At 35.5% G+C, this 144,179-nt stretch overlaps 5 protein-coding genes and 2 long non-coding RNA genes across 8 annotated transcripts; 2 read left to right on the top strand and 5 right to left on the bottom strand.

The window, feature by feature from the left end:
• Positions 1 to 64,879: 64,879 nt before the first annotated feature.
• LOC145005351 (ATG8-interacting protein 2-like) lies at positions 64,880 to 67,803 on the bottom strand. Its single transcript, XM_078964429.1, has 3 exons — positions 67,672 to 67,803; positions 66,008 to 66,763; positions 64,880 to 65,316 (listed from the first exon to the last, which is right to left on the bottom strand). The coding sequence occupies exons 2-3, from the start codon at positions 66,761 to 66,763 to the stop codon at positions 65,224 to 65,226; spliced, it is 849 nt and encodes a 282-aa protein (XP_078820555.1). The 5' UTR covers positions 67,672 to 67,803; the 3' UTR covers positions 64,880 to 65,223.
• Positions 67,804 to 70,789: 2,986 nt separating this feature from the next.
• LOC145005828 (uncharacterized) lies at positions 70,790 to 72,221 on the top strand. The gene is made up of 3 exons (XR_013662690.1): positions 70,790 to 71,129; positions 71,571 to 71,639; positions 71,757 to 72,221. It is a non-coding gene; the product is annotated as an uncharacterized LOC145005828 (long non-coding RNA).
• A 283-nt stretch (positions 72,222 to 72,504) lies between these two features.
• LOC145006170 (26S proteasome non-ATPase regulatory subunit 4 homolog) lies at positions 72,505 to 74,960 on the bottom strand. Of its 2 annotated transcripts, XM_078965270.1 has the most exons (10): positions 74,834 to 74,960; positions 74,648 to 74,761; positions 74,313 to 74,418; positions 74,107 to 74,221; positions 73,820 to 74,029; positions 73,438 to 73,735; positions 73,221 to 73,347; positions 72,986 to 73,095; positions 72,809 to 72,877; positions 72,505 to 72,743 (listed from the first exon to the last, which is right to left on the bottom strand). In XM_078965270.1, exons 1-10 carry the CDS (start codon positions 74,843 to 74,845, stop codon positions 72,693 to 72,695), a joined length of 1,212 nt encoding a protein of 403 aa, XP_078821396.1. In that variant the 5' UTR covers positions 74,846 to 74,960; the 3' UTR covers positions 72,505 to 72,692. The 2 variants fall into 2 exon arrangements, with proteins under 2 accessions (XP_078821396.1, XP_078821397.1); XM_078965271.1 differs by lacking the exon at positions 74,834 to 74,960 and having other exon boundaries at positions 74,313 to 74,399.
• Positions 74,961 to 77,851: 2,891 nt separating this feature from the next.
• Positions 77,852 to 79,565, bottom strand: LOC145006278 (uncharacterized). Its single transcript, XR_013662853.1, has 3 exons — positions 79,388 to 79,565; positions 78,469 to 79,295; positions 77,852 to 78,054 (listed from the first exon to the last, which is right to left on the bottom strand). It is a non-coding gene; the product is annotated as an uncharacterized LOC145006278 (long non-coding RNA).
• Positions 79,566 to 86,655: 7,090 nt separating this feature from the next.
• LOC145005841 (ribosomal RNA small subunit methyltransferase G) lies at positions 86,656 to 89,354 on the top strand. Its single transcript, XM_078964958.1, has 9 exons — positions 86,656 to 86,847; positions 86,961 to 87,041; positions 87,536 to 87,625; positions 87,721 to 87,887; positions 87,995 to 88,064; positions 88,152 to 88,231; positions 88,335 to 88,397; positions 88,697 to 88,773; positions 89,104 to 89,354. The coding sequence occupies exons 1-9, from the start codon at positions 86,770 to 86,772 to the stop codon at positions 89,202 to 89,204; spliced, it is 807 nt and encodes a 268-aa protein (XP_078821084.1). The 5' UTR covers positions 86,656 to 86,769; the 3' UTR covers positions 89,205 to 89,354.
• Positions 89,355 to 95,193: 5,839 nt separating this feature from the next.
• Positions 95,194 to 97,722, bottom strand: LOC145005398 (F-box protein CPR1-like). Its single transcript, XM_078964477.1, has 2 exons — positions 97,566 to 97,722; positions 95,194 to 96,352 (listed from the first exon to the last, which is right to left on the bottom strand). Exon 2 carries the CDS (start codon positions 96,319 to 96,321, stop codon positions 95,212 to 95,214), a length of 1,110 nt encoding a protein of 369 aa, XP_078820603.1. The 5' UTR covers positions 96,322 to 96,352; positions 97,566 to 97,722; the 3' UTR covers positions 95,194 to 95,211.
• A 5,175-nt stretch (positions 97,723 to 102,897) lies between these two features.
• LOC145003977 (LDL receptor wingless signaling/trafficking chaperone) lies at positions 102,898 to 104,359 on the bottom strand. Its single transcript, XM_078962883.1, has 3 exons — positions 104,022 to 104,359; positions 103,338 to 103,466; positions 102,898 to 103,158 (listed from the first exon to the last, which is right to left on the bottom strand). Exons 1-3 carry the CDS (start codon positions 104,253 to 104,255, stop codon positions 102,985 to 102,987), a joined length of 537 nt encoding a protein of 178 aa, XP_078819009.1. The 5' UTR covers positions 104,256 to 104,359; the 3' UTR covers positions 102,898 to 102,984.
• Between the last annotated feature and the right edge of the window lie 39,820 nt (positions 104,360 to 144,179).

Genomic DNA, 144,179 nt, shown 5'->3' with positions numbered 1-144,179 from the left:
AGAGAGAGAGAGAGCGAGAGAGAGAGAGAGAGAGAGAGAGAGGCAGTAGAAAGTGAAGAAGGAGTTTCAAGATTCTAAACAACTACTTCCATATATAGACGGGACTTCACTAGTCACGCACTTCGGCAGTTGTGACGTTTGTTGGCAATGGCATGCTCCTTTTTACATTTGATATTATTTTTTATTTTTTTATTTATCTACATAAAAATGTGTTACTACGTACTTAATTAGTCACATTTTGATTTGATTTATAACTTAAACTAATGTTTTGGTATATTATTAATTAAATAAGTGAAATACTTTAACAGATAGAACAAATAAGATCTATCGATCAAAATAAGTACCAAATACAAAGCAATATGAATATCTAATCTTTAAAAGGGACATATGTATGGGATATATGGTCAAGTTGATAAATATGCGTGGGCATTATCAATTTACCACTCACTGTGAGAACTAAGAACCCTAAATCATACCATCACAATTACGAACCCGATCATTAGTAAAAAAAAAAAAGGAGTGAGTAACAAATAATTATAACAATACACGTGATAATCAAAATTTTATCAAAATTCAAAATTTGACTTTTGTAAAGTAAAACTTGTTTACATTAAAGCGATTATATTTCTTTGTATCAAATCCTACAACTAATCAACCCTATATTCATCATGACTAATCCATTAACGAAGTTTCGAAAAGCCGAAGACTCAACCTGGTCATCAACGGATTCTTTTGTGGAATCTTTAGTTATCACTGACTGTTCTTTCGGATGAATCTTGAGTATCATCTTTTTTCCCCCAAATCCTGTAAGATAATCGATAGATTTTGACATCGGTGTGATCCATCCAATCTTCTATATCGTCACCAGACAATGTCTTCTGCAAGTTCATCAAGAACCTTTCATGCAGCTCAACCATTTTGTTACTCATTACATCTTCCTCTGCGTAAACTGCACGCCGCTTGATCCACTGCTTATAGAACATTTTCATGTCGTTGGAGTCATCAAATGGATACGTCCTATTTTTGTTGTAAAACTCGATAATGTCCATCAAAAGATTAATCTCTTGTTTCTTCGCTGGAGTGGGGGTTCTGGTGGCAGCAATGCCATCGTCAACTTTTTCTTTGCCCATTGATAATCCGGTTCGACGGCGTTTGGTTGCCGTGGAATGACTGGTGACATTCTTTTCTTTTTTTGGTTCACCGCCAGCACCAGTGGTGGTTGTCTCTCTCTCGCTATTTGAACCACCAACACTTTGTGGTTGAAGTGCTGACGGCAATGGGTTGACTTCGACGGAAGGAGTGGATTCTCTGGTAGAGCCACCAGACGAAGGAATAGAACGATACCCAGAACCAAAACCAGGGGGAGATCCCTCGTCGGAACCAGGGGGAGAGTGTCGTGGATTTGAAGAATCATCCATGGCGGAATTTTGATGGGATTCTTTTTGTCAAGATCTTCTCAAGAAAATGTCGAGAGACTTGGTGTTTCTGTGGGATGAAAAAGAAAATGATATGGAATTTCAAGGTTTGATAGTATTTGTAGTTTTGTAATCAATTTGTTCCGTTAATAGTTGGATAAGTTAAGCAAATTTTAACAGAAGAAAACTAGAACTGTTAATTATTTTAGAGAAAGTGCAACAATGGTCCCTTGTGTTTGATTTTATTGGGTTTGGGTATAAAATAGAAGGAAATCATGTAAATTGTAAAGTCTCTATATTTTGAATTTATATTCAAGTAAGTTTCTATATCTTTTTCTGATTAAGTCACCAATACAGGTTAAATTATTCAATTTTGATGTTTTTTTTTCCAGATTAGCCGGTTAATATAAAAAATTGTCTAAAATTAAATAATTTAATCGGTATTGAGACTTAATCAGAAAAAATATTAAAAATACAAAAACTTAATTAAATATAAGATCAAAATGTAGAGACTTTATAAAAGATTTTCTTTAAGATTTGAGACTATAGGTTTGGAGTTCTTTAAAATAAAACAATATAAGCTTCTATTCGGATGAACTCTCAAAAAAATTACTTGGACAATATTATGTATCAGATATTTATTTTGATAATCGATCCGATCAACATCTTCATTGATTTATGTTATTGTTCACATTGTGTTATGTGTATCCTAGTAGATAGTTTAGGCCTCTAGGGTATGCAAAAATGAGATTATATTCAGAAAGGTAACTAATAACAAATATTACTCATATATAGGTAATACTACAATATTAATCATATTTTAAAAGTTTTGGTATGATGTTGTAAATAAAAAGAGACAACAACAAATCAAGTTTTGTAAATGTATATAAAACAAGAGTAGTTTAAGGTGTACTCACGAGTCCTTACTTTAAAATGAGTCATCATCCGATCCTGTTTATATATATATATATATATATATATATATATATATATACACACACACACACACACACACGGATTAAGTCCTGAATACCGGTTAAATTATTCAATTTTGGATAATTTTTCAGATTCACCAGCCAATCTGAAAAATTGTCCAAATTTGATTTATTTAACCAATATTCGGGACTGAATCAGAAATATATATATATATATATATATATATATATATATATATATATATATATGCACCTAACTGAATATGAGGTCAAAATGTAGGGACTTTATAGGAGATTTCACAATAGAATATGTTTCTATTGATACCCTCATGGGTGTTACTACCTCAAATCAACATTGGATGAATAAGAATTATTAAAGCAAATTCTAACAAAATAATATTATAATTTATTTTTATTATTGATCTTTATTAACAAAAAATAAGGGGTTACTAATGTATAGTACTTTTATCAAGGTATTGTTTAAGAGACTAAGAATATTTTGTGAAATAGTGTGTTCATTTCATAAACTAAGACTGTTTTATCACTTGTATTATGCATAATATATATAAGATATCTGAAGAAGGTTTGATTTGGAAAAGGGCTATTTATTCATGGTACACATGGTGTCACTAGGTTGGTCAAATATGCTATTAAGCATTTAGGGTTTGTGGTACTATCAATCACTTATATATGTTTATTGGAAATTACAACATCGTTCACAATACATTTTCACTACTAAAAACAATCAATAGTCTTGGATTGGAGAGGTTTATAGATGATAAATTGTTAGGTCTCTAAGGAGGATTATCGATATCTCATTCTTAGACTAGTTTCTTGTCGAGACCATCTGGAGTTGCCTTGTCCTAAGAAAATCCAATATTCTTGCATGGAGAACAACCCTCGATAGACTTTCCACATGTATCGACTTAGAAAGAAACAATGTTACTAATGGTACCCGCCTCAAATCATAACAGCCAAGAAAAAAGAGCTACTTCTTCATTCATTGATTAACATACAAAGAGTTGACATCAATCCTTAATATTTAGTAGAAAAACATGGATACTACAGTAACTCTCCATGGTGTGTGTTGATTTAGGGTATGTCAACAAGGTTCAATAGGCAATCATGTTGGTTCTAATTACACTTGTATGTGCTTAATGGAACCATTATAGTGATTACTTCTTTAATAGGAAAAATGTGACGTTTAACTAGATGAAGATTAGAGCTAGGAGAGGTTCTAATATAAATTCGTTGAAGTAGTCTAATAACCTGAAAACTAAGTGTTTAAGTGTATTGCAACGTCAAGCTCCTTACTAGATTCAATAAATTTGTTGTAAAAAAAATACATAACATGTTTTGCAATTATAGTAGTTCACCTACATATCTACACCGTTAGTTTACTTTCATTTATGTCGATACTGTTTCATTAAGTAAGACAATTTCTTCGAGTTCTAAACTAATTTTCTAGAAATGTTATTTTTTCATATAGTTGATGTTGTGTATATAATTCAACATATGTTAGATCATTGTGATAGTATCTACTTATCCGAGATGCAAGCTTACTCCTTATTGGCTGTAACATCTAGATTTCCAATTAATTACACTTTTGACCCTTATTATGAGATTTGTTTGCAAAAAGGGTCCCATGTGACTTTATCATAAAATCATGTGGGTTGATGGCGTATGCTGGGCGAATGTGGGTAAAGGTCAAACCCAATTTTTAGGGTTTTGGACCCTTTTTAAACATCCCTAACTCATTGATACCCCTTCATTCTTCACCCCCCACCTCCATATTCGACCCTGAATAACCCTAATCCATTTTTGAGCATCCTTGAGCCATTAGTGTGTGTTTTGGTGTTCTTAGAGGAAGGAGGGGGAAAGGAGAACATATTGGAAGCTTGGAGCAACCTTGGACCTAGAAGTTTTGCACCCCCTCCATCTCTAAAAGGTATAAAGTTTATACATTAATGCTTATTTGGTTAGATCTAGCTTCGATGATGTTATTATGTGCTTTTGTCCCCAAACAATGATGTTCTTGAGTATGGTATACTCTAGACCAAATGGATTATCTTTTCAGATGTTTTAGAGTGTCTAAGGTCATAAAAATGCAATTTTGGTCATTATTTTCCTTCCATGCATGGGTTATTATGTCTTAATGAGTTGAGAAGTTAGGGTTTCTAGTACTGGGCACTTTTATAGCCATGCAAAGTCATAAAGTTTGAAACTTTATGACTTAAGATGTTATTTTGGGACTACATCTGCTTTTGGACGAAAGGAATTAATTGAATAAGCCCTTAAACGGAAGAATGCATTCAGCCAACATATGTTGGGCGTACATTGGTGTATGCCGCATGTATGCGATCAAATCCATGATCTTGGATCTTGAGTACGCTAAGCGTACAAGATAAATTTGATGGGCGTACTCAACTGAGTCAACTCGACTAACTTTTTGATTTTTTACCTTGACCAGACTTTGAAAAATTTGACCCAGGGGTATTTTGGGTATTTTGAATTTTAGTTGAGTCTAGTCATTTTTTGTGACATCCCCAATTTCTTGGCCAGAATAGACCGATTTATTTATGCTTTGTTTTTAAAATCAGAGTAATCTTTTAAAGAAAACAGTTGCGGAATTTGTTCCCAAAACAAAATATGATAAAAATTATCAAAGCATTTCTTTAAAGAAATGTATTTTTATTATATAACAAAATCTTGGGATGTCATGTTCCGATACAGACACATAAGCATAAACAGAACTTACATTATTTACACTAAAGATTTTACATCTCCTTTAATCTCTCCGTGAAATATATCTTCGTGTCGATACCTGTGATACAAAGAAAATTGAGTGGGTCAGGTTTGGGAGCCTGGTGAACATATAAGGTTTTCAACCCAAAATAATATAATTATTATATTCAACCATCAAACAATCAACCCGATTACCCATCCCCATTATCTTCTTTATTTCTTAGGATTTTACCCTAAGAATTCAACTACCCGTCATTCATTCGTTCCTAAGGATCGACCTAAGGAATTAGCACAAAATCTATTGCTACATAAGGCGCATCTACCAACATCATCCTTTAAGCGCCTCTGTTAGGATTACGTCATACACTATGAGGTGTGACTGTCAGGTTTATGACATTCTCTTTTAGGCACATCTGCCGACATTATCATATAAGCGCATCTGCCAGGATTATCCTATAAGCGCATCTGCTAGTATTATGACATTCTCTACTTGGCGTATTTGCCGACATTTTCCTATAAGCGCATCTTTCAGGATTATGACATTCACTACTTGGTGCATCTACCGATATTATTCTTAAGCGCATCTTTCATACCTCATCATTTTATCACATACCAACTATCTCATCTACCCATGTTCTACCCAACATATTTGTAGATATAAAATACATATACAGTTTAACTCATTTAAAAAAAACTATATAAAACATCCATTCCACACTCATCTCAAATAAACAACAATATATAAACACATAGCACATATTTTATAACAAATATTTCATATTTAGGTGTTTGAAGAAAGTAACCACACGTTCACCCAAATATATACTTAATACATTCAAACAATACTTGTATTATACCCATGTTTATGAAAGGGACTATACACCCACACATATAAACAACTTTATATTATGCATATAGCACGTATTTCATAGCAAATACTTAGTATTTATGCGTTAGAAGAAAGTAACCACACACTCACTTGATCAGAAGATGATCGAGCAGCACTATGACTTGTAGAAGTAGTATTCTTCGGTAGATATGGAAGATTTTCACAAAAATCGGACTCCTCGCGGGATGAGCTTTGGCTCAGGAATTGCACTTCTCGAGATCCTCGGGGCCTCAGGAATGATACCGGGGCTTCGGGATAATTCTTGCACGAAAAACGATGCAAAAATGCGAGAGAAAGGGAAGAAATGAGCAAAAGAATTGGCTGCCCTCGACATCCTTTTATAGGGGGCTGGAACTTCGATTTACGCTGGGCGTAAATTGAAATTACACTGGGCGTAATGAGAATAGGGTCGCTGACTCCCCCCCCCCTCCCCTTGGATAATATCGGATAATATTTATTTAAATTAAATACCGACAATATTTAATAAACTTCAAAAATTCATATCTTTCTCATACGAACTTCGTTTTCGACGCTCTTTATATCCCCGCGTAGGTGAGACTACGATCTACAACTTTCGTTTAGACTCCATCGGCTAATTTTGATTTTATTTTTATTATTTATTTTTAGTAGGCCGGGACAGGAAAACTCCGTTATAAATTCATAACTTCTTCATCCGATGTCCGTTTTCGCCTATCTTTTTATCGTTTCACTACTATTAACGAGATCTTCGATTCTTGTTTAGATTGTTTTGGCTAAAAACTGCTCGATCTCAAATCGAGTATTCGGGTTGCATACCGCTAAATCGAAACTTAGAAAAATTATAACTTCCTCATAAGAAGTCAGATTTGAACGTTATTTTTATGCACGCTCATGGTTTAAATAACTCTACGACTTTCGTTTAGATTGCTAAGGCTAAATATCACTCTAACATAAATTCACTTTTTACGTCATTCAGCGTCGTGCTGATTTTGTCGCGAAACTTCAACAGGTCATAACTTCTTCGTTATAACTTGGATTTCGGCGTTCTTTATATGCACGGAAACCTTGTGACATATACTACAACTTTGTTAAGATTAATCCTTCTAAATAATCTTCCATCAAAAAGTCATTTTTGATGCTTATCGTCTCTAAATTGACTAGCCCGGATCTACGGGCGTTACATTTTTCGATGTATATGTGACCAATAGAGCTTATATTCAGAGCAGTGTCATGTTCAACTATATTTTTAGACTGAAAGGTGAGTTTTCCTCACAGTATTTGTGGGTCGAATGCACCAATGTCGGGCCATTGGATTAGATATCTTGTTTTGATGTGTGATGTTATGTTGAGAATATGTGTTTACTGATTATATGATTAGACTGTAGACCTGTATGATTACATGTATTGTTGGATATGTGTTAGACTGGTAGACTTGTAGGACTACCTGTGTTTGCTGATTATTGATTGTTATTGTATATGTCGACATCTTATGGTTGTTGGGTTGATGCGAAAATCTTGTGTTGAAGGCCAAGATATACAGGGCAATCCAGATAGACTGAAGGCATGTGAGGCGGTCCAGTCAGGACGAAGGCCTGGAGAGTGATCCAAATAGTCTGAAGGCCCGGTGTGACGATCCAGTCATGTTGAAGGCTCTGAGAGCAGTCCAGATAGTCTATAGGTCTATGAGGCAATCCAGTCACACTGAAGAATCATGTATACATAATGTTGTCTTTATGGTTATATGTGGGGTACTTTCGAGGAACTCACTAAGCTTTTGCTTACAGTTTCAGTTATTGTTTCAGGTACTTCAGATGATCGTGGGGAAGCAAAGGTATGATCATGCACATCCTCTTAGTTTTATGATTTTGGATTTTGAGATACTCTAATTTGATTATTACTCTTGGAATTAATTTTTTTGTAAACAATTATGGTCTTTGGATTGGTTTAAAAAATGAATTTTTCACTCTGGTTTGTGGGATGTTACAAGTTGATATCAGAGCCTTGGTTTGAGAGAATTGGATGAACATTCATGTGAATTCAAACTCAAACTAAGGATCTATAAGAGTTTTCAAAGTTTTCAATTTTTTTTCAAATGTAATGAAGGAAGGATGAAATGTGTACGATCAGCCAGAGCACGAAAGTATCCCCTAAGATACTGTAACGCCCTGATTCTCAGGTATTAATTAAATAAAAGGTTCTTTGGTTTTAAGTCCTACTCGACGAGTTGGTTGCCCTACTCATCGAGTAGTAGCTGGGTGGGATCGCATGTTTAGTGACCTACTCGCCGAGTCAATGAAGGGACTCGACGAGTAGGCGTTGGCAGATGAAGCCCTAAATCCTGGGGTTTTGCACCCTATTTAAAGGAGTCTCGGCCTCCTTTGGCCTCTTTACAGTCTTTGAGAAGCTCAGTGAAACCCTAATTCATGTGGTACTCTTCTTGGTGTGATTTAAGGCTTGGAAAGAAGGTTGTCTAGGAGGGAAAAGCTTGAAGAGCAAAGAAGTTGAAGCAAGGAAGGTGTGGGAAGCAGAACTTACCTCAGCTAGCATCTTCTGGAGGTATCAAGTTGCAATATTTACTTCCATTTCCTTCTATATCTCTTTTCTTTTGGTTGAGTTTTAGGGTTTTATGGATTTTGAGTTGATATGGGGAGCTATGGGCTAGATCTGAAGTTATAACTTCAGATCTGGACCCTTCCTAAGTCCTAGAGTCATAAAGTTGCGGGTGTGGGGGTGATTGAAACCCTCCTTGTGCATGAAACCCCATTAAGAGCTTAGAATTGCCATTAAGAGCCTTTTTAGCCATGCATACATGTAAAGTTTGCAAATTTATATGAAAAGCATGCTCTAGAATCTTGGATCTGTAATTTAGAGTCATCGCATGGCTTAAATGAGTCTATATGGCTTAAGGGCTAAAGGAACTCGGCGAGTTGCAAGGTTGACTCGGTGAGTCGTATGAAGATGGCCTTGAACTCGACAAGTTGGATGAGCAACTCGGCGAGTCCGATGAAGATTGTCATAGACTCGACGAGTTATGTGAACAAATCAGCGAGTCGGATGAGTTTTATCTAGAATATGTATGTGTGTGTATCCGTCGAGTTGCAAGAAGGAAACTCGATGGGTGGCTTAGAAGTGTGATCAAGAATCTGAGGAACTCGATGAGTCACCTCGATGACTCGGTGAGTTGGATAGTGCTTCATGGAACTCGGCGAGTAGCCGAGGGTGCTCGACGAGTTAAGGTCAACATGGACTGTTGACCTTGACTGAGGACTTTGACCTTGGCCAGGGGTTTACTAGTGGGTTATGGAGTACCTTATAAGGTTAAGGACTTAAAAGTATATTGTACTATGGTAATAGGTGGTGGAGCCTGTGTCAAGTGACCCAAGAGTTGGAGTTTATCTTCCGAGTCGACATCTACGAGGTGAGTTATCCTCACTATATCAAAAGGGTCTAAGGCACCAATGCTGACCCTTTAGTTGTTATCATTATGATATGTATATATGGTTTTGATCTGATAGATTGGAATCAGGATAGACAGTATGTTATGCTTCTATGATCCTTAGGGATCGGGATGTTAGTGGCCTGCTAGGTCTGTATTCTAGTCATGAGAGATTGCTAGGATTGTTGGTCGGTGAGTTAGCTATGTTTGATGCTTATATATGCTAGTTTTGCGCACATGGTTATTTGCTTGTTGCATGGGTTGAGGCGGTCCTGCTTTGTGCTGAAGGCCAACACACCCTAGGAGCAGTCCGGGAAGACTGTAGGCCCACGTGGCGGTCCAGTTATGCCGAAGGCTCGATGTAGATCCAGTTGGAATGTAGGCCTTGTAGGGCGGTCCAGTTAGGCTGATGGCCCATTATGCATGTTGATTAATTGGTGATTACAGATATGGTATTATCAGTGTGGTATTGGTATTTTGGGGGTAGCTCACTAAGCCCTCGGGCTTACAGTTTTTAGTTTATTATTTCAGGTACCTTAGGAGTTCATGGCAAGGAGAAGGTGTGACCGTAACGCTCCTCATCCTTATGATCTGGCTTTTGGGACACTCTGATTGAATAATGAATTGAAAACACTTTTGTAAACAATTACTATTTGGTTTTATGTATGCTTGAAAAGTTTAAATTTGGCATAAATTTTTTGGGTGTTACAGATACCCACAATGTTAATTACTTATGATAGAACTGCATGCTAGTTGTAGGGTAGGGATCTTCAAGAATTGGATGAGTTATGATGTCTTATTCATATAGAGTTATTTTGCTTGAATGTTGCTTGCCTGTTGCTTATAGGACTCTTACGGGGGTGAATTAACTACTAATTGAATATGTTAAGTCACATGTTGCATGGGTTAAATAGTCTTAGAGTGAAGGATTTGGTCATATTGTGCAACTCTTTTCCGAGTCCAACCGTTATAGGTTTGAATCTTTTAATTTAAGATTATTTAAGTTATGTTGCATGTGACTATATTCATGAAGTAGTTAATTGGAACCAATGGGGATCTTTCGGCAACTGATAACAGGGTGATGTGAGGATCCTAGGATAGCATAGGGAGTGTTTAGTGCTCATGTTGTGCTATTTACCGAGCATTGGGAGTATCATTATGGGTGAGCGTGTGTAGCAGGCTAACAAAAGAATGTTTAGCCACTCTCGAGAAAATGAGGGTATGATGTATGCATATCCTAGTTGTTGGGATTGTTTTCCGATAGTTTGTGATGATTGATTGAGACAAATACAGGTAGGTATGGAAGGTAGTATCGACTCATACTACTGAAAGAATAGTACCTGCACATGTAGCAACAAAGTCACAAACCATGAGGGCTTAGTCTCTCGATAATGGTTGAAATGGTATGAATTGTGGCCTTTTTGACATATTTTAATTCATTTTCAGTATTGTGTTCGCGAGAGGATCTAGAGCTGGTGGTCAGGATAGGGCAAGGTTGACTGATGATCAAATACGGAAGATAATATGTTCTGAGGTTTCATAGATATTGCAGGAAGATTTACCTGGCATTATGGGCTGGATCACTGGTAGGCTAATTGCCAAGTTCGAGAAGTGAATTGTAGCCTTGCACACTGTGAGAGGGACTGTTGAGGTGTCTATTGGGGGAAATCTTGATGTGGGCATGCGACTCGGAAGGAGAAATAAGGACCATTTAGGAATGGACAAAGAGTTCGAGGCTACTAACTTGGGAGCTAGAAGTCAAGGGGGATTTGATATTTGCGAGAAGAGTGGTGGGACCCATGGGTTTTCTTGTCACAAGTTCAAATGCTACAAATGTGGAGAGAAAGATCATGTCGTTCACGAATGCAAGAAGGATCAGATGTGTTTCCATTGTGACCAACCGGGTCATCTCAAACCCGAATTTCCTGCATGGGTTGTGGAGGGGGTGCAATCCCAAATACCCATCATCCTACAGGACGTCAAGGTTGAATTGCAAGAAATCACAGATATGAGTTTTGACCCTCAGTTTTATCTTGAATAGATGTAGCTGCTTAGTGTAAAGCCAATTAGATAACCATTTGTATACTTAGCATACTAGGGTTGTTATGTTAGCATTGGTGATTTTTAAAGGATCATGGATGCGGCTTTTGGGGTGCTCCGTATATCTTAAAGTAAGAGGTTCGTTTGAGAAGGGTTCGAAGTTGTATTGTTTGGAAAGCTTCTAGCGTCCCCCATCTAAGGTGCATGATTTCTTAGTGATTGCTAATTATTATTCAAAAATTGTCATATGCCATTTTGCATACCGAGAGCTGTGTTTAGAGAGTATTTGGATGAACTGGTTTTAGGCTTCGACGTGGAAGACAACAGCTAGTGAGGGAGCAATCCCTGAGCGGGGGAGGATTGAGCCTTCTACTTGAAGGATCAACAACCATATTGAATTTTATGATTTCCTTAAGATGGGCTAAAGGAAGTTGCAATGTAAGTTCATTGGATTCCTAGTACCCGAGACTGTTGAGATCTTTTATGTTGTAAAGGACTAAGATTTTGATACAAAGTGGGTGCAGGGTAAGTTGTTGTTAGTTTTCTTCTCGGGTTATACATGTAGCCCTTGCGTCAGAAGCTTCTAAACAAGATCTTGTTGTATCCGACTACTCCTTATAGGACAACGAAATATGGTTAAGAGGAGTGTGTATTGCTCAGGTTGAATAACAATTGAAAGTGGGGTGACCCATCAAATCGATCGCTAAGTAGGGGGTAGAGCTATTGCTGAGTTAGGAATCTACTTTAGGGTGTAATGGATGCACTTTTGCACGGGTGTAGGTACAATGGATGAGATTGTTTGAGAAATTATAAAGTAATATCAGTTGATGGTGCTATGTATAGATCAATCCTTCTTCAATTGTAGAGCAATAGACATTCTTGAAACCACAAATAAGGTGTCAGAGTAACATTGATTAGTTTCCTAGAAGGACTTTGGATCTGCATGGAATCCCATTTCAATAGGTTCGTGTTGGTAGGGTTGGAAAGGAGTCAGTTTTAACTCGGTTTTGATGGTATTCAAAAGTTTGATTCAGATACTTGGAGCAAATTGTAGGATCGGTTCGATTAGTTTATTTGGAAAATTTCCTTTAGAAGGTTTTATGGTTGAGATGTTTATTGATATGGATAATGATGAAGCTGGAAAGCATAGGGTTTGGAAGCTATGGATTGTGAATGTATAATAAACGTTTTGAAGTCGTTAAGGAGTGTCTGATTCCAAGTGGGGGAGAACCACTTGGAATTCATATATGAGGAAGAGAGAATTTTTGATTTTTGATCATAAGTAGGGAATCAAAGATTAAGGAATTGGGTTATCTGGGTTAGTGACTCGACTCATATTAATATTCGATTAGGTATTATAGTGGATGGTTGGCAAAACCATGGGCGAGGAGCCTATGGCAGTTGTGGAAATGCGGTCAGGAACTATGAGCTTCTCATCTCGATGGTTGGACAGTGTCACAATGCATCGTGAACTAGTGACAAAATGATTGATATGAGAGAGACTCAGTAGTCAATTGTTTGAGGCACTTAGGTCTTGGATTGTTGATTTTCTTGGCATGTTTGGGTGTTAGTGCATAGTGGGAGTTAGGAGACTCAGTGACTAGCTGGTTTGGAACATGTTGACAATTAAGGGTTGTTAGGAGTAATAGTTGTGCATCAGAAGTCTCTTGTGGAGTTTTTGCATTATAAATCCCATTTGTTTGTGAGTTGTTATTAGGATTTTGGTTAGAAATGATGGGTATCCTTTATTGAACCTTAAGTCATGAATTTCATTGTGAATGTCTCGAATGATTTGTTAGGTGGAGGTACACCTGAGATGATAAGAGATTTAGATACAACATGAGAATTCTTGTATTGACCATCTTTGCTCGAAAGAGCATGTTGGATTAGTTATCTAAGCTCATAACTATAACTGGTATGTACTTGATTTGATAGTAGCATAGTCCTTTAGGGTTGCCTTCGCCATAGCAACTTGACAGGATGGCTTTTGGAGAAAGAGGTTAATTAATGATTTATTAATATATTATAAGAATAATATATTATTGGAAATCATATTATTTAATTAGTACTTAATCAGAAATTAATTTGATATTAATTTTAGGATTAAGGGAACTAATTAAAAGAACGGGGACTGGTTATGCAAATCAATGATAGTTGCAAAGTTGGGCTGATGGACTCCTTTAGAAGGGAGTGGAAGAAATCTATAGGAATCCCTATAGAATTTCGTCCAAGGCTTCTAATGTAGAGGCCATTGACTGCTTAAGGCCTAAGCAAGGAAATTAGGGTTTCCACCTAAAAACCCTAGCAGCCTCAACTATTTAAAGAACCCCCTGGCATATGATTTTCGGCCCTAAGCTTTCAAAAGAAACCTTGGCCGATTTTCATAGTGCTTCATCACCTCTCTCATCTCATCCTTTTCTATCGGTGCTTGTGACTCCATTAGAGGTGCAACACTTGAGGCACTAAAGCTTTGAAGAGTCAAGATCATCCAAGGAATTCTTGTTATTACTAGATAGCAAGCAAGGTAATATTCTAACCCTAGTTTTCATATAGATTTCGAATTGTATGATAGTATTAGGGTTGTTGGTTTGGAATTTCTATTTGCATGTATAACTAGAGAAAAACTTAGATCCAAAGCAATTAGGGTTGCATGATCACATAGGAAAGTAGTTATGCTCAAAACCCATCAGAGCAGTGGGTTAGTAATGATGTGTCATGGAGCTAAGGGTGTATTTAAGCTTTTTGGCACAACTTCTAGATTTGGGATTGGTTGAAATTCGCGATCGGTGTGTTTTGAGTATTCTTTCCGCATGTGCTGGTTGTGTTCTTAGTCAAAGACAATGGGTAAGTCTAGTGAATGGATGAATATCAGTCCCATAGTATGGTTTTTGAAGTTTAGAACTGATGGGTTCTCGTTACCGAGGAGCATATGAAGGGAGTTGTTTCGGTGGTTGTAGTTTTGAGAGTCCCCAGCTGTGTGGTTCTCACTAGAAGTTTGGTCTTATCGTTAGGGAGTTTTGGAATATGTTGGTGTTGAATGTGTTTCTCTATAGCGGTTATTTAGCTGAGACTCATGTTTGGAGTCGCCTTGTTTTTGAATGGAGGGTTAAACAGTAATGAATAGTCATGGGTTCTATTTCCTAGTGGTATCAACAATGTAATTCGAGGTCGGAAGGGTTCCATATGGTTCGGATTGTAAAGTAAAGTCGTGTTGACTGTGTTCTGGGATAGTTCTGCCTGCTTGAGAGCTAGTCAAGGTATTGGATTCCTAGATTTTGGGTAGAATTGTGATGTTTTTCTTCAGTGGTAAACGTTAGTGGGTCAAGGATTAATTATTGGTCGTGGTACGTTATTCTCGCTAAGATTGGGTTGAATATAGTATTGGAAGGCAGTCGCCTGTATGATCTGACTTTTTATTTCAAATCAGGTTTCGGGGAGGATTGTCTAAATGGCCCGAGGCGGACATGCAAGAACACTACCCTGAGTTATTTTCCATAGCGGACTTCAATGACGAATTCTGATTTAATTAGGGAGAATTGTTAAATCTCCATTTCCAGGTAATTACACTTTTGACCCTTATTATGAGATTTGTTAGCAAAAAGGGTCCCATATGACTTTAGCATACAATCGTGTGGGCTGAGGATGTATGTGGGTGAAGGGCAAGCCATAACTTTTATGGTTTGGACCCTATTTAAACATCCTTAACTCATTGATACCTCTTCATTCTTCAGCCTCCACCTCCATATTCGACCCTAGCTAACCCTATTCCATTTTTGAGCATCCTTGACCCATTAGTGTGTGTTTTGGTGTTCTTAAAGGATGGAGAATGAAATAAGAACATCTTGGAAGCTTGTAGTAACCTTGGATCTAGAAGCTTTTCACCTTTATCCATCTCCAGAAGGTATAAAGTTTATACATTGAAGCTTATTTGGTTAGATCTATCTTGTATGATGTTATCATGTGATTTTATCCCCAAACAATGATGTTCTTAATTATGGCATGCTCTAGACCAAATGGATTGTCTTTTTAGATGTTTTGGAGTGTATAAGGTCATAAAAATGCAATATTGGTCATTAGTTTCCTTCCATGCATGGGTCATAATGTCTTAATGAGTTGAAAAGTTAGGGTTTCTAGTATTGGGCACTACCTAGCCATGAAAAGTCATAAAGTTTGAAACTTATTAACTTAAGATGCTAGTTTGGGATTAGATTTGCTTTTGGATGAAGCGACTTAATGGAATAAGTTTTTAAACAGAAGAATGCATTCAGCCAACGTACATTGGGTGTACATTGGTGTACGTCGCACGTACGCGATGAAAACCCCGATCTTGGATCCTGAATATGCTAAGCATACAAGTTGAGTACATTGGGTGTACTCAACTGAGTCAAATATACTCAATTTTTGACTTTTGATCTTGACCAGACTTTGACTAGGTTTAACCCAAGGGTATAATGGGTATCTTGAATTTTAGTTGAGTCTGGTCATTTCCGATATATAGGTGACTAATAGAGCTGATATTTGGAGCATTTTCCTATTCAACTTTCTTTTCAGACTGAGAGTTGAGTTTTCCTCACTGTACTTGTAGACATCAATGTTGGATTAGTGTCTAAGTCCATAACTATTTTGGTATGTACTTGACCCGATGGTGCATGGTCCTTTTGGGTTGCCTTCACCAAAGCAACTTGATAGGATGAATTATGGAGAGTAAGGATTAAATATGATTTATTAATATATTATGGGAATAATATATTAAAGGAGAAATCATATTGTTTAATTAATATTAGTCAATAATTAATTGGTAATTAGTTTTGTGACTAAAAGAGATTAATTAAACTTAAGGGACTGGAATTGTAATTATAGGATAATTGCAATTTGGGCCATGGATTGCCTTGTATTAAGGGATGGACGAATTCTAATGGGAAACCCATACGGAAATCGTCCATGGGCTTAATAAAAGGAGTCTATGGGTTGCTTAGGGCTTAAGCATCCAAATTAGGGTTTCCTTGTTAGATAACCCTAATAGCCCAACTATATAAAGACCCCTTAAGGCTCAAAAACGTGGCTAAGCTTCTTGTAAGGGTTTACACACGTTTTGGCAGCCTCCATCCTCTCTCCTCTTCATCCTCTTGCTTATGGTGTTTGTGAGCCATTAGAGGAGTGACACTTGTGACTCTAAGCCTTCCAAAGTCAATACAAGGAGATTTGGGATTGTTATTGCTACATAACAATCAAGGTAACACTATAAACTTATTCTCATGTTAATATGATTATATGTATGCTAGAATTAGAGTTTATAGTCTTGGATTCAAAGCATGTACAATAGAGAAACCTAGATCCTAGCATTAGGGTTTGTATGAGCACATAGGATGTCTTATGACCAAAACCCATCAGTGGTATCAGAGCCTAGATTGGTTTCTATTGTATTGATGCTTGATATAACTAAAAAATTCGATTTTTTGGATTGTGGAGGCTGGACTCGTCGAGTCCATGGCTGAACTCGCCGAGTCCATGCCTGACTCGACGAGTCAACTCGTCAGACAGGCGGATTTTCGGGATTTTTACCTATTATGACTTAGGATAATTACCATAATTGTTTAAACTTAATAAAATTCGAATTTTATTAATCCCTTATGATTATCCTTGTCAAAATAAAAGATTTTGGTCATCTAATTAGATAATTGTTACCTTATTTGATATATGTGAAGTTATGGAAATTATTTGATCATTATCTTGCAAGAATTTGAACTAGATCTAATTAGATAACCACCAATTATAGTTAATTGCCTTATTTGAATTATGTGATCTAGAATATTCTTGACAAAGTTTGGAATAGTTTCAAATTTATCTCTTTAGGTTTTATAGTTTAAATTTGAACCCCAAAAGTTTTGTTGTTTTGAAATTTAAATAGTTAAAACCCTAATGTTTTGAAAAAGGTTTCAAAACTTGCCCTCAAGTTTTGAATTTAAATTTTGATTGAATAGTTTAATTTTGATGCATATTTAAATTCTAAACCCTTATGGTTTGAAAGGTTTCAAAACTTGCCCTCAAGTTTTGGAATTTAAAAGTTGATTAAAAGTTTAATTAGAAATGTTAAATTCTAAAACTCTTGTATCGTGTTGAAAAAGTTCAAATCACACCCTTATGGTTTTATTAATTAATTAAGGTGTATAATTAAAAGAGATTTAATAAATCCATAAAAGTTTAGGTTAACCTTTTAATTGAATTAAAAGTGTAATTGTTAAAGTTAACCATATAGTATTTTAAAAGTATAAAATACACCCTATACTATATATAACATTAAAAGTCTAACATTATATATATGTATGCGTAAAAGTCAGTCTTACCGTTAGTAGGCCTCATTCACGAAGCTGGTCTACGAGGGGTGTTTAAGGAAATTGCCTATAAAATGGCGATTGAATGGGTATCCACTCTTACCCACCGCACTCTTGACTATTGGAGGGCCGTTAGCCGAACGGGTAGGATAGGACAAAACCTTCCATTATAAGTATAATGAAATACCAAGTAACTAAATTTAAAAAAAATAATAATAAAAAAAATAAAAATAAAAATAAAAATAAAAATAAAAATTCCCAATCTTAGTTACTTAGGCAAAGTGAATTGATGCAATTCCATGAAATTACACTTTGTGCCCTTGCGAAGACGTTAGTGGAGCGTGTGTGGTTTACCGGCACACTAAATGGTTCCAAGCAAAGGTAGCAAAGGGTGACTCAATGTTTGTCATAGTTCGGTGAAGCGTGTGTGGTTTACCGGCACATCGAATAGGTGATTGTAACATGTGAGAGCACCATGTAGTTTGCATGGTTATTCACACCCGCTTTGTGATCCTCGGCATCCCAGTCACAAACAAGAGGGGCATATCGAGATTTAAACATGCCATTGAAATGTTCAATGAATCTCAAAGGATCTAAGAGTTTTCATAGATTTAAAACTTAAGTTTCTTTTTCGTTTTTCATGGTGGAAACTAGTGAATCGTCATTCACTTACCTTCAAATGTTATGCAATTTGGGTTACGGCATCCCTCTCCCGAGTTGCAGGATATTGTGTTGGATCCTAGCCTTGGAATTTCATTTGGGTGATTTACCAAGGACTCAATCAATCAACTAACTTGAATTCGTTTTTCTCCCGATGTCAAAGTTCGACAACTATGGTCTTCTCAAATCCCGTGGAACAAGCATTCCACATGAAGATGATATTCCACGATTCGATCGAGGAACAAGAAATCATGCTTCACTTCCTCCTCCTCCTCCAATTATTCTCCCTAACCCACAAGTTCAAAGGCTTGAAAAGTTCAAGATCACTCAAGCCCTTTTGGCAAGTGAACATAAAGAAGGAAAGTCGGTGTGTGCACACGTCCTAGGGATGAAGTCACACTGTTGGGATCCGTTGTCTGTGAGGAAATGGCTGTTGATTGGGTTCTTCAGTCACTTCCTAACTCATGTGGTGAGTTCGCAAGAGAGTACTATATGATAGACCACGACGTGACCCTTATAAATCTCACCTACATGCTTATTGCTGCTGAACCAACAATGGTTTGGCGCAATAGAAAAGCAAAGTTGATTGGTGAATCTGCCTTCAAGACCTCTATGGATATAGACAATGGCAATGAAAGACATGCAATGATCGAAAAGTTTGATCATAAGAGAAAGGCGATGTCTGAAGTAGTTCCATGTGTTGTTCCAAAAGAGTCAATTTGCTTTTATTGCCAAGAGAAGGGGCATTGGAGATGAAGTTGCCCTATTTACCTAAGAGATCTAAGAGATGGGAGAGTCAAAAGTATGACTACGCTTTAGGTAAGAATCCACTATCTGACTCCATTAAGTTCCTATTCATTGATTCTTATAACATGATGTGATAAGATTGCATTTGAATGTTTTGAAGGATCGGTGAAAAGAAAGGAAGCTTGATAAGAGAGCAAGATGAATCTAATCACAAGAGATGGATCTTGATCGCATGGACTTGAAGATTGGATTTTGAGCTTAGATAGTTATGATAGAGTTGTTAAAAATTTTCTTTTTACATAGTTTTCAATAGATTTTGCATTGTAAGGACAAATGTTTTTCCGCTGCTTTTATAAATAAAATAAATTTTGTTTGACTTATTTATTTATTTGTTTACTTCCTTGCAATGAAATCGTTATGTGAAAATTGATGTTTGCATATTTCTACAACGAATGGATATGATTCTTAGTTATGTTATTTATGGAAATGTTGAGAATTTACCAAATAGGGAGAGTTTCTCATCGCCCAAGTTTCAATTGGACAGAAACTTGGAATCATGCAACGTGGATGCACGATGAATGAGAAATTGCGTATTTGGAAATTAGACTAACTCATTGACAAAGTGTCAAGTGAAGGACTAGGAGATCGAGTACACAAAGTTGCATGTTGATCAAGTTCACCATAAGAGTAACAAAGATATTCGTCATGATTTACTAAAGGCTTAGTAAATATGATTACACTTACAAGATTAAGTGTAATTTTGAATTGATTAAAGGGTTTAGATCAATAGCAAAACGAATAAGAAGAATCAAGTAGGCATAAAGATAAGAGTTTCTTCATTCTAAGAAGAAGGGAGAGTAGCTTTTATGCTTTATGATAGGTCTTAATGATTAAGAACCATATCTCAATTGATCCTCTAAGTAAGTCTTGGTACAATTGTATGTCCGAGAAGAGGAATCAAAGATTGAAGAAATGGTCAAATCAAGAAGTCAATCATACTTCGTTCCAAAACAAGTCTTAAAGTCAAGATTGTGACATTGAGTGAATAGTATTAAGAAGGTTTATAACATTCATCAATTGTGGAAAGTTGTGATGTCGTGGATAAGACAGAGACCAACTAAGACCAATTTATGAAGTGTTTTGATAAAAGCTACACTAACTCTTGAATATTTGGTTGTCAACAAATGTTTATTGACAAGAGAATCTTATATGTCAAGGAGTCAGTGGGGGTCTTAATGGTCTTGAGAGGTTTCAAGAACAAATCAAATAAACCTTATTGATCATCACTAGCACACGTGTTGAGGTTTACAACCTATCGTGAAGACATTATTTTGTTTCTGTGCCAATCCAATCGAGTTAATTATGCATGTGAGTCCTATGAGTTCTCATTTGAATGCATAAAAGGCAAGGACCTTGATCAATGGAAAGTACATTGATAGGAAAAGGTGAGCTGCTTAACTACTTGGAAGATGTGGTGGGCAGCTGTGCTACCATAAGGCAAGAAATCAAGATTAAGGAAGTTCGATCCATATGAGTTTGAATTTGTTGTAAACTTTAGTTTTAACAAATTCACATGGATAGGAACACATACACCGTTTAAATCTAAGTGTCATAAGATTTCCTCCTTCATGAAAATGATTGTGAGGAAATGCTTTCACTAAGAAAGATTTTAAAAGATAGTGATTGTAAAGTTGCATTCTCGAATTCGATCATGGTTACGGCATCCCTTTCCATAATTTGAATTGTGAGGTTTGGCAATTAGTCTTAATTGTTAAGACACACATATGAACTATCGAAGGCAAAAGTGTATAAGTTCAAGAAGTCTTGATAAAAGATTATCAAAGCACTAAGTATTAGAAACATGAACTTAAGAAATTCAATAAGTATTGTTTTTCTGAAAGTTAAGATGTTTATAAATACATGTCGAAGCTAGTGGGAGCATAAGTGTTATGTTTTATAATAATCATCATGATAGTGGGAGCATAAATGTTATGATTGTATGATTATTAAGGCACGTATTGCATAGTTGGCAATATTAATTATAGAAAACAAGAGTCATACTTTGCAAAGTTGTAAGAGTTGAAAGGTTGTTTTGCTATAATTAAGGGAGAGAATATTATGCTTCATTTCAAATCTAAAGGATTAGGTTGTGGAATGTTAATAAATTTAGTCAAGGGTACATAGTGTGTTGTTAAAGTTTCGATTATGATTACGACGTTCCTCTTCACAATTCGAATTTTGAGAACATAGCAAATAAAACATTTTGCGTCGTGTCCCATACGCTTCGAGTATAGGATCGATTGCAAATGATTTAATGTTTGACCATTCTAAAATTTTCCAAATGTCTAGTGCATTTAGAGGGAAAAGGGACTAGAATTGGTTTTGACTAAAATAATTAAACAACTATCAAAGGACAATCCAAAGTTCGACGAGGATTGGTCGCTTGTGAAGTAGTTGGAAGTATAGTATTGGAAATTATGGAAATGTTTCCATATTGGATGGACAATATCGACATAATTACGAATAGATAAGATTCTATTAAGAATGAGTTGTCATATGGAAAATATGGAAGCGTGTCCATATTGGGAAGCAAATATTGAAAATCTATGTCTAGATTAGAAACCTTTATGCAAAAGGATGTTCAAAGGAATGTACTTTGAGAGAGAGACATCATATCTAAGGAATTGTCTTGTAACAATCTCCGATAGAGGACTTTGTAATATCATTGGCAATAGTCTTTGTGACTTTGGTGCAGTGACATTACAAAAGGATCGTTGCATAAAGTGTTAGAATCTAGTATATTCTATAAGTAATAAGAATTTGATATTCTTACCCTTAAGAAAATGGATTTGGAGTTGTAAAATGAGAATGATTGGAAATGTGTTCAATTTGTCTATTTCACAAAAGTAAGAACCATAGGTAAACATTGTGTGCATGCTAGGAGCATGGGACAAGTGTTGCAATTCAAATAAGAAGTTGATTACCCGAAACGACAAATAATGAGTAATCGATATGGTGATAAATAAAACGTGTTTTGTTTATACTCAAAGGTTTGAGGCCATATGGGATTAGTATTATTCTTGTGTTTCACCTTGCATGTTTTGACTTCCAGAATAATTGAGTTTATTAAGAATAATCGAATTATTCAAACGGGCCACAGTCGTTCATATGTTGGAAGTAGATATGAATGAAGACTGTCGTGAATTGGTGTGTGGATTGTCTAGAAGAGTATTAGACATAAGCAAATGTTTGCTGCAACGTTCATGAGTGCTTATGAATATGATTTGAGCATTGGATTAAACCCACGCTCACTTGGATCACTCCATGAATTGTATTACGAGTGATTAGTGAGACGATAACATCTTATATTCTTGAAACCGAGATGTGTGAGTTGTATCTTGCGAATCGGTTGCACATTGATAATATGTAAACGCACCAGTAACTTGGTGTTATAAAACATATTGTTGTGTGTAATTCGGTGAGTGAGTGCAAGCGAGCATTGTATCAAAGTTTATCCGTTCCTTTTATCCAAAGTAGGATAAAAGCGATATCTTTGGGCCCCTCGATGGTTTAGTGATGACATACGTAAATGCTCGGCCGGGCTAGGGCTAATTTGATTTGTTCAATTAGTCTGTCGTCATAAATCAGAAATCGAGAAGTAGTACAAAGAGAATGATTAGAAATCATATCTCAGACGATATCAAGAATGGAGGAATATATGATCCCTTATCTAAGGACACGCGTATCTGATATGATCAGAGTTGACAGCGGCTTTAGAAAGCTACGATTGCAGATCGGGATCTGAAGTCATACGCAGAATAGTTGTTAGACTTATCCAAGTGGGAGACTGTTGGATTAGTGTCTAAGTCCATAACTATTTTGGTATGTACTTGACCCGATGGTGCATGGTCCTTTTGGGTTGCCTTCACCAAAGCAACTTGATAGGATGAATTATGGAGAGTAAGGATTAAATATAATTTATTAATATATTATGGGAATAATATATTAAAGGAGAAATCATATTGTTTAATTAATATTAGTCAATAATTAATTGGTAATTAGTTTTGTGACTAAAAGAGATTAATTAAACTTAAGGGACTGGAATTGTAATTATAGGATAATTGCAATTTGGGCCATGGATTGCCTTGTATTAAGGGATGGACGAATTCTAATGGGAAACCCATAAGGAAATCGTCCATGGGCTTAATAAAAGGAGTATATGGGTTGCTTAGGGCTTAAGCATCCAAATTAGGGTTTCCTTGTTAGATAACCCTAATAGCCCAACTATATAAAGACCCCTTAAGGCTCAAAAACGTGGCTAAGCTTCTTGTAAGGGTTTACACACGTTTTGGCAGCCTCCATCCTCTCTCCTCTTCATCCTCTTGCTTATGGTGTTTGTGAGCCATTAGAGGAGTGACACTTGTGACTCTAAGCCTTCCAAAGTCAATACAAGGAGATTTGGGATTGTTATTGCTACATAACAATCAAGGTAACACTATAAACTTATTCTCATGTTAATATGATTATATGTATGCTAGAATTAGAGTTTATAGTTTTGGATTCAAAGCATGTACAATAGAGAAACCTAGATCCTAGCATTAGGGTTTGTATGAGCACATAGGATGTCTTATGACCAAAACCCATCAATCAATACTGACCCATTATATTAGATATTCTGTTTTGTTGTGTGATGTTATGCTGAGAATATGTGTTTACAGGTTATGTGGTTAGACTGGTAGATCTGTATGATTACCTGTATTGTTAGATAGATGTTACACTGGTAGACTTGTAGGACTACATGTGTTTACTGATTATTTATTTTAATTGTATATGTCAACGTGTTATGGTCGTTGGGTTGAAGTGAACCAGCTCGTGTTGAAGGCCAAGATACCCTGGGTGGTTTGGATAGACTGAAGGCCTACGAGGTGGTCCAGTAAAGCCGAAGGCCCAGAAAGCAATCCAGATAAGCTGAAGGCCCGGTGCGGTGGTCCATTCATGTTGAAGGTTCTGAGAGAGGTCCAGATAGTCTGTAGGCATGTGAGGCGGTCTAGTCATGTTGAAGACTCATGTATGCATGTATGTTGTCTATATGGTTGTGTGTATGGTACTTTGGGGAACTCACTAAGCTTTGGCTTACAGTTTCAGTTTATTATTTCATACACTTCAGACAATCGTGGGAAAGTAAAGGTGTGATCATGCACATTCTCTCAGTTTTATGATTTTGGAATTCTGGGATACTCTAATTTGATTATTAATCTTGGAACCAATGTTTTGTAAGCAATTATGGTATTTGGATTGGTTTTGATAAATTGAAATTTTCACTCTGATTTTTGGGATGTTACATTGGCTATTTTTTTCTTGAAGATTGATTGTGTTAGGATTTTAAAGATGTCACAATATCACATTTACACAATCCCAACTTTTAACGTCCCCACTTCCAGAATAAAATTTTATTTTTTAAAATAGAATAAACACCTATTTTCAATAAAGTTACATTTAGGTCAAACCACTTGTTCAAAAACCATTATTCAGAAATCAGAGTTATTAAGAAGACAATGTGAAATCTCGAATCATAAAACTGTTGATGTGTGTGTACAGTCCCACATTCGCTATCCAGTAAGTACCTGAAAAATACTTAATCCAAAATTGTAAGCACAAAGCTTAGTGAGTTCCCGAAAATATCAAATACAACATAACATAAATAAACATGTATGGGTTATTAGCAACTTTGGCAACTATTTGCAGTCCCAGTGGGATAACAGCACGCCCTGTGGGTTATCAACAACCCTGGAGACTATCATATTTCCCAATGGGCTAACAACACGCCCTATGGGTTATCAATAACCATGGGGACTATCAGTAATCCTAATAGAATAATAAAACGCCTTGGAGCTATCAGCATCTCAATATCACATAACAACAATTAGCAAATAAGACCCGACTGGTCAGCATGCACACACTATGGCATAAGTAATATAGTAAGAAGTCTTACCTAACTGAAGAGTTCAAATCCTCTACTTAAAGTCCCATAGAATCAGCTACAATAATCTCCTAAACCAAACAAAAACTAAACCTCAGACTAAAGCTTAACACCCCTCAAACTTGCACCAAAATCCTCTACATCGTGACCACCCATTGGTCACATTGTGGCAGCTTCTCGACAAAATAGCTGGGCAACCACCAATTGCCACATCGTGGCGAGCAGATCACCACGTGGTGGAAACTGGGATTTCACATTCTAATAGATTAAGCTCTCAATCCATTAATCCACTCATTCATACTTTCTAGAAGTCTTTCTTACTTCTATCCACACATAAAAATCATAGCTTTACAGACATGCAAGTCAAATGCATGTCTAAAACTCAAACTAGGTCAAAATGGTGAAATGAGACCAAAATCTCATGCATGGAACTCAAAACACAATAAAACTTTCGATCCAAAAGATATAGAGACCAAGGGACGAAGGAGAACTATAAATTTGCAAACTTTATCTCATCTAACCAAACCAAACTCGAAGATGAGCCAAGAAATGCAATAAATCCTTGATCTATGAATAGAGTGCAACACCTATTTTCCAGGATGGATTGATTTAGGGTTTCAGGGAGTCAAAAGATTAATTTTTGAGGAAATCAAGTATCACAACGTGGTCATTGAGTGGTCACGACATGACAAGCAAAATATGAGAAATGCATCTGAAACTATTATAACTACATGAGACATAAGGGCTCACGACGTACGAACTACTGCAACCCAAGCCCGTGATCTTTTAGGGTTTCCTTCGTGTTTAAGCCCCTCTAAGTCATTTTTAGGGTTTATTACCAGTTTCCAACCCCCTTTTAACTCATAAAAACCCTAGCCCTAATTCCCTTTGGTGATTCTTACCATTTTGGAGCATTTTTCGGCTTGAAGAAAAAGAGAAGAAAGAGAAGAAGGTTCTGTATTGGTGGAACTTGCAAGGGTTCATCCTCTCTCCATCAACTTCCAAGCCTCCCTAGAGGACTCAAAATATTTCAAAGGTTGTTACTACTTCTTCCTTCTATGGTTGTGCGTTAAATCTTTCTACTACTAGCAAGATTATCCTTGGTGGGTGATAAAATGTTTAGTTTATTTATAAAACTCAAGTCTTCCGTTTGACATCATTTGTAGTTTTGAATCATAACCCAACAATTGGTATCAGAGAACCACCTTGCAAGTTTGGTTAGATTTTATGATTTACGGAAATATAAGTTTTTGGAGAATATGGATAACTTGGTTTTGTATAAAAACAAGTTCATACATATTTTCTTTGACAACTTTATAATAATTATTTTTTTGTGACAAAAACTTACATGCATTTTTTTGTCACCTAAAGTTGTTTTAGAAAAACAATGGTTGTTTTATGTGTATGTTAAATTGTATGATGTACATAAGCTAGCCAATGACCTTGGTGTTGTTGTGTTTGTTGTTATAAAAATGGTTGTAATAATTTATCTATTCATACGATATGTAATAATTAAATAGATTGGTTTTCATGTTTATTTTTGTAAAGTAATAGATTCGTTTTTAGAAATAATTTATTTGTACAAAGATGTAACAAGAAATGAAGTTGGAGCCATTTTCTGAAGACAAAAGGGAAGATTTCGAGTTCAACATGTGTCGGGCAGAACATGACACTTTCTGAAAAGTGTCATGACACATGTGTTGAACATGTGCTGAACAGAAAGATGACACTTACTAAAAAGCGTCATGAAAGTTGAAATTTTTTCTATAAAGAAGCCTTTCAAATCTTTTGTAAGCAATGAGTGTTTACTCAAGTGGGAGCTTATACAACAACATTATAAGAAGTATTTTGATCCCTTTAAATGTCCCTTTAGAAATGGACTTGGCATCTTTTGTGTTGGCTCACAAAAATATAATAGTTGGTTATGTTTATGCACATATCTTTTATGCATGTTTGTGTTGTTTATTTTATGCATCATTTTATGTAGTTTATAAAATTAGTTTTTCAGATGCTAAAATAATTTTGAACAAAATAAACATCACATAGAGTTTAAAATATTAACAAAATAAAAAACGGTTTTATAAAATTGCTAATTACCGCAACTTTTAAAATATTGAATTATAAGTGTAAAAATCATGTTTTTTTTTATAACTTATTCAAACTCAGAAGTATAATTTAATGAAATGAAGTTTTATGAAACAATATTAAAAGGTTCTACATGGTTCAAACTCAAACTTAATACTAGGTATTAATTTTAAAACTGAACCAAATCGAAATATAAAAACCGGGCTTTTATAAAGAACCTTAAAAGTGATTTTTTAGAAAAAATTGATACCATGACATATTGGATGCATGAAGTTGTCATGATATCACATGTATTAAATAGAATTCTAAAACATACAAATACCTTTTATAAATTCAAGTCTATCCCATCCAAGTTTAGAAACATTTGCACATCATTTGTATAATACTAGTGGGATAAAGGATACTTAACCATTAGTATCATCTTTTGATGGCAAAAGTATTTTTGCGATTTCTATAACCAAGTTATAGGCCAATTATACATGTTTCTCTAATTAGATGACTTGATTGGAAACCGCTTGTGATAAACGTCACCTAAGCAAGAGTGTTCCAATACATAGATGAGACCAGAAATGTCAAATTAACAAAAGGATTGTTAAGAGTCTCATACATATAGGAATTAAAGTTATTTACCTTGTTAAAAATGAGTGAATGGGATAAATGATACCTAACCGTTTATTTGATTTATAACTTGGATCCTAGACTTTAAATAAATAATGTTTTTGGAAACAAAAGGGTATTATTTTTAAAGAATTAAATATTAAATGAAAACTTTGTTTAACTTTTGTAGATGGCTCCACCAACTACTGTAACACACCACCACCCAACAAACATTCAATAATTTTTCAACAAAGAAAAACTGAACCACTCCAACCTTTTGGGTTGGCACAAAAATTTAAGAATCGTTTTGAAAAAAAGAAAAGAAATACTATATCCTTGAAAATCAAACCCCTAATGAACCACCCTTTGTTCCAAAGGTTGCACATGATGCATGGGTTAAGCATGTGGATGATTCACTTGATGTTTCATGCCACATGCTTGCCACTATGGTTCCCGATCTTTAGCTGGATCTAGAACTCTTTACTGGCTTTTCCATGATTGTACATCTCAAGCAGATGTTTGGTCAACAAGATAGAACCGAAAGGTTCGAAACTGTGAGAGGCCTCCATGGCATGAAAATGGAAGAGAGTGGAAATGTAAGCACACATGTTTTCAAGATGAAAAGCTATATGGATCAACAGGAGAGATTGGGCTCTCCATATCCACAAGACTTGGCCACAGACTTAATTCTGAACTCATTCCCACGGTCTTATGATACCTTCATCATGAACTAAAACATGAATATATGGGAGAAATCTATCTCTAAGTTGCACGGGATGCTAAAAACTACATAGAAGAATATCCCAAGGAAAACTCCCCAAGTGCTCATGATTAGGGAATGAAAGTCAAGAAGAACAAAGGAAATAACTTCAAAGAAAAGCCACAAGTTGGCAAGGGCAAAGGGAAGAAAGCTCCCCAAAAACCATCAACAAAGAAGAAGGAATAGGTTACCAAAGATGACACATGCTTTGAGTGTGGTTTTGTGGGGCATTGGAAAAGGAATTGTCTTAAGTGCCTTGTTGAGTTAAAGAACAAGAAGGCTGGGGAAGGCCCTTCATGTATACCCATTTTCATGATTGAAATGGGACTATTTACTTTTTCATCTAACATTTGGGTATTTGATACTAGTTATGGAACTCATATTTGAAATTTGTCGCAGGGGTTCAAAAAGAGCAGGGAACTGAAGACAGATGAGATGGTACTGCATGTGGGAAATGGAGCATGGGATGTTGTCACACCCCAAAACCGAAAACGGCGGAAACGTTCTGGGGCGGAGGACGTCATGTAAAGTATCACAACACAGTAATAGTAAACAAGCAAACAACATCATTCATTGCATTAAATATATAATTTTAATACAAGTGTATTCTGTACAGTTATAGACACCAAAAATAATGTAAATCAAAATAAAGAGATGAGTCCTGAATGCGCTCCATCTTCTCAAAAGCTGGTCTCGATACCTGTCTACTGATGACCTGAGAATACAAGTTATTTTGAAAGAGTTTATCAGCATTTAAGCTGGTGAGTTCATAAGTATTTTAGTGTCGGTGTTTTTTATTAAAATGTTTGAACATGTCTCAAGTGTAAGTTTGTAAAATGTATATAGATGTTTGTAAAAGTATGAATCTCTCAGAAAAATCTATATTTTCTATTAAAAGTAGCCTTCTACCAAGGCATAACTGTTTTGTATGTTTGTTTATCGTAAGAGTGTGTAATTTTCCAAGTGTAACTATCATTATCAAAATATCGTTTATACATTATTGTTTAAGTGAAATAGTCACTAAATGTATATGAAGGATAAATTACTGTAGTACTGTAGTATTGTATTATAAGAACTACTGTTGTACTAACTACCATAATCCGAATTTATATTAAGGTATCATGAGATTAATTGTAGCATACTATCGACTGAGTAACAACGACAAATGTAGGTCGTAAAAATGTATGACGTTTGGCACCCACAGACCTGCAGGTCCGCCTGTAGCTAGCAGCAAGGTGTAGGATAGTCAATCCAGTATAGATCTATACGCAAACTCACGCTCTCCCTCCAAGAGACTCTGGTTACAAGTCGGGCCATGACATTTCAGGCATGCTCCGATACACTGGATCACATTTATGTAAGTGTATGTATGTATATGTAATGTATTGTTCCTGTTCTAGTATCGTTGTATATGTTCTCTTCCTAGTATAGTTGTATATGTTCTCTTTCTAGTATAGTCGTATATGTTCCCTTTCTAGTATAGTTGTATATGTTTTCTTTCTAGTATAGTTATATATTTACTCATAGTAATGTAATGTATATGTTCTCATAGTGATAAGTATTGACTCATGAATGAACTAACTCATTGATCTAGCAATAGTATAAGTGTAATACTGTGTTACCCCGATGGTAACTTACTAATGATGTAACATATAAGCATGAATATGGAAGTACTTTTATGTCTATATATGCACCTATGATATATAATTAATATTGAAACGACCCTCGGATGGCTACCCGACATCCCACCAGACCACATCCAAATTGAGGAAAAGGAAATAGGGCGGATGGCCTTCTTAAGCCTTTTAAACATTTCTTATATATCTATGCATATATGGACATGCAATTTATAAGAAGTATAATAAAGTTTAAATAAAAGTATTTGATAAGTAAAAGAGTTTGTAAAACATTTTGAAGTAAAACAGTTTGATAAACATTTTGAAACAGTGATGAAATCATTGGTTTTGTAGTTATTAATCACATGTGATTGATATAATAACTATAAGTATTCAACTTGTATTCCCCCCCCCCCCCATAAAAGTATTTAAAACATTTAAAAGTATTTCAAAGGTTAATTAAATGGGTATAAACTCACCTGTAGTGAGTGGTTCTTATGACAAAGGTGGATTTGATGCTAGGTGTCAAGTGGTGACTTGAGTACACACGCAAAGCCTATTTAGCATATATTGGCACATGTATGGATATAATTAGTGTTATGAACAACTAAATGATCATTTTGGGACCATCATCGTGACTAGTAAACACTTATAATGAATTGTTATAATCATATATGATTGTATGAGGGTTTATAAGGCTATACAAGAGGGTGTATGGCCAAAATACACATTATATGTGTGTGTGCGGCCAGGTGTGCGGCCTAGTGTACTGCCAGCACTTGTGTGCGGCCATGTGTGCTGCCAGATGGTGTGTGCGGCCATGTGTGCTGCCAGATGGTGTGTGTTGCCATGTGTGCGGCCAGATGGTGTTCTTGGTACCTTTTTATGAAGATCTTCAAGGAGAATGGATGATACTTGAGAAGATTTTGTGTTCTATGCTTGAACAAATGAAGGAAGTGTTCAAAAATGATTCAAGTGTGGTATATATATATGGAGTGTGCAGTTGGGAAGGGTGTGAGGCCACAAACAAGAGTGTGTGGCCGCACACTCAAGTGTGTAGCCGCACACTCCTTGTGTTGGAGTGTTTGGCCCGGTTTTGATTCCTACACTTCGAGTTAACCCTTTTTAACACTCCTACCTTGATTATATCACATTTATAACACTTCATTAGACTCTAAAGGGTACTACTATATAGTAAAATAAGTCTAATATTGGAAAGAATTGAAGAGTGCATGCGAGAAGTTTTTCGGGTTGCCACATCATCCCCCTGTTAAGGGAATTTCTGTTGGGTTTTGAGCAATCTAACACTTCCTAAGTGTGCATGCAACCCTAATAAACCTTGGATCTATGTTTGTCTAAATACATGCAAAATAATAATTTTCCAAGGTTTATAACCTATCTAACATGGCATGGGGAACATTTCAACATAAAAGAGTTAGAAGAGATTACATACCTTTTGATGAGTTTGGTTCTAAGGAGTTTGAGGGCCAAGCACCAATAGTGTGAATGCCTCAAATGGAATCACAAAACACCACAAACTCTTGGAAAACTTTGAGAGAGTATACAACCTTGTATAAAATCGGCCACACACAAGCACACACACACTAGTTCACTAGTTTCCTCTTAGGCTTCATTTCATGCTCCATAAGCATGCTTATATAATGTGCATGGTTAGGGTGAAACCCTAATAACCCATGTCTTTTCCTTTCCAAGGATCCATGGGTTAAAAGCTCCATGGATCATCCATGGACTTCCACATAAGCCTAGCCCATTAACAAATGAGTATTAGCCCACACTATATAAAACAAATAGCCCATAATCTAATTAGTCTTCCTTTAATCTCTAAATTAATTCATAATTAATTTAAGACTAAAACTAATTAAATAACATAACTTCATATTAATATATTATAACTCATAATATATTAATAAACATATGTGTATAACTCTCATAAAATTATCCATAATAGTTTGGATGAGATGCAACCCAAATGGACCATGCCGGTCGGGTCAAGTATATACCAAATAAGTTATGGACTTAGACACCTTATCCAACAGACTCCCACTTGGATAAGTCTAATAACTGTATTTGCCTATAACTTCAGGAACTAACCAGCAATCGTAGCTCTCGAAAACTCCCTCGAACTATGAAGACTCTGTTGAACTATGAAGCGCCATTTTAGATAAGTGATCACATAATCCTCTGTTCTCATGATATCATCTGGACAAACACATGGAACTATGTCTTGCTTATTGTCTAGCAGTTGTTTCTCGATTTTCCGATTTGTTTGACGAAGAACTTCACTGAACACATCGGTTTAGTTCTGACCAGGCCTGGTACATGGGTCAACACAAAATCATCGAGGGGCCCAGATATTGCTTCTATTTCTAGAAGGAACAGATAAACTTCGACTGATATGCTTGTTCTACTACTTATTGAATTGTACACAAAGGCATGTTTTATAACATCAAGTTACTGATGCGTTTACGTGAAATCAATGCACAACCAACTTATAGGTAACAACTCATATCTCTAGGCTTGAAGATTTATATGATATTATCGTCTCACAATCACTCGAGATAAATTCCATGAAGTGATACAAGTGAGCGTGAGTTTATACCAATACTCATAACTTATGAGTACTCATGAATGTTGCAGCAACCATTGCCATGTCTAAACACCTTTAAGGCATCTATAAACCCAATTCATGACAATCTTGATTCATACCTACTTCCGACGTATGATCGATTGTGGAGGTTTGAATAAATTAATTATTCTGGAAGTCAAAACATGCAAAACTAAAACAATAGTAAATAATTGACAATGATAGTAACACTTTACTCATAAATAAATCACAAATTTTATTCATCATCAAACGTCGATTACATTTTACAAGTTTCAGGAAAACTATCTAATCTGTAAAACTAATATCGTCCCTCAGCCCGATGTGTCTCGCATGCTGAAAATGCTTAACCCTCGTCAGTCCCTTCGTAAGGGGATCTGCAGGATTCTCATCTGACGATATCCTCCTTGTCACAAGGAGTCCTTTTTCAATCTTGTGTCTTATGAAGTGATATTTTCTGTCAATGTGTCGGGATCTGCCATGATCTCTTGGTTCCTTGGCTAAGGTAACCGCACTATTGTTGTCACAGAAAATCTCTATAGGTTCCTTAATAGCTGGTACAACTCCAAGGTCTCAGATGAAGTTCTTTAGCCATATCGCCTCCTTCGCTGCTTCACTCGCTGCTATATACTCTGATTCACAAGTCGAATCAGCCACCGTCTCCTGCTTGGAACTCTTCCAAGAAATTGCTCCTCCATTTAAGGTAAAGATCCAGCCCGACTGAGAGCGGAAATTATCCCTATCAGTCTGAAAACCAGCATCACTATACCCTAATACTTTCAAGTCATCACTGCCACCAAGGGTAAGGACCCAATCCTTAGTCCTCCGCAGGTACTTGAGAATGTTCTTTACCGCTGTCCAATGAGCCTTGCTAGGGTTCCCCTGATACCTGCTGACCATGCTCAAAGCAAATGCCACATCAGGACGGGTACAAGTCATAGCATACATGATCGAGCCAATTGCGGAAGCATATGGTAATTGGCTCATCTCAGCTATGTCTACCTCTGTACTCGGACTCTGAGTCTTACTCAGTTTGGTATTGCTTTGGATCGGTAAATCTCCTTTCTTGGAATTCTCCATGTTGAACCTTTTCAACACCTTATCCAAGTAGATACTCTGACTAAGTCCAATTAGACTTCTACTCCTTTCTCTTAATATCCTTATCCCTAGGATATAGGTAGCCTCCCCTAGGTCCTTCATAGCAAAGCACTTCCCAAGCCAGGACTTAACCTCCTGCAAGGTTGGGATGTCATTTCCTAGGAGTAGTATATCATCCACATACAGTACCAAGAAGCTAACTATACTCCCACTAGCTCTGACATACACGCAAGACTCATCTTCGCTTCTCGAGAAGCCAAACTCTTTTACCTTCTCATCAAAACAAAGATTCCAGCTACGAGATGCTTGTTTTAATCCATAAATGGATTTCTCAAGCTTGCATACTCTATTAGGGTACTCTGCACTGACAAAACCCTCTGGCTGATTCATGTACACATCCTCAACCAACTTTCCTTTAAGGAAAGCGGTTTTGACATCTATTTGCCATATTTCATAATCATGAAATGCTGCAATGGCTAACATAACCCTAATAGACTTAATCTTTGCTACTGGCGAGAAGGTTTCATCATAATCAACACCTTGAGTTTGAGTAAAACCCTTCGCAACCAGTCGAGCCTTATAAGTATGCACTTTTCCTTCCATGTCTGTCTTCTTCTTGAAGATCCATTTGCACCCGACTGTTTTACGGCCTGGTACATGGTCAACCAAGTTCCAAACTTGATTGTCATACATGGACTGTATCTCGCTGTCCATAGCCTCCTTCCATTTAGCAGACTCTGGGCCTGCCATGGCTTCCTTAACACTGCTAGGTTCATCCAAATTTACCAGTGTACTATCACTGATGAACGTATCACCTTCCATAGTAATATGAAAACCATAATAAAATGAAGGTGTGTTCCTAACCCGTGTAGAACGCCTTGGAGGTACAGACTCGTCAGCTGGATCAACAGGAGTTTCCTCCTCAGGTTGATTGCTAGTGTCTGAGGTTCCTTCACCAATTGATTCTTGAATTTCTTCAAGATCAATCTGCCTCCCACTGTCTCCTTGGCTTATAAATTCTTTCTCGCGAAAGATCCCTCTTCTTGCTACAAAGACCACATTCTCACTGGGTCTGTAGAAGAGGTAACCAAAGGATTTTTGTGGGTAGCCGATGAAAATACACCTTTCACTTCGGGGTTCAAGCTTATCATAAGTCTCACGTCTCACGAAATCCTCGCAACCCCAAATTTTGATGTGGTCCACATTGGGAACCTTCCCACTCCACATCTCATGAGGTGTTTTGGTAACCTTCTTTGTAGGGACTAGATTAAGGATATGGGCGGCAGTCTCTAAGGCATACCCCCAAAAAGAGATTGGTAATGAAACTCGACTCATCATAGAGCGAACCATGTCCAACAAAGTTTGATTACGCCTCTCAGCTACACCATTCAGCTGTGGTGTCCTGGGAGGAGTCAATTGTGAGACAATCCCACACTCCTTAAGATAGTCAAGGAACTCGGTGCTAAGATACTCACCACCTCGATCGGATCGAAGCATCTTAATGTTCCTGCCTAATTGATTTTCTACTTCCTGTTTGAATTCCTTAAACCTTTCAAAGTTTTCTGACTTATGTTTGATTAAGTAGACATACCCATATCTACTAAAATCATTAATAAAAGTCACATAATACCGATTAGCATCCCTTGTGGCGGTTTTGAATGACCCACATACATCAGTATGTATTAGGTCCAACAAACCCTCACCCCTCTCACAAGTTCCAGTGAAGGGTGATTTTGTCATATTTCCAAGTAGACAAGATTCACAATTATCATCCGATTTAAGGTCAAATGATTCCAAGACTCCACTCTTTTGGAGTTGGCCTATGCGTTTCTTGTTTACATGTCCAAGACGACAATGCCACAATGATGCTTTATCTAGGCTAGTAGAAGAATCAATATACAACACGTTATTTCCTAAGTTGTCTACAATCGACACAGTTTCATACACACCATCACAAGGTAATGCTTTAAAATAAAACACATTATTAAAGAAAGCATTAATACCACCACATTCATTATCAAACGAAAAGGTAAAACCTTGTTTGTACAAAGCATGAAAAGAAATAATATTCCTCGCCATTTCAGACGAGTACACACATTTATTCAAATCTAATTTTAACCCATTATTAAGCAACAAAGTATAAACTCCAATCATGGAAACAGGTGAAGCCTTCCTATTCCCCATGATTAAGTTTATCTTCCCGTGCTCCACATCCTCACTTCTTCTTAGGCCCTACAAATCAGAACATATGTGAATACCACATCCTGTATCAAGCACCCAAGAGTTAGAATATTTTGAGTAATTAGAAAATATAGTGTAAATACCTGCATGGGTGGGTTTCACTTTCCCATCCTTTAGATCCTGCAAGTACTTAGCGCAGTTTCGCTTCCAGTGTGCCTTTTCATGGCAATAAAAGCATTCAGCATCCTTGGGAATGGCAGAAGGAGTGACAGAACGGCTCTTGGTCTTTGATGAGGAGCCTTCAAGAGACTTTCCCTTGGTACCCTTCGAAGGGTGCTTCCTCTTCTTCCCTTTGCCTTGCCCAATAGCTAAAACAGGGGTAGATGTTGGAGTAAGAGTAGTAGAGGTAACAACCGCCTTACCCTTAAGACCGGATTTCGCGGTCTTCAAGAGTCCTTGAAGCTTGCTGAGGGTAACTTCCTCTTTGTTCATATGATATGTCATTCGAAAATGATCATAACAAGAAGGCAAGGAGTGCAAAATGATGTCAATTGCCAACTCCTCGGGGATGTTAACATTCAGCTTTAGCAAACGGTCCACATACCTTTGCATCTTTTGCATGTGGCCCGTGACGGATTCACCGTCCTTCATGCGGGTTGTTATTATGGAGGAGATTATTTCGTACCGCTCCTGACGAGCACTCTGATGGTACCTTTCCATCAGGTCTTGGTGCATCTCAAAAGGGTAGAAATCTTCATACGACTTTTGGAGCTCGGCTGTCATCGTGGCCATCATGATACATGCCACCTTAGTAGCATCTCTCTCATGAGTCCTGAATTCAGCGATCTCCTCAGGAGTAGTAGTAGACTCATCAAGTTCTTTTAACTCCTTATCGAGGACATATTCCTTGTCCTCATAACGAGTAACCATCCTGATGTTCCTAATCCAATCCATGAAGTTGGAACCATCAAAGATGACCCTCCCACAAAGATTCATGAGAGAGAAAGAACCAGTTGGGTTAGAGCCTGAAGCATTAGTGTTGGAAGACATCTGAAAGAAGAGAGTAAGTTTAGATTAGATATTTATGATCCTTAATAAGACACCCAAATGTAATATTAAGGCTAGGATCCAATCACAATATATTACACTTAGAAGATGGATGCCGTAATCTAAGTAATAATATATTTGAAAGGTAGGTGAATGACGATTCACCAATTTCCACCATGAAAACGAAATGATTTATTAGGTTTAATTGGATTTGAAATTCCTAGATTCTTTTGAGATTCATTGAACCTTTCAATGGCATGTTTCAATCTCGATTGTGCCCTTCAAGTTTTGTGACTGGGATGCCGAGGATCACAAAACAAGGTGTGAATAACCATGCTAATTTACTTGGTACCCTTAATATTATCACCTAATCAATGTGCCGGTTAACCACACATGCTCCATTGATCAATGACAAACATTAAGTCACCCTTCGTGATCCTTACTAGTCCTAGTTAGTGTGTCGGTTAACCACACACGCTCCACCAACGACTTGGTAAGGTACAAAGTGTGAATTCCATGGACTAGCACCATGTTCACATTTTTCCTAAAATAACTAAGATTGGGAATTAAAAGAGTTTAGTTATTTTATAATATTCATTATACTTTTAATGAGGATTTAAAGTCATTATTCTACCCGTTCGGCTAACGACCCTCTACCGATCAAGCAAGCGGTGGGTGAGAGTATACACCCATTAAGTCGCCATTTTATAGGCAACAACCTTATACCCACCTTATAGACCAGCTTCGTGAATGAGGCCTACTAACGGTAAAATGACTTATTCTTATACATATATATAATAATTAACCATTAATGTTATAAATAGTATAAGGGTTGAATTTTAACTATTAAAACTCTAAGGGTTGGAATTAAAGTTTATTAAAGTGTGTGAAACTTTACAAATTCCAAAACTTGTGGGCAAGTTTTGTAACTTTGCAAAACTCTTCATTTCATAACTTATGAATTAAAGGTTCATAAAAATGAAGACTCTTCATTTTCATGTAACTTATGTGTTTTAAGTGTGTGTTAAATAAGAGTGACCTTTGGAAATCCATAACTTGAGGACAAATTATGGACTCCCTTAAAACACATAAATGATCAAGAATTAATTCTAAACAATTCAGCAAATAATTCCTATCATTTTCTAAATTCATAAGAACATGAACATGATCATCAAAAATTCAAGAATTATATGAACACATAAAATCATGGAATTTTGATATATGCTATTGCAAATGGATTAGAACAACCATTACACCAACTAAAATAAGTTTTATAACTCCAAAACAGTTTAGGGTAGTGTTTCTAGTCCATTTCCAGCAGCAAAAGTCGAAAAACTGCACTCTTTCGATCCTACTCGTCGAGTGCATGAACTTACTCGTCGAGTAGGTTGAAGTTTTCCTTGGACTCGTCGAGTCCCCCCAATGGACTCGGCGAGTCCATCATGCAGACAGCAACGATTTCGACTTTTTTCACTATTTTGCATCAAGTATCAAACAAGCAAGACTAGGCTCTGATACTACTGTTGGGTTTTGAGCAATCTAACACTTCCTAAGTGTGCATGCAACCCTAATAAACCTTGGATCTATGTTTGTCTAAATACATGCAAAATAATAATTTTCCAAGGTTTATAACCTATCTAACATGGCATGGGGAACATTTCAACATAAAAGAGTTAGAAGAGATTACATACCTTTTGATGAGTTTGGTTCTAAGGAGTTTGAGGGCCAAGCACCAATAGTGTGAATGCCTCAAATGGAATCACAAAACACCACAAACTCTTGGAAAACTTTGAGAGAGTATACAACCTTGTATAAAATCGGCCACACACAAGCACACACACACTAGTTCACTAGTTTCCTCTTAGGCTTCATTTCATGCTCCATAAGCATGCTTATATAATGTGCATGGTTAGGGTGAAACCCTAATAACCCATGTCTTTTCCTTTCCAAGGATCCATGGGTTAAAAGCTCCATGGATCATCCATGGACTTCCACATAAGCCTAGCCCATTAACAAATGAGTATTAACCCACACTATATAAAACAAATAGCCCATAATCTAATTAGTCTTCCTTTAATCTCTAAATTAATTCATAATTAATTTAAGACTAAAACTAATTAAATAACGTAACTTCATATTAATATATTATAACTCATAATATATTAATAAACATATGTGTATAACTCTCATAAAATTATCCATAATAGTTTGGATGAGATGCAACCCAAATGGACCATGCCGGTCGGGTCAAGTATATACCAAATAAGTTATGGACTTAGACACCTTATCCAACAACTTCGTCCCGAAATTTGAGTTTAAGTTACTAGATTATTACAAATAACTAAGTAAAAAGATGAGGATATTTCAGTTTCCTCTGATCCTCGCGTTCCCAAGTGAATTCCGGCCTGCACTTGGCGTTCCTACGAACCTTCACAATCGGGATACGGCTTTGCTTCGTTTGCTTGACCTCACGGTCCATGACTTCTACGGGTTCTTCCACGAACATGAGGCTCTCGTTGATCTCGATCTCATCGAGTGGGATTACAAGAGTCTCGTCGGATAGACACTTTTTCAAGTTGGAAATATGGAAGGTAGAATGTATGTTACGAAGTTCGTTCGGTAGATTGAGTTTGTAAGCCACTGGGCCGATTCTTGCGAGAATCTCGAAAGGCCCAATGTACCTTGGATTTAGCTTTCCACGCTTTCCGAAGCGTATCAAGCCCTTCCAGGGTGATACCTTCAATAAAATGCGGTCGCCCACCTGGAATTCCAACGGTTTTCTACATTTATCGGCGTAGCTTTTCTGTCGGTCTCTGGAGGCTTTCAATCGTTCGCGGATCTGAACAATCTTCACCGTCGTTTCCTGAATGATTTCAGGGCCTGTGAGAGTACTGTCAGAAGTTTTCCCCTTAGCCAACTAGGTTTCACCCACTTCATCCCAGCACAGAGGGGATCTGCACTTCCGACCGTAGAGGGCTTCAAATGGGGCAACCTTGATGCTTGTATGATAACTGTTATTGTAGGAAAAATCGACAAGAGGTAAATGAGTATCCCATGCCTTTCCAAAGTCAATCACACAAGCTCTCAACATATCTTCCAGTGTTTGGATGGTCCTCTCACTTTGTCCGTCGGTTTGTGGATGGTAGGTTGTGCTCATGTCCAGCCTTGTTCCTAGGAAATGTTGTAGTGATTGCCAGAATCTTGAGGTGAACCTACTATCTCTATTAGGGATAATGGATATAGGAACACCATGTAGTCACACGATTTCCCTAATGTATGTTCTCGTAAGTTTCTCCATCTTGTTAGTTTCTTTGATAGGCAGGAAGTGTGCAGACTTGGTCAATCTATCGATGATGACCCATATGGTATCAAGTCCACCCGTTGTCTTGGGCAACTTGGTTATGAAATTCATAGTGATCCGCTCCCACTTCCATTCTGGGATCTCTGGTTGTTGTAGTAAACCAGAGGGTTTCTGGTACTCAACCTTGACCTTTGCGCAAGTAAGGCATTTACTTACGAAGGTACCAATCTCTGCTTTCATATTAGGCCACCAGTATAGCTTTTAAGATCCAGATACATCTTATTTGAACCTGGGTGGACGGAATACCGAGTGTTGTGCGCCTCGGTTATGACCAAATCTCGGAAACCACCGTGCTTCGGGGTCCAGATCTGGTTCATGAAATATAGGGCTCCGCCACTCTTGGCTTCTAAGTTCTTATCCATTCCTCTGAGGGATTCATTCGCCACATGTTCAGGTTTCATAGCTTCAAGTTGGGCCGCCTGAATTTGTTTAGACAAGTGCAAATGGATAGTCATTATCAATGACTTGACCCTTCGACCAGAATATTCCTTCCGACTTAGGGCGTCCGCTACTACGTTGGCTTTACCCGGATGATAACGAATGTCTCATTCGTAGTCATTGAGTAGCTCGACCCACCGTCGTTGATGCATGTTGAGTTCCTTCTGATCGAATATGTGTTGTAAACTCTTGTGGTCAGTAAAAATAGTGCTTTTTGTGCCATACAAGTAATGTCTCCAAATCTTCAGGGCAAACACAACTACCCCCAGCTCAATATCATGTGTGGTGTAGTTGACTTCGTGTGTCTTTAGCTGTCTCGAGGCGTACGCGATGACCTCACCCCGTTGCATCAGGACACAACCGAGCCCTTGGGTTGACGCATCGCAATAGACCACGAAGTCTTCTATCCCTTCGGGTAGGGATAGTATTGGTGCGGTGCACAAGGCTCGTTTGAGCGTTTGAAATGCTCTCTCTTGTTTCTCTTCCCAATCGTAGGCCACGCCCTTCTGGGTTAGTGTTGTAAGAGGTTTTGCAATACTGGAGAAATTCTGTATGAATCTGCGGTAGTAGCCAGCAAGACCTAGAAATTAACGAATTTCAGTAGGCATCTTTGGTGCTGACCAGTTCTCAATAGCCTTAATTTTGGATGGATCCACGTGGATTCCCTCTTCGCTTACCACATGTCCTAGGAATTCGACTCTTCGGATCCAAAATTCACATTTCGAGAACTTCGCATAGAGCTTCTCCGTTCGTAAAGTTCTTAAAACTTGTCGTAGGTGATTGCCATGCTCTTCCTTACTCCAGGAGTACATCCCAGTAGTGAACTGATCCAAGTAAGGTCGGCATACTCGATTCATCGGATCCATGAAAACTGCGGGCGCATTGGTCAATCTGAATGGCATCACCACGAACTCGTAGTGTCTGTAACGAGTCCGAAAGGCTGTATTTGGAACATCCTCCTCTAGCACTCGTAATTGGTGATATCCGGATCTTAGATCAATCTTGGAAAAATAATTCTCCCATTGGAGTTGGTCGAATAAATCATCGATGCGAGGCAGAGGGTAACGATTTTTGACTGTCAGTTTGTTGAGTTCCCTGTAGTCGATACACATACGGAATGATCCGTCTTTATTCTTAACAAATAAGATTGGTGCTCCCAAGGCGAGAAGCTTGGTCTTATGAAGCCTTTGCTGAGCAGTTCGTTAAGTTGACCAGATAATTCTTGCATCTCAGCTGGTGTTAATCGGTATGGCGACTTAGCTACTGGGGTAGCTCCTAGAATTAAGTCGATTATGAACTCGACCTGTCGTTGTGGAGGTAATACTGGTAGCTCTTCTGGAAAAATGTCGGGGAAATCGCTCACTACTGGGATGTTCTTTAGTTCCTTCGTTTCAAGGCTTGTGTCGACAACGTGAGCAAGGAATGCACGACATTCCTTATGTAGATATTTCTGTGCTTGGATACTGGAGATAATACGAAGACTTGTATTGGGTTTGTCACCGTAGACTATAAGAGTTTCGTTAAACGGAAGGTTTAGACGGATTGCTTTCTCGAAGCACATGATGTCGGTGCGATGAAGACTCAACCAATCCATGCCGATGATTACGTCGAAGATTTTAATTGAAACCGGCATGAGGTTGATTGGAAATGAATGGTTACTTAGAGTTAAGGTACAACCTAAGTATATGCTTTTGGTGCTTTCAGTTTTCCCATTAGCCATTTCTACCGTGAATTGTTCTTTAAGTGCGTGTGGTTGATGTTTAAGTATGTGAGCAAATTTATGGTTCACGAAGCTTCGCTCCACTCCACTATCGAACAGAATGCATGCATAGGAGTTATCGAGAAGAAACGTACCAGTCACCACCGTCGGGTCAGCAACCGCTTCCCCATGGCTTATTTCCAGTACTCTCCCCGATCCACCTACATTCTTTGCTTTAGGGCAATCCCTCTTGTAGTGGCCTGCTTCACCACATCCATAGCAGGTTGGGCTCGCGCCTGATCCACGGACTTGAGTGATCGACCTTGCCGGAGACCTACAGAAACGGACAGTGTGTCCTTTCTTGTCGCAGTTGGAACACTGCATTTCACGGTAGGGGCCGTTGTGGTGGAAGTTGCATTTGTTTCACTTAGGCAAACTTCCTGCATACTGCTTCACCGGAGCAGAAGCAGCAGTAGGGGTTATTGCAGCATGTACAACCACAATTTGCTGCTTTTTGGCAGCTCACTGCTTCTTCTTGTCATCCCAGAACTTCCGCTTAGAATCAGCGAGTTTGGAGGGTTCTGAGACGGCTTGAGTTGTTGTCGATGTTGGGGATTGGGTTCCATGGTCGATGAGTCGCTGTGCCAGTCGCTTGGCACTGTCGAAAGTAGTAGGGTTTGATGATAGAACATTTCCTTGGTACGGAGGCACCAGTCCCCAGATGTATCTTTCGATCTTTTTCCCTTCAGTGGGAACCATATTGGGGCAGAGAGCCACCAGTTCGCTAAATCTGGTGGTGTATGCGACTATGTTGGAGCCCTTCATGGTTAGGCCCCATAGCTCCTGCTCCAACTTCTGGATTTCACCCCTCGGGCAATACTCCTCAATCATGAGGTCTTTCATTGTTTCCCATCCCATGTCGTTGGCCCCGACGAGAGTTAGAGCTTTAACGTGGCCGTTCCACCACGTCAGGGCTTTTCCTTCAAAGGTACAAGCGGCATATTTAACCTTGCTCGCCGCAGGGCATGAACAAATTTCGAAGACCGATTCAGTCTTCTCGAACCATTGCGAGAGGGCAATGACTCCGCCGGTTCCATTAAAGGACTTCGGCTTATAGTTGGTGAAATCCTTGTAGGAGCATTCTCTCGTGCGCACATGGATCTCAGCATGAGTAGATTCAACAGGGGTTCCACCTTGGCTGTTGTTAGTTGAGTGGTACTGAGCCATGGCAGTTGCCACTGCTGCAGCTACCGCAACATTCAGGGCTGCAGTATCGATGACTGAAGGAGGAGGTGGTGGAGGTGCAGGGTTATTCCGGGGAGATTTGCGAGGAGGCATCTTTCAGCTATAAGTTTATAAAGACAAATACAATGGTAAGAATCAATTGTAAGCAAGTTGAGAGTGACACATGGACTAAATAGCCATAGTCCAACAGTTGAATGAGTGTACGAATTGAATTCACAATAGGGAAGAATAGTAGGAAAACGCAAGTGTAAAAATTTTCTCACAGATTAGTTAGCTGTTGATATTACTGGTATTATTAATGTAATGGGTTCAGGGAAAATTTGACCTAACAGTAGGTCTTACATCATACCATACAGAAAAGTTTGACAGTTACTAGATTCCTAGTTAGCGTACTGAAAGTTAGGAATATTTTACAGACAAGCGTTACCATAAGCCCAGATACTAAAGGCTATTTCTTAATTCAAAAGACAAGATGTACTAGACATCTTCTAACGATGATGGGAATTCCTAGGGCGAATCCTCATATCTGCCAATTGACGAACCACTTCTCGGAGGTGTCGTTCGTGAGCTCTTTGGTGAACTCGAAGTTCTGCGATTTTGGTGGTTAATTGTTGTCGCAGTGCGTCATTGGTTCTCCTCGTCCCTTCGAGCGCTTCTTCTAAATGTCGGATGCGGACGGTATTAACGCCTGAGTTGGTATCAATTTCCATGACTCGGTCAATGGCTGCTCGACCTTGCTCGACATTTCGAGCAATTCTACGGACCATGACGGGCAAAGCTCTATCCGCAGAACCACCTTCGCTAACGCTGTAAAAGCTTCAGTCCCCAAAGTAAGGTAAGGGTTGCCCATGTTCGTCGCTCCAGCGATTCAAGTTGTTTACCCACAAGGGAGTGGGACCTGGAAATGCTGGTCGGGGATCGTTGTTCGGGGATTGACCTACGGGAGGTAGATTGTTGACTTCCGGCTCAGAGTCAGATCCATCTGAGAAGCCTTCTGCTTGACGATCATCCAACGGGATTTGGTGCTCATCTTCGGACTCTGCTTCGAGCTATCCGCCGTTGTCTTCATTTGGGAAGTATGGGTCGCCGTGATGAAATCCAGCCATGATATCTACGCGAGAAAAGGGATATAAGAATCTTTTATAAATAGGCGTACTAAACTAAGATAATTATAAGATGATCTTCATCAGTTATGTCAATACTTGTGTAGTGTATACCAGTTATATGAAATTAGAGTAGGATAGCCATTCGAATAAGTGGCCCTAACTCCAAATCCACAACCAAATAAGGAACAGGAAGTGAGGCAAAGGTCACAAATTCTTAGTCTATAATATCTAAATTTCATATAACCTTAGCGTACACACTTAACAATTATTGACCTACTTGATAGACACCCTTTTTAATTCTCAGGTATGTAGTTATAGTAACCCAAAATACTCCTATAGTATTTTAGACTTATGTTCTGTTCTAATGTTCTTATCATAGTAGTGTTGGTAAGTTTTTAGACTTGTTAACATATCACAACCATTCTAGGGCATATGCTAATCACTCCTCGGACCAGCATAGTTGATCAGGCTATGCCATTCCCAAGACTGACCATACATCCCCGAGCTTACTTGTGATATTTAAAATTCGTAATACTTTTGTTCTTGTCATTGTGACACTGGTTTTAGTATGAATGCAGCCTAGTATACTTAATTAAATATTTTGGTATTCAATGTATAAACTCTTGGTCAGAGTGTTTTAATCCCAAATGGGTTTATAATTTAGTATATCTTTTATGGGTTGATATACTTAATTCACTATAAACAATGCTCTGATACCAATCTGTCACACCCCAAAACCGAGAACGGCGGAAACGTTCTGGGGCGGAGGACGTCATGTAAAGTATCACAACACAGTAATAATAAACAAGCAAACAACATCATCCATTGCATTAAATATATAATTTTAATACAAGTGTATTCTATACAGTTATAGACACCAAAAATAATGTAAATCAAAATAAAGAGATGAGTCCTGAATGCGCTCCATCTTCTCAAAAGCTGGTCTCGATACCTGTCTACTGATGACCTGAGAATACAAGTTCTTTTGAAAGAGTTTATCAGCATTTAAGCTGGTGAGTTCATAAGTATTTTAGTGTCGGTGTTTGTTATTAAAACGTTTGAACATGTCTCAAGTGTAAGTTTGTAAAATGTATATAGATGTTTGTAAAAGTTTGAATCACTCAGAAAAACCTATATTTTCTATTAAAAGTAGCCTTCTACCAAGTCGTAATTGTTTTGTATGTTTGTTTATCGTAAGAGTGTGTAATTTTCCAAGTGTAACTATCATTATCAAAATATAGTTTATACGTTATTGTTTAAGTGAAATAGTCACTAAATGTATATGAAGGATAAATTACTGTAGTATTGTAGTATTGTATTATAAGAACTACTGTTGTACTAACTACCTTAATCCGGATTTATATTAAGGTATCATGTGATTAATTGTAGCATACTATCGACTGAGTAACAACAAAAAATGTAGGTCGTAAAAAGGTATGACGTTTGGCACCCGCAGACCTGCAGGTCCGGCTGTAGCTAGCAGCAAGATGCAGGATAGTCAATCCAGTATAGATCTATACGCAAACTCACGCTCTCCCTCCAAGAGACTCTGGTTACAACTCGGGCCATGAAATTTAAGGCATGCTCCGATACAGTGGATCACATTTATGTAAGTGTATGTATGTATATGTAAAGTATTATTCCTATTCTAGTATCGTTGTATATGTTCTCTTCCTAGTATAGTTGTATATGTTCTCTTTCTAGTATAGTCGTATATGTTCCCTTTCTAGTATAGTTGTATATGTTTTCTTTCTAGTATAGTTGTATATGTTTTCTTTCTAGTATAGTTGTATATGTACTCATAGTAATGTAATGTATATGTTCTCATAGTGATAAGTATTGACTCATGAATGAACTGACTCATTGATCTAGCAATAGTATAAGTGTAATATTGTGTTACCCCGATGGTAACTTACTAATGATGTAACTGATAAGCATGAATATGGAAGTACTTTTATGTCTATATATGCACCTATGATATATAATTAATATTGAAACGACCCTCGGACGGCTACCCGACATCCCACCAGACCACATCCAAATCGAGGAAAAGGAAATAGGGCGGATGGCCTTCCTAAGCCTTTTAAACATTTCTTATATATCTATGCATATATGGACATGCAATTTATAAGAAGTATAATAAAGTTTAAATAAAAGTATTTGATAAGTAAAAGAGTTTGTAAAACATTTTGAAGTAAAACAGTTTGATAAACATTTTGAAACAGTGATGAAATCATTGGTTTTGTAGTTATTAATCACATGTGATTAATGTAATAACTATAAGTATTCAACTTGTATTCCTCCCCCCCCCCCCCCCCCCCATAAAAGTATTTAAAATATTTAAAAGTATTTCAAAGGTTAATTAAAGGGGTATAAACTCACCTGTAGTGAGTGGTTCTTATGACAAAGTTGGATTTGATGCTAGGTGTCAAGTGGTGACTTGAGTACACACGTGAAGCCTATTTAGCATATATTGGCACATGTATGGATATAATTAGTGTTATGAACAACTAATTGATCATTTTGGGACCATCATAGGGACTAGTAAACACTTATAATGAATTGTTATAATCATATATGGTGGTATGAGGGTTTATAAGGCTATACAAGAGGGTGTATGGCCAAAATACACACTATATGTGTGTGTGCGGCGAGGTGTGTGGCCTAGTGTGCTGCTAGCACTTGTGTGCGGCCATGTGTGCTGCAAGATGGTGTGTGCTGCCATGTGTGCGGCCAGATGGTGTTCTTGGTACCTTTTTATGAAGATCTTCAAGGAGAATGGATGATACTTTAGAGGATTTCGTGCTCTATGTTTGAAGAAATGAAGGAAGTGTTCAAAAATGATTCAAGTGTGGTATATATATATGGAGTGTGCGGTTGGGAAGGGTGTGAGGCCGCAAACAAGAGTGTGTGGCCGCACACTCCTTGTGTTGGAGTGTTTGGCCCAGTTTTGATTCCTACACTCCGAGTTAACCCTTTTTAACACTCCTACCTTGATTATATCACATTTAGAATGCTTCATTAGACTCTAAAGGGTACTGCTATATAGTAAAATAAGTCTAATATTGGAAAGAATTAAAGAGTGCATGCGAGAAGTTTTCAGTTTGCCACAGATGCAGTCCAAGCAATAGGACATTTTGATTTACATTTACCATCTGGTCTATACTTAACATTAAACAATGTGTGTTTGATTACCTCTATTATTAGAAATATTGTATCAGTTTCCCGTTTAAGAAAATATGGCTTTAATTTTCAATTTGTTAATGATAATATTCATTCCTTCTTTGAAGCTAGACCAATAAATGGAATTTAAGAATTAAACCTAGATGACACCTCAGGCAATAAGCCCCTTTATCATGTTAACACCAAAAGGCTCAAACAAGATTTGAACCAGACATATTTATGGCATTCTCGCCTAGGACACATAAACAAGAAGTGCATATCTCAACTCCAAAAGAGCAGACTTTTGGGGGCAAATGACATTGAGTCATTTGACATATGTGAATCTTGTTTATGTGGCAAGATAACAAAATCCCCTTTTTTGGAACAAATGAAAGGGCAATTGTTTTATTAGGCATCATACACACTGATGTATGTGGTCCCTTCAAAACAATGTCTAGATATGGTGAAAGATATTACATCAACTTTAGTTGTTTTGGTTATGTGTATTTGATGAAACATAAACATGAAGCATTTGGAAAGTTTAAACTGTTTCAAAGTGAAGTAGAAAATCAACTTGACAAAACAATCAAAATCCTTCATTCAGATTAAAGAGGGGACTACTTGAGCCAAGAGTTCCAAGACCATCAAGGGAGTCATAGGATTATCTCACAACTCACTCCACCTAGAACACCACAACTTAATGGTGTTTCTGAGAGGAGAATTTGAACCTTACTAGATATGGTTCGATCTATGATGAGTCGAAGTACTCTTCCTTTATCATTTTAGAGTTATGATTTACTCACCACAACCCGTATCTTGAATATGGCACCAACTAAAAAGGTAGAGAAAAGACCTTATGAGATGTAGTATGGAAGGGATCCATCCTTATCTTATATGAAAGTTTGGGGTTGTAAAGCTTATGTCATACAAGAGACTTCAAGCAAAGTTGAGCCAAGATCTTCCAATTGCATCTTTGTGGGATATCCTAAAGATTGTTTAGGATATTACTTCTACATTCCTAGTGAGTATAAGATCTTTATCTCACGAAAGGCAGAATTCTTAGAAAGAAAGTTTCTAATGGATGAGACAAGTGGGAGGCGTGTGGAACTTGAAGAAGATCAAGAACCTCAACCCGATGCAACTTTAGTTGGCACTGGTACCGAACAAGACGTTCTTAGAGATGAATAGATCGTTGTGCTTCAACCTATTGAAACAAAAGGCGTTCATAGATCCAGTAGAACTCGTCATGAGCCTGAGAGATATGGATTTCTCATTGATGAGTGCTTCATGATGATGAACGCCGATGAGCCCATCAACTACCAGTATGAAATGTTAGATCCTAAATCTGACAAATGGCTTGAAGCCATGAACGCATAGATACAATCCATAAGATAAAATCAAGTTTGGGATGGTTGAACTTCCTCCCAATAGCAAGATTGTTGGAAGTTAGTGGGTCTTCAAGAAGAAGACTGACATGGATGGTAATTTACACACATTCAAATCAATACTTGTTGCTAAATGATTCACTCAAACCCATGGGGTTGATTACGATGAAACATTTTCACCGTTTGATATGATTAAATCTATTAGGATACTACTTGCCATAGTTGCATATTACGACTATGAGATATGACAAATGAATGTCAAAACTGTTTTTCTAAATGGGCACTTGGAAGAAGATGTCTATATGGTTCATCACGAAGGTTTTGTTGACCAAAAGCATCCTAATAAAGTGTGTAAGCTCAAGAGATGCATTTGTGGATTAAAGAAAGCATCTCGTAACTAGAATCATTGTTTCGATGATGAAATCACAAGTTTGGTTTTATTAGAAATGAAGATGAATCTTATGTTTACATGAAAAATAGTGGGAGCTCGATGACATTCTTGGTCCTATATGTGGATGACATATTAATCATCAGAAATCACATTCCAACTCTACAAGGTGTAAGGACTTGGCTTGGAAAGTGCTTCTCAATGAAGGACCTAGGCGAGGCAAAATAAATTCTTGGAATCAAAATCTATAGAGATAGATCAAAAAGATTAATAGGTTTAAGCCAAGGTACAAATATTCTGAAAATTTTGAAACGGTTCAATATGGAAAACTCTAAGAGAGGATTTGTACCTATGGCGAATGACATTGTACTAAGTTCATCTCAATGTCCTAGCACAAAGGTTGAGCTAGACAAGATGGAGAATGTTCCATATGCTCTTGCAATTGGATCCATGATGTACGCCATGAACTGTACAAGACCTGATCTTGCTTATGTTATGAGCATTGTAAGCAAATTCCAACAAAATCCAGGGGAACGCCATTGGACAGTTGTGAAGAACATTCTCAAGTACTTATGAAGAACTAAGGATATGTTCCTCGTCTATGGAGGCGTGGAAGAAAGCATAAGTGTAAAGTGCTCCAAGCAAAGAGTTGTTGCACAAGAGGCTGCTTGGGTGAAGAAATTCATTAGGGATCTAGGGGTAATCCCTACCATTCAGGACCCCTAGACATTTTATGTGACAATGAGGGTGCTACTGCTTTGGAAAAAGAACCCAGATCACACAAGAAGACTAGGCATATTAACCGAAGATTCAACTTCATCCGGTATAAAGTTGAAGAAGGTGAAATTAGTATTCGCAAAGTTCACACTGATCAAAATTTGGTGGGCCCTTTCACAAAGCCCTTACCTCAAGCCAAGTTTGAAGGTTATGCTCGAGGAATACGACTTCGCTATTCTAGTGATTGGATTTGATCTATGTATTAGTATTGAGTATTCGAACATTATAACATCATCTATTGTAATGACTATGATGTATATGACATATGATCTTTTCATTAAATACTTGTTGTGTTCTTTATTAGCATGTTTAATCCATGAGTAAAATTATTCACTCTAAAATCCATAGTCGGTTATTATTGTGGGAATAGTAATAAAGTAAGACTAATATGAATTGGAATGGTTGACAAAGCGTTGTAACCAGTTTCATAGGTACTTGCTAGAGAGAGAGAGAGAGAGTATCGGATTGAACCGTTCAAGATAATTTCATGGATCGATGTCGTGAATGATACTTGATAAATGTAATATATTTATATCCTTAACACCTGAGATACATATATGGAACTTAAGTGTGGAGAATGTTATGCTTTGGTGTAGTCAAATGTTGTTCTTTACACGAGCAGTTATAAAAGCTATTATTGGGTGAAATGTGAACCATGCAAGAGGCATATGTAGTCAAGATGGGACTTGTTCCTCTTATTCATTGAGAGTTAGACATCTAAGGCCTGATGTAAAGTTGAACACTTATATAAGATTTACTGCGATCTATATCTCATTCTCAACATGATGTCTATAGCAAAGGGATAATTGATAAACTTACCTTGTACACTAATTGTAGCCTTGGGCTTCTAGGGAATTGGGCGTTGATGGAATGGCACAAAGTCGTATGTTGTTAGGGGCAGTGAAATGTTACTAGACGTTCACCATTGTCTATATCAATTTGATATGTGTCTTGCGCAAGTGGGAGATTGAAAGATCTAGTATGCTCAAGAGTCATATTAAAATGATATTACTAAATAACATATGACCCTAAGGGTCACACTAACAACAAATTAATACAATTGATTATTTATTAGAAATTGATGTTAATAAATATTCATAAACTCTTATAATAAATTGGAAAAATATTTTAGAGATACTTATATTACAATACAAGTTACATATTATTTCATACGATATGAATTAATAAGACATGCACAACTTTTTGGACTAGTTGAAACCATTTGTCTTTTAGCAAAAGACAAAGTTTATATTTTATAAACTTGGGTTTTATAAAATTTAAACTATCCACCTTTTTTTATATATATACATGACCGAAACTCCTTTTGGTTAAGGGAGTTATGGTCTTTTGATTTGTTTATTAAAAAGAAATGGGTAAGGTGCATGCATGGGGGACAAGCTTGTCTAAAGGGGGTAAATGGCTAAAGACCTTAAGGTAATATTTCAACTTTACTTAAAGAAAGAAGGCTTGATGCATTGAGACGCTATTGCACCAAATTTTCAGCCATACTCTCCCCATTCTCTCACTCTCTTATCTTCTAGCAAAATATTGAAGAGTTTGAAGATACTTGCAATCTCTCTTTAAGTCATTCTTTAGTTTGACTTAAAGCTTAAGAGTTGTAACTAGCATTACATAAAGTTGATCTTTGTTGGTGTCTCAAGGGTTCATCCTTTCTCCATCAACTTACAAGCCTCTCCTAGAGAACTCAAAATACTTCAAAGGTTGTTACTACTTCTTCCTTCTATGGTTGTGCTTTAAATCCTTATACTACTTGCAAGATGATCCTTGGTGGGTGATAAAATGTTTATGTTCTTTATAAAACTCAAGTCTTCCATTTGCCATTATTTGTAGTTTTGAAACTAGTTTTTAAATAAAACCCAACAGAAGACTCGCGGGAAAGCCAAATCTTTGACTCAAACTTTGGTTTTCCCTTTAAAACGACCTAAATCTGAATATTACTAAGTCTTGGTATTTGTTCGTATTTATAAAGTTTAGTTTAATTGTAATAATGTTTTTACTATATTTATTGATAATCTCAAACAAAATACTGACTTATAGCTGATTAGAAATAACCATGTAAAATTGTGTCGGATGTAGGTTCCGTTTGGCACACAAAAATATATTGTTTGGAAAATACACTTTAAACACCTCACTAGGGATGAGCAAAGAAACTAACCTGACTGGAACCGGCCCGGGAACCAAACTTGGTGGAAAATAGGAACCGAACCGGATCGTCGGTTCTACCAATTCCGGTTCCTACCGATTCTTGTCGTGTCTTCAATGTTGGAACCGATCCTCGAGAAATAGCAACATACAGTTTCAGTTTTTGTAGGTTCTACCGGTTTTTGCCGGTTCTACCAGTTCCCGGTTTCAAAAATCCATCAGAATATCGTCCCAGTCCCAGCCCAACCGATTCCATCGGGTTCCGGTTCCGACCGATTCCCCGATCCATATGTTCATCCCTACACGTCACTTATATGGCCTAGACATCATTCTCGTAAGTAGATCGATCAGTATAACAACTTATATTACTAATATATCTTATTTATAAGTTCATAATAACGATTATAAACATAAATATAAGTTGTACTCAAAGTACAGTAAGCATAACTCAACTTACATGTTTTTTAACGAAAAACTGGACATTGCGCAGGTAGAATTTTGAAATTAAAAACTCTATTTCTCTGGGGCTTTAGAACGCTCCGGAGCTTTGCTACTAACACCTAAGAAGTACTAAAATCGGGCCTCGGGGGTTCAAGAGAGTTTGGGAGAGGTTTGAAAGGAATCGAGCAATAAAACGAACCAATATATAGGAATTCTCAAGGGCCGCGCCGCGCCTGGACACGTGTCGCGATCTGGGCTCAAGCCATGGAGAGGACGGGTGGAATAGGATGGTGCCACTTGTCGGTCAACTTAGGTGCCACATGGCGAAATCTCGTCTGTCAAAATTTGTATTTTTCTAAAATTCATAACTTTCACATACATAATCCATCTTTAGATGGTTTTTATATCTACGCGTAGCTATCGATGTGTACTACAACTTTCATTTAGACTTCTTTGGCTAATTCCCAATTTATTTTTCGTTTTACAGTCCGAGAAGGCTTAGACTGTAAATAATGCTATAAAATTCATAACTTCTTCATACGAGCTTCATTTTCGGCGTTGTTTATATCGTCGGTTTCATATTGAAGAGTACTACAACATTCATTTAGATTGTTTCGGCGAACAATCAACCGATTTTTATTGCGATTTTTGTGTCGCTCACCGTTGCTTTGTGTCGCACTCGAAACTTTGAAAAATCATAACTTTCTCATACAAATTCAGATTTAGGTATTCTTTATATGCATGTATTCCTATTTACAATTACTACGACTTTTGCTTAGATCACTAAAGATAATAAGCAACATATCTCTGATTCACTTTTTATGACACATGTTGTCGTATCAAATTGAACGCATAACTTAGATAAATCATAACTTCCTCATACGAAGTCAACTGTAGACGTTCTGTACATATATGGAATTTTCATTACGTCTACTACAACTTTCTTTAAGATTATTTATCATAAATAATCTTTTATTTTTAATTTTATCGTTTAACAATAAATTTTATATTAAAGTTTTCTACAAATATTATATACTCCTAATATTTGTCCACATAACGTGTATATGAGAAATGTTCATTAGCTCGTAACACATATGAATAAAAATTACTTTAATCAATGACTTTAATCGTCCAATAAAATATGTAATTATTATTATTATACTCTAAACGTCTAGCTCAAATTTACAGGCGTTAAAGAAGCATTAAAAAAATAATGGAATTTTAGAGCATGTGTAAAGATAGAACAATGTCGTTACAAACATCTTAAATATATGAAATCGGGTACCTAGGTCTCTAGTGGCTACACAAGTCTCAAACATATCCTAAAATTGATGCACATGATCAACGATCATATGATAAAAAATTAATTTGAAACAAGAAGATTTATGGGACATGTGCTTATAGGTTATAAACTCATCTCAATGATCTTTCTTACATTACATCTCATCGCCTTGGAAGGTGATTGATTAACCTATAAGTCATAATAATCAAATATAAGACCTATAAAACTATTACACCATACACTTTTAAAATTTTCATTACTAATGAATTTAGGAAAACTAAGTAATCTGACATATATAAATAATTTTTTTTCTTTTAAAATAATCAATTTTCAGCTTTTTAAAAATTATTAATTTTCTTCTAAATATCTCGTTCTGGACAACTTTTCAAAAATAATTGAAAAGAATGCTCCATTCCGAGTTTGAGCTTCGAATTCTAGAGTTAGTTTTTGATTTTTTTTTTTTTTTTTTTTTTGCAATTTTTTTGAAAGAAATGTCTTTACTTATGTCTTAAATTTCCATTTCAAAGTGTTTAATATCACAATTTTTCAATAAAATGTCTGCTTTTATGCACTAATATCGCATATAGTTAACATTATTATGTTTGTTTTACGTTTTGTTTGATTGAAGTGAAAAACGATTTTTTTTTTTAATTTCGAATTATTCTTCGAATTTCAGATATGTTCTTGAAACTCTTGAGGCTTTTTTCTTGAAATCCAAAATTTCAATCTAGAATCCGAAATGGCAAGCCAAATTGTATTTTTTATCAAATAAATAGTTGAATGACATTCCACATCAAATTATTTTTGCTAAAAACAAAATTTTATATTATTTTATCAGATAAACATTAAATTGTAGTTAGATTACTTAATTTTCCATGAATTTATATACCTATGCATTTTAATTGCATAGTTTTACCACCTAATGTGCACATGTGTGCACTTATTTTGTATAGTTGTACCAATAAACCAAAAAGGCTCAAAAACTATATGTGTTGTTTTAACAACGTTGTTCACAATTGGACACTTTTCTTTATCTTAAGCACATATTCACCTTATGCATGTGAAATGACAAATATAGGTGCTCAAACATTTTTATGAAAACTTAAGGTCATTTAAACATCCATAATCATCTAAAAGAACACAACTTTTGGTGAGTTTTAATAATTAGAATCGATTCAAAACATCAAAAACTCAATTACTCCATCAATAAACTTCATTAAGATCATCCAAAGCTCCATTTCATCCGAATGAGTCCATTTCAATGGTTTTATCCCAATAGAATTGACTTTTGGTGTTAGAAACCTTTTCCTACTGTCCTAGTATCTTAGTGACATCAATACATCAATTAATTTCAAATGAAAGGGGTAAAATTCATGATTCACCATTGATGAAGCTTCAAACTCATCAAAAGCTTCACTTTCAACCAACTGGCAGTTTTAGTTGATTCCCTTAGGTTGATATATTTCAAAAAGTATCAAAGCCTATATTCTAACACTTGGATATATATTAGAAATCTTCAAATTAAAGTTTTGAAAACAAGAATGCAAAACAAAATAACCAAAACAACTCTTTAATTAATTGGAAAATCACTCAAAACCAATGTTTTTACATTCTGTTCTCATAATCATAAACTCGATTATAGATAGGTATATATATAGCCTAACAAACCAACTTGTATTAGACTAGGAAACTTATGACCAACTTGCCATAAACTAAATTTTCCATAAATTAGATTGCTTGGTCTCCAATTCCTCATCGACTTAGGATTCCAACAATCACCCCCGAATCTCTAAGTCCTTCTAGAGAATTCTTCAACCCGATCCGTATTTAAAAAACGGATTCGTCACTGTCGTCACGTTCCGAAAAATCACCGTCTTTTAATTTTTGGAGTCGTTCCGGACATTCAGAAGCAAAGTGACCCGGTTTGTCACACCGAAAACAAATCACCTTAAATCGATCCTTTTCCCTATTTTTCCGATTCTTCCCACAACAACAATTACAATTTTTGCAATCAGAATTAGAATTGGACAGTTTATTGGGCCGACTGCTTTGAGAAACCCTATTATTCCCTTTGGGCCCGCCTGATCCGCCCGACCTGGATAACCCACTATATCCGGATCCACTTGACCCATTAGTCCCATTAAACTCATTTGCTTTATTAGACCCAATCGATCCTTTCCAATTTCCCTTCGTTCCCGATGAGTTACCCCCACCAGTCGACGACCCACCTCCATCTCCGGTCGATTTTTCGGCAAATAGAACCCTCGATTGTCCTTCTCTAGCATCGACTTCCCTTATTCTTTCTTCATATGCCTTCAATCGACCCACTACGTCTTCAAACCCTACCGATTTTAAATCTAGTACCTGTTCAAGAGATGCAACGATGTGAATGAAGTTTCTGGGTAATGATTTGAGGAATTTCTTCACTAATTTTGATTCCTCAATCGTTTCTCCTAATGCCGACGATGTAGACGCGATTCCGGACAGCTTTCCGGCAAAGTTATCGATTGTTTCCGACTCGAGCATCTTCAGGCGATCGAATTCCGACATCAAGGTTTGTAATCTCGCTTCTTTGACTCTATCTGCGCCCACATTACATGCTCTAATCGCATCCCATAATTTCTTGGCTGAATCCTGATCTCCAATCTGCATTATGAGGTTTTCTGGTAGGGCTTGATATAGCAAACCCATGGCAAGGCAGTCCTTTTCTTAATTTGACATCGGTTCCTGGATCAATCACAGTCCAGGCTTTGTGGATGCGTAAGACAACCTTCATACGCATTGCCCACACGGTATAGTTAGTGGATGTGAGCATCGGACACAAAACTGAGGTTGTCCCAACCTCCTTCACTCTCACCGGAGCTTCTCCTTCTCCCCCTATATCTGTCATGTTGACCTGACTCGTCAACAGGTACAAATCGATCTCACAGCTTCTCAACCTAAGCTCTGATACCAATTAAAGTTTTGAAAACAATAATGCAAAACAAAATAACCTAAACAACTCTTTAATTAATTGGAAAATCACTCAAAACCAATGTTTTTACATTCTGTTCTCATAATCATAAACTCGATTATAGATAGGTATATATATATATATAGCCTAACAAACCAATTTGTATTAGACTAGGAAACTTATGACCAACTTGCCATAAACTAAACTTTCCATAAATTAGATTGCTTGGTCTCCAAGTCCTCATCGATTTAGGATTCCAACACAAATTTCATTAAAAAAAATAGCATTCCACGAACTATTTATTAAACCTAAAACTATCATAAATAATAACGATTTATTGGCATTGTCAAAAAAATTGTTTAACGAAATTAAAATAATTAGAAAAATCAATTATATCAGAAAGTTATGTTACAAACACCGCTTCATCCATTGATTAACTATTATAATGTGATCACGACTTAAGTAAAATTTAAATTTCAATGCCAACTTACTTTTTTTTTTTAATTTACAAATTTAAGAAAGTTCGTCATGTCTATAAATAACACAAGTTCGTCACTGAAGTCCCTCTCTATACATAATCTTGAATTCCAAGTCACTTCCTCTCTATATCTGATAACTGAAACCCCAAACACAAATTTCCACCATTTCTTGAAAAGACCTATCAGGATTCCGCCATGGATTCTTCAAAACCACAACAATTTCACCCTGTGATTCCTCATTCACGCACTGTTTCTGGGTCTCGGGATGGTTCTAATGCTGGTGCTGATTTGGATGGTTCTGTCAGAGCATCAGATTCCGCCGGAAACAACCAACCGGAACTGTCACCTCATGGTAGCGGTAGTTCAGAAAGCAAGAGAAAGAAGAGATCGACAGGTGGTGAACTGAAGGAAGATGATGATACGGAGATCGCGAATCAGTCTACGCCCAAGAAACGCTATGAATTTGAATCATCAAAGGGGAAAGAAAAAGGCGAAAATACCACCCTCGGTGAAGAAGAGAGGCTCTTGGAGGGCGTTATTGCCGAATTAGAACAAGAATCGAATGTGTCCTATGCGGACTTGAGCTGGGAAAAGTTAAAAATGCGGGCAAGACGCTTGGAGAAAGAGATAATGGGTGTGTCTGATACTGATACATATGTAATGAAGATAATGAGTTTGTCTGATTTTGATACAGATGTAGTTCTTGCGATGAATCCGTTTAATGACGATAGCATTTGGGGAGAAAAAGACGATGAGGATTATAATAATCCAGCAGAAGAAATAACAGTCGATGGTGAAAGTGATACGAAAGGTAATGATCAAGATTCTGGTGATGATCAAGGAGATACGAAAGGTTCAAAAGATTTGAAGGATTTAATTGAACAAGAATTCGATGGTGAAAGTGATACGAAAGATTCAAAAGATTCATCTGATGTAGAAATCAAAGATGAAAGTGATGCTGAAGATTCAATATCGTCGTCATCAGAAATCTGTGATGTAAGTGATACGAAAGATCCTTCAGATTCGTCATCGGAAGATTCATCGTCAACAGGTTCAAAGGGTTCGTCTGAAACCGATGATGATCATAATCATAAGAAAGATTCAAAAGATTCATCGACATTTTGGCTGGAACGAAAACTGATGAAGATCATAAGGGCATTGATGATAGCCATTGGAAATATTCTACATGGTAATTAGAAATGATTTTTAGTAAATGTGTTTTGTATTGACTTTTTAACTCAAAAAGTCAAAATAAAAGTAGAAAATATGCATATATGGTTTTCGATTTGTAGAAATTGAGATTTGAAATATCAGGATTTTCAAGAATAGAATAAATCTTTACAAATATCAATGAGCATCAAATAATCTTTAGAGAGGTGGGTGTGAGCAACACCCACACAAGTTCTTAGGCTAAAAAACAAAAAAAAATCGTTGTTACCAAATGTGATGGTGGTAAAGGAAAATAACGTGAAAGTCTTTAACATGTAATAACGGGAGGGAGGGATAGTGTTCATTGACATTATCACGTATTATGAGGCACAATAACGGGAGTGGGCGTTGCCCACTCCGAGTAGTCTTACACAATTAACCTAAATATACCGAAAATTATCATGTAACTGTTTGAAACTACATCAATTAACTACGACTATATATATATATATATATATATATATATATATATATATATATATATATATATATATATATATATATATATATATATATATATATATATAGAGAGAGAGAGAGAGAGAACTAGGTTCAAATGTTTTTATCAAGTATTGTGTGCCTAAATGCACCAATAAGAATTCAAGAAATAATAAACAATTAAATAAATCATTTAAGGGTATTTTGGACCTTTTATACTTTTAATTAAGGAAATCATTTAATTGAATCTTGCAATTAAGGAAATAGAATAAATATATTTGACCTAGCCTCTCTCTTAAATCCTGTCTAATAAAACCTCCAGAATCCTCAAACCTTTTTTACTCCTAGTTCACCAACCGGAAGATGCGATTGAAAAATTCTTCAATGGTGGAAGATGCGAAGGAAGGCACTCAACGGTTCTTCGTTCCTCTCCCGTCGTCGGCAGCAAAGAAGATCAAAGGGAAGACCCCCCCTGTGCTCATCTTCGTCGGATTAAGGAGGAGAAGCACGATTGGAATCAGAAATCGGGAAGCACTTCCAGTGATTCACCGATTCGGAGGAGGAGGAGGAGGAAAATATCGATTCCATGAAACCGTTTATCGCTAATCGAGTCATCTGTCATCAAAATCGATTATAATCTTATTAATTGATTTTGTGTTTGAACTAAATCAATCTGTTGAACAGAAATCGGGGAAAAGCAACAGCAGCAGATGGCAGTGAAGTGGTGCTCGGTGCCTGTTATGGAGTCTACAAAAGGAGGTGAACACAAAGGCAACAGTAGATTTTAGGTCGTCAACGACACCACCAAAAAACTGAATTGGTATGCTCTTGTACTAATCATAACATGTTTTTTTAGTTGTATCTCCAGTTCTTGACCACCAAGAAACTGAATTGATAAGACTCTCACTAATTTTTTTTGAAGAAATTGAAGAAGCACACCAAGTGTTCGATAAAATGCATAGTTGAAATCTAGGTTTTTTTTACTGGTTCTGATCATGTTATTTGGTGTAAAAATAAACCATTTGTTAATTGTTAGTAAAAATTTCAATTGGAATTCAGATACTTGTGTAAATGAATTTCAATGTCTGCCACATTCTATTAGAATTGTTAATTGTTTATATGCATTATGATAGAATTTTGGTTAATTGTTTATATGTATTTTGATAGAATTTCAATGTCTGCGACATTCTATTAGAATGGTTGTATTGTGTACTTCAGAATTTATAGTATGTTTTTTTAGTTACAACTTAAATGAATCATTCTTGAAGAATATCTTTTAAAATGATGTTAGTAACAATCATCAATTTGATGCCTATTATTCACAAAAGATTTTTAAAAGAATGTTATTTAAGTGCATTTTGTAATGTTTTCTGTCAGAATTTATTTATATAAATGTATTCTGTTAGAATGTCTTTACGAATATTTGTTAACTAGTATATTTGTTTAACAGGTAATACTAACGAGTAATGTTTCTTATTCTTTCAGAATTGCATAGAGAATGAATTCAATATTGATTATACAAGAAAAATATTTGGAATCGAGTTCAACAACAAGTATATATGCGAAGATCAAGTGGATTATACGGACCACTGAAGAAGTTCAAGTGTATTTGTTCAATAATTGTATATTTAAGAATGTTATTTTTTAAGAATTTTATTCATCTTTGATGATATTCTTTTAGAATATGTATAACTATTTTAAATGTATAAGGATATTAGTCTGTAAGAATATGAATAAATTTGTTTTTTATGTCTCAAATCAAATATCTGCATTGAAAATGTATTCTGCAAGAATAAAATCGAAAATATATTTACTAGTTTATGGTTGGCATTCTATCATTCTAACAAAATAATATTCTATTAGAATAAAATTCTGAAAAAGCATCATTCTAACAAAAAATATTCTGACAGAATAAAATTGGTAAAAAATTGAAATTGAATTAATTTAAAAATTCAGATTTTTTTAAATTAGGATAATTAATCATCCCTAAAAATCCGAAAATTTCCTTTTATAAATGTAGTTAATTGTCCAAAATACCCTTTTGCTTAAAATTGTGTGATTATATGTTACATGTTACCTCATTGTAATATCATACACTCTCAAATCATGTCCATTGATTAATTCTGAAAGAGCATCATTCTAACAAAAAATATTCTGACAGAATAAAATTGGTAAAAAATTGAAATTGAATTAATTTAAAAATTCAGATTTTTTTAAATTAGGATAATTAATCATCCCTAAAAATCCGAAAATTTCCTTTTATAAATGTAGTTAATTGTCCAAAATACCCTTTTGCTTAAAATTATGTGATTATATGCTACATGTTACCCCATTGTAATATCATACACTCTCAAATCGTGTCCATTGATTAATTTCATCCATTGGTCCAGATCTGTGCATTCTGGCACACAATACTTAATAAAAACAAAATAACCTAACCATATATATATATATATATATATATATATATATATATATATATATATATATATATATATATATATATATTTATATATATGTTCAGGTTCATTTGAGACCATTCTAATTTTGTGAGACCGTGAGACCAAATTTAAAAATAATTTTAAAATGTAAAATAAATGGAAAATTCCAAAAATTCTTTTTTTAAATATTATTTTCGAAACTTGAATTAACTAAAAAAATAAAAAATAAATAAATAAATAAATAAAAAATCCTGTTTTTTTTTTTTTTGAAAAATACGTGAAATATTCTAAATAGAATATTACACTGACATATTCTAAAAAATAATTTTAAAATGCAAAATAAATGGAAAAATCTAAAAATTCTTTTTTTAAATATTATTTTCGAAACTTGAATTAACTAAAAAAAATCCTTTTTTTTAAAATACGTCAAATATTCTAAATAGAATATTACATTGTACATATATTCTAAACATAATTTTAAAATGCAAAATAAATGGAAAAATCAAAAAATTCTTTTTTTAAATATTATTTTCGGAACTTGAATTAACTAAAAAAAATAATAAAAAAATGCGTCTCACAGTCTCACAAAATTACGCCGTCTCACATGCACCTAACCCTATATATATATATATATATATATATATATATATATATATATATATATATATATATATATATATATATATATATATATATATATATATATATATATATATAAGGTGAGGTTCAATAGAAAACCATAATTAACCAAAGAACCAATCTTTTTTCAACTTTTAGAACTTATTTTTTATCAAAAAAAATTAAAAATACAGAAACTCATAACTTTTTATCTTTTTTCCAATGATATCAAATTCGATTTTTTTTTTTACGTCAAAATCACAATGTGAATTTTTGAAAATTCACAACATGAATCCGGATTCACTCGGTGAATCCGAAAAATATTTTTCACATTCACAATGTTAATATATGAATTTAGATATTTTTAGATTTTTTTTCGATAAAGAATAAGCTTTAGAAATTGAAAAAAAGATTTGGTTCCTTGAAAAACCAATAATTACGGATCTCTATTGAAATTTTCCATATATATATATATATATATATATATATATATATATATATATATATATATATTTGGGGGGTTAGGTTATAACACGGCTGAACATCTATTATGTGTACGTATGGACAGTGCTATTCTATAAAAATTACTAAGAGAATAAGTTGTTTAGTAATGTAAATACGTTCAACCTTACACAACTATTGTCATTTTCATGCATTCTCAATAATTTTTATTCATTTTTTTTCTCACGCATCGTTTTTCACTCATTTTTATTCTTACAAAATACGACTCAATAAACATTTTGATTGAATTAGAACAATAATAAAAATCTATAATAACCTTATAGATGGTTTAATTAGTGAAAATGTGTGATAATGATAAAAATTATGTAAGATTGAATGTATTCACATTATCAAACAACATATTTTATTTTTCATTCTCACAGAATAGCAATGTCAACATGTCCGCACAATAGATGTCAATCCACATTTGAATCTCTCTCTCTCTCTCTCTCTCTCTCTCTCTCTATATATATATATATATATATATATATATATATATATATATATATATATATATATATATATATATACTTTGAGATCTCATAAGCTTTTTCATTCTAAACATTTTCATGAGTTTTTAAATAGCTATAGTGGATCTCATACAACTAAGTGGGTGTTTTGGGGTGCTTTTCAAAATGATTTATTAGCTTTATTGACTTTTCAAAAAGTCAATAAATTAAAGAAAATACATTTGATAAACACTAATTTTAAGTAAAATCAAGCAAAAAAAATATTTTTTCCACAAAACCATGAATTCCTTGTTTTATGAAAAAGTTAATAAGCATTTTTTAAAACTTATCGAAACACATCTTAATTATAAATAACCAACTTACGTAGAAAAATAATAAAATTATATAAATAAATTGATGGTTCCTATAAATAAAAAGGTTGATGAAAAAACACTCTTATTGTTGATATTTTGTGAGTTTTTTGGATTGTAATTTTAGTGCTTAAGGTGTAGTGAAAAAGCTAAACAAATAAGCTCTCTACGATATAAACCATGAAAGCTTAAAAAAAATTGGTTAATAAATATGATATTTTATCGATTTTATTATTTTATTACTATTATTACTAATAATATATTGTTTGAACAACATATCCCCCAAGACCCAATGTTAAATTGCTTAAACCTTAAATCTCAAGCGAACATAATATGTCAAATTGAAATATAAATTAATTTAAATGAGAGAAAATGGTATCATGCTGGAATTAAGTAAAGTCCTATGCAAAAATATCTCAAAAATATTCGTTTTTACACTAAATTTTGTTATTATTTGATATAATTTTTTTGTGAAACAGCTAAAATTGTTTATAAACTAGTATTTTAGAAAACTATTTAAGATATATTATTGATATAAGGCATTTTCCAAAAGTTTTTCAAAATATACTTTTACATAATTTTTCTACATGTTTTCTAAATATACCATCATATGGCATTTTACATCTGTCATCTAAATTTTCAATTAGTTTTTATCAAATGTTACTATTTTAGCTTATCAAACAAAAACGTTACTCCAGCAAAAAACTAGTTTTTAGTTATTCTAACAGCCTAGGCAGTCAATTTTTAAATCTTATGGAGATAATCAATATCTTATAAAAGTAACATACTTACTAATTACACCAGCCCATCAAAAAAACATATTTACTAATTACAAGCATAAAAAAAACATAGCATATAACATAATAAGCACAGATTTAACATACGGTTTTTTCTGTTTTGTCATAAAATAAGACATCATTAGTTTGGCAATTTCTCTCCATCTTCCATTTTACAGATCTCACTATTATAGTTATATTTTTCTTTGGCATAAGAAAAGATAACAACCATATAAATGTGACCCATATAATGAAAATGTTAAATAACCTTCAGCAAGTGATAATTGTGACTTAAATACTGACATTTTTTCACTCTGTTTTTTGTATTATCATTTTCATCATCATCATCATCAAAAGAAATTGTCTCCATTAAACTTCAAGGATCTGGAGAGATGCTTCCATTGACCAAAAAATTTCGCCGGCTGCCACCTATGATTGCGTATTTAAGACCTGTCATCATCCTCATCCTCTGTCAACAGTAGCAGACACCAAAAGTTATTCAAAATCATGTATTTAAACTGTAACTTTACACAAAATTGGCTGAAATTGTTTCTATAAAATCCCCAAGTCATTTTGTCCCAAATGAGATAAAACATGTCAATTTAGCTACAAACTTACTAAGGTAAATGATGATGATGATGATGATATTGAGGGCAAAGAGGTTATTTTAGCTTAATACTTGTATTGCATTCAAAAGCCAAAAAAGTAAAGCTTTTTTGGGCTTATGACAAAAGTACCAAAAATGGGAGGTTGGTATTAAGAAAATATGTCTTTTCAATATTTATCATAAAATAGCCATTTATTTCACAAAATGAATTTTGCAGTTTGCAAAATTGCTTTATTAACGGTCCTAGGCTCCCAGATACAAAAACAAAAACTTTAAAGAATAACATCGTCATTTTGCAATATATGATTTGTCAGTTTGGTGATAAATATTGAAAATATGGTCCTTTTCTTAATAACACCCTCCGAATTATGTCATTTTGTGATTATAATAAAATGGTTATCTTTTGAACATTTATCACATAATAACCTCTAATTTTGCGAAATATTGATGTCATTTGAGGTCAATTTGCAAAAAAAAAAAAAAAGAGAAGTCTATTCCATGAAAACCATTTATGGAGAAATGTAATTGTAATGTAAGCAGGAGTTAGGCGTACCTCATCATGGATCCGAAATTTCAATTCATGGCGCAAAACTTGCCATCTTTCATGCTGCCACTGTTGGCCAATAATCACAATACCCATCACTGCAGCCGCAGCAAAAATAGACCAAAATGTACTCGTCTCTTTTGTATGTGCATACAAAGATACAGCTTGTTTCTTCAACCAAACTCCATAAGGCACACCACATCCAGATCCAGATCCATCATGTTCATGGTGGTGGTTGTTTTCTTTGGGTTCCTCAGAAGAGTGTACAGACTCATCTAATTCTCTCATTCCATCATCTATGTTTTTCACACCCATACTTGCGTCACTGTGTAATGAATCAAGTGCGGGAGAAGTGTAAATACTCTGCTCTTTTGCTCCCATATTTAGACTGGACAATGTAGTGTTCTCTGTGAAGTCCGTGTCACCAAGGGATAATTTCTCATTAGAAAAGGGAATTTTGTGATATTCATGTAACTCGGTTAGCTTCTTAAGATCATAAATTTCTTTTTCTTTAACGGATTCAGAATCATCAAGCTGATCAAAGATCTCTATGTCTTCTTTAGGTGGCAAAACAAAATGAGTAGACATGAACAATGTGTTGGAAGTTTCGACTTTATCTTTGTCAACTACTTCACCCTTTTCTTCATGTTTAAGCTCTGGGATATTCCCACCAGGGGCAGCAGCGTATGCTGATGCAGTGAGTGATACTACTTCCCAATCGGCTCCTTTAGGGGTAGTTGCATGTCCTTCCTCTTTATCTGCCATCTGTGTTTTGTGCATGCATCATTGCCCATTAGTGTAGGATTGAGGCAATCTAGTGTAGGAATTTGTAAAATTGTAGGGATAAGAAGGTAAGATTAAACTAATATGCTTCTATAATAATTATTATATTATTATATTTTGCGTGCTCAAGATAGGGTTAGAAGAGTCAAAGATAAGCCCTACAAATGACGAAAGTAAGAACATTTATAAATCACTTTGGCTATTGATATAACCTCTCGTTGTGCTCATGCCACGTAAAGGCAGGAATCTTAACAGTGGATTTGCTTAGCAAAAAGTCGCCCCTTGGTTAGCAAAAACACAAAATAAATAGCAAACTTTTTCTTCAAAGTTTGGTAGTCCACTGGAATTAAATATTTGAAACGAATAATAAGGAACAATAAGATCACACGCAATCCTTTCCTCGCAATAATTCAGAATATTAAGATGAAATAAGAACTGTAGATCGATATAACATATATCAGCAAAGACTAATCATAGATGCTTAAAACGACACGATTATGAATACCAAAAAAAAAAAAAAAAAAAAAAAAAAAAACCGTAAAATTCAAAATTCAGATAAAATCGCCGGTGAATCAGAAGTTGCGTTGTTATCTAAATCATCATCAAAGACCAACGTATAATCAATTTACTTACAGGCTACAGCTACGTTGATGTATGAAGTATCGTGTAGCAACACGTTATGTTTCCCAAAATTCAATACTCTACAAAAGAAATTACAAAATGGATCTAGACATCGGCAATAACTAATCAGACATGCTTAAAACAATACGGTTACGAATATAACTAGGAGAAATTAAAATTTTAAACAATATCATCAATCGCTTAGAAGTAAGAAGGTGCGTTGTTAACTAAATCACCAATCAATATCATCGTATAAGCGATTCACTTACAGTAGGGATAAGGTTTTAGGTAGAGACGCCGGAGACGATGATGTACAAACTGCTATATCAGGGTGCGGTTAGTGGAGTGTTTTTGGGGAAACGGATGATGATCGGAGGTGTGTATATGTAGTACTAGAAGGAGTACAGGGATAAAGGGAAACTGGGTACAACCGGTAATGATAAATGATTATTGGTGGATTAACCGGATATAGCAGGTAAAGTATGTAACTGTTGTTTGCACAAGGAGGGAAAGTATATGCGGTAGCTGCATTGGCGCGTTACTTTTTGACTTTTTGGTCTTTTGAAGAGATGGTTCATGTTTGGGGCACAAATTTAGATCGAAAAACAAACTAAGAACTTGTTAAATCCTCTTGCAAACGGATTTATGACACTATGAAGATGGCCTGTTGGCAAAAAGATTAACAAATTATCGGTTTGTTTTTAATCTAAATTTGTGCTCCCAAGATTAACAAATTATTGGTTTGTTTATAATCTAAATTTGTGCTCCCAAATATGGAGCATCTCATTTATAGGTATAATGATGTTTGCAAACAAGTTTTTATACGGGCCTCGCCCACACTCCGCTAACTACAAAATACGGGCCTCGCCCACACTCAGCTAACCAGGATATACGGGCCCCGCCTATACTCTGTTGACTACGAGATATGGACCCCGCCCACACTCGGCTAACTACGAAATATTGGCCCCGCCCACACTCAACTACTATGAGATATGGGCCCCGCCCATACTTAGCTACTAAACATACATACAAGTATCACACAGACAACAAGTATAATCAAATCTATTCATCATTCCTATATTCATACTCAAATACTGATATGAGATACGGGCCCCGCCCACACTCAACTATATATGAGATATGGGCCCCGCCCACCCTTAGCTACTAAGTAATACACATAACATATACGGGTTGGTCTTGGTGCCTTCGACCCGTTCAAACCAGGAGGAAAATCACCTCACTATCGGATGATAGCTAAAACGTATATGCCCGTAATCAACTCTACTCACTTCCCTAAACCAAAACAACCCCTTAGATACCATTCATACTCATAACCCTTAAGGTCAACTCTGGTCAATTCAAAGTCAAAGCCAACGCTCCAATTGACTCAACTCGTCGAGTTTACCCATCAACTCGTCGAGTTCTCATGAACCACAAAATCGTGAATCGCAATCTAACTCGTCGATTTTTCCTCCAACTCGTCGAGTTCCTCTTTCTCAATAGAAACGAGACTTCCTAGTACAACTCGTCGAGTTCCCTTATGGACTCACCGAGTCCCTTACATTTCTAGTCTATTCAACCCTTTCCTCAGATCTAAGGTTCCAGAATACAGATCCATGTTGTTTCCACAACCTATTTTTGTAAAGTTGACAACTTGATGGCTTTATATGCCTCAAATGAACCATAACTCGAGATATAGCAACCTACTTCCATGGACATGGTCTTCTCTTGGACAATAACGGGTTTAAGACCCTTTTTATGATTCTAAGGGCCAAATGTCACTGGAAAATGGGAATCCTTAGCATATGATCTATGAAGGGTTTCATGTTTCCCACAGTGGGGTCAAAAAGACCCATAAAGCAAAACTAAAAGAGATCTAAGCTATGAATCACCAAGTTAAGGACGTTTTACCTCAGAAAGCTGCCAAAGATGGACAAGATCCCAGATCTAATGCTTATCCTCAAGCTTGATGGTTTCTAGTTCTTCCAACTCCTTTTCCAAGCACAAAAACCCACACAAATCAACTCAAAACTTCAAGTTTCTTACCACATAGCTCACAATACGATTTAGGGTTTCAGGGAGGCTGATGAGAGGCTAAGTGAAGGGATTAAGTCTTTTAAATGGGGTGTAAAACCTTGGAAATTAGGGTTTCATCCCAGCCAATCTACTCATCGAGTTGAGGTCTCTCAACTCGCTGAGTAGATTACTTAAATCACGTGGTTCTAACAATATCTACTCGACGAGTTTGGGGCTTCCAACTCGTCGAGTCGCTCCGTAAAAATGAATAATTTATAATTTAAATGTGTACCAGAAATCAAACGTTACAATAATAGTAAGGGCAATAAGGAAACATACATGGATTTAAGTGTCACAAGTTTCCCAATCATGTTTGCAAGTTGTCTAAGGCTCTTTATGGTTTGAAACACGTACTACGTGAGTGGTTCCAACGATTCAACTCTTTCTTGCTTGCAAATGGTTTTGTTTGCAAACATGCTGACACCTATTTATTTATTTTTTTCCCAACATCCATGCATCATGTATCTCCTTGGTTTAGAAGTGGGTTATATTTATGATGGGTTCTTCTTTAGTCAGTCTAAATATGCCAAAGATGTCATGTCTCGTGTTGACTTACTTCACTCTAAACCAGTTCCCACTCCTTTGGCTACTCATGAAACCTTTACACCTGATGGACCGTTATTTTCTGGTCTAACTCTCTACCGCTCACTTGTAGGTGCTCTTCAGTACTTAACCATTACTCGACCAGATCTCTTATGTGCTATCAATCACGCGAGTCTATATCTTCATGCCCCTACTGATGCTTACTTTCCCTCAGTTAAGTGGATATTGCGCTATGTTAAAGGTACCATTACCTATGGGCTTATCTTTCGACAACCTCAAACAAACAACATTATAGGTTACTCTAATGCTGATGGGGTTCGTTGTCTTGAAACTCATTCGTTTGGTTTCTCAACAAATATATCATTAAAAATAGTCAATTGTTTTTTAGATGAATTACGAACGAATGAACAAATTTGATTGACTCGAAGATTAGCATGTCACTTTGTTTATTAGATGTCCCGGACTTAGAGATTGGCATGTCACATTTTAAAATATCCATTGGTAACCAGACAATGGCTAAAAATGAAAACTTTTCCAAAAAAATAATGACTAATTGGAAAAAACATTGTTGGGACAGCAACTGAGATGTAAATATTTAGGCTAAAAAAATGTTTGGACAAAATGACAAGTTATTCCTGTGAAAAAATTTCCAAAATATAATGACATATAAGTAACAAAAAAAAATTAGTTGAGCTAAAACAAAACAATGATGTAAATATAATGCTTTTATGGTACTAACCCTTCTTAGTTTTGTGTTTTTGTAGCACGGGTGGAGTGTAGATGTTGACAGAGGCTAAAATGGAGGCTTTCAATTGAAATCTCTTGGACTACAACAAAGCGTTCAAATTCTCCCATCTTTTCCTACCGACTAGATTAGAAAGAGAGAAATAAGTGCGGTATCTTTCTAAGTCACACACACACACACACTTCTTCAATAATTTGAGCTTTTTATTTATAGGTATATATAAATTTATTATTGTAAATCGGTAGAATTGAAAGCATTTAATTGCATTCGACTGATGATACATGCGGCTAAACTAAGATGGCATGAATTGTTTGTTACCATGATTCATCAATAGAGCATTGGATTGTTGATCAGATGCACATAGTATGTTTTCTCTTCGTTAGGTGCTTATGATTTATACTGGTTGTTATTTTACATTTTTTTTTGTATGAAAATTAGGTTGTTTTATCCTGTAACTTATGTATGACTGAGCAATGTTACATGGAAACCGAAAAGGGATCTAAGCCCGAGAATCAATGATTAAATGGATTGTTTCACTTCATTATTAGTTGATTAGAGGATGTTAGATGTTATTCTAAGGATTTTGTAACAAAATCATAAAGTTATTGGAAAATTAACTGCTAGATTGTTATGATTTGAATAATGGAATAAGCGTGATGTTAAACTCCATTACACACCCATGGTGTAGCTAGAACTTGCTCCATTTTATATTAAAATTTGAAGTATTGACTTGATGTTAGCTCTAAAATATTAGACCTTTCACCTACAATTGTATCCCAAATAAATTTTATGTATTTGTGGCAGGTGCGACTTAACCTGTTACTCATGAGATTGTTTCTGGAGATTAAGATCTCATCATAGCGCAAGTCATCAGTGTGTATATAAATAACAAAGTTTTACCATATTAATATTACCTAATGGCTTGATAGTGTGTTTGCCACCCCAGTGAAATATAGTTTTAAACATGATTATTTTTCATTTAATGTGCAGGGTGGCTGAAGGGCTCACAATTGATGGAATATTGGAAAACTGGTCAAAGATAAAGCCAGTAATAATGGGAAAATGGAGTGAAAACTTGTTGATATGTTTGGAAAAGTTAGGGATGAATGGATTCATAATGACTTGGCTACCTGGATTGGAGCTAACAGGTGAACATGAAGGTTATTAGGCTTGAAAAATTAAAAAGATGAAATATAGAATGAATGACCTTGTTTTTGTCATATAACACTTGAGATGAAGATGGCAGATGAAGTGACAAACTTATTTTCATAATACAACATGTGATAGTGATATGTGATAAGAAGATAGCAGTTGAGATGAAGATGATGCCAGGTCATATTCATATTTTAATTTCTTATTCAACTTAATGTTCTTTTATGATAAACCTAAATAAATAATGTTGTTATTTCTGATAAACCTACTGAATGTCTATAAATAAAGTTTATTTGTTTCCCGGTTTAAGTTTTTTTATTGTATTGGTTTCAATATAATTACTTCAACAAACACTTAACAAAACTAATTCATAAAACAAATGCTAAAAAACGAACTTGTATATCAGCAACCCAAACAGCTATTTCGAGAGAATTTTTACCTTTAATTTAGAGATTGAGAAAGGAATCCGGGACTAAATGGGAGAAACAGAGCTTATTATCTTTTTTAACAGGTTGTTCACTAGTTTAATGACTCTTAAATGACACAAAAAAAAGGGCCATTTAAAACCAGAACATACTCTATGGTGTAATAAACAAGTCTATCCATCCATTATCATTCATTAAACAAATGCCACCATAATTTGTAACCTCTACACCCACAAATACAAAAGGAATGGATTGATTGCCTACAAATATAAAATAAAATCAGGTTTTTTTGGAGTGGTACATGCCAAGGATTATACTTAAAAAAAAAAAAGAGCACATAACAATAACATCACTTGTCGTCTTCCTTGGGTGTTTTATCCTCCTTTTTCTTCTGCTCAGACTAATAAAATCTCAAATTATTTTTTATTTTTTATTAAAAAATAAAAACACAATCTTTGGACTAACCTCAGGCTGATTTTGCATTGACGCAAGCAAATCCTTGACTGAAGGATCATTGGGGTCAACTCCTGGCAGCTTCAAAAGTCAAAACCATCACCAAAAAACAAAAAATCAATTTCTCTCCATTTTTGGTATTATTTTTTTCTATTCACAAAAATAAGAAAAAGTGTAATGATGATGTACTGAAGCAAGAATAGATGAGACAAATGACTGATCAGCCAAGAGCTTCCCCATATCTGCCTGCCCCGACCCTGATCCATCTTTTCCACCTTCTTCAACAGACAATTGTAGGGCTGCAAATTGCAAATTAACACCGCTTAATTTCAAAGATTGATCCCCCACCCCCTCCCCTTTTATTTTATTTTTTTACCAAGAACTGTAAAAATATCAATCTTAAATAATATTCATAGTAAGTTACCAAGTGCCAAATCTTGATCATCAGCAGCTGCCTCTGACATGTCAGCATCCCTTGTTGTCACAGTAGTAGCAGCAGGATCATCCATTGACATGGCAAGAGCCTGTTGCAGCAATGCATTCTCATCATCCTGACAAGCCACCATTATTATACTGTTAACATCAAGTATGTATTATAAAAATTAAAGTTAAAGCTAAAAAAAGAAGAAGCAAGAACTAACCATTAAATCATCTTTTTTATTCTCAGATTCAGAAGCAACATTTTCAGACATAGCTGCATCTTGTGAAGTAGACTCCCCTTGCCTCTCATTCTTTGAAGAATCATCTGCAGCTTTTTTAGCAGCAGCTTCTTGCCTTGCTCTTTCTTCTTCCATTGAAACACGAAGAGCAAGTGCCAGCTCAGGATCAAGATTTGGGTCAACACCAAAGTCATAACCAGATACACCACCAGCTGCAGCTGCAGCAGCTGCTGCTGCAAATCCACTTCCACCTTCTCCATCACCAGTAAAGATTGGAGTACTGTATTAACAGTAAAACATTCATCAGCCAATGCAATACTTTAAAATAAAGATAATGTCAATAAAAAAATAAATTATAATAAACCTTAACAGAACATCAGAAAGAGCATTTGATCCAGCTGGGACATGAACGATGTGACTGCTGTCGTTGTTGTTTACAGCAGCAACTAAAGCTTCAAGCTTTTCTGACTTTGATTCATCTTCTTCACCAAAGTTCACAACATCAAGAGCTACACTGTTCTTCTTTAACTTCTTCCCAATCATCTCCAGTACTTTCTTATCGTATTTGACAGGACTGAAAACCAAAAAATGTGAATGAAATCAGAAGATAATTAATTAAAAGATGATATGTATAAGGATACATATACATACCCTCCAGCAAACACAATTATCCTTTGTTGCTGTTTTTTGTTTTGGCGATGCTTTAAAGCCAACTGAGCAATTTGGATCCCAGCTGCTAAGTTCATCTCACCACCTATTTCTAAACCTGAGTAAGTGAAGAATAAATTTCAGCACTTCAAACTTCATACAAAATTGTTGTATAGATTGTAAGTAAATATTACATCAAAGAAGCTAACCATGCATGCAAGCCAGGATCTTGCCAAGATCGCTAGTAGGAGTGACAAGAACACGGACACCTTTGCCAGCCATTGTCAATACGCCCACTGTATTTTCAGGATTAGACTGCAACATCAATTTTTCAGCTTCTCACCGGATAAATCAACTTGCTATTGATGAATATAATTTATGTAAAAAAACAAACTAGTAGCCAAACGCCTAGACCTACACAATTCATCTTATGTGGGATCTTGTCCCAATCTACTGAAAACATTTCCCAATTAACAATATTTGCGTACGACTTAAACTCTTGGCAACAACAATACAAAAGCCCTTTGATTGACTATCAAATTACCTGGGTTTTAGCGCCACAAATCAGATTAACAGCGTCGGCTTGGGCTTGAAACCTAGTGGGCGAGTAATCCCCGTTACGCATCCATTCGGAATTATCGATACAGATCATCGTAGCCTGATCCAATTAACAAATTAAAAGCCTAGTTTTTTGAAATAGAAGAATATATGGCAAAATCGAATAATGTACCTCGAGCACCATGATTGAAGGTTGACGAAGAAACGGAGTAAATCGAAAGAGTGATTACAGGGTTTGAGAGTTGTGTTTAGAGGAGAGGAATGGAGAGTTTTCTTGCCCGATACGTCATACGTATCGTACCACTGGAAATCTGGAATATCAAAAAAACTTGGGCCCTTCTTTTGTTTTTGTTGGGCCTGTGAACATGCTTTGGCCCAGACCTTGACAAGATTGACCTTTTTAATAAGCCTTATCTAAAATAGAGCATACACTCATACTAAATTTTCCAAGTACTTTTGTTTTTGCTCGAAACAAAAAATAAAGGACTAAGGCATGGGCATGTTTGTCTTTCTACCATTTTTTAACATTTTCTTCCTGACGGTATTAATGATAAGAACCATTTTTTACAAATAAATAAAATCAAAGGTACAATTAGTGCAACAAAATGAAAGTTGGATCAAACCACTAATTTCCACTATACCTTTAGTTCTCTGTACTTGTGTCTAATTTTAAATGTAAGACTTTATTTTTAGTTTTGATTATCTGAACAAACTATTAGCTTTAAATTATTTTTACATCTATTGAATACGATACATTATAATGATTAACTTTCTATATTTCTTAATTTAACTATTAAATAAATGTTTGTATAAAACAATTGTAAATTATAGTTAAACCAAAACTAAAAGCTATAAAAGACGATGCGTACGCAGCTAACTAAGAGCATCTCCAACTCACTCTCATTTTCCATTTTTTCCTCCATTTCTTCCCTCATTCCTTTCCAACTCTATCTCATTTCTTCCCCCATTTTGAGAGAAATGAATAGTATAACACTAAATATGGTGTTATACTATTCATTTTTCCTAAAATAGGGATAAACTTTGAGTTGTCTGTTTTAATCCCTCATTTTAAATTTAATATTTAATAATTATAATATTGTGTTATATATTAAATTATATTAATTAATTATAAATATATGTTTTTTTTTTGTTTATCAAATTCATATTAAATTTTAAATACATATTAAAAATTTTAAAACATAATAACGTATTTTACATAAGCTTATAATTACGTATTATAAATATAATATTATTTATTTAATTTTATTGTAATGAAAAAAAAATATATTATATATTTGTTAAAATCAAATTAATTGAAGGTGTGTATTTGACAATTCATATAAGTTAAAAGAATAGAATATACTTTTTGGGGGTAAAAAAAAATAAAAAAATAAAATAGGGTTGGAGATCAAATACAACGTAGATAAAATCTGTATATACTAACAGGCCTTTAAGTATGTGTACCACACCACTTACCTAAAACACAAAAGGGGTCTTTAAATATGTGGACCACACAACTTACCTAAAACCCAAAAGGTGTTTAATTAACAATAATAATGATATAATTGAATATTAATAACCATTATGTGGAAAAAATGTAAATAAGATAATAGAGTTATTTGAAACGTCTCAATTTTCATTATATATATATATATATATATATATATATATATATATATATATATATATATATATATATATATATATATATATATATATATATATATATATATTAGGTGTAAAACCCGTGCATTACACGGGTTAATTAAAAAAGTTAAATATAAGGTGTAGATATTAAATATTTTCTAAAATAAAATTTTGAAATAAATATAAATAAAATGATGAATAAATAATTCAATCTATACTAATAAAAAAAAATATCATCATGTTTAAAAAATCATGTTGAATATGAATGTATAAAAATTAAGTATTTTTTAAAGTAAACTTTTGAAATAAATACAATAAATAGAATAAACCACAAGAACCATTTATGTAAATTGTCTTAATTATTTTATACTAATACTAATTAATATAAATTCACAAATTGAAATCATTAAATAGAAATAAGAATTCACAAATGAAGGTTTACTGTACACATTAATTTACATTAATTACTATGTGTGGCATTTAATAGGTAGAAGTTGAATGAAAATGAAAAAAATACAAAAATACAAGTGGAAAAAAATAATTTAAAAATTATAAGAAAATAACATGTCTCAAATTTAATAAGAAGTTGATATTTGACAAAATTATCTTTATTTATTAGGGTATAAATATATATATATATATATATATATATATATATATATATATATATATATATATATATTAAATAAGATCAAACACCATTAACAAGAATAATGATATAACTAGGTATTAATAACCATTTTTTCAAGAGACAAAAACCCGAAATCAGAGTATGATAAATAAACGTGGAATCACAAAGTACAAAAACTATTGATGAGTGTGTGTAGTCGCACATTCGTCTTCCCACGATCATTTTAAATACCTTAAATATTTAATATATAATTGTAAGTTAAAACTCAATGGGTTTTCCAATATATCATACACATCATAATACATGCAAAGATACAAACATTTACCTTCAACATGAAGTTGATGTACCACCTTTGCCTTCACCATAAAGTTGGTATGCACCCTTGCCTTCAACAAAAAGTTGGTCCGCACCTGGCCTTCAGCACAAATCTTTACTGCTTCAATTCATCATAATTATGTCAATATATATATATATATATATATATATATATATATATATATATATATATATATATATATATATATATATGTGCGCTTATGTTATTCTATTCAAAGTAATTATTGTGCTATTATATGCATAAATATTAGCCAATCATTTTACTTATTTAGAAAGTGATTAATACATATTATTGAATTAAAAATAATCGAAAAATACCATTTATTTCAACTAGAAGGGTATTTTAGTCAATTAATATAGATTTAATAAAGGAAAATTTCATATTTTAAGGGATCACAGATTCTATTAATTTTAAAAATCCGATTTTACATATTATAAGTTTTTAAATCGGACATTCTGATAGAATATGTTTGAGTATGTGCAAAAAGAAAAATATTCTAGAACCATAAAATAATAAAAATATTCTTGAACTTATTTATTGTAGAATAGCAAAATCTCGAACCAACAATTGACGAATTAAAACAAAAATTATATTAATTCTTATAGAATACATGTAACAATTGTTAAAAATTACATTTATTGTTAAAGAATAAAACTGAAAAACTTTCAAATCGGGGAAAAAACATCAGAATCTAACAAATAAACTAATTTATTCTAAAAGAATAATGTTGCTAAGAGGCGTCGTTCAAATTTCGGGTCCGTTCTTCAAGTATCAGCTTCTGTGGAAACAAATTCAATGAATAAATTAGTGATAAAATATTCATATTCCATTTCAACATAATTGGAATTCATGATTCCATTATGATAGAATTGAAATTCATTTACAAATAATTATATTAATTCAGGGCATTCTAATAGAATATGTTCATGAACCATGATTATCATAAAAAACATTCTTTTTCTGACAGAAATACTATAAACGAATATTATCAAAATTACTAATTTGGTATTCTCTTTATTAAAAAAAAAAAAAAAAGATTAATAACACAAACACATAATTCAAAACAAATTGATCTTAATGTTCAATATCTAATACCTAATTCATAGAATGATACATCTTCTTAGGTATTTTTTAATATTCTTCAAAGAAATTCAGAAAACTATAACATTTGCTTAAAGGTATTTTGACCTACCAACCGTGTCAAGGGCACGAAGAACCAATTCCATGATGACTGTATATCTAGCTATTGTATGGAAGATGATAGGATCATCCAGTGATCCGGATCCCTATTAATAATCTCGCACAACTGAGGACTACTCATTACACTGTTGTGTAGAGCTTCTGGATCATTGATTAGTTGTTCCAACGTACTTTGACTGATGTGGGGATGATGAATCCATATGTGTTGTATTTCTTTAACCTCTGGAAATTCACACAAATTAATTGTAGTAGGTAGATAAGAACGAACCAAGTGAAGAGTGTGCTCTACCTCCAAATCTGTGAATCACAAACAGAATATATGCAACGATAGTCCCAATTACAACAAATCAAAGCATTTGAACAAATTTAATCCCAATTATAACATTAACCAACTATCGAATAAGAACTATTTTCAATTTATCATAGCATCTGAATAATTTCAGATTGAAATTAAGATGTCAATCACAATGAGTAAACATGTAAACATGCAGATGTATTACCAGTAATGACTTAATGAAAGTAGTATACCATAAATCCTAAGTGTCTGATCGTCTTTGAGAACTAAGAAGGCGACCTTTATAAATCAAACGCTGATGTTCCGCAGGTACATAACAGTGATTTGCAATCACAGACTTGAAGGTTTCGACAGACGAATCCAAGCTCACATGAGCAACAAACTTCTTGATTCCAGAGCACTGTATGTTAATGTCGACAACGTCATTTCCGCCAACTTCTAATCCATCGGTGATGGCCATCGCCACCATCATTTACCTCGCCTCCGCCTTCAATATCACCTTGTTTCCTCAAATCCTTTATATACTACACATACATACCATACATTAGAACAATACGTATTAAGTACACTCAATTTCAGCATATAACACCAAACAGACAAAAATAATCAGACATACTTGAACATGAGCATTGTAGTTGGCTGGGCTTGTCAAGAGCTCCATTTCTAAGGTTTGTAATTTGAGAGCAGCTTAAGCCTGGTTGTCCGACTCCAAGTCGGAATCGAAACTTGATGCAGACTGGAATAAAGGGGTAATGGCGGCTACAGGGACAAGGGTGGGGTGTCGATTTGTTCAATTTAGGGTTTTCACAATCGGTTTTAGATAAAGAGGGGAAGGAGATTTAAACTGGAGAGATAGCATGATTATAGGGATTATTTTTAGAAGTTATTAAACAAACGACTAAATTACTCTTATTTATTTATTTAATTATTTAATTTTTTATTTAATTTTGATTGACCCACATTTATGCATACAATAACACAATACTTAGTTAAAACACATGAACCTATCTCTCTCTCTCTCTCTCTATATATATATATATATATATATATATATATATATATGTATAACATTCTATTTCGAGATGTTTCTTATTTCGGAAATTATGGGCATTTAATGGAACAAGCAAGGGCATTGGACTTCAAAGGGCTTGGGTTTTAACCCCAATGGGATATGGATTATATAGGTTATATGATCCAAGCTCTCAGTTTGTGTTTTTTAGTCAAGGGGTATAATGGTAAAGTGATGCTTTAAACTTCTTTCATGAAATTAGGATTCTAGTTCGATAAGTTCTAAGTCAAAGGAGATTAGATGGGATTAAAGGGTTTTTCATTACCTTTCCGAGCATATAAAGAACGCCGAAAACATAGTTGGGACGAATAGGTTATGGACATTGGAAGTTAGAATGGAAATGATTTTTGGCTTGTACGCTAGGCGTACATGGCATGTATGTTGGCGTACTTTACTTAATCTGATCGTGGGGATTCTCTCTGGTACTTGGGGCTTACCTAGAGCACGTTGAGCATACTTGTGGCAGGGTCAAACCCTAGTTTCTGGGTCTTGGACCCTATTTAAAGACCGTAACCCCTTGGAAACCCTTCTTATCTTTAATCCCCATGCTCTAAAGCAGTTCCCTTGAAACCTAGCCCCATTTTGAGATTCTTGAGGCCTTTGAGTGATTTGGAGTGTTCTTGGTGCCTTGTGGAAGAAGGAGAAGTTCATCCGTGTGGATTGTTGTGTCTAGAGCTTGGAGATCCAAGACTTTTTATAATATTTGCAAGCTTCCAGGGTGTAAGTAGCCCTTGTAGTAATCGTGTGCATGTGATTTAGTTATCTTAAGTATGAGGTGAGTCTCTTCATTGTACCCATTGGTCGAAGACACCAATGCTGGCCCACTAGAATGTGTTATGTAGAGTATTAGTTGTCTTTGTGACTCTTGCATTGTATATTGGGTTGGGACCATTGGTATATATATATATATATATATATATATATATATATATATAAGGTTGGGCCCATTTGCATGAGTGGGTTGGGCCCATTCTATGTTAGACTAAGCCTATTGTATGACATGCTAGGCCCATTTGTATGTTGGTTTGGGCCTACTGATCATGAAGGGGTGGGTCCATTATTATAGGTTGGGCCCAATGCACGGTCCAGACCCAATAATATGTATGGTATGTGGTATTTTGGAGAACTCACTAAGCTTTGTGCTTACGATTATGTGTTTAAGGTTTCAGGTACTTCCGGTTGCAAAGGGAAGTCCCTCGCATGACTGCACATTGTTCCCCATTTTCCGTATTAGCTATTTATGACTTTTACCCTTATGTTTAAATGATATAATCACTTTGGATGGTTTTGAAACAAATCGGTCCTAGTGTTTATGGTTTTATAAAAAAAATATTGGAAATTTTACTCTTAATTTTTGGGACGTTACAATATATATATATATATATATATATATATATATATATATATATATATATATATATTATGAGTGATAAACAGACAACTCAATACCACATGTAACAAACTAACAAGTTTACTAGCCTAATAGCATACTACAATCTAACAATGCCCTAACACACAAGAATACATAATACGATATGTAGTATAACAAGAAAGTCACCTAAATCAATGATCTGAAAAAGCTAACACCCAAAGTATCATGCAGTCATCTATACGAACCTCCTAATCCTAACAGAGGTCAAACCCCAGTCTACAACTTAAAACTTACATTCTGACCAAAGGTCAAACTTTGTTAAAAAGTCAATGGCCAACCATTGTTACCCGGCATCATGGCCAACTACATGGGCCACACTATGGTCACCAGACGACAAAAACAGTCGCAACTAGATCTCGCGACCCACGTTGCGACCTACCCTTCACCGTGTTATCTTTCCGACAAAACAACCAACTATTATTAAGGAATCAATCCGTTAAGACAAGAGTTCCAAATCTCGTATCAGAAAACTCCTAAACTTCTTAATGGATAAAGTTTCTAACTTTATCTGTCTTAATGGTTGAATCAACCAAAAACTCAAACCCTAAGTCCAAAAATCCATCAAAGAGTCAAAAATAAGTGCATAGTTGAACTATGAACACATGCAACCTCATTTCTTCCAATATCAAGGTCCAAAAACAATATAATATACTCAAAAGGTCTCAAAGCTCCTCAAACTCCTAGGACACATGAAATAAAGGACGACAATGACCATAAGGTCATCTATCTCCTAAATCTAGTATCATGGAAGCATAAAGATAAGAGCCTGACACTAACAAAAGATTCATCACATGATTTGATCGTCGGAGCACTAAAGACTCACTCACCAAGACCTTCCTTTAAATTTTACTTCCTTGAATCTTCACAAAGAGCACCAAGAACACACACACAACAAAAAGGTTAGTGTTAGGTGGATGAAGGTTCTCTACAATGGAAGTTGTAAAAAATGACGAAACCCTAATGAGACATGCCTTAAATAGGCCCAATTCTTGAAGCTTATAGGGTTTTGCCCATTGGGTCCACAACGCTGCAATCTAGATTCCACAACCGCACCGTGACCCACAACCATAAACCCCAAACTTAATTAAGTTTTTAAAACTAAAGATGTCCATTAACCAAGGGTGTTTCGATGTTGGTAACAAACTAAATGGAAAAAATCACAAACATTTAAATACATTACTATGTTAACTAAATAAAGATGTTTGAGAACTTGCTTTTGAAGTCAAAATAAATTGTAATCAATGTAACATGGAACAAATTAGCACACATAAAAAAACTGTAAAAATCAAAGTCATAGATTAGGCTTTAGTGATTTACCTATACATAAATAAATAAATAAACATCAACTAATACAAAACCAATCAAGAATCCTATAATTCACAAATTCAAAAACTAAAAAAGGAAGCGATGAAGGAGAAAATAAGAGAGACTCAAGAGTATATGTGGGCTTTTTCAATTTGGACAGCCTACAGACGAGAGAGTTGTATCGAGGGTCTTTATGTATTGAAGTAAAAAATAGCTAAACACTTGAGGTGTTTTTACAAAATTATTATATATTCATTACAAAACAAATGATCGTGATCATGAACCACCAGATCACATATTTTCTCTATTTTTTATATATAAATTGTTTTATTTGCAATAAGTGAATTTTACTAAAATCGAATATCGTGACGTAATTAACATTATTGAATGTAAAAGAAATTAAGCAGATGAGATTAAAGATGTAACAATTTCGACGAATTTACTTAAATATGCATTGATTTTGTTTTACCTTTAATCATATACCAAGTTAAATCATATAAACTTTGAAAGGAAAAAAAAGAGCAAGTAAAAAGACAAAACATGTTTTAGATTTCTAACATGTTAAAAGTCTTTGTTCGGAAAAAATGTTGAAAGTCTAGATTTGTTTTGCCTCACCAACTACTTACAATGAGTCGTTTACTACAAGTATTCTGAGTCAAACCAAATGTTTTTACTCAATTTAAGTTAAAAACTTATGAAAATCTTCAAATTTTGGTCTTATTTATAAAAAAGCCATTACTGGATTTTTTTAGTAGAAAAGAACAAAGAATCGGAGAATCTTTACATATCTGATAATTTAGCAGGTAAAAAACTTTCATCGTTGCAGGAGGTTTTTGAAAATAAAACGATTTTTCAATGTTTTTTTCGAAAGAAAAACCACCACACCCACACACATAATTAACATTATTGTGACGCAATTAACATTATTTGATATATAAAACAATTAAGCACATGAAAGGTAAAGATGTAACAATTTTGACACATTTACTTAAATATGAATTGATATGTGGCTTAACTTTAACAATACCAAGTGAAATCATATAACCTTGAAAGAAAAAAAAAATGTGGAAAAAACAAATCATGCTCTAAATATTTAACATGTTAAAGGTCTTCTTGAAAAAAAGTATAGATTTGTTTTGCTCACCAACTGTCATTCAAACCCTTGGTCTTATTTATAAAAAATTATTACTAAAATTTTTTAACAGGATAGAACAGAAAACCAGAGAATTTTTACATATCTAATATTTTAGAAGGTAAAAAACTTTTATCTGGTTGTAGTTTTTTCATTTTTATAAATGGTTCTTCAGTTTTTTTTTTTTTTTTTTTTTTTTTTTTTTTTTTTTTTTTTTGGGTAAAGAAATCGACTTTTCAGTGATTTTGTCAAAAAAATATATATATATATGTTTTGTTGTAGTTTATAACATTTTGAAAGCCTTGTTCGAAAAAAAAAATGTTGAAAGTGTAGATTAGTTTTGCCTCACCTACTTACATCAAGTCGTTAAGTATGAGTACTTAGAGTCATACCAACTCTTTTACTCAAATGTAAGTTCAAAACTATGGTAAATCTTAGAAAAGGCCTTAAAGCATTATTTATGATTGGATTTCAATTCAAGAATTTTAAAATTAAAAACAAATTTGTATTAGTAAAATTGATATCTATTTATTATTACATTTATATACTATGTGAAATTCAATAAAATGGAAAAAAATCCATAAATGACGCGTGAAAAAAAATATTTAAAATAATCCCAAAATGACATGTAACAAAATGAATAAAAATGTGACATGTGGAAAAATAAATGAGAATATAACATGTGTCATTTTTTTTATTATAGTAGATTATGCATAACTTAATATGCATACACATATTGAGAAATCAAATATCATCCTGTTTTTCTTCTTAATTATCCTCTTACCATATGAAATGATGACAAAAGTTTTAAAATATTATTAATTTTATCAAAATATGACACTATCATTATATATATATATATATATATATATATATATATATATATATATATATATATATATATATATATATATATATATATATAGTTTAGAGTTAAATTCTATATACCTTTTAAATTAAATTACATAAATAATTCAAATGGAATTATGGTCACTAGTCACAAACACCAAAACGAGCATATGGTATGCAACAAGGTGGAGCAAGAAGAATGTATTTTCTAATTGTTTGATTCCAAAGAACAAGCGTCCGAGTTATTGGATCACGAACAAAGTCGTACAAGCACACCAAGCCATGAGAGATAACAACTATGCTTGAAAAATCAAATTGTTTCACAAGCTAAGGAAAAGTTGGAACCGACCTATGTTTGGGGAGAGTCTTGTCATCTACAAGACAAAAATACTTCACCTCTTCTCATGGATCTTCATAATATACAAGCAGATATTGCTGTTGAGTGTAGTGGATGGGAGCAACAATAAACACAAAGCTCTCGATCAAAGACTTCCATGCTTTTGAGATGCATCTGAACTGAATCGGTGATTTTATTGGAAGCCTTTTCATGATTTCCTCTTGAATATGCAAATGTATTCCTTAGTATTCCGACATTTTGATTGTTCCTGGTAGAGATAAAATAATTGGCGAGACAGATTGTTTAGATTTTAGGGCTCCTTTTCAATCCATTATAAAACCACAATAAAACTGGGGATGGGATTTAAAACCGGAACCGTTAGAACCAAAATAGGTAAAACCGGTCTGGGTTCTTGGTCTAAAGAATGGGTTTATTAGGGTTCCGGATAATCCAAGTTTGGGTCCGTCGGGTCCGGGTACACCGGGTTTAAAAACTGGAACTGGTGTTAGGATTCGGAACCACTTTTAGGGACCGGAACCGGTTTTTATGAAAAAATTAAAACATACATATTTCATTTGTTTGAAGTCGGATCGACATGTTTTTTTTTCCAGCATGTAGTTTAGAGTTTATACATGATTTTTGACTATAAATCTGTCATTTTTAGTTTTATATTCATTGATTTATTGTCCCCAAAGGCAAGATATCAAAGCTACAAATTTTCAGTTTTTCAGCTATTTTTGTATTTTGTAAAAATATTAAAAACATATCTAATTTGTTTGAAGTTGGATCGACATGAAGTATTTTCCAACTTGTAGTTTAGAGTTTGTACATGAGTTTAGACTATAATTTTGTCATTTTTTGGTTTAATATTCAATGACTTACAGTCCCCCGATGTCGGGATGTCAAAACTGAAAGTTACAGTTTTTCAGCTCTTTTTATATTTTGTGAAAATGTTAAAACATACAATATCTAATTCGTTTGAAGTCGGATTGTCATGAGTTTTTTTTTCCAACTTGTAGTTTAGAGTTTTTAGATGAGATTAGACTATAATTTTGTCATTTTTGGTTTAATATTCAATGACTTACAGTCCCCCAAAGTCGAGATATCAAAGTTGAAAACTTTCAACTTTCAACTTTTCAACTGTTTGTTTTTATACTTTGTATTATGTGAAAATTTTAAAACATCTATATCTCATTTGTTTAAAGTCGTATTAATATGTGATTTTTTTAGAGTTTGTATATGATTTTAGGCTATAAATTTCTCAATATTGGTTTCAACTTCAATGACTTACAGTCCCCGAAGTTGGGAAATCATTATAGAAATTTTCAAAGTCTAACACACTAGGTAATTACCAAAAAATTCCGGATTTTATGGGTTTTTCCGGTTCTAAACCCACTTTATCCGGTTCCACCCTATCCACTTTGATGTTTTCGGGTTTTTCAGTTCTAGACCCACTTTACCCGATATCATATATGGAACCGAACCAGAATCGGTTCCTATATACCGGTACGGTTTCCGATCCTACAAAATCCTGTTAACCGGTTTTGGATTTTCTGTGTCCGGGTTCATCCGGTCCAGGTGTGGACTCACTTTCACCCATAATAAAAACTCTATTAGGGACCGGTATTGTTACTCCCAAAATGTTTTGAACCAAAATGAGTTTTTTTTTACAAAACATAGGGACCATTTTTGTACTTTAATTAAAAAAATACATTGTTTATTTTATATTTTTGCGTTTTTTTATTTTCGCACGGACTGAGTGTAGACGTGGAGAGAGACAAAAATGGAGGCTTTCAATTGAAATCTCTTGGACTGCAACGAAGAGTTCAAGCTCTCCAGTCGTTTCCTACCGACTGGATTAGAAAGAGAGAGAAATGGGGGATCTGTATGCGTTGGATTTCGATGGAGTTCTATGTGATAGCTGCGGAGAGAGCTCGATTTCTGCTGTTAAGGTATCTCCTTCTAATTCACACACACACGTCTTCGGTAATTTGAGCTTTTTGTGTAAACGTATATGTAAATCGGTAGAATTGAAGGATTGAATTGGTTCGACTGACTGATACAGGCAGCTAAACTGAGATGGCCTGAATTGTTTGTTACGGTGGATTCATCAATGGAGGATTGGATTGTTGATCAGATGCACATAGTATGTTTTCTCTTCGTTACGTGTTTATGATTTGTACCGATTATTTTGTAATTTTTCTGGAAATTAGGTTGTTTTAGCCTGTAACTTTAGTGTGGTTAAACAATGTTACATAGAAACCGAAAAGGGATGTATGCCTGAGAATCAAAGATTAATCGGATTGCTGTTGCACTTATTTATTAGTTATTGAGGATATGTTAGATGTTATTGTGAGGAATTTGTAACAAAGTTAGAAAGTTATTGGAAAATTTAGTGTTGGATTCTTATGATTGAATGATGTAATAAGTTCAATTGGTGAGGTTTTCAACCATACTTGACTCATTGAGGTCAATGTTTAGGCCAATTAAGTGATGTTGAATTCCATCAAACACCCATTGTGCAATTAGAACTTGCTCCTTTTTATTTTAAAGTTTGAAGTATTGACTTGATATTACCGCTAAAATATTACACCTTTCACCTACAATTGTATCTCAGATAAATTTGTGTATTTGTGGCAGGTGCGGCCTGTAGTGGAAACTGGATATGAGAACCTGTTACTTGTGAGATTGCTTCTGGAGATTAAGATCCCATCATTGCGAAAGTCATCAGTGTGTATATAAATAACAAAGTTTTACCATATTAATATTACCTAATGGTTTGATAGTGTGTTTTAAACATGATTATTTTTCATTTAATGTGCAAGGTGGCTGAAGGGCTCACAATTGATGGAATATTGGAAAACTGGTCAAAGATAAAACCAGTAATAATGGATGAATGGAGTGAAAACAGAGACCCCCTTGTAGATCTGTTTGGAAAAGTTAGGGATGAATGGATTGAGAATGACTTGGCCACCTGGATTGGAGCTAACAGGTGAATTATGAGTTTGTGCTTAAATTAAAATTCATATTTTATCAACATAATTTTGTTTGTAGATAATAAAGTTATGAAGTGTGGTGTCATTTTTATTTCCTTTATAGGTTTTATCCAGGTGTTCCTGATGCATTGAAGTTTGCCAGTTCACAAGTCTATATAGTTACCACAAAACAAGTACCCTCCTTTTTTCACGTTTTGATGGTTTTTGAAGGGCATTTTGGTCATACTAATATTACATAGTAAATTTTGTAACTTTTTCAGGGTCGTTTTGCTGAAGCGTTATTGCGGGAACTTGCTGGAGTTACGTTACCACCTGAAAGAATATATGGCCTTGGAACTGGGTGAGTGTCTTTACTAAGTGAACCTGTAAAAAATTAAATAGTTTTGATTCTTTAACCAAATTCTGTTTTTTTTTTTTTTTTTTTTTCCAACTTTTAAAATTAGTCCAAAAGTAGAAGTGCTGAAGATGCTTCAAAAGCAACCTGAACACCAAGGTCTCACCCTACAGTAAGTCACCAAATGGCAAACAACTTTGTGCTAATTTCTAATTTGGTCCCTGGAGTTTGAAAATCACCAAGAACATCCACAAACTTTGCAAAAAGTTTCGTTTAGGATTAGACTAAGTTACGCTAACCGAAACCACTTGCAAAGTTGAAGCCTCTTCTTGGTGATTCTCATATTTATGTGATCAGATTTTGGAAAAAGTTGGTTGTCCTACTCTGCACTTAACACTTTATTCATGTAATTTGAAAATTTATGATTTATATTTATCTTTTTCTTTTCTAATCTCTCCTTGTTTTTACCAGCTTCGTGGAAGATCGACTAGCAACATTAAAAAATGTCATCAAAGAACCGGAGTTAAATGGATGGAACTTGTATCTAGGTAACAACACCTCAAAACTTCCCTCTATTTTCTTTTCCTTAGAAATGGAGCAAATATAGCAACCTTCTTTAATCTCCATACCAATATTGATAAAAAAAAAATGTAACTAATAGCAATTATGGGTAAACAGTAAAGTACAATGCCTATATTAGCAAAAAAAAACAAAAGTAAAGTACGTTGATATTTCCTTCCATTTTCTCTTAATTTTTTTTCATCTACATAGATAATTCAGATTTATCTATGTTTTTATTGAATATATTAGAAAGTGGTATGTTCTATTTCTTTTTGTATGCGAGAATTAAAAATAAGTGTACAAATATTTTTACACAGGTGACTGGGGTTACAACACTCAGAAAGAGAGGGAGGAAGCTGCCACTTATTCTAGGATTCATCTGCTTCAGCTTTCTGATTTCAGCAAGAAGTTAAAATGAATGTGTTTTTCCAAAACATCTTTGTAACATCAATACAACTGGTAACATTTTTATTTTCTAATGTTTTTTTTTTTAATCTTAATAGATTTTTTCTAAATATTTTTGGAACAAACTTAAATCTTAATAAATTGAGAATTATGGCTTTTACAATTGGTTTTATCATGTAATTGGAAAAGAATCGTTGGCAGCCATTTATTCCATGTATAATAGTATCCATTATGCACCATGTTTGACCAATTAACGTTTACATTTTGATTTCAATTTTATGCAACCAAAATTTTTTTTTCTTTCAAAACTTGAATATTTCCAAATCAGTAAAAACGCGATAACCAAAATTATATGGGCGTAATGTATTTGCTGAAACTGAAAACATGATCTCACATATATAAAAAAAACAAAATAAATAAAAACAAACAAAAGGGAAAGCCAAGGCAACTAGTCCACAACGTTTGGAATAAAACCCAAACCCGATTAGTGAATTAATCATATTAAGAACCATAACAATCTTTACAATATCTAGTTCCATTTCCAGGAACAACGATTTGCATGTAACTTGTACAAAAAAACTAATTTAGATCTATATACTAAAACTAAAAACCAAACTCGAAGATAGATATCATCACATCAAACTCCATCAATTAATAGATTTATTGGTAGAATTGACCATGGTGTATGACAGATTTTGTGAAAGAAAAGTAATATGAATCAATATGTGCATTGGGTGGAAATTGTGTGATGGCTATATTACAGTTATACATACATGTGGTCCATAATTGGCAGCAATACTTTACATCAGGCCCACTGTTCCATTATACACTTGACACGCTACCATGTTATACTCGTAGTTACAAACGACCATTAACAGGTGACCAAAAAAAACCATGATTTCAAATGACGACCATTTTGCCCTTGATTACGCTTATTTTTATGCAGTTTGAGGAAGAATGAGTTGGCTGATTGGCAGCAACAACCTTATTCATTGTACCCTTAGGTTATACCATTTTAAAAGTAACATGTGGATAGTTGCCAGCTACTATTTGATCGGTTTCACACGTCGAGCACTATATCCCCTTCACAGAAAACTGTCAAAATGGAAACAAATATTGACAAAATCGGTGTAAAGATAACCAAATTAGATGCAGCAAAAGGAAAGGAAACCATTTAGAAAGACAATGACCAAAGCAAGAGAGTAGCCACATAGAAAATGAAAGCAAGATAAATTACCAAGTAAGATGTGGGAGATGGGTGTGAATGAGCAGGCGGAAAATGCGGTATTGGGGACGGAGAGAGCACAAGGGAAAGAAGGAGAAGTAAGAGGGAAGATGATAAGAGAGGGTTATAGTCGAGGCTTTGAAGAAGTGTCTCTGTGTCTGTATAAGTAACATGAAGCACATGATGGAATCTTGTGGTAGATTGTACATTGCACATCGTAAACAAGACCTTTAGCTACAGTAACTTTGTCTCAAAGACAAAGTTACATTTTAGTATATATAGTGGTAATTGAGCCCACGCTTTGTAGCGAGTTTTTATGTATTTTTGTTGCGTATTAGAGGGAACTTATTTGCAAAGTTGAAAGTTTAGAGTCAAATTAACATTTAAAAAAAAGGGTGGAAAATATAGTTTACAAAGTAGGGGAGGAAAAATCGTATTATATATACTATAGGACAAACACGAAAGTTTAGAAAATGAAGGGGCGAAAATGATGTTTTACAAAATTGAAGGTGGAGGGTGAAAGTGATGGATTACACAAAGTTAAGGATTGAAATTGTAATTCACTTATTAACTTACTAGTGTGTTATGCATTTTAGCTTGTACATCCTAATTTGAATAGTGCCTTAGTAATATATTTTTTCTAGAAAAAATTGTTAGCTTAAATCGTAATTAATTGTTTAGGTTATATTACATGGCAAATATTTTCTCATATAAGTAGTACTTAAAAGTGATGGGATTTAATAATAATTAAAAAAAAAACCAAACAAACAAATTTCTGTAACATCCCCTTCTGACACGTATCATAATATTGTCTGCTTTGGGCCACTCGGTACGAGGACTTCTCAGGGGGTCACCTATCCTGGTACTACTCCCACCCGATGCTTAACTGCAGAGTTCTTATGGGATTTGCTGCCCCAACGGCTTTAAAACATATTGTAACAAGAAAGGTATCCACACCACTTTTAAGGTAATGCTTCGTTCTCCTTCCAAGCCGATGTAGGATAAGGTGTAACCTAAGGTGGGTTACACCTGATCCCACATCGGTTTGGAAGGAGAATGAAACATTACCTTATAAGTGGTGTGGATACGTTCCTTGTCACAGCGCGTTTTAAAGCCGTGAGGGCAACAGATCTCATAAAAACCCTGCGGACAATATTATGATATGTGCCAAAAGGGAATGTAACAATTTCGGCTAACTTATCTAAAAAAATGTTATAGTACTTAGTTTTTTTTATTTTATTTTATTATTTTTTTTAAGCATGTGGTAGATTGTACATTGTGTATTGTAAACAAGACCTTTAGCTACAGTAACTCTGTCTCAAAGGCACTATATACCAATAATTGAGTTTGCACTTAGCAACGAGTTTTTACGTGTTTTTATTGTACAATAGGAGTGAAAATTGATCTACAAAGTTGACAGTTGAGAGAGTCAAAGTAACATTTTAAAAAAGAGAAGGGTGAAAAATATATTTTACAAAATAAATGAGAGAAAATCGCATTATATATAGTACAAGACAAACACGAAAGTTCAAAAAACGAAGGGGTGAAAATGATGTTTTACAAGCTCTTTGGAAAAAAAAAATGATGTTTTACAAAATTGAAGATAGAGGGATGAAAGTGACATTTTAAAAAAGTATAGGGACAAAAAATATCCTTTTATAAAATAGAAGGCTTGAAAGTGAGGAATTACATAGTTAAGGGATTGAAATTGTAATTCACGTATTAACATCCTTGTATGCATTTAGCTTGTAAATCCTATTCAGAATAGGTCGTAACATCATAAAAATCACAATAAATTTAAACTTTTTAAAACAACCCCAAATCATATAATGTTTACAAAATTATTGTTTTCAAAATATTAGAGTATCTCATAGATTAAAAGTACATAAAAACGAGGATGTATACGGTCACGCATTCGTCTTCCCGCGATTATCTGAAGTACCTGAAATCACAACTAAAAACCGTAAGTCAAAACTTAGTAAGTTTCCCCCAAAATAACAACACACAAACCGATAACATATATAACAACATGTCGGGTCCAATCAACCATCAGGTTGGAATACCTCGGGCTCAATCAACCTCGGGGTCCAGTCATCCTCGGGATGGAATACCCCAGGTTGGAATGCCAATATCAAGGTTTTAAATGGCATGAGACGTGATGTGGCGGCAATGTCAAACATCAAGCTTAACGAGCCATGATGTTTTTCAATGTGTGATGTAAGACGGTGATTTTGTATTAATTTATAGTTATATTATCATATAAATATTGATTTATTTCAAATACAACTACTTTTTAGAAGTGTTATATCAATAACTAATAACAAAAAACACAATACGTGTATGCCCGATTAGAAGACATAACAAAGAGCAAAAAAGTTATCTCAAACGAAAAAACACACCACAACGCGCAATGACACGCCATATCACGCCTTGCGACGCGTCATGCCTAACAACAACGTTATGAGACTTTTCGTAACGGCAAAGTCACGCCTTACGCCATCACACGCCTTTTAGAACACCGGCCAAAATACAATGGGTCCAGTCAACCATCGGGTAGGAATACAAATATACAATGGATCCGGTCATCCTCGGGATGGAATACCCTTGGGCCCAATCAACCATCGGGTTGAAATAGTATTGGACGAGCAGGCCGGCAAGGTGGCAATGAAAGCGGATAAGAAGGGAAGAGAAGAATGAGAAAAGGAAATCGTCATTATGGCGTTAGAATGAAAATTAGAAGTTCCGTGGCAAAAGATAAAAGAGAAATAAGTCCACTGCAACTAAATATGCAACTAAATATGCAACTAAATATTTTAAAAACTTATAGTATATACTAATGCCTAATGGCCCATGCAATACTCCGATAGTAATGTAAAAAAACTTACAGTATATACTAATGCCTAATGGCCCATGCAATACTCCGATAGTAATGTAATGATGGTTTGTTTTGTTTTTCATTAACTCTATTAGTATGTTTCATGTCTACATATGTTTTATGTAATTGGACTTATTTATAAAGGTAGGTTTTATCATACTAATAAAGTGTATGTATTTATAAACAAGCATTGAATTTATTATTATCTTTTATTGCGAATTTTGTGAGTTTTTGATTTTCAGAAGAAAAAAAATGGTTGAAATGGACTTTTTAGTTTTGATTGATTCATATTTAACGGATACCCGTGAACCGTACCGTGGTTATTCGCCTTCATACGGTTCGGTTCGGTTAAGGGTTTTTAGCAATTCGGTTCGGTTTCGGTTAATGCATACAAGGAATCCACCCCGCTATCACGGTTAACAATTTTATTAATATCCGATCCGAACCGCCCAGTGAACACCCCTATCAAGTGATTATGTCTGATGCGATCAAACTTAAATTTAAATCGTTTGGTGTCATGATTTTTTTTTTTATTCGGTCTTACACCCTTTTATTGGTCTTGGACATAAACAAGGCCGACTCAATTAGATCTATCTAGATTATCATCCCCTTATTCCGCTTAAGTAGAGGTGCACAAAAGAATCGGTTTTTTTAACCCAAAAAAATAACCTGATTTTTTTTATAGTTTTTCGAGAACCAGTTAGGTTAAAACCAAATCGCCGGTTAGGAATAGGTTTTAATAAATATTTGAACAGATTTTTGTACTATAACAATAACAGAGCAGTTTTTTTAAACTCAATTTCACTTCAAAATAATTGAAAAAACTGAACCGGATATAACAGAAAAAACCGGACCGGTTTGTGCACCTCTAGTGCACATTAGCCTGTTTCTGTTTTTCTAAACACCAGTTCGGTTTTTAACCATTTTTTTTAATGTCAGTTTCTATTAAAAACATAACCGGTTTTCTGAAAATCAATTTCAGTTAAAAACGTTTTTATCCTGTCTGAACCTTTTTTTTTTTAAGTATCTAATAAAAGGATCCAAAAAACTAGTTTATTTGTGTATTATATGCAACAAATAACAATATACTTTCATTAGTTTGCATAATATAGCATACTAATTTCATTCTTCCTATTATATTCAAATTCCTCTTAATGCAAAATATTATGCATTATTATGCAAACTAATGAAAGTAAATTGTTATTTTTTTTGCATATAATTAATATATATATATATATATATATATATATATATATATATATATATATATATATATATATATATATATATATATAGCAAACTAAGGAGTACTAACGGGGAGTGAACACAGTAGGTGTTGATGGGTATGTTGACTCCCATGCCCAAAACATGCTTATTAGACAAATGATCTCTATATGTACAATAGAGCTGGCTGGTAAAGGAGAGCAGATTGAGTGAGCTAGGTAACTGATGAAATCAGTTCAAATTAATTAAAGTAGGTAGATTTTTTGTAAAAGTGGAAATGGGTTTTCTACATTTGGGTCGAATCAAAACAGTTTCTATCCAACTTTTGGGGGTGCTCTTAATAACTAGTGCTTCATATGACTGTAAAAACTATAAAATAATCTAATTCTTCCAATATAGGCCATATTACTTGTAATAACAACACACTTGTATTTCTTTACAGATAATAGCAATTTACTTTCTTTTTACCTATAATAACAATGCACTTATATTTTGCTATCAATAATATGGTGATTGTACTTTATGTGTTACATAGTGCTATTATCGTTTAAGAAATGTAAGTGTGTTGCATTTATGAGTAAAGAATTGTAAGTACATTGCTACTATGTGTAGAGAAAATGCAAGTACTTTGCTATTATGAGATACATATTGCTATGATTCGTAAAAGTTTAAGTATGTTGTTTATGTAAATAACTATTACAGCAAAAGCAGCGTTTCCATGTAGGAATTCACATTGAAGGAAAAAGGATATACAGAAATCTCAAGAAAATTGTTGTGTTCAGAATTGGGCTCAAAAACAACAAGTCTAGGTGGTTCATCATCATCATCGTCATCATACGTCACTTGAATTATAGGTATGCCATTTTTCCTAAATCCCACTATAAAGTCATGCGGTGTCTTTATGTCAAACAACTTTGTAAACAACTTTTGAACACCATGCTCCATCATCCATACAGTACAAATGTCTCCCCCAGGATAGATCTCTCCACTGTATTTAAACATAGCAAGAGAATCCCGTACCTTAGAAATAAAAAAGTTCACAGGATGATGGCGAGCTAAGGTATCCGGAAGATCTACGGATTCAAAAGTCTCATTAGTCACATCAAATGACATAATCATATTATGAGTGCTTGACCCTGCAGAATGCGAATAGATAAACCGATCGGTAACTACCACCGGACCCCAATCTCGAACCGGTTTAGCGGGCAGATCGGTGGATAAATTTCTCCATTTCCCTGAGCTCAAAGTGTAAACCAAAACTTTGAAACGGTAACTGGTTTCGATATTTGGGTCATCCCAAGATTGTGTAATCAAAACAATCTTAGGGTCACCAGTGACACTACAAACCCCAAAACCAACAGATGGATTGCTTTTGCCAACAGATAGTTGGTCAGGCACAGCAACAACAATCGATTTTCTAATAGAAGGGTTCCAAAGAGCAACCATCTTAGTTGTAAGGTCGGGATCAGAGCCATACAAGCACAGTAGGCCATGAGAGCTACCAACTACTACCAGTTTCTTAAGTTCTTTAATCGATACAGGAACAGTCAGAAGAGACCTCTGTTGGCGGAAAGTGTCACCATCGATATAAGAAACATACTTTATCCCTTCTTCCGGATCTTCATACGATACAAGCAGATGCTGCGGATGAGTGTGGCACCTGAGGCTGTGAGCAGCAATAAACTCGGAGCTGTCAATCAAAGACTTCCATGCTTTTGAGACGCTTCTGAACTGAATCAGTGATTTCACCGGAAGCCTTTTCATGATTTCCTCTTGAATATGAAAAGGTATTTCGTATTCACACATTTTGATTCTGGTTGTGGTTGCTGCTACTTAACTATCAAATTCACAAATTGCAACAACGTAAAATACAAATAAAAATAAAAAACCAGTAATCCATCTACTCAATCGTGGTAGCCAAAATGCCAAACTGCAATAGGCAAGTAGCCACTATTCAAGGTAAACGCAAACTGCAGTAGCCAAATAGCAATCCAATGAATTTGAATATAACTCAAATTATAAGAAAATTTTTGAATGAAGATTATGCAAATTAACCATCGTTGTCTATCAACCACGTGCATTGAATGGAGGCTAGATGTGAGAAATTATTTGATAATGCAATCATCAAAGATAATCCACCTTTGGAGTAGGAATCTAAGTAGAATTTGAAGGTAACTGATTATAAATTACGTTGGTATCTGTTTTTATGGTTAAATCATGATATTCGATAATGTTTGATTATGCGTAATGGTGTGCATAGGTTATAGCTGAATAAATATCAGATTTATATTTTAGATACGGATTAACTTGTTAGTTGGAAAGGAAGTGCAAATTGGAGGTTTTATGATACGAGAGCTTAGCCCATAACCGACCCAGGAGGAACATTCGCATGCCAGCCCGTTATGATTTATGAAGAGTAGAAGGCAAGGGTGGAGCAAGTCAAGAAGTAGCGGTTTCCTACACGTAGTTGATAGTTTCTTTATTTTGCATGTTTTTCTTTACTTCATTGAATAAGTCTAGCATGATAGTGCAGTTGCTAGAATTGTGGGAATCGTGGAGACCACTAGAAGAAATTAGTATTACTATTTACTTTGTTTTTGCTTCCCATCTTCCTGTTATCTTCTTACTCTAATTGCTCTGGAGACTGCCCATCTCGAACCGGGTCTTATCATTTTACATATGGAATTTCTGGAACGGGTTAGCTTCTTTTTAATTGTAGTTGAGATGTTAATTACCAGGTGAAAATTAACCTAAGAGGTTGTGGAGAGTGTATGCATTCTGTGAGTTCGTAATCTTTCTAATTAGGAATATGGCACAAAATCCTGATTAATTGTTAAGTATTATACTTCAATCAACAATACCCACTGGTTCCTCTGATTAAAAAAATTGTATCCACTACAAATAAACAATCCTCACTCAAACAAAGAAAGAATCACAAACTGCATACAGAAACATAAACACGATTGCTTCAACTTCATCAAATACAGTCTCTGAACATACGAAGAACCGTTGATAACTTTTAAGATGAAGATAAATCACAAGCTACATACCGATCACAAACGGCAGTGCTGGTGGCGAAGAAAGAGCATCAGCAGTGCAGAAGAAGACGCAGGTTCAAGGCCTTCTTACACGATATGAGCGGCACAAGCAGAACGACCTTTTTGCACACGATTTGAGAATGGGTCAAGGTTGGACGAGATCCATTTTCTAAAATATTGTAAAAAAACATTTTCTCTTTTTCATTTATTTGGGGTTTTTTATTTAAGAGAATATTTTATTTCAATCTTTTTTTTAATAATACAAAAAAATAATATTTTTTTAGTTTATAATAAAGATTGCTAACTTCGAATAATAAAATTATTGTAGTTTCATCTTTTTGATGATAGGAATTAACAATTAGGTAAATTTATTGTATATCCATAAAGAAATTTGTACATCCATGTTTAAGGTAAACAATAGTTTTTAATTTTTTTGGAAACTATATTCATAGAGTATATATACTCTGTGATCGTAACATTATTATGCATTACTTTTTGAATTATATTGTCAATTTCATTGTATCTATCGCACAAAAACCAAATATATCAAAATCGAATGATATAAACACATATTGATTTTTCATGCATGTTTTCTAATGTTTTGTCATTTTGTACAAGACAACTTTTAAAACAGATTCTTCCAAGTGAAACTCTTCCTCCTCAAGCCCACGAAAAGGGAAACAACTATTAGTTCCCAAGTGAAATACTTTATCGTTGCTGTTAAGGCAACTATTAGTTTGTTTTACTTTTCTTCACATCTATGTTAACAACGATGCAAATTAGTTTGTTAAGGCAACTATTAGTTTGTTTTACTTTTCTTCACATCTATGTTAACAACGATGCAAATTACCCTGTTCTTATGTTATTTTATGATTGAAGGTAGTTTCTTTCAGGACCATATTTCAATTGATAAGTGAAGCAAAAAGTTAAAGATGCAGTCAAAGTGTTCGATTTAATGCCTCACAGAAGCTTGAGTATCTATTAAAAGGGTCGAATCTTTAACCAAATTTGTTCAAATGGCGTTGCAAGAATTGGGATGTAGAAACTTTGTAACTATCACTTCGTTAATGACTATTTTATGGTGGTGAATGTCCACGAGTGATGTGTGTTGTTAAAACGTTCTTACCCAAATTCGTAATTTAATTAAAAAGAGTATTCAAAAACTTTGCATGCTTTGAATTCTTACCCAAACTGCCTAACTATTCAATTTGCCATATGAATTTGAAGTGAGTGTTATTAAGAGGTTGAATTGAACTAACTATTTGTTTTGTTTTATTTATGTAACGCCTGTGTTTCTGGGCTTGTCATTAATGTTGATATAATAGTCTAGGTTAACCTTTGTAACCCGTTTTGAAATAATAGAAGTGTATTATTTGAGTATTACGTGTTATGTGCTTAATTGTGTGTCTTAATTTAATTAAGAATAAAAATAAGCATCAAAATGAGATGTTAGATAAAGCCTATATTTATGGATAATGTTGTAGTAGTTGAAATAAGGTTTCCGAATATATAAAGAATGCCGAAATCCGAGTTATAACGAAGAAGTTATGACCTGTCGAAGTTTCGCGACAGAACCGGCACGACCCAGCGCGACGTAAATAGTAAATTTAAGGTAGATAGATATCTATCCTTAGTGATCTAAATGAGAATTGAAGATCTCATCGATAGTAGTGCAACGACGGAAAGACGGACGGAATCGGAGTTCATATGAAGGAGTTATGAATTTCGAACGGAGTTTTCCTGTCCCGGCCTACTAAAAATAATATATAAGTAATATACTTATAATATATTAAAAATAAATTCAAAATTAGCCAATGGAGTCTAAACGAGAGTTGTAGAGCATAATCTCACCTTCGCGGCGATATAAAGAACGTCGAAAACGGAGTTCGTATGCGAAAGTTATGAATTTATGAAGTTCGGGGCGCGAAACCCCAAAACTGTCAGAGATCACGACGTGGCAAGTGTCCTGACACCTCTGGGAGGCCCCCAGATGCAACTTGGGATGATGCATGCAGTGACGACCAAGCCCACGACGTGGAAAAAGGTTGCCACGATGTGGTAAGGGCCAAATTTGCCCTATAAATAGATTTGAAGGGCCAGCCGTTTAGGGTTGCTATTTTCTCTCTTCTCTCTCCTATTTTACCTCGATTTGCGTGCCAGAAGTACCCCAAAGCCCCGGTAATATCCCCGAGTCCCGAAGCAAGTCCCGAGATCCCGAAGATCGCAAGAAGTGCAGTTTTCGAGCCGAAGCTCTGCCCGCGAGAAATTCGACTTTTGTAGAGATCTTCCAGATCTGCTGAGGATTACTACTTCTGCAAGCCGTAGTGCTGTCCGATCATCTTCTGATCAAGTGATTGTGTAGTTACTTTCTTCTAACGCATAATTATGAAGTATTTTATACGAAATATGTGTTATGTGTATAATTTTGTTGTTATGTGCGTGAATGTATATTCACTCTCTTTAATCTCATAGATCTTATTTGTTTTCTATGAAATACGTGTTATGTGTGTATGCCTCATCTGTTATGTGAAATATGTATTGGATGAAAATGCTATACATGTTTTAAATTATGTATAAAAATATATATTTTTATCTACTAATATGTTGGGTAGAACATGGGTAGATAGTTGGTGTGTAATAAACAGATGAGAGGCCTCGATGTTGTTGTTGTTGACCTAGTTATTCAGCGGAGTATGGATAACGACCACAGACTCCTTCTAGACAGTCTCGTGGAACGCTAGTAGGTTCATAACCTGTAGGTGTTGTGAACGATGTGTTCACCGGTGTGCTCTATCCCCTTCATGGTTGCCTTTAGGATATCTATTGTTGAGGAAACCCCTTAGCAGTAATGTCTGTCCCGATGAAAATCCTAGATTAGGTCCCTTGAGATAGATATTGTTTTAGGGATGTAAAGTGAGGATAACGGGAATGGGTAATCGGGATAGTGATTGGTTGGTGAAATTAAATATAATTTATTTATTGTGGGTTGAAAACCCTATATGCTCATAAGGCTCCCAAGCTTGACCCACTCTGTTTTATTTGTATTACAGGAAACGGCGCAAGGGCGTAAGATGGATGAACCATCAAGTTATTTTGTTTACAAGTCTGCATATGTATATATTTGTTGAATGACTTGTAATGTTATCGTTTATGCTTATTGGTCTGTATCGGAACATGACACCCCGAGTTTTGATTATATAATGAAAATACATTTCTTTTATGAAATGCTTTGGTAAACATTGTTTTATATGTTTTGTTTTTGGGAACAAATTCTGCAACTCTTTCAAATCAAAAGGATTTACTCTGAAATTATTTTAAAAAGCATAAATGAAAATCGGTCTTTTATGGTCGTGATTTTGGGGATGTCACAATTTATCTATTTTGAAAACAAGCAGGAGGTGACTTTTGTTTCTCAGGTGGCTTGTAAGGTTCAGATGGAAGTAAAAGGCACTTGGGAAAATGGTGCAAGAAGGGTAGTGGTAATGGATCTTGAAAATCCAAAGCAACCATCAGGTGATTTTATTATTGTTGCATCTGATGGAAGATGTGGTACAATCAAAGTTCTTAAATCTCAATTCTCCTCAAAGTTAATGGTGCCTCTTCTCACTTACATTCTAATTGAATGAATAGTTTGGTTTAACATGCTTATAACTTTAATTTTTATAATGTATATTTGATATTTTAGAATATGTGACATAATAAAAGGGCATGTGGTTTGCTAGTTTCCTTGGGATTTGACCGAAATTGGAATTTACTTGCATTCCTTTGCAACATTTTGTTGCAAACGGGTATGGAATTGAATTCCATCAGAATTCATAAATTCTTTGACTGACAGATTGACAATATTTCTTCACAAAACCCATGGAATCTAATTCCAAGTTTTTTTTACCTTGTTAAGAATACTCAAATACCCTTTAATTCTTTCCTTAAATTATTGGCGGTGTAATATGTATTATAATGTGAACTTACTACCGATACATTATAATTGTGTGGGGAGTGCTACTTCTTTTGATTTTAATGATATTAAGACTTCATTTTTTAATATGCTAATCCTTTGAATGTCATGTCCTGATTGTTCCTTTTGGTGTTTGACAATTTGTTTTCACTTTTTGTGATATCTAATCATATAATGCAGAACTTACCACTCATACATAATCAATTATAAATTTTATAAAGTATGGGGATGTCCAAGAAATGAATGATGTTTTACACAAAGAGCTTGTGAAAGTAAAAAAGATGTAAGCAATAAATGACAATGTACTATCATTGGTTTGTGTAATATAGCATCTTACTTTCATATTTTCCTATTACAACATTGTACTTTTGAAAGTCTACACAGTTATAGAATTACTATTATAACGTGAGGTTCAAGTTTTGTGTAGTTATGATCTCTTACTGTCCGAACATCCGTGAATGACTAATTTACCCTTCTATGGTTATGTGACTGCAGTTCTGTGTTTTGATCTCTTATACTATCAAGGTTGTTCATATGTTTGTGATGTAAAAGGGGTGGAGTTTTGTCAAGAACTTATATAAGTAATAATCGTTAAATATTCATGAACTACAAAGTTATTAATTTTTATTACTGAGAATTGAATATTGTCTTGCTTATTTTTACCATGTTTGAGATAACCATAGATTTTATGATCATGTTTAATGTGTTTTACAATTTGGTTATTTATACTATCCTACGGATTGGGTGCAAAACAGAATATGTAAATATTACAATTTGGTCCCTCCAATTTCCCCCTGTTTTATATATGACCAATTCTTATCATATTCTTTATCAATATTAAGAAATATGTTCGTAGATGAAAAAGCTCCCCGTATTTCAATCTCCCACAGAATCTAAAATAAAAGACATAAGAAGGGTACAATTTACTCAAGAACCGAAACCAAATTAGATTCTTAAATGGTAATCAAAGACTAAATAGTGCTACCTAAAAGTAGGGAAATCCAAGTTCCAATGACATCTTGCACCACATGAAAACATCCATCAACATAACATTCTATCAACTTCTTTAAACTAATCTCTTTCTTTTTTTTCACTATTTTCATTCCTACAATAAACAATCGAAATAAAAGACACTAATAGCTCAAAATTACCTATCACAAAACATTTGAAGTATATTTTCAAGCTACAAGTACAAATAAGAAAAAAAAAATCTACTAACAAATGAAAATATGTTATTATATCTCGCATCTAATCCTAACTTATTAAGACATTGTGTTTTAAAAACACCCAAATTACGTTTTGTGGGCCGTGCTCAGCACATCCCTTCGAACATCACTAGTGTGTGTGTGTGTGTGTATATATATATATACCATCATCTTTGAAAACTAGGAAACTACATCAATGATAAAAACCATGGATAAGATCAAAATCACAGCAAATAGAGAAGTTAAACCAAATAATTTACTTTATTGTGAATCATAACTCATCTTTGGTGATAGTATCGTTGGAGGAAGTAGCGATCTTTTTCTTGTCTTCTTCATGAAGTTTTTTTAGAAGATTGTCAAACGGAGGATCCCCAGGTCTTCGAAAAAACTGATCCCCCATCTTAATCTCGTATGCTTCAGGTTGATCCAGTAAAAAATCTTTAAACTAAAAACATTGAAAAATGAGTATATTCATAAATAACCTTATTTGTATTCTTGAATTATTATTTCCTACTAATTTCAAAATCATTTTTCATGTATTTCATTGAAGTGAAAAGGAAAAAAGTGCAAGCAATTAGTTAGCAATGAATATGAGACTAGAAGGGAAAGGGAAATGGAAGTAACCTCTAAAGTGTTTTGGGCATTTTGTAATGTGAACATTACAGTGGAAAGATCAAAACCCATGAAAATGACTCCGATTGCTCCGGTTCTTGCAAGTTGGGTCCATTTCACTGCAATATCAGATACCATATCCTGTAAAAAGTATCAGGAAGTTATTAAAAATGCTTAATACTATTTTTGAAGGATAAATAATATAACTGAAGTTTGTTCTTTGCTTTCCCTCCATGAACAACAGAAATCCATAACTTGATCATCTTTTTAATAAAGCACAAATCATGTTTACATCGAGTCTAGGAACCCATAACTATTGGATTCAGATTGATTCACAGTTAGATAACTTCCTCTTTTCTACTATCAAATGGATCGTATTTTTGAGATGGAATTGATATATCGTCATCAATAGCGCTACAATATAGATCCAAAATTGAATGCATGCAGTATATAAAGGCAAAATACCAAAATTGAGAATCATTTTGTTTGTGATAGCCATTTTTTTCATTCAATAAATACTTCAAAATAAAAGGATACAATCGAATTCATCACTAAAATTTAATTCAATCAAAATCGATGCGTCTAGGTTTTTTGCAATCAACGAAAGCCAAAATCAGAAAGAAAAAAGAAAAAAAAAACTAATGAAAAATGTGGTTGGACAAATTTTAAACAAAATTAGAAGAAGAATCGAGTTACCGGAGTACGATGATCGATTAACTTAAGCTTAACGAAGCCATACGCTTGTCCAACCTGCCGTTTCAGAACCTCGTTCTGCATCTGACTAAAATCCATATCGGAAAAATTCTCCGGCGGCGGGTCAAACTCTTCCACCGTCATTTTCTTCTTTTGTCCCCATTCTATCCACGCCTCATCCTCCTCATTGTCCTCCACGTCATCGAGGTCGTCGGAAATGTGAACTCGCTTCTTCATCCCCCCAACGCCATTGTTACCGACAAAAATCAGAAGTATAAGGAAAAACGGTAGATGGAAATTGGCCAGAGAAAACGAAACTACTGTTGCCGATCTGCTATGAAACGCCATTGATCATACTATGCGTGTAACACGTATTAGGTTACAGGTTTTCATAACTATGGCGGTGCATGTTAGCGTTACGTGATAAGCCATGTAAGATTATATAAATATCTTTTTTTGGTAAACAGTGTTCGAAAAAACATGATACTAAAATCAATCAAGAATAATCGGGTAATGTTTTACAATGTAAAAAATCAGTATTATATACATATATTAAAACCCAATATACTTGTGAAGATAAACTTCACTCGTTTCAAATTTTAACCACAATACTATATACACATTGACTTTTTCATCCTTCTAAATTTCCAAATGCCTTCTTGCCCAATCGAATATACACTTCGCCACCGTTTTCCATATGTTTCTCTAAATCTTTGAACTCCTTCCTTCTACGTTTCTGAGTCTCTGCAACTCTTCTGATTCATAGGGTATGTAAATTGCAATCTCTCTCTCTCTCTCTCTCTCTCTCTCTCTCTCATACGCACACAGTTAGCAATTTGTGAAAATTCACGATTCTAATTAGCGATTTCTCCAATCTTTCTAAATTTATGCAAAAATATCGACAAAAATGGTTTCTTCATATGTAAATATTGCTGATTTTTGAAATACTTCTTCAATCATGTTCACAGTCGGCAAAAAAATCGGTCTTATTCATGGAGAACGAAAAATACCCAACATCCAATTATTTCGAATCCGAAGACACGAAGATGAAATCATGACTCGCTAACATACTTGTGAACGGTAAACTTCACCCATTTCAAATTTTAACCACGATACTATGTACACATTGACTTTTTCATCCTTCTAAATTTCCAAATGCCTTCTTGCCCAATCGAATATACACTTCGCCACCGTTTTTCATATGTTTCTCTAAATCTTTGAACTCCTTCCTTCTACGTTTCTGAGTCTCTGCAACTCTTTTGATTCATAGGGTATGTAAATTGCAATCTCTCTCTCTCACTCTCTCTCTCTCTCTCTCTCTCTCTCTCATACGCACATAGTTAGCAATTTTTGAAAATTCACGATTTTGTTTAGCGACTTCTCCAATGTTTCAGAATTTATGCAAAAAAATATTGACAAAAATGGTTTCTTCATATGTAAATATTGGTGATTTCTGAAATATTTCTTCAATCATGTTCACAGTCGGCAAAAAAACCGGTCTTATTCATGGAGAACAAAAAATACCCAACATCCAATTCTTTCGAATCTAAAGACTCGAAGATGAAATCATGACTCGCTTGCGATTCTAAAGATGTGCAGGAATTGCCTTCACTTTCATCAACTAGGGTTTAATTTTTGATTAATAAGGTATATCAACTGTAATCTATTTCTCTCTCTCATACGCACACGGTGACCTTTTTTTCACTCTTTCTAAATTTGTGCAAAATTAGTGTTTCTCTTTTACCTTGATTGCCAAACTCTTTCTAATCTATTTCCCCAGTCCTTGTATATTTGTTTGTAAAATCCTTACTTAGAAATCAGAATATTCTGCATTTGGTAAATTTCTTGATGTCATATCTAGCGAAAAAGTGGAATGACGATATGGCAATTGATGACCCAAATAATGCTTGAAGATGACAAATAATAACTTCTGAATTCTAAGAGTAATGGTTTATACAACTCTCAACAATTTCAATATTAGATATTGTAATGTGTGAGTGAGAGAGTGAGTTTCAACACTTCGCTTGCTTTCTGCAGTAAACATTTATCAAATTCTTAGCATTTTCCATTTATATTTTGTTATGGGTTATTCATGTACTTTAGGATTAAATATAAGTGGGAAATAATTGAATGAATTTGTTCGTTTTTAGTTGGGTTAGGTGGGTCTAATACAGGGAGTGGGATTAACTCCCATAACCACTCAACAACTCCCCCATATTCTTAATTTTTTGGTGTATGGTTGTAATAAACACAACACTTAATTTAATAAAGGATGAAAAGTTACATGTGTGTGAAAGAAATGGGCCTTGTGGCAAGGATCTGTTACAGAAATGGTCCATGTCTCAAGAATCTATTAAAATATGGTCCATGTGTCGAGAATCTGCTTCATTTTGCCTCATTTTCTATGTTTTTGTGGTTTTCATCATATAACTAGTCTCTAGCAAATAATAGGAGTGTTCATATGTGTGATTACTATTTTAACAGATGAGGTTAATGATATGAATTATATCCCTCTTTGCAAGGCGTTTTAGTTGAATTTATAGCGATGTATATTGATTAATAACTTATTTTGTTGTTCCAAATATAATGTCTTTGAAGGATTTTTAAGATATCCTTCACGTTTAAAAGAACCATGGATTAATAAATAGTGTGACCCATGGTTCACTACGGATATTCAAACTAGTTAGTATTAATGTATTATTATATAACACTTTATAATTATTTCTCAAAGTTGAAAATGGTATCATGATTTCATGAGTTGTAAACCAGAGTTTATTATCGATGATTCTTCAAGCTTTTACTAATCGAATGCTCCAGTTGTACATAATTAATATTATGTAGAGAGAATCACAAACTGCATATAGAAACATAAAAACACATCCTCTGAACATAAGAAGAACGGTTGATTCTACATACCGATTAAAAATGGTTGTGACGGTGGTCAATGGTGGAGAAAGCGCAGCAGTGGAGCAAGACAATGGTGCAGAGGCCTGTTGCGAAGAAGACGCAAAAGTGACAGATGGGGACCATGGCGCATAAAGAGAAGGAGTGACGTTAAGAAGTTGTGATTTGATGGTTTTGTTACACAATTTCTATGATTTTTTGGCACGTGACTTTGGGAATCAGATTTGGACAAAGAGTGTCTTCAGCAAAAGTAGCTATTAGCGTTTAGTGGATAGCTAACTAGTAGCGGGAAGCTGTAACTTTTATTTTTTATATGAATGTTTGACAAAAATAGCTGGAGCTTTTGAAATATATAAAATTACATAAACGGACAATTGATTAAATATATATATATATATATATATATATATATATAAATATATTTTTAAGGGTAATTATGAAAATTTCTTTCAAAAGCTAAGCGGTAAGTAGTGTTTTCTTAAACTCTACATGAAGTAGCTTTTAGATTTGGAGCGTTTTGTTTAAACTAAAAGTTAAACGCTTGTAATGTCAAACGGAGTTTTTTGTTTAAACTATAACGTATTGTCAGAAGCTAAAAACTAAAAACTCTCAAACGCTTCCAAAAGCTTATGCCAAACATGCCCCAAATCCATTTTGCTATTTTTTTTTTTTTCAGATTAATATATTGTACAATTTGTACCAAATTTTTTCGGAATTACATATTTCTTCTCCCTTGTAGTGGATTTTTCATTGTCTTTTGATATTATTCTTTATTCCTATTAGTATTAATTTTAGACAAATCTGCAAAATTGGTCATGTGCTATGCATTTTATATAGGTTTTCGTTCAAACTTCGACTTTTTTTTAGCTTTGTGGTCCTTTTTGTCATGATTCTATATGGTTTTAGTCCCTTTGAAAAATTAAACTACTGTAATACCCTTATATATTTATTTTTTATTTTTCTTTTATTCTTTATCTATTTAAATATATAAAAAAACCTCTCTCTCTCTCTCTCTTTATATATATATATATATATATATATATATATATATATATATATATATATATATATATATATACCCACATGTAACCTTTTTACTTCATCTTCTTCCTATTTCCTTAACGCCTGCAGATCCAAGCTAGTCAATTTAAAGACAATAAGCGTCAAAAACGACTTTTTGATAGAAGGTTATTTAGAATGAATAATCTTAACAAAGTTGTAGCATATATCACAAGGGTTCTTGTAATGCCTCGATTCTCAAGTATTAACATTTCAGTTTAGACCTTCAAGTTTTAGGCCTACTCGACGAGTTAATGCTCTGACTCATCGAGTAGCAACGGGTTTGGGCCACATCATTTAATGAGCGACTCGTCGAGTCAAAGAAGTGACTCGACGAGTAGGAGCTGATAGAGGAAACCCTAATTTTTGGGGTTTTGCACCCTATTTAAAGGATCATCAGCCCCTTTGTGTCCATTACAGCCTCTACGAGAAGGTTTTTGGTGTAAGGAGGTTGAAGATCAAGCAACTAGCAACAAGGAACTTGTGTAGATCGAGAGTCTACTTCAGCTTTAGCATCTTTTGGAGGTAAAAAGTCGTTACCTTGATCTCTTCTCTTCTAGATCTCTCATGGGTGAAGTTTAGGGTTTTCTCTAGCATGTTCTTGAAGGGATTGTTGTGTATGAGCTATATCTGGAGCTGAAACTTCAGATCTGAATCTCCCTTGGGTCCTAAGTCCATAAATTTCTTAGTCTTGTCATGCAAGGACCTTTCCTTATGAGTTAAGCTCCATTTCAAGCTTGAATGTTGAATTTAAGCCATGCAAGTACGTAAAGGTAGCAACTTTACATTGCTAATACACCCTAGGGACTTAGATCTACTGTTTGGAATGGTGGAATAGCCGAGAGTCTTCTAGATATGAGAATGACTTCTTGGACTCGGTGAGTAGATAATCCAACTCGGCGATTCGAATAGGGTTTTCACTTGATTGGTTCCGCATAGACTCAGCGGGTCTGGTAGATGACTCGGTGAGTCAGTCTGGATTTCCAGGCACCTATACGTGTATAGACTCGACGAGTTAGTTAGGAACTCGACGAGTTAAGTCGAGTGTCTCCTGAATCTTTAAGGAACTCGATGAGTGAATAGTTACTCTAGACAAGCAGGTCAACATGGACTGTTGACCATTGACCAGAGATCTTGACTTTGATTGGGGGTTGACTTGTTGACTTCCAAGGACATTTTGGTAATTTGAGGAATTATTGAATGGATCACTGATGATGTGCTTTGGTTGTAATGAGGAAGGGCACATTTTGAAAGACTGTATGAAGAAGAAGGAGGCAGCTAAGCCCAACATTCCACCAAAGACGAAAGCAAGAGCCTTCCAGATGACACTTGAGGCTACAAAAGATAAAGTTGATGTCACTTCAGGTACCTTTCTCGTAAACGAAATACCTGCTCAAATTTTGTTTGATTCTGGAGCCAACTACTCCTTTATTTTGCATGAGTTTGGTAAAAAACTAGCTTTGCCTGTTGATAGACTAGATAATGCTTTATTAGTCAAAGTTGCTAGTGGCAAGTTTGTCCCTGTTAGCCATCGTATGAAAAACATCTTAATTGACTTGAATGGGAATAAGTTTCACGAGGAATTATTGCCTATCGAACTTAACGGTTTCGACATCGTGCTTGGAATGGATTGGCTTAGCGCCAATGATGCTGAAATTTTATCCAAGAAGAAGATAGTTAAAGTAAACCCGTCTGGGAAAGAGTCGTTTATGGTGTATGGGGACAAATGCAGAGTATATTCTAGTATCATTTCTGTAATGAAAGCCAGAAAGTGTTTGACCAAGGGATGTACATCATATTTAGCATTCGTGATCGATGCTAAGAAGGAAAAGAAGGTGATACAAAGTATTCCAGTGGTGTGTGATTATCCGGAAGTATTTCCCGAAGATCTTCCTGGGTTACCATCTGATAGACAAGTGGAGTTCAGAATAGACTTGTTACCAGCAACCACGCCAATAGCAAAAGCACCTTATCGATTAGCACCAACAGAGATGAAGGAGCTAATGATGCAACTTCAGGAATTATTGGACAAAGGTTTCATTAGACCTAGTTCATTTCCCTGGGTAGCTCCGGTGTTATTCGTGAAGAAGAAAGATGGAAGTATGAGGACGTGCATTGATTAGAGAGAGCTGAACAAGGCAACAATAAAGAATAGATACCCGTTGCCAAGGATTGATGACCTATTTGATCAATTGCAATGTTCGAGCTATTTCTCGAAGATCGATCTAAGGTCAGGATATCATCAACTAAAAGTAAGAAAGCAAGATATCGAGAAGACTACATTCAGAACTAGATATGGACACTACAAGTTTTTGGTTATGTCGTTTGGACTAACCAATGCTCCAGCAACATTCATGGATTTAATGAATCAACTTTGTAATCCATTCCTTGATAAATCCGTGATAGTGTTCATAGATGACATTCTAATTTACTCGAAAAGCGAAGAGTAGCATGGCAAACACTAAGTCTTGAAGAATGAGAAGATGTATGCAAAGTTATCCAAATGTGATTTTTGGATTCGTGAAGTCCAATTCTTGGGTCACGTGGTCAACCAGGAAAGGATTATGGTTGATCCAGCAAAGATTGAAGCTGTGATGAAGTGGGAACAACCAAAAAGTCCCACAGAGATCCGAAGCTTTTTAGGATTAGCCGGATATTACTGAAGGTTTATCCAAGGCTTTTCTTCTATCGCTAGTCCATTAACAACTTTGACCCACAAAGGAGCTACTTATGCTTGGAGTGATAAGCATAAAGAAGCATTCAAGAAGCTAAAGAATAAGTTATGCGAGGCACCGATACTTTCTCTACCCGATGGAGTTGAAGACTTCGTTGTCTGTAGCGATGTGTATGGGGTTGGATTGGGTTGTGTTTTGACCCAAAGAGAAAAGGTGATAGCATATGCGTCTTGACAGTTGAAGGAGCATGAAAAAAAACTACCCTACTCATGATTTGGAGTTAGCAGCGGTTGTTTTCGCTCTGAAAATAGGGAGGCATTACCTTTATGGCACGAAGTGCAAACTTTTCACTGATCATAAGAGTCTCCAATATATCTTTAATCAGAAAGAGTTGAATATGAGGCAACGACGCTGGCTAGAGTTACTCAAGGACTACGAATGTGAGATACTTTACCACCCCGGTAAAGCTAATGTTGTTGTTGATGCTCTTAGTCAAAAAGTCAATGTTGAGAGAAAAAAGCCAAGAGCGTTGAGAATAGAATTTGTCTCGACAATTGTGGAGAGTATAAAGAAAGCTCAAGAAGAAGCTTCTGAGAAAAATGACCTAAAGGAGGAATGTTTGGGCAAAACGTTGGTGTTTGGTACAAACGGTCATGGACTGAAGGTATTCCAAAATCGTATTTGGGTACCTAAGTCAGGAGGAATAAGAGATCTTCTGATGGAAGAAGCTCACAAAACCATGTACTCGATTCATCCTGGTAGCAATAAAATGTATAGGGACCTGAAACCCTACTACTGGTGGCCAACGATGAAGCTTGATGTTGCAAAGTATGTGGCCGAGTGTGTGACTTGTGCGAGAGTCAAGACACAACATCAGAAATCATATGGGAGTTTAGAACCTTTACATGTGCCTATGGGTAAATGGGAAGACATTGCGATGGATTTTGTCACTAAATCACCCAGAACAAAAAGTGGTCACGACATGATTTGGGTGGTCGTTGATCGATTAAGTAAGAGCACACATTTCATAGCAGCCAATGAGAAATGGTCAATGGAAAAGCTTGTGAATTCTTACGTGAAGGAAATTGTGAGGCTTCACGGTGTTCCGTTAACGATTGTGTCACATTGTGACAGCCGTTTCACCTCACAATTTTGGAAAAGTCTACAAGAGTAATTGGGTACCAAGTTGTGTTTAAGTACAACATAGCATCCACAGACTGATGGTCAGAGCGAACGAACAATACAAACACTTGAAGATATGCTGAGAGCATGTACCATGGAATTCCAAGGTAATTGGGATGAACATTTACCTTTGGTAGAATTTTCCTACAATAATAGTTTCCACTCGAGCATAAAGATGACACCTGTGACATCCCCAAAATCACGGCGATAAAAGACCGATTTTGTTTATGCGTTGTAAAAATCAGAGTACTTCATTTTATAAAAAGGTTGCGGAATTTGTTCCCAGAAATACATGATAAATGCGTTATTAAAACATTTTCGAAGGAACATATTTTATTCATTTCAAAATGTTTGGGATGTCATCGTTAATACAGAAACATAAGCATAAACAGAACTTACATTTATTTACACTAGTGATCTACATCTCTTTAAATCTCTCAGTGTAAAGTGACTTCGTATCAACACCTGTGATATAAATAAACTGAGTGGGTCAGGTTGGGAAACCTGGTGAGTACATAGGGTTTTCAACCCACAATAATATAATTATTATTTTTAAACATCAAACAATCAACCCAATTACCCATTCCCGTTATCCTCACATTACGTCCCTAAAACATCTAACACAAGGGACCTAGTCAAAGGACTATCATTGGGATGGAGTATATCTGGTGAGCACACAGTTCACACAGTTCGAATAAACACACAGTTCGAACAAACACACAGTTCGGTTAAACACACAGTTCGAATAAACACCTACAGGTTGCGAGCCTGCTAGTGTTCCACTGGACTGTCTAGAATAGTCCGTGGTCGTCATCTATACTCCGCTAGATGACTAGATCATCAAGAACATCTATAACGAGGCATCTCATTATTTCATTTTATCACACAGCAACTAATACATCTACCCATGTTTTACCCAACACATTTTGTAGATATAAAATACATATACAGTTTAAATCATTGAAAACATGTATAAAACGTTCATCCAGCATAAATAGCAAGTATACAGATAATATACACACACATCATGTAATTTATATAAAATACTTCATATCTATGTGTAAGCTGAAAGTAACTATGCACTCACCTGAGTAGGTGGTGACTCAGCACTCAGACAACGCTTCGATACTCTCAAAACGATATTCCTTCGATAAAACCTAGTACCGATACCACTAGGGTTTAGTTTAACGATAACCGCGACAAATTAATAGTCTGACTATTATTATTATTATATAAGCGTTAAATAACACTCAATATAACTCATAATAATAGCCCAAATAATTATTTTCAGGTCCTAATAATGTTACTATAATTAATTAGAAGCTATATTAAAACTAGCGTAGGCGTAGCTCACTTACAGCGGGTTTTTTTCGCAAAACCGGGCTTTGCTGGAGCAGCGTTCCCGAGCCGAAAGGCTCTTTTCTCGGGACTCCGGGAGCCTCGGGGCTTCCTTCGGGTGCTAGGGGGTTTACCTAGGCTTTTAGGGGGGTTAGGGAGCTTAGAGAGAGAGTTTAGAGAGAGAAAGAAGAGGGGTGAGGGGTGAGGAAATGAGGGAACCCGGCACCTCTATTTATAGGGGTGGAATCTGATGGACTCGCCGAGTAGGGGGGGCCTACTCTCCGAGTTGGTCCATGTGGTGGCCTTCTGGTGGTGCCACGTGTCCAATTCTGGTGGTGCCACGTCACCACCTATCGCGTATCAGCCCTCAAACTTGGAAAAATCATAACTTTCGCATACGAGCTTCGTTTTTGACGTTCTTTATATCCACGCGTAGGTAAAATCAAGATCTACAACTTTCATTTAGACTCCGTCGGCTAATTCTCGACCGATCTCAAATTTAACAGTAGGAGGAGTTTAGACTGTTAAATGACCGCGAAGAGTTCATAACTCCTTCATACGGACTCCGTTTTCGTCTGTCTTTTTACCGTTGAGTTCCTATTAATGAGATATTCAACTCTCATTTAGGTCACGTAAGCCAAAAACCGCTCGAACTAAAATTCGAGTTTCAGGTCGTGCACTGCTAAGCCGAATCTTAGAAAAATCATAACTTCTTCATACGAAGTCAGATTTGGGCGTTCTTTTTATCGATGTTCTTAGTTTAACATATTCTACAACTTTTGTTTAGATTGCTAAGGCTAAAAAGTCTTCTATCGTAAATTCACTATTTACGTCTCCCGGTGCCGTGCCGGTTTTGCCGTAAAACTTCGGCGGGCCATAACTTCTTCGTTATAACTCGGATTTCGGCATTCTTTATATGTACGGAAACCTTGGGACATATTCTACAACTTGTTTAAGATTATTTATTCTAAATAATATTTTGTCGAAAAGTCATTTTCGACCCCTATTGCCTCTAAATTGACTATCCCGGATCTGCGGGCGTTACAACACCTTATCAAGCTTTGTACGTACAAAAGTGTCGTATGTCGTCTTATTGGCTTGAGGCTGGGGAAAAGCAGTTTATGGGGCCAGAGATGGTCCATCAAATCGCTGAAAAGTTGAAAATAATTAGAGAAAGAATGTTAGCATCTCAGGATCGTCAAAAGAGCTATGCTAACAAGAAGCAAAGGGCGATGACTTTTGAAGTTGGAGATTCGGTTTTGCTTAAAGTCTCGCCGTGGAAGGAACTTATAAGCTTTGGTAAAAGGGGAAAGTTTAGTCCAAGGTTTATTGGACCGTTTAAAGTTCTTCAGAGATTTCGGAACCAAGCTTACAAGCTCGAATTACTCGAAGAACTGAATGGAATTCACAACACTTTTCATGTGTGTTATTTGAGGAAGTTCACGGGAGAAGTTCCCGATATAATTCCAATTTCTGAATTGAGAATCGATGAAAAAAAGAGGTTAATTGAAGAACCAGAGGCAATTGTTGACCAAAAGACTAAGAAGCTTCGACGCAAGATGGTCGAATTAGTGCTTGTCCGTTCAAAACATTCGAATGGGCCAAATCTCACTTGGGAAACAGAGAGTGACATGTTGAGTCGCTATCCGCATTTGTTTGTTGATGTGTGATTTCGGGGACGGAATCATACTAAGGGGGAGAGAATTGTAACGCCCGCGTTTCCAGGCTAGGCATTATCATTGATGTAATGGTCTAGGTTAACCCTTGTAACTCTTTTTGGAGTATTAATGATGAAATATTTGAGTATTATTTGAATTATGTGTTTATTTTCTTAATTATTATAATTTAATAGAAAAAAATAAACATCAAATTTGAAGTGTGAGATAATCCCGATATCTTTGCATAAAGATGTAGTGGTCGGAACAAGGATTCCGAAGATATAAAGAATGCCGAAATCCGAGTTATAACGAAAAAGTTATGACCTATCAAAGTTTCGCGACAGAACCGGCAACTCTGAATGACGTAAAAAGTGAAATTTACGTTAGAGCGATATTTAGCCTTAGTGATCTAAACGAAATCCATAGAGTTTGTTAAACCGAGAGCGTGCGTAAAAAGAACGCTCAAATCTGACTTCGTATGAGGAAGTTATGAATTTTCTAAGTTTCGACTTAGCAGTATGCAGCCCGAATACTCGATTTGAGACCGAGCAGTTTTTAGCCGAAACAATCTAAATGATAATCGAAGATCTCGTTAATAGTAGTGAAACGATAAAAAAGATAGGCGAAAACGGACGTCGGATGAAGAAGTTATGATTTTATAACGGCGTTTTCCTGTCCCGGCCTAATAAAAATAAATAATAAAAAATAAGTCAAAATTAGCCGACAGAGTCTAAACGAGAGTTGTAGAGCGTAGTCTCACCTACGCGGGGATATAAAGAGCATCGAAAACGGAGTTCGTATGAGGAATATATGAATTTTTGAAGTTTAATAAATATTTTCGGTATTTAATTTAAATATAAATTACCCGATATTATCCGAAGGGGGGGAGTCAGCTACCCTATCCACATTACGCCCAACGTAATGTAATTTAAGCCAAGCGTAATTTGGGTTTCCAGCCCCCTATAAAACGGATGCGAAGGCAGTCGAGTTCTTTGCTCATTTCTTCCCTTTCTCTCGCGTTTTTGCATCGTTTTTCGTGCAAGAATTATCTCGAAGCCCCGGTATCATTTCACGAGCCCCGAAGTAAGTCCTGAAGCCCCGAAGATCCTGAGAAGTGCAATTCCCGAGCCGAAGCTCTGCCCGGGTGGAGCTTGGTTTTTGTGAAGATCTTCCAGATCTACCGAAGAATACTACTTCTACAAGCCATAGTGTTGTCCGATCATCTTCTGGACAAGTGAGTGTGTGGTTACTTTCTTCTAATGCATAATTATGAAGTATTTTATACGAAATACGTGTTATGTGTATATTTTGTTGTTATATGTGTGAATGTATATTCACTTTCTTCTATCTCATAGATATGATTTATTCTCTATGAAATACGTGTTATGTGTATGTGTGTCACCTGTTGTTTGGAATATGTATTGAATGAGAATGCTATACATGTTTTAAACTATGTATAGAAATATATATTTTTATCTACTAATATGTCGGGTAGAATATGGGTAGATAGTTGTGTGATAAACAGATGAGAGGCTTCGATGTTGTTTTTGATTTAGTCATCTAGCGGAGTTTAGATGACGATCACAGACTTTTCTAGACAGTCCTATGGAACGCTAGCAGGTTCGCCACCTGTAGGTGTTAATGAACTTGGGTTTTCATTCGTTGTACTCCATCCCCCTCATGGTTGCCTTATTTGACATATATTGCCGGGAAACCCCCGAATGCATGTGTTGTCGCCCCGATGAAATATTCTAAGAGTAGGTCCCTTGTGTTAGTTGTTTTAGGGACGTAAAGTGATAATAACGGGAATGGGTAATTGGGTTATTGTTGGTTGGTGGAATTAAATATAATTATTTATTGTGGGTTGAAAACCATATATGCTCACCAGGCTCCCAAGCCTGGCCCACTCAGTTTATTTGTATTACAGGAAGTGGCGCAAGAGCATAAGATGGATGAATCATCAAGTTGTTTTGTTTACAGGTTTGTATATTTATATCTTTGTTGAATGACTTGTAATGTTATCATTTATGCTTTATGGTCTGTATCGGAACATGACATCCCGAGTTTTGATTATATAATGAAAATACATTTCTTTATGAAATGCTTTGGTAAATATTATTTTATCACGTTTTGTTTTGGGGAACAAATTCCGCAACTGTTTTAATCAAAGGATTACTCTGAAATCATTTTAAAAGCATAAATTAAACCAGTCTTTTCTGACCATGATTTTGGGGATGTCACGGATGTTATATATCTGGTTGAGCCGATTTCACATTTGGTCTGTTTGCAATGTTATTGGTGGTAGTTTGAACCCTAGTGTGGGAGAATTGAGTATTCTGGTTGGAGGATCATCGATCTGTTCGATTTTATGGTTTTGGAAGAATATGTATTTGCGGTTCGAGTATGTGAGACTTTGGTTCAAGATATTTTGAAGACAAGGTGTAGAGCAAATTGCCATAAGATGTATATGCTCAGTAATGAATGAGTTGTCTTCACGGTAGGAAGATGTTGGTGAAGGAGCTCGTTGTAGACAGTGGTTCCTTTCGGGAATGCTGATGTGTAACATTTCATTTAAAGCAAAATAAGTAACTATATAATAAATATTATTACTTTAAAAAAATCGAGATGTAATTTTTATATTTTGTTTTTAGCCCTAAGTCGTATTAGTTAGCAGGGTGTATAAATTGGAGTGTTAAAAGTTATATTTGTAAATATTGATGTAACGCCCCGATTCTGGTATGTTATTTAATATTATTATTTATTCAAGTTTCTAGAGGGACTCGACGAGTCAGTAGCCCGACTCTTCGAGTAGAGACGGGATTTCGAGCACGCTTAAGTTGGCGACTCGGCGAGTCCATCAGTCTGAATGAAACCCTAAATCCCCGGGTTTTGCACCATGTTTAGGCCATGTTATGAGCCCCAACCTCGTCCCCTTCACCCTCAGAGCATCATTTAGCAAACCCTAACCTTTCCTTGAGCATTTTGAGCATTTCTTGTGTGAATCTTGAAGTTTTGAAGAGAAGAAGGTAGCTAGATCCAAGTGAGTAGTATAGGGTCCAATATCTTGCATCTATTACAGAGTTATTGAGGTAAAAATTGGATTCCCTCTGTTGCTATAATTGATTCTCCTTTATTGAATCACATTTAGACCATTTTATCCATTTCTTAGCTTATTTATGGTAGAGAAATCACATTTGGGTGATAAGACTTCGGGTCTAGCCATGTTTCAGTCCCAAAGTCGTGGATCTAACACCTTTATGGAGCCTTTTTGCTGGAAAGCCCTAGATCTATTCCTTTAAGTGTCTTTTTAGCCTTTAAATCCTTTTTCATGCATATGTACATGTAAAGTTGAATGCATATGTACACGTGGTAACTAAGCTTTATGAACCCAGATCTATAAGTTGTATGCATTAGATTTGAGCAGAATCATCGGAGTAGTGTTGCATGCAACCAACTCGGTGAGTTGTTCTTCAGACTCGGCGAGTCGGGTCGCGAGTCCTCGATTTCTTCCCCTTTTATGTGTCATGCCGAGTGGAATCAGTGAGTTATGGGTGGACTCAGTGAGTCGGAGATCAGAATCATTCATGAAGGGACTCGGCGAGTCAATGCCCTGACTCAGCGAGTCCAAGGCAATCTTCATACCTCAAGAACAGACTCGGCGAGTCACAGCCAGAGTGTTCATGTGTTGAAGGAGGACTCGACGAGTTGTTCATATAAATCGGCGAGTCGGATGCAGATTGACTGAGTGTTAGTATCGAAGAGGAACTCATCGAGTCTATGCCAAACTCGACGAGTAGTAGCGAGCAGAAGCAAGAAAGTGAGAGTAAGGACTCGACGAGTTGGTGACCCAACTCGACGAGTCAGGTCAACTGTATGTTGACTTTGACCAATAGGTTGACTTTGACAGACTATTTTACCCTCAGTGTAGTTATCAGTGATTGATTGAGTGTACTTATGGAAATTGTAGTTGGGGAGATACCGGAGTAGCAGCAGACAGTTTCCCGAGCAGTTCATTCAGCAGCCAGATTACGAGGTGAGTTTCCTTCTAGTAGGAATAGGTCTACGGCCACAATGCCGGTCGGATTAGCTAGCAATAGTTTCCAGAATTCTGTCCGATGCAGCAGATAGTGTGTTTAATGCGTCGTGGCTCAAACAGAATTTATGTGTTATGTGTTCCGGGCTACGGCCTGATGCAATATGTAGTATATGTGTTTATGTTAGATGATATGTGTTATGCTAGTTGATATGTGTTTATGCTATGCTATGATCAGTTAGTTTCGGACTTCGGTCCGATGCAGTCAGTTCCGGACTTCGATCCTATGCAGCTAGTTCCGGACACCAGTCCGATGCAGGGGACAAGGTCCCAGTCAGTTCCGGACTTTGGTCCGATGCAGTGGGCAAGGCCCAGTATGTGATTTATATGTATTGTATGGTATGTGGTAGTTTGGGGGAGCTCACTAAGCTTCGTGCTTACAGTTTCAGTTTTGGTTTCAGGTACTTCCGCAAGTAAAGGGAAGAGCTCGGGATGACGGCATCGCACACACCATAGCTTCAGTCTTTGTCCAGGGAGTTTGTTTTGACTCATAGTCTGATTTGATACAGTTGTTTCATGACATTTTATTATGATTTGAGATATTTGACGTATGGTTTTATGATATGACGTTCAGTATATGATTTTTATTATTATTAAAACAAAAAAATTTGAGTCGTATTTTTGGATGTTACAATTGAGGGTTAAATTGTAACTTTTGGACTTGAATTGCTATGAATTCTGAAGGCTGGGGATGTTTGGTAAATTATGGATTTAAGTTGAAAAGAAATTGAGAGGGATGGAGTGGAAGTGTAATAATGAGTTAAGTTTGATTATGGACGGGGCATATACTCATCACCCTCCTCTTAACCTTCATTTAAAAGACAATATAAACACTAACCCTAGAAAATTTTCCATCCGACACCCTTATCTCCCCCCCCCCCCCCCCGGTTTTTTGAAGTCACGAACCACCAAACCAACACCACCGTTGTTGTTGCCGACTATAGAGGGATCGAAGAGACAACTGTTTTGACGTTGGGGTAGTGGGTGATTGATAGAGTAAGTCGTGGTCATCGCTGTCGTTGTTCTCCATCCCTTTTTGTCGATACGTTGTTGCCGCTGCCGCCACTCCGAGCGGCTGATGTGTCTTGTTGTCGCTGCTCCGACTGCCGCCCGTTTCCTTGAGGGTGGCTGATTTGGGTTTGTATTTCTATTTTGTATCTCGTGTTCGTGATTTTGTGTTGTTGTTGCAAGCTGTTTGTGGGTGTTTGGTTGGCCGAAAAGCGAGTCGGACCACCATGGCAGCCAACCATGGTGGCTGTCGCCCTTTCTGCCTTTTCAGTCACCACCAGGCACCAGCCACCGTGTGTGGGTGGCTGTGTGTGTGATATGGTGTTTGAGTGTGTGTTCTAATGGTGAATGTTGTATATGCATTTCTTAGTCAAAAATAAGAAAACCCACCACCATCGTGAGCCACAAGTGGGTGGTGCCCGGCCTAGTGAAGCTCTAATTAACGTAAAAATTTAACATTGGGCCTAGTTAGCATGTGATTGGGTTGGAAACCCTAATTAAGGTTTAGAAAAAACTAATCTTGGAGACTTTAGTTTGGGACTTGTCGGGACCCGCGTTTTGGATCGTTGGATTGAAGTTATGAATTATGCCCGACCACATTGTATGATTGACCTGGTAGAGTGATGGACTTAATGGATTAATTCCTTAATGGGTTAAGTGTTCTTACTTAAACCTAATCGTCATTTCATATGAAAACCCTAATTGTTTTTGGGCTTCGAGTTGGGCCTTTCTTTTGGGCTTAGGTGTTTGGGTTCTTGATGGGCCATTTGAGAACAAGTGTATAAACAAGGATATTTGGATGGGCTTTAGGGAAGGCCCATGTAAGGGGGTTTGGGCCCAATTTGGAAAATGGGCCATAATTGGCATTGGTTGGTTATTTGGCATTTGGGCCTCCAGAGTGTGAGTTTGGGCCTTGAGCTTGGACCAAGCTAGGTTAGTGGTAAAATGGTCTTTTTACCCCTAAGTATGGATTTATGGTTATGTATTAGAATCTAATTGTTAATTGAGTTTTGTTTTGATGTTTACAGTTCGGGCATCTGTCAGCCAGCAGCCAGAGATTTATCCGCAAGCAGTGCGAGGTGAGTTTCCTCACTAAGTCTAGCGGGTCGAAGGCACCAATGCCGGCCCAGGGTTGCTATGTAGAGTGTCAAATGTCTACGTGACTCTTGCATATATATGTGTTTTGTATGTTTACTGGGCGATGCCCAATGGGTATTCTGTATGCTAGTATCGTGTTATGCATATTTGATTTGTATGTGGGCGGGACCCGATGATTGTACAGTATGTTATTATCTTTGTGATTTCTGCATGTGTTTGAATGTTTATATGATTATATGGTCATGTAAGTGTGGGCGTGGTCTATATCTCATTGGGCGGGGCCCGATATGCAAGTGTGGGTGGGGCTCGTATCTCGGTGGGCGGGGCCCAACATGCGAGTATGTGTGGGGTCCGTATCTCATTATTATTCAAGTGTGGGTAGGGCTCGTATCTCATTTGGGCGGGGCCCATTATATGTATGTGCAATATGTTGTATCTTAGGGAACTCACTAAGCTTCGTGTTTACGGTTTTCAGTTTATGTTTCAGGTACTTCAGTTTTCAATGGAAGAGCTCGAGACGGTTGCAAGACACACGCCACACGTTCCACATTCCGTGATTTACTCTGATTCGATGATGTTTTACTAAATCTTGACAACCATGGTCTTATGGAAATGATATGTATTATGATTTATTAATTTATAAACGAAAAATTTATGTTATTATTTTTGGGACGTTACACGATGAATAGATCAAGTCATCAAGAGGCATTTGAGTCGCGTAGGTTGAGTAATACGGTCTTTTATCACTAAAAAAGAGGGATGATACGGTCTTTTCAGTGACAAAAACAATCATAAACAGACATTAATTGCAAAAAAATAAAAATGTTTTTTGTTCTCAAGTTAAAAATCCAGCTTAAAAAAAAAGTTCTCTAAATTTTCGAAAACATCTTCTAAATCGTCGATTGAGTTATAACCATATCGGTTACTTTAATGGTGTGTTTGACACCGAGTTTATGGGAGTTTTTAACTTCTATCTTTTATAAACAAACTTCGTGTAAGAGTATGTCGGTAACAACTTTTGATTTTTTTTTTAAAAACTCATAATATAAAAGTTATTTCAAATAGTTTTTTTTTGAAGCTTTTTGTTTTTTATTTTATGTAATTTTGCACATTTAAAAGTTATAAACTAATTTTGTCGAATATTTCTATACAAATAAATGTTACAGTTCCAACTACTCGCTACCAAACACCCTTTAATAGAGTTATGCGAAAAACCGGTTCAAACGTTATATATTATTATTATTAAAAAAAAAAAAAAAAAAAAAAAAAAAAAAAAAAAAAAAACCTAGGTCAGACGAAGCCTCTCAAAGCTACTCTAACATCAACCAAATTATATTAACTTAGCAAGTAAGTTAAGAGCACGATTCTCTACCATTTTTTTGCTAAGTGAGTGTTGAATTAGTAATTTATCAACGATTATTAGTTCGTTAGTAATTTATTGACAGATTCTCTAGTAATGTACAATTTATCTTAGTTTTGTTCATTTTAATATTCGAACATTTTTTTGAAAGGAATATGTATAGTTTTAAAGGGAAATAGAATAATTTTAAAAATTATATATACACTTAAAAGTGGAGAGCCTTATCTACAGTGTTTTTTGGGTTTTTCTACTTTTGCCACTTTATTTCTATCATGTTGCCTTCCTTTGACTCAAACTTAAGTTTTGTATTAGCGACCTTCTTTCTTTTCCCTTTTAATCATCTTTTGCTCCAGGGTACTTTTTTTGGTTTTTTTTATTTTGGCCACTTTGTTTCCATCCTATTCCCTTCTAACTCATATTTTTCTTTAAAAACTTATTTTTAAGCAGTGGTATTAATAAAAGTATTTGTAATCGGCTCATAATCTTTTTATAAAATAAAAATCATGACAAAGACATTTAGATCATTATATGTTCCAATTTTACGGAAAAATATTACAATACTATATAATTAAATAACCACTGTTTTAATTAAATGTTAATATGCATACTATTCAAATACATAACATTACATATCAATATAAAAAGTTCCCTATATAGTAATTTTTTTTTAAAAGATATTTAATCATGAATTCCGATAAAATTAACCTATACATCCTAGATAGCCATAGTATCGCCACCAAACTGTCACTTTAATCACACACGTCATTACCACGGTCTTAACAATGTGCCAACGTTTTAATAACCAAAACTGACACCATTAAATTCAAATTTCAAATACAAAAATATAAATAACCAATAAATTGTTTATTAAACTTTTTTAATATACTTACAACGAAATTAGATAATAAATAAATAAAACAAACTAACATGTTTTTATACGTCTTTATCACTTAATATCAAATTTTAATTAAATAATAAACTGTTTCTTCAATCCTTTTAATAGACTTACAATGAAAATAATGAAAGTTCGATGGTTATTAAAAATAACATAACAAAAAAAAAACTTTTCTAATATGCATTCATCGTTTCATATCCTATAACCTACTCACCTAAAACAGATATAGTATTGCCACGAAATTGTTAATTGAAGCATACATGTCATAACACTAATGTGACCATCATGCCATGAATTACAAAAGCACAGTAAAACTCCATATGAATCACTTATATAAGAACCAAAGCATGACTTCACATACACACAGTAAAACACATACTACACTACACAAATATGAAAGACGTCACAGTTCGAGAAATTTTACAACAACTGATTACCCATCTACGAGAGGTCAGTGACATGATGAAGGCGGTTCAAATAACAATTGAAGGAGTTAAAATCCATGACGATTTTAACAGCAATCTCTCTATAGAAGAAAATAGTAGCAATTACAAAATCATAAAAGACCTTCTTGAAGATGCAAATACCGAAAACCTATCCATGCAAGACAATACATCATTTATGTTGGGGTCAATTCACAAACGAATTGGCAAATACAAGCAGTTGATGAAGAAGTTCACAGATGTCTAAGTCTTTCGTTACGTATGTTATTGCTTTCATTACCTATAAGCGTATGTAATATATAGTAAATAATAAAAAGTTGCTTAACGAAACGCCACCCTAAAAGCATAGACCTGCCTCATTAATATATAGTAAATAATAAAAAGTTGCTTAACGAAACGCCACCCTAAAAGCATAGACCTGCCTCATTAACTTTTCTGAGCCACCATATCAAACCCGAATATCATTCAAGCGTCAGAAATTGAAATAAACAAAAACAAGATTTAAATGTTATCATTACTTCTCTAACCTACCACGTAAAATTAAACGACCATAAATTAGAATAAGCCTTCATTCCAAATCATCAGACTAACACACAAATAACTTCACTCATACACAAAAAAAAATTCAGATGCTAGAAGCAGCTTTAAATAGCATCGACACCAAAGATTGGTAGTATATATATTTTGTTTCTCCTTTACGTTCTATTATTAACATAACAATACAACAAAATTAGAAAAAAAAAAAAAAAAAAAAAAAATAATAATGATACCAATTGACCCCCCGCAGAGGCGCGGGGGCAACTCTTCCCTAGTCCATCTTGGACGTTCTTATACACATACCAAAGACGTAATCATAATCTTGAAATTCGTTCATCATTTTCTTCTACTCGGCTCACTGACAACCCAATTCAAAATCCATTAATCCAGCATTTCTTTGAAAATAATTCTTAACAAATTGAAACCCATCAAGGCATGGCATCTTCAAACTCACAACACACACACCCTCCTGGTTCTTGTAGTTCTGCCGGACAATCTACACCACCCGTCGGAAACAACCCACCGGAACTGCATCCACACGGTTCAAACGTCAACAGGAAGAAGAGACTCACCCACGGCCAACTGGCTACCCGCCTTTCTATGCCAAGCAAGCGCCGTCAAACTGAATCATCCACCGGAAAAGAAATCGACGATCAAACTGAAATCACCACTGCCTCCAGCCCACGTCGGAAAGAAGAGATTAACCTTTTGAAGAACATTCTTGACTTTTACCATAAAACTCAGACGTACCCAGATGCTGACCTGGACAACCTGATAAAATTCTATCTGCAATGGATTCAAGGACGCGTTGAGGCTTATGCAGATGAATTTGAAGTGGGTAAAAAGATCGACGAATTGAATTTTAGATTCTTTAAGAAAATAGGGAAGAAACTGAATGGTGAAGATGTTGAAGGTGCGATGGATCCTATTGACATTAAAATCTTTCAATTGTCAAATCTGATTTGGGGATTAGAAGATGATCATGGTGGTATGGAAGCTTCATCGACAAAAGCGAACGAAGTTGGATCTTCATCTTTGGCTCGTTAGAGCTTAGAATGCGTATAATCCCTCTGTCAAGTTTGAACAGAATTCACGAATTACCTTCTAATGTCATGCATGAGTTGCATTGGATGAATCAAGGACTGATGATTAGGGTTTAATGGTATCAAGAAGTTTGTTCATATGATAATTAGGGTTTACTGGTTTCAAGAAGTTTTGTTCATAGAAGCAATAGAACCGTTTGGATGTTCAAATGATTTAACTTTTGGTAAATGTGTTTGATGTTCATGTTCATTTCTTGATGATTGCCTTTATCTCTAACATCTTTCTTTCTCTTTTTTTTTTTACATCCCATGACTTCAAATCTACTTTTTCATATTCTTGATTTGTTTCGTGTTGACTATTGAATCAAAAGTCAAAATCCGAAAGAAGAATTTATATTATAAAAATTTAGATCTTAAGGACAAAAGTTCCTCAAAGATTTAAGAGGTACAACCTTATAACAAAGAAAGGAAGTAGACCGGACAATATACTAAAAATCTAAAATGACTATTAAAAGCATCTTCAACTTACTTTTATTCTTTATTATTTTTTTATTTCTTCTACCATTCATCTTCAATCATATCCATTTATTCTTCATTAATCATATCCATTTATTCTTCATTTTAAAAGTATCTTTAACTTACTCTTATTCTTTATTATTTTTTTATTTCTTCTACCATTCATCTTCAATCATACTCATTTATTCTCCATTTTGAGGGAAATATTTGGTGTTGTACTATTTATTTTCACCAAAATGAGAATAAATTTTAAGTTATCGGTTTTAATCCCTCGTTTTATATATTTATATATTTCTGCTCTTTTTATCTACTAATTATTATTTAAATGTAATATTTAATACTTAGAGCATCTCCAATGATAAACCTATATCATAGGTCAAAATTATTGTTACTTCACTATTTTATTTTTATTGATCTCTAATTAAATTGTTTCTCTAATAGTTAAATTTTTTTATGATTTTTTTTTAATTTAACTATTTTATCCTTATCTATATTAAATATTATATAACCCTCCCCCCTCGTTTAACTAATCGTTTTTTAAACACATCATATTTTAATATAAACATTCATTTATGAACAAACAATTTACTTATTACGATAATTTATATTTATCTATTGTATATTTGTTTATCTGTAAATTTTAGATAAATAATAAATAAATCAAAGGTAGAAAATGAAATAGTTTTAAATAGAAAGTGGTTGATTGTTCAAACCTGTAAACTATATTGATCACTCAATTTATATTAAGTAGTAAAAAAAAAAAAAGCAAATAAGTCATACACTCCAATGGTGTTTAATTATTTTGAACACTTAAGCAGATAGTAATAAGCTATAAAAAAAAAACTCATCATTGGATATGCTCTTATAATATTTTGTTATATATTAAATTATATTAATTAATTATAAATATAATTTTTTTGTTTATCAAATTCATATTAAAAATTAAATACATATTGAAATTTTAAAACATAATAACGTATTTTACAAAAGCTTATAATTACGTATTATATGTATATAATCTTATTTATTCAATATTATTGTAATAAAAAAAAATATAGATTATATATTTGTTAAAACCAAATTAATAGAATGAGTTTATTTGACAATTTATACAAATTAGAAGAACAAAATATATTTTTTTGGGAGTAAAAATGAAGTAAGATTGGAAATGAAACACTATTTATCCTATTTTTTAATTTCATTTTTAGGGGGAAAATGAAATTGGATTGGAGATTGTCTAAACTAGCTAATCATATGATCATTAACTAGAAGTTTATTATTTTATCCCTAATCCTTATTATTTTTTTAATTGTACTGGAAATTTTATACTTTTGCCTTTCAATATATATATATATATATATATATATATATATATATATATATATATATATATATACTGAATTTTAAGAGGTATAACCTTTAAAGCATCATATACAACAAATTTTTGCAATCCAGATAAATCATATCATATCGGATCAACATTTAGAAAAGTCAAGAAAGCTTTTATCGCCCTTATTATGAAGGCGTTATTGTTTTGAGTTTTGACCTGGCTTCTCTTGTCTCAACATTTCCCCATATTTCGGCAAATTCGTTTATTGTTCATATATAGACACATTCAATAGAAGCTCCCCGTCACTCCCTCATCACATTGATCTGGCATGGGTCTCTCTAGAAACCCTAGTCGTCGACCTCTACCATCGGTAATTGCATCCTCTTCAAAACAAAACGACCTTTGGCCTCCTACTACGTCGTTGTTTGTTGCTCCCCCTCAACAACCATCACTATTCACCACTACATACATACACAACCATCAACTCGATTATCCCTCTGTACCCCAACCATCTGTTTGTTGCCTGCTTCACTCAATCAATATTTTGTAGTTCAAAATCGTACACATTCAACCAAAAGATTATGACTTTTATGAGAGTTAAAATGGAGAATGATTGAATAGATAGAATCGTGTTTTTTACTTTCGATCCCATCTCTGCTCACGGAAGAGTGGGCGATTCATTTTTTTAAATCAAAACCGATCATATCGTGATTTCGGGAGAAACACATACAAAATATCTGCTTGGACCACTTAACTAGACGGGCAACTCGCTCCCAAGAAGGCACACATCATCTCTTCAATTTGATTCTTGAATATGAACTTTCATGATTTTAGGATAGAGGTGTTTTAATGTTTTTATTTTGAAATTTCTTTATCTTTGTCTATTTATCGCATTGTGTTTTTATTTTGTTTAAACATTGGCATCCATTGGAAGACTCTTAGCAAAATTCTCAACACCATCGTGAATCGAAACCTAATCGAAGTCACTACCACCACCTTCATCGGCAGTTAACACAACCACCACCACCACCACCACTACTCTCATCCTTCTCTCTTCCCTATTTTTCTCCCTCGATACAAATTTGAAGGTAAGCAATGGTTCTATCTTTCTTTCACTCTCGATTCCGATTTGAAATTAAGCAATTGTTCTCATCTTTCTTGTATTGATTTTTTTCTGGAGCATAATGTTCATTTGGTCATTATGCTTAAACCTCTTTTAGATATTTAACTGATTTGAATGTGATGTGAATGCCAGATTTTCATTTGGTGTTGAAGATGTTATCTCTTTGTTCATCGGTACAATCAGCACTAAAGGTGATTACTATAAAATTTCCAATTATGGTTAACAAGCTTGATGCAATTTTTAATTTTATATACTGTTACTAGATTAACTTTTTTGTTAATTGGATAGTGAATTTGCTTTTAAAATATATTTGACTCATTTGTCGTTGTCCACTTAACCAAGTTCTATAATTCGGACTTTTTTTATTCATTTTCTTCTCATATTATTGATTCAGTATTTACAGAGCCTACACATGGCTTCATGGATAGTAGCATCAGCATAAACACCCAAAATTATTTTGGAAGATGCTTCTCAAAGAAGGTAACATAGATGTTTCTCAAAAGAGAGCATTTTCTCGATACCATTTCCAAATACTAATTTTTCTGTAAATGATGGTGATTGGATAAATTTGAAGTACTCCATATCAAGTCCAAATACTAATTTTTCTGTAAATGATAGTGATTTGATAAATCCAAATACCAATTTTTTTACAAATGATAGTGATTTGATAAATTTAAACTAAGTTAGAGAGGGACCCAATTAATAAGAATTAACAAGATACATTGCATGTGGATGGAGGGTTCCCTAAGCATTTGCATTATTTTGTCCTTGCCTCATTGGGAATCAAAAACTTACACAAAGTTTAATTTCCTAGATCGATCGGGATTTTTATTCCTATAATGAAATTATATAATTCACAAACTGCACTTCAAAATGTAAAATTAATCGTTTTGACGCCCTGGGTATGGACAATATTATAAGGAGTTATACTTGAGATGACAAGCTGTTATCAAGACCGAGTGGCAATATGCAATCAAGCCGGCGGTTAAATTACACAAAAGTGGGGCATGCATAGACCATAGTGCTGTTCCTTAAGGAAAACCGGACATGATACCAAATCTAAACGGGAAATACAAAAAATAAAAAATAAAATAAATATGCCTATTAAACAAGCATGGTCCTCTATTAGACGAATTAGGTCCCAAAAACGAATTATTAATTAAATTAAGTCTATTTTAGGTTAATAAAATATATAATGTCAATTTCAAAACTACTAATTCAATTTCGGTTTTGGGCCAAAAGCCGAATTGAGAACCATTGAACCAAACAAAAAATATGTTGTCTACTAAAAAAAAATAACCATGACGTTCATGTAACTTTTATTTTAAAATATATATACATGTTAAGGATTTGTAATTTTTTGTTGTAACATTATGAAAAAATGAGGTGCGAGGGTAATTATTTTTTCGTTTTGTTCTTGTTTAAGCAACTTTATGTTTAGGTAATATATATGAACACATTTAACAAGTTAAATAGTCAAATATGTACAAAAAAAAATTATCTAAATATGAATACTTTTTTTTTTACAAATTTCTTAAGAATTTTTATAATTTCTTACAATATTTTTATGATATATTTTTTCCTATAGGTTTTTTAAATACAATGTTTTAAACTTTGCTTATAAATTTTATTTTAACTTTTTTTAAACTTTCATATAATTTTAATACAAGTATCTTGTTGCATATACAACTAAAAAAATGCATGTAAACTTTGTAAACAATAGTTTAAACTGTAAACAACAAGCTTGAAAAAAAATCGAGCAAATCGGACAAATAACAAAAACGCTATGACAGTTCAAAATTGGCATAAAAATCTGCAAACATATTGAAACAGAACATTCAGCTTCAATACCCCCTGTTTAGGGGTTTGTATCTCATTGAATATATAACCATAAATAGCATATAAATTGTGTAAACAGTGTGTTAAATTGTGAAGTGCAAATTGAAAAAAAAAAATCAAGCAAATCGGGCAAATAACGTCGATGTTATGACATTTCAAAGTTGCCATAAAATTCAACAAACATGCTGAAATTTTTTAAAAAATGGATAGCTTATAAGGGTTCGGTTCTCTAGAACAATTAAGCAGTTATTCGAGTAACCCGTACCGAAATACCCGATAACCGAATAAGTGTCACACCCCGAAACCGATGGCGGAAACGTTCCGGGGCGGAGGACGTCAGGTAGTATCGCAACCAATGTACATAATAAGCGTAGAAAACACAACCATTACATTACATAGAAATATTTACATTGTTTGAAAACAAGGTGTTACAAGAGTTATACATATATATCGTATGAACAAAAGTTAAGGCAAGTCTTCTATACGCTCCGTCTTCTCCAAAAGATAGTTGCGTACCTGTCTAATGCGGATCTGAGAATGCAAGCAGTTTGAAAATCAGTATAAAGCTGGTGAGTTCATAAGCGGTTTATTTTCGTAAAAGAACAAGTTTCCTTTGATTTTTCTGAAAAAGTCGTTATCCAAGAAAATCTCATATTTTCTTATAAGCAAAGTTTAATTATTCGTTTGTTACACAATCAAGTTAAGTTTGGTTATCCGTTTATTACACAATCAAATTAGGAACCGTTTGTAATCCAAGAAAATCCCATATTTTCATATATGTAAGTTTGGTTATTCATTTATTCTACAGTTTGGTTATGAGCAGTTTGTTATCCCAGAAAAAACCCTTATTTTCCTAAAAGTCTTGGTTCGGAATGTTATGTACTATTATCTATCATACTTGTAGTATTAGTTAAGTATCCTGAAAGCCTGGTTATCCTATACACGAATGTCGAATATCTACTTTACTTATCCGTAATTTCGAATCTTTGGAGACACTTAGAGGTACATTAGCTGTATATTCGATGTTCTGGTGACTTCCAAAGGCGTACTTTAGACGTATTTCCAAAGCTCTGTCGACATCCAAAGGCGTATATTTTCGAAACTCTGTCGATATCCAAAGGCGTACTTTCGAATTATTTCCGAAACTCTGGTGACACTCAAGGCGTACACTAGTTGTATTTCCGAAGTCTTGGTGCCTTCCAAAGGCGTGCCTTAGCTGTACTTTCGTCGTTCTGTTACTATCCGGAGGCGTATTTTATTAGTAGTAACCTTAGTTTATGATTAGGATTAATCTTTCGTAAAATTATAAAATGAAATATAGATTATAACATTTTATAAAGAAATCTCCAATTAGTATGAAAGCTAACTCTGCAAGTCAAATTGTTGGTTAATACGGTTTTCGATATTAATAGTATACAAAATATGAACATTTGAACTGAAATAATAAGTTTGAGTACAAGATTTCCTTGTACTTTTGCTTATATTCCCCCTGAAAACATTTGAAAACACGGAAAAAGGAGTAGGGGTATGAACTCACCAAAGAGAGGAATGTGTCGGTTTGGATGCTAAACGTCAGTCCGGGGCTTGAAAACGCGCGAGGTTCCTACGTAATATGAAAAGATACATAATTGTATCTAATTAGACGTTGAACTACTAATTAGTTGAGGATATACATTTCGAGACGCGAAAACACTTCATTTCAAGTGTTAGAAGTGACTCGGGTAGCATCTAAGGGTGTGTATGGCTCGAATATGGAGTTTGCTCTTCAAGAGTAAACTCCTAATGGATTTTTCGGCCTAATGACCAACTCCCCATGATTTTACGGTTGTAAAATCATGGTGGGGGTGTTCTTGAGGGCCTAATGGTCTTACAACTCTTGTGAGTTAATGCTAGGCTTAGTTTTAAAGCATTAGAATGGAACTTGAACAACATAAGGACCATTTGAGGAGTTTACGGATGTAAACTCTTATGTGCCCATTCAAAGTGTGTTTTGGTGGTCCTAGGTCAATCACAAGTGTTTCTATCTCAATATACAAGTCATAGGATGAAGGTAAGGCACCATTTGACCCATTTATAGGAGTTTACGGCCTAGGAACCCATCCTTGGGGGGTTTACGGTCGTGAATTCCTAAGGGGGTAGTTTTCTTGATGATTAAGGTCCCTAACATACTTGTAGATGGTTCTAGACATTGTTCTAAGGCTTAGGAGGTGTTTAAGGGGCATCTTAACACCTTAGAAGGTGTTTACGGCCTATGAAAGGGTGTTTACGGCCCAAGCATGTTCTTGGGCAGTAAACTCATGTTTACCCCTCAAATGTTAAGGTTTGGTGTTCTAAGTCCAGTATTGTAAGCCCCTAAGTCATATCTAAGCTCCAAATGTGGTTTGGAAGGTTTTTGAGGCTCAAAAACCCCATCTATGTGAGTTTGTGTCCCAAGGGTGTTCCAGGGCCGTAAACTCATGTCCTTGGTCCTATTTCATGATTTTACCATGAATTTGAAAGCAAAACTTGTTAATCTATGAGTTAGGATGGATAACTTACTTATTTGGAGCTTGATTTGGATGATTTTTGGATCAAACTTGAGTTTCTAGAGTGAGAGTAGAGAGAGAGTGGAAAAGCTTCAAATGAAGCCCACTCAACCTTATATATGGTTCGGGTTTGGGGCTCGGTGGAATTCTACCCGATACTGACGTTAGATGTGGCTTTTGGTCGTACCCGATTTAATTGTTTATAACCCAACGGAATAAAACTAAAATTTTTCCAAATAATAATTTGGGGCGTTTTCATGTGTTTCTAACGGGTTTGGATACTTACGCGATCATAATAAAAGTCTTAAATTAAATGACTTAATCCAATAATGAAATCGGAACAATTTGCTAAAGACGAGTTTTATGGACGAAAACGAGTTACGGCAATGAAACAAACTTCGGGTTGTCACAATAAGCATAAAATACATACCCGAGAACCAAACCATATAGCTTATTCGGTCATAATTCGGTTCGGTTTTCGGTTCGAGTATTCGGTCTATATGTTCGTCCCTACTTTCAAATAGTTTTAGAAGGTATATAATTAACTGATATCGAAATGTAAATTTAAATTAAACATGAATCTATTTTTTTAAAACCTTGTATTTTTTTGTAGTTTGTTTGACTTGGTAATCTTCCGATTTTAGACGTTTTTTTTTTCTAAAAAAAATGCTTACTTTATATATATATATATATATATATATATATATATATATATATATATATATATATATATATATATATATATATAACACAACTATTTTTTATGAAAAAAAATTCTGATATTTGACATTTTTTTTAAATTTAAATTCAACTTTGGTGTTTTTTTTGTTAAAATTAAATATTTTCGATATTAGAAGGGATTTGATTAATAACATTGTCATTGTATTCCATTGAAACTCGATCTTTGTTTTCAGTTGAACCATATTTTGTTTTGACTCATAATTTCTATGTTATTCTTGTTATTGTTTATAGTGTTCTTAATAATTTTTAATATTAAAATGTAAAAGAAATATTGTTCGAAACAAAGAGAAGTGTATTATATCCAAAATTTTGTTGGCAAAATGCATAATATAATTTATTTACATTGTGGTCATAGACTTTAGCATATAAAGAACAATCTAAGGTGACTTAGCATTTTAGATTGTCCTAAAAATCAAACAAAAAATAGCCACCATAAAGTAATTTGTGTTTAGAATCTAATATATAAGCTTTCAAGTATTCTAGTTAGAAACTTTGTCAAGATAGACTATACAATTGTTCTACATATGTTACAATCTTTGGGCATCATACAAATAAATTTTGATATGTATTTTGTGTAACGTTTGGTTCCTGGTATGTAATTTAAATTTAAATTATTCATTTTTGTAAAGGAACTCGACAAGTTGGAGGTCCCAAACTCGTCGCGTAGGAATGCAATTTGGACGCGGAACTTAAAGTCTACTAGACAAGTTTAGAGCCTCAACTCGACGAGTAGGGCTGTCATAGTGAAACCTTAATTTTTGGGGTTTAGCACCATATTTAAACACCTTAACCTCCAAAGCTTGACCTCATTTGCAGCCTCTATCATCCCAAACCCTAGCCACAAAACCCTAATTCATTTTTTAGTGTTTTGATCCATTTTGTGCATTCTTTGTGAAATTGAAGAATACAATTTTTGAAGAAGGAGCAAGGACGTGAAGGAGACGAGTAGATCCAGAAGTTGAGCTCCATTTCTGGTTCATTGGAGGTATAAATCTCCTATATTGTCCCTTCAATGTTTAGGTCTAGTTTTAGAGTGATTTCTCCATGCTTTGGTCCAAGAATGCTAGTCTTTGGGACTTGGACATCCAATGTGGGAAAAGCCTTCATATCTAGGGTCTTTAGGGGGCTTCATGGCATAAAGGTGCCACCTTTATGGCCATGAAGGTCCCATGTAACTTATGGACCATTCTTTTTGCCTTTTGAGAAAAGTAGTCCATGCATGCAAGTAAAGATAAGAACTTTACGTGATATATCAGCCCTAGGGGACCAGATCTATGGTTTGGAAGCATTGAACCCGATTGGAAGTGACTGAACGGATTTAGACTAAGAGAACTCGATGAGTTGTTCATCCAACTCGGCGAGTTGGATAGTGGTCCCCGACCTTTTCTATTACTGAGCAAACTCGGTGAGTCGAGGAGATGACTCAGCGAGTTGGCCATGGTTTTTGGGTTTTGAAGACTAAAGAACTCGACGAGTTCAATGAGGAACTCGACAAGTTGGGTTGAAATGTCCCGACTTTACTATAGGGAGGAACTCGACGAGTTGGATTGCGATTTCAGGATTTATGGTTCATGGAATTCGATGAGTTGATGGACCAACTCGGCGATTTGAGTCAACCAGTATGTTAACTTTGACCAGGATATTGACTTTGACTTTGGCCAAAGTTGACCCGTAAGGGGTCATAAGTACGGAAGGATAATTAAAGGAAATGTTTATGTGTAGGAGTATGAGAGGGGTTGATTTCAGAGCAGGAGTTTTTGCAGATATTCCCAGTTATCGAGGTGAGTTACCTTCTGGTACAAGTAGGTCGAAGGCACCAATGTGTAACACCCCATTCCGAGTACATATTTAAATTCAAGTAATATCATGTTTTGCTCTGGGACTCAGCAAGTTGGAGGCCCAACTCGTCGAGTAGACTCGATTTTGACCAGGAAGTTTAGTGACCTACTCGACGAGTCGGGGGACCAACTCCACAAGTAGGAGCTGTCTGGATGAAACCCTAGTATTTAGGGTTTGCATCCTATTTAAACGACTTATCCTGCCTCAACCCAGCCCCCATCGTCCCTCCCAACTCAGAGAAACCCTAACCTTGTTTGAATCATTCTTGAGACATTTTGTGCATTTTTGGTGGTTCTGAAGCTTGAGAAGGAAGAAGGAGCTTGAGAGTTCAAGTTGAAGCTTGTAGATCCAGAGGTTGTGTCCCATTGCCAGCTCATTTGAGGTAAAAAGCTTCAACCTTGACTTTCCATTTGTTAGATCCTCTTTAGGGCTTTGAATCTTGGCATTTTTAGGGGATTTCTAAGTTACCTTCGGGTTTGGGTCATTATGTAGAGAAATAACTTCAGATCTAGAACCTAGTAGGGTTCTCATGGCATAAAGGTGCCAACTTTACTGCCAAGATAGCCCCATGCATCTTGAAGACTCCATTTTATGGCCTTTGAGTTAAATGGCTCATGCATGAACGTAAAGTTTGTAATTTTACGTGTATTATGGACCCTAGGAGGTCAGATCTATGGTTTAAATGATTTGAGACCCACTAAAATTGACTATATAGTTTTGGACAAAGAGGCACTCAGCTAGTTGTTCATGGGACTCGGCGAGTCGGGTCGTATTTTCTATCAAATCCTTCTATTGACGGACCAGATACTAAGATAGAAGGACACTTAGTTTTCTAGGCTCATTAGGGACCTGGATATCATGGAACTCGGCGAGTGTATGAGCGGAATCGGCAAGTTCAAGGAAATATCCCAACCACATGAAGACGGACTCGACGAGTTCAAGGGGAACTCAGCGAGTCATAGACTGAACTCCTTCATACGGATGAAGACGAACTCGACGAGTTCAAGGATAAATTCAACGAGTCGGTTGAAGAAGGTCCGATATGTTGTTGAAGGCGAACTCATCGAGCTATTTCTAGACTCGACAAGTAGGGACGAAGTTGTAGCTTTTCATGGACGAGGGGACTTCGACGATTTGGTGAACCAACTCGGCGAGTCTAATCAACCAGATGTTGAATTTGACCAAAGTTGACTTTGACTAGGTTTTTGACATTGACTTTGACTTTGAATTTAGTGACCTTTGTAAGGGTTATGAGTATGAAATGGTAATGTATAAATGATGTTGTGTAGGGATTGAGGAGTCAAGAAGAGTTAATTTTCACACCGAGGACAGTTCAGACACTACACGACATCGATGTGAGTTACCTTCCAGTAGAAATGGGTTTACGGCCACAATGTCAAGCCACCAACATGAGTTGTCTTTAGATGATTGCCTTTGTGATAATTGTCTAGGTTTGCTACTACCTGATGTGTCTTATGTGCCAATATGATATGTTATATGCGAATATGGTAGTAGGAGGGGAATAATCCCCCGATTCGGTTGTTAGGACCGAAGGGTAGGTCGGACACCCCAGATATGTCTGATAGCTTGATTATGATATGTTATTATGTGATAGTGGTAAGGGGTGAAACAGTCATCGTGGCTGGTTAAGATAGATCGGTAGGTAGGCAGGCACCCCAGAATGGACTGACACTGGTAGGTTAGCACCCCATAATGGCTTGACATGGGTAGGTAAGCACCCCATAATGGTTTGACATGGGTAGGTTGGGAACCCCAAAATTCCCGATAATATGTATGATTGTATGGTATGTGGTATGATGGGGAACTCACTAAGCTTTGTGCTTATGGTTTCTCATTTTTGGTTTCAGGTACCTCTTCATCGAAGGGGAAGGAGCCAACAGTGTAGCAGCGCATCGCACACACATGATTCCGCATTTGAGATTTCTTGGATTGTATTACTATTTGATGATATGGTTTTGAGACATGTAACTATGGTTTATGAATTCATATGATATCAGTAATGTTTTCCTCATACAAGTTTTATAAGCAATATAATTAAAACAAAAGTATTTGGTCTCGATTTTTGGGATGTTATATGATTGTATGGTGTGTGGTATGATGGGGGAACTCACTAAGCTTTGTGCTTATGGTTTTTAGTTTTGTTTTAAGGTACCTCTTCGTCGTAGGGGAAGGAGTCGACAGGGTAGCAGCTCATCGCACACACATGATTCCACATTTAAGATTTCTAGGATTGTACTATGACATTATTACTATTTGATGATATGGTCTTGAGACATGTAACTATGGTTGATAAATTCATATGATATCAGTAATGTTTTCCTCAAACAAATTTTCTAAGCAATATAAATAAAACAAAAAAAAATTGGTCTCGATTTTTGGGATGTTACAAGTTAGCATCAGAGCCTTGGTTTGAGGGATTCGGGCACACCTTCGAGGGTGTCTGGACTCACATAGAGGTTTTGAAAGATTTTTACAAGAAAAATAGTTTTCTAAAATTTTAAAATAAGAGTTTGGAGAAAGAGTAAGGTGTGTGATGCATGCGAACGCCCGAGCTCAAGCAAGTTTTTCCCCAAGATACTCATACATGATATGTTATGTTATCTGATATGATTATGAGAACTGCATGCTAGACTAGGGATAAGGATCTAGGGACGATGTCTTGTATGCTTGTTATGTGATTATGAGAACTGCATGCTAGATTAGGTATAAGGGTCTAGGAAGGATGACTTATATGCCTATTGTATGAGCTTATTAAGCTATATGCTAGGGTTGGTTAGTCAGCAGAGGATCTGTACTACTGGAAGTAGAGGATCTGTACTCGAATCAAGGAGGGATAAGAAAGAACCAGGGAACTTGGAGAGTGTGAGAGACCTCTCGAGAGTATGTATGACCCTGACGTTTATGTGTTTTATTTCAGTATGGCGATTACGCGACACGAAATAGGAGGTTCAGGGTATGGATCAGGATCAACCTCGGGTGCAGGATCCGAGCACGTTGACGATGGGCTACGCGAGTTCATCGTGTTTGAGATAACGAGAGGTATCCTTGAGGTGACCCCGATCATTTTCGGGTCGATGAAGGAGGGGATTATTGAGCTGATGGAGGATCGTCTCCGGACATTCAGGAGCGACTTGGCGTCCAGCCAGTCAGGTACGCACACACTGTCTTTCAAGGACTTCAGGGGGAGTGGTGCGCCAGACTTTCACGAGGTGAAGGACCCAATTGTTGCGAGGAGATGGATCACAAACATCGAGTCTGCGCAGTTGACGAGCTTTTGCCCGGAAGGGTCGATGGTCCGCTTTGCTTCAGGTTGTCTGAGAGACAGAGCTAGAGATTGGTGGGAGTCGGTTGGTGACCCACTGGGAGTACGAACACTATGTGTATAGACCTATATGGGACGGACACTCCCACATCCTGACTGCTAGCTACAGTCCCAGCCGATTAGGCCCAGGGATGACAAAACATCACTACACTACACATGACCTGGAGGGTCAATTGTTATACTACTATCACTCAGCATGGTTACATACGAGCCTCACATTCAAACCGTAACTAACATATTAAGTATTAAAGGTAAAACAGACTTCCCGATGTGTATACACATTTAATACTACCTAGAGTTTACATCTCTACTACATTTAGACGGCAGTGATACTGCTGGGGTAAAACTCTATTCTTCCAATTTCCTTATATGACCGAAATTTAAAACTATATTTTCACACTGACATTTTTACTGGGTTCACACTATTTTCAAAACTTGATAACAATTATTGTATTACTTGGTCTCAAACAATTTTTATGCAAATAATGACACTAAATACTTATGAACTCACCAGCTTTATGCTGATACTCGTTTTCAAAATAACTTTTATTCTCAGGTCATCAGTAGGCAGGTACAGATGCAACTTTTGAGAAGATGGAGTATATATATGTGTGTGTGTGTGTATATATATATATATACACACACACAAGACTCATCTTTTATTTTGATTATACTTTTGGTGTCTATCTGTATAAAACACGCTTGTATTACAATTATTATACTAATGCAATGGATGTTGTTGCTTGTCCTTACTATTATGCATTGTTATGATACTGTACATGACGTCCTCCACCCCAGAATGTATTCCGCCGTTCTCGGTTTTGGGATGTGACAGATTGGTATCAGAGCATTGTTTATAGTTAATCAAGTATATCAACCCATAAAAGATATACAAACTATAAACACTTCGGGATTAAAACACTCTGACTAAGAATATATACTTTTAAGTAATAAAATATTTAACTAAGTATATATAAACATCCACTCGATACACAGGGTCAGTATCATACTAGAACATAACAAAAGTATTAAAATTATTGAACAACACAATTAAGCTTAGAGACATATAGTCAAATCTGGGTGGATGTAGCCTGATCAACTACATCTTCATAGGAGTGACTAGCATGTGCCTAAGGATGGTTGTGGTGTTGCAACAAGTCTAAAACCCTACCAACACTACTACAAGAACATTAGAACAAGAATATTATAGGAGTATTCCGTGAGAACTAAAAAAGTCGTTACTAGTAGGGAAATAGTTGCTAAGTGGATACTCTACGGTTACATGTGACTAAGACGTTATAGACTTAGAATCTATGATCTTTGTTTTACTTCTTGTTCCTTGTTTGGTTGTGGATTTAGAGTTAGGGTCGCTTATTCGAAGGTCTATCTTGTATCGGTCGCATGTAATTAGTATGGACTATGCAAGTATTGGTCTGACTAATAACGATCCTCTTATAAGTATCTTAGATTAGTACATTTATTAACTATTCTTCCCCTTTTCTCGCATAGATATCATGGCCGGATTTCATCATGATGACCCGTACTTCCCAAATCACGGCAATGCGGGATGGCTTGAAGAAGAGCCCAATGAGGAATATCAAATCCCTTTGGATGACCACCAAGCAGAAGGCTTCTTGGATAGGTCTGACTCCAAACCCGAAGTCAACAACCTACCTCCTGTGGCCCTGATCCCAAACCCTAACCCCCGCCAGGCCTTCCAAGACCCGACGCCTGCATGGGTGGAATGCATAGACACGTGGAGTAGAGCAGAATCAACCCATGCCATTCAATGGAGACCGAAGCGTTTATGACACAAGAGAAGGAGGTTCGGCAGACAGAGTCTTGCCCATCCTGGTCCAAAGAGTTGCCTGCAATGAAATCCAAGGCAGGACAACCCTCAAGCGTATTGCAAAGGTTGATACAAATGGAGGATTGCACTCCCTTCACACCAGCCGCCTGGAGCATGCTAGGGAGAGGTCTGCAGCAGACCACAAGGCCTTGCTTCGGGCATTATCTGAGACTCGGGCTGAAGTCATAGAGCTCCGGGTTCGCCAGAGGGTCTACGAGTGACACCTCCTCGACATGGAACGTCAACTTGCTGACTTTCGAGTTCGCCCGAGAAACATCCGCCGCCGCCGTTAAAATATGACTAGCACATCTTTTCTTTTGACTTAGGAATAGCCTTTAGCATATGCGCTTGAATAAAATGCTTGTCTATATAATATTCCCATCTTTCAGTATGATATGTAGTCTTCTAAACTGTCAATCATTTTTCCCTCGTATGGTTTGATGTAAGGCCTACTGTTAGGCCGTTTTTCCAGAACTTATTTACATCAGTAATACCAGTAGTATTGACAGTTGTCTGACCTATTGGGAAAAGTCTAAACTCTTATGTATTCGTACTCGATATATGACTCTGTCTGACAACTTGTCTATGGTGATTTAATTCATGAAACACTCTCATCATACTCGCAATTGTTTCTCACTATTGTCGACATCCTTATAAATTTTCTGTAAAAGATACCGCCTCGCAAACGTCCGATCAGAGGCACGCCTGCAATCCAAACTCCACCTCATCCACAGTTCGATCCGGTAATGTTTCAGACAGCTGTAACCCCAGCTATGGCCCAAATAAATTTTGGCGATACAAGTGGAGCCGGAGTGGGCACCAACTCTAGACATGGTGAAATCCAATCTCGTACACATGGGTGTACTTATAAGGATTTCATGAGCTGCAAACCCATGTTCTTCAATGGAACCGGAGGGATCATTGCATTATCCCAATGCATCAAAAGAACCGAAGCCTATTTCGAGATGTGCTCGTGCCCTGAGGATAGCAAGATTAAGTTTGCTGCTTGCACCTTTACCGAAAGGGCCTTGACATGGTGGAATGGCCATTTCAAATCACTGTCCTTGGTAACAGCCATCACCATGGGCTGGGACACACTAAAGGACCTTCTGACAATGGAGTATTGCCCTAGGGGAGAAATCCAGAAACTCGAGGAGGAACTTTGGAATCTCAGGATGAAAGGGACCGATGTGGTGGCTTATACGGCCAGGTTCTGCGACCTGATAACTATGTGTCCTAACATGATCCCCACTAAGAGCAAGAAGATTGAACGATACATCTGGGGTAGGCCTGGCAATCGTGTCGTGTTCGGGTTGGCGGGTCAAAATATGCCAACCCAAACACGACCCATTTAAATATATAGGTCACGGGTTGGCGGGTTTGGAACATAAACCGATATATGACCCGCCAACCCATTTATTTATACGGGTTCACGGGTTTGAGGGTTCGTGGGTCCAAATTTTAGACATTTAAGTTTTAAACATCCAAATGAAAATTAAAAACATTTATAGAAACATGTTACAGACTTAGCTTTAGAGGTTACGACTTACGATCTTAGACCATCCATCACGAGTCAAAATGTCAAAATAGTCAAATGGTCTATGAATAAATGGTATATATTATATAATACTTATTAAATATTAATACTTGATATATAAATACATTTAAAAATAAAATTATTTTTTTATTGAGAATATAAACGGGTTGGCGGGTCAACCCGTTTATTTTTAAGAAACCCATATATGACCCGTTTAATAAACGGGTTGGCGGGTTGAAAAGCTCAACCCAAACCCATTTATTTCGTGTCGTGTTGCGGGTCGTTTCGTGGGTCGTGTCGAGAACTGCCAGCCCTAATCTGGGGTTTAGTACCCCCGTATCGAGGGAACGTTTTGGCATCATGCCCTGCGACCTTTGATAGCGCCAAGGAATTGGCCCAAAGGATAATTGATCATGAAGCTCCTTCCAATCCATCAACGACAACGGCGATTACTACTGCACCCATCAAGACATCCGACAATAAGAGGAAACAGTGGGTTCGGAATAAGGGCAAATCAACCCAATCCTCTTCAAAGAACCAACAAGTGGTAGTTGTCCATGCTGCCACTACTCCTGCTGCCCCTGTGCCAACCAAAACATATGCAGGGAACTTGCCCAAGTGCACCAAGCGCCCTTTTCATCATAACGGCCCCTGCCGTGAATTACACTGCACTAACTACGACCGGAAGGGCCATAACTTCCGGTTTTGCAAGCCTCAACCCAAGCCCATTTCTCAGGTCCCTAGCATGGGAGTAAGCCAGACCTGCTATGTCTGTGGCAAAGTAGGGAATTTCAAAAGAAACTGCCTGAAAAACTGGGAATATTAGAGGAACCGGAAGACTACTTGCTATTGGCCACAATGAAGCAGTAGCAGACCCCACAGTAGTCACGGGTACGTTCCTTCTTGATAACTCCTATGCTTGTATCCTATTCGATAGTGGGGTAGAAAGAAGCTTCGTAAATCAAAACTTTAAACACTTACCTAAACAATCCCCACAACCATTAAAACAAACCTTCATCGTAGAAATGGCTAACGGAAAGACATAGAGTTCTAACGAGATCTACATGGGTTGCACTCTCACGCTGGATAATCACTCATTCCCAATCGACCTCATACCAGTATCGATCAAAAGTTTTGATGTCATCGTGGGCATGGACTGGTTGAGTCTCCATCATGCCGATATTCGGTGCTTCGACAAAGCCATCCGTCTAAATCTACCGAATAACGAAACCTTGATGATCTACGGAGACAAGCCCAGTACGAGACTTCGTATCATCTCAAGTATTCAAACCCAGAAATACCTATGTAAAGAATATCGTGCATTCCTTGCACACGTCGTCGATACGATCCGGAAAGCGAAAGATCTAAAATACTTCCCGTAATATGCGACTTCCACGACGTCTTTCCAGAAGAGCTACCAGGTCTACCTCCCCAGCGTTAGGTTGAGTTTAGGATCGAATTGATTCCAGGAGCTACCCCCGTAGCCAAATCGCCTTATCGTCTAGCGCCTGCTGAGATGCAAGAACTATCCTGTCAACTTAACGAGCTGCTCAGCAAGGGCTTTATAAGACCAAGCTTCTCACCCTGGGGAGCACCGGTCTTGTTCGTAAAGAAGAAAGACGGATCGTTACGTATGTGCATCGATTATAGAGAACTCAACAAGCTAACGATCAAGAATTGTTACCATCTTCCTCGCATAGATGATTTATTTGACCAACTGCAAGGGGCGAGTTATTTCTCTAAGATTGATCTGAGGTCCGGGTATCACCAGTTACGAGTGCTAGAGGAGGATGTCCCAAAAACAGCCTTCCGAACTCGTTACGGACACTTCGAGTTCGTAGTGATGCCGTTCGGACTCACCAACGCGCCTGCAGTATTCATGGACTTAATGAATAGGGTGTGCCATCCTTACTTAGATCGGTTCATCATCCTCTTCATTGATGACATACTCGTCTACTCTAGAAGTAAGGAATAGCATAGCGGTCATCTACGACAAGTCCTGAAAACCCTACGATCGGAGAAGCTTTACGCAAAGTTCTCTAAGTGCGAATTCTGGATCCGAAAATTCGAATTCTTAGGACACGCAGTTAGTGAGGATGGAATCCACGTGGACCCATCCAAGATTAAAGCTATCGAGAACTGGTCAGCACCGAAGACACCTATAGAAATTCTCCAATTTCTAGGTTTCGCTGGCTACTACTGCAGATTCATACAGAACTTCTCTTG

The sequence above is a fragment of the Lactuca saligna genome, chromosome 7 (assembly GCF_052625555.1).
Source record: "Lactuca saligna cultivar CGN05327 chromosome 7, ASM5262555v1, whole genome shotgun sequence".
Classification (NCBI taxonomy): domain Eukaryota; kingdom Viridiplantae; phylum Streptophyta; class Magnoliopsida; order Asterales; family Asteraceae; genus Lactuca; species Lactuca saligna.
The sequence above is the reverse complement of the archived record's forward strand: the minus strand, read 5'-3'. Positions and strand labels throughout refer to the sequence as shown.

Bases quoted from the DNA above. Each gene is read 5' to 3' on its own strand.
- LOC145005351 (XM_078964429.1), bottom strand. From the start codon at position 66,763: ATGGCAGATAAAGAGGAAGGACATGCAACTACCCCTAAAGGAGCCGAT. The intron at 65,317-66,007 runs GTACGCCTAACT...TACTGTTGACAG, and splicing joins AATTTCGGATCCATGATGAG to AGGATGAGGATGATGACAGG.
- LOC145006170 (XM_078965270.1), bottom strand. The intron at 74,222-74,312 runs GTTAGCTTCTTT...TCACTTACTCAG, and splicing joins GATCCTGGCTTGCATGCATG to GTTTAGAAATAGGTGGTGAG. The intron at 73,348-73,437 runs GTTAGTTCTTGC...GTGGCTTGTCAG, and splicing joins ATAAAAAAGATGATTTAATG to GATGATGAGAATGCATTGCT.
- LOC145005841 (XM_078964958.1), top strand. From the start codon at position 86,770: ATGGGGGATCTGTATGCGTTGGATTTCGATGGAGTTCTATGTGATAGC. The intron at 87,888-87,994 runs GTGAATTATGAG...TTTCCTTTATAG, and splicing joins ACCTGGATTGGAGCTAACAG to GTTTTATCCAGGTGTTCCTG. The intron at 88,774-89,103 runs GTAACAACACCT...ATTTTTACACAG, and splicing joins TGGATGGAACTTGTATCTAG to GTGACTGGGGTTACAACACT.
- LOC145005398 (XM_078964477.1), bottom strand. From the start codon at position 96,321: ATGTGTGAATACGAAATACCTTTTCATATTCAAGAGGAAATCATGAAA.
- LOC145003977 (XM_078962883.1), bottom strand. From the start codon at position 104,255: ATGAAGAAGCGAGTTCACATTTCCGACGACCTCGATGACGTGGAGGAC. The intron at 103,467-104,021 runs GTAACTCGATTC...TACTTTTTACAG, and splicing joins TAATCGATCATCGTACTCCG to GATATGGTATCTGATATTGC. The intron at 103,159-103,337 runs GTTACTTCCATT...CAATGTTTTTAG, and splicing joins ATGCCCAAAACACTTTAGAG to TTTAAAGATTTTTTACTGGA.